The 144,179-nt window shown below is 45.8% G+C and overlaps 1 protein-coding gene across 4 annotated transcripts; it reads right to left on the reverse strand.

The window, feature by feature from the left end:
• Window positions 1-16,043: 16,043 nt before the first annotated feature.
• gsg1l2b (gsg1-like 2b) lies at window positions 16,044-105,069 on the reverse strand. 4 transcript variants are annotated; one of them, XM_078400919.1, is made up of 5 exons: window positions 104,538-105,069; window positions 103,149-103,196; window positions 58,907-59,059; window positions 50,819-50,930; window positions 16,092-17,187 (listed from the first exon to the last, which is right to left on the reverse strand). In XM_078400919.1, exons 1-5 carry the CDS (start codon window positions 104,836-104,838, stop codon window positions 16,884-16,886), a joined length of 918 nt encoding a protein of 305 aa, XP_078257045.1. In that variant the 5' UTR covers window positions 104,839-105,069; the 3' UTR covers window positions 16,092-16,883. The 4 variants fall into 4 exon arrangements, with proteins under 4 accessions (XP_078257046.1, XP_078257045.1, XP_078257048.1 ...); XM_078400922.1 differs by having other exon boundaries at window positions 16,909-17,182; XM_078400921.1 differs by lacking the exon at window positions 16,092-17,187 and adding an exon at window positions 18,477-18,683.
• Between the last annotated feature and the right edge of the window lie 39,110 nt (window positions 105,070-144,179).

Consider the following 144,179-nt stretch of genomic DNA (forward strand, 5'->3'; position numbering starts at 1 on the left):
GTCTGGGGAGCTGGGGATGTGTCGTGTCTAAGAAACAGAGCACACAGCATTCGCTCAGCTCCATAGATAGAAAATAGGTGCATGAGGAGGCCATTCGGCCCTTCGAGCGAGCACCGCCATTCATTGTGATCATGGCTGATCATCCACAATCAATAACCCGTGCCTGCCTTCTCCCCATATCCGTTGATTCCACTAGCCCCTAGAGCTCCATCTAACTCTCTCCTAAATCCATCCAGTGATTTGGCTTCCACTGCCCTCTGTGGCAGAGAATTCCACAAATTCACAACTCTCTGCGAGAAAAAGTTCCTCAGTTTTAAATGACCTCCACTTTATTCTAAGACTGTGGCCCCTGGTTCTGGACTCGCCCAACATTGGGAACATTTTTCCTGCATCTAGCTTGTCAGGTCCTTTTATAATTTATATGTTTTTATAAGATCACCTCTCATCCTTCTAAACTCCAGTGAATACAAGCTTGACTTTTCAATCTTTCCTCATATGACAGTCCCGCCATCCCAGGGATCAATCTCGTGAACCTATGCTGCACTGCCTCAATTACAAGGATGTCCTTCCTCAAATTAGGGGACCAAAACTGTACACAATACTCCAGATGTGGTCTTACCAGGGCCCTGTACAACTGCAGAAGAACCTCTTTACTCCTAAACTGAAATCCTGTCGTTATGAAGAGGCCCACATTCCATTAGCTTTCTTCACTGCCTGCTGTACCTGCACGCCAACTTTCAGTGACTGGTGTACAAGGACACCCAGGTCTCGCTGCACCTCCCCCTTAACTAACCTAACACCATTGAGATAATAATGGCTCGGCCGCGGGATGTTTCAGCGCCCGGTGCGGCTCGGCCGCGGGGACTTGGGCGTGGGGAAGAGAGCGGAAGTTTTGTTGCCTCCATCACAATGATGGGGTGTTTGGAGTCACTGTGATGGATGTTTGTGTTGGGGTCGTGTGTCTTGTGTTTCTTTTTTTTTGTGTGACTGCTGGTAACGTAATTTCGTTCGGTACCTCGGTACCGAATGACAAATAAAGGCTCTGTATTCTGTATTCTGTATCTGCCTCCTTGTTTTTGCCGCCAAAGTGCATAACCTCACATTTATCAATATTATACTGCATCTGCCACGCATCTGCCCACTCACACAACCTGTCCAAGTCACCCTGCAACCTCCTAATATCCTCTTCGCAGTTCACACTGCCACCCAGCTTTGTGCCATCCACAAACTTGCTAGTGTTACATCTAATTTCTTCATCCAAATCATTAATATATATGGTAAACACGGCCCCAACACCGAGCCTTGCGGCACTCCACTCACCACTACCTGCTATTCTGAAAAGGACCCGTTTACTCAAGTCAAGTTTATTTGTCACATGCACACACACGATGTGCAGTGAAATGAAAGTGGCAATACGTGCGGATTGTGCACAAAAAAGAATTACGGTTACAGCATAAAAAATAAAAGTTAATACAGAGAAGACAAAATTTAGTCCCTGGAGTTATAAAAGTTAACAATCCTGATGGCCTGTGGGAAGAAACTCCATCTCATCCTCTCTGTTTTCACAGCGTGACAGCGGAGGCATTTGTCTGATCGTAGCATCTGGAACAGTCCGTTACTGGGGTGGCAGGGGTCCCTCATGATCTTGCTTGCTCTGGATCTGCACCTCCTGATGTATAGGTCCTGCAGGGGGACGAGTGTAGTTCCCATGGTGCGTTCTGCTGAATGCACTACTCTCTGCAGGGCCTTCCTGTCCTGGGCAGAGCTGTTCCCAAACCAGACTGTAATGTTGCCGGACAGGATGCTCTCTACAGCCCCAGAGTAGAAGCAATGAAGGATCCTCAGAGACATTCTGAATTTCCTCAGCTGTCTAAGGTGGTAAAGGCGCTGCTTTGCCTTACCCACCAGTGCGGCAATGTGCGTTGCCCATGTTAGATCCTCTTTGATGTGGACTCCCAAGTATTTAAAACTGCTCACACTATCCACAGTAGACCCATTTATCTCCAGTGATGTGTACGTCCTTGGATGTTTAGCCCTTCTAAAGTCCACAATCAGCTCCTTTGTTTTAGTGACATTCAAGAGGAGGCTATTGTCCCGACACCAGAGTGCCAGATCATCCACCTCCTCCCGGTAGGCCTTCTCATCGTTGTCGGAGATCCGGCCCACCACCACAGTGTCATCAGCAAACTTGATGATGGAGTTTGAGCTGAACCTGGCCCCACAGTCATGTGTGTACAGGGAGTACAGTAGGGGGCTAAGGACGCAACCCTGGGGGACTCCTACTCTTTGCTTCCAGTCTGCCAACCAATTTTCTATCCATGTCAACACCCTATCCCCAATACCATGTGCTCTAATTTTACTCCCCAATCTCCCGTGTGGGGCCTTATCAAAGGCTTTCTGAAAGTCTAGATACACTACATCCACTGGCTCCCCTTCATCCATTTTGCTTGTCACATCCTCAAAACATTCCAGAAGATTAGTCAAGCACCCCTTTCATAAATCCATGCTGACTTGGACTTATCCTTTTACCGCTATCCAAATGCACCGTTATTACCTCTTTAATAATTGACTCCAGCATCTTCCCCACCGCCGAAGTCGGGCTAACTGGTCTGCAATTCTTCGTTTTCTCTCTCGCTCCTTTCATGAAAAATGGGATAACATTAACTATCCTCCAATCCACAGGAACTGATCCTGAATCTATTGAACATTGGATAATGATCACCAATGCGTCCACTATTTCTAGAGCCACCTCCCTGAGGACCCTGGGATGTAGATCATCAGGCCCAGAGGATTTATCATCCTTCAGTCCCATTAATCTATCCAATACTATTTCTCGACGAATGCAAATTTCTTTCAGCTCCTCTACCCCCCTAGATCCTCTGTCCTCTAGTACATCTGGGAGATTGTTTGTGTGTTCCTTAATGAAGACAGATCCGAAGTAGCTGTTCAACTCTTCTGCCATTTCCTTGTTACCCATAATAATTTCACCCGTGTCTGCCTTCAAGGGACCCACATTTGACTTTGCTACTCTTTTTCTCTTAACATATCTAAAGAAGCTTTCACTGTCCTTTATATTTTTGGGCAGCTTCCCCTCGTACTTCATCTTTTCAGCCCGTATTGCCTGTTTTGTTACTTTCTGTTGTCCTTTGAAAGTTTCCCAATCCTCTGGCTTCCCGCTTCTCTTTGCTGTGTTATATATCTTTTCTTTTAGTTTTATTCCATCCCTAACTTCTCTTGTCAGCCACAGTTACCTCCTACTCCCCTCAGAATGGTCCTGCGTCTTCCGGATTATGCCCGGAAATTCCTGCCATTGCTGTTCCACCATCAATCATGCGAGGATCCCTTTCCAGTCGACCTTGGCCAGCTCCTCTCTCATGCCTTCATAGTCCCCTTTGTTCAACTGCAACACTGACACTTCCGATTTAACCTTCTCCTTCTCAAATTGCAGATTAAAACTAATCATATTATGATCACTACCTCCAAGTGGTTCCTTTCATAAAGCAGTCTTACCCTTAAATTCTCCGGATTATTTTCCAGTGTCTGAACATTGTCTAGTAGAATGGTAGGGAGAGGGGGTTGCAGTCACCTGTGACTCGGTCTTACTTGTAGTCCTGCTCGTTGGCTACCTTTCAGGACACACTGGAGGTCTCCCTGGAGTTTCCAGGTACTGTACACACTGTTCCTGCGATCCCCGCAAGGTCGGGGATTCCCCTGAATTGGGGATTCACTTACCGTCTGAGCTCTGCCGTCAGTAGATCGCAATAGCGCTAATCCACTTAAATGGACCAGCAGCTTGTGAGTTATCGCACTGATTTGTGCAGTTTCTTTTACCTAAGTAAGTTCAGAACTGCTAAATTTAATTTTTGCTGTTGTGCTGCTTGCAAGAATTCGTCACAGAAAGATGCCATTATTTTGGTGTCAAGATGAGACCAATAAATGAGGGGATAGGAAAATTAAGTCTGGACCTGAACAGGCCTTGGGTTTTCCCAGTACTTGCTCAAGGACATTGTGAAGGTCAAGAAGGTTATTAAGACAAGTAACAAAATTAATGGAGGGAAATCAGTCAAATTTTAAATGAGGAGCTATTTTGAGTAGTAGAATTCAAACCTGTAGAAGATGAATTTGGTAAGTTAATGATGGGGCCTGAGCAATGGGAGGGTTAACAATTAAATTAAGCACCTTGGCAAGGAACTGGAGGTTGGAAAAGTGGCAATGGATTCCACGTATATTTTGCTGTGTCATAAAACCAAATAATGATATGCTGCTCTGGACGGTTAGATCGCATGTGATCCAAGGAGAGATAGCTCAATGGATAACAAATTGGATCCATGGAATGAAGCAGTGGGTGATGGTGGAAGGTTGCTTCTCGGACTGGAGGCCTGTGACGTGGTGTGCCTCAGGGTTCGGTGCTGGGCCCATTGCTGTTTGTCATCTACATCAATACTTTGGATGAGAACATACAGGGCAAGATTAGCAAGTTTGCTGATGATACAAAAGTGAGTGGTTTTGCAGACAGTGAAGATGGTTGTGAACGATTGCAGCAGGATCTGGATCGATTGGCCAGGTGGGCAGAGGAATGGTTGATGGAATTTGACACAGAGAAGAATGAGGTGTTGCATTTTGGTACGTCGAACAAGGGCAGGACCTACACTGTAAATGGTAGGCCTCTCGGTATTGTTGTAGAGCAGAGGGATCTAGGATTACAGGTACATGGTTCCTTGAAGGTTGAGTTGCAGGTTGATAAGGTTTTGGGCACTTTGGTCTTCATCAGTCAGAGTATTGAGTATAGAAGTTGGGAGTTCATGTTGCAGTTGTGCAAGATGTTGGTGAGACCGCATTGAGAATATTGTGTTCAGTTCTGGGCATCATGTTATAGGAAATATATTGTCAAGCTTGAAAAGATTTATGAGGATGTTGCCAGGATTAGAGGGTGTGAGCTATAGGGAGAGGTTGAGTAGGCTGGGTCTCTATTCCTTGGAGCGCAGGAGGATAAGAGGTGATCTTTTGGAGGTATATAAAATCATGAGAGGAATAGATCGGATAGGTACACAGTGTCTTTTGCCCAGAGTAGGGAAATCAAGGACCAGAGGACATAGGTTGAAGGTGGTGGAAAAGATTAAATAGGAATCTGAGGGGTAACTTTTTCACACAAAGGGTGATGGGTGTATGAAACAAGCTGCCAGAGGAGGTAGTTGAGGCTGGGACTATCCCATCAATTAAGAAACAGTTAGACAGGTACATGGATGGGACGGGTTTGGAGGGATATGGACCAAGCGCAGGCTGGTGGGACTAGTGTGGCTGGGACATTGTTGGCTGGTGTGGGCGAATTGGGTCGAAGGGCCTGTTTCCACACTGTATCACTCTTTGACTCGAAATACATTTTACATGACAAAATAGGCAACTATAGTTGAAGGATCCTGATTAGATCCTGATGCTTCTTTACCTTCTTTACGATCTTTGGATTTACCAGATTTAGCATCTCATAAAACACATTATAAAGAACACACATAGATTCAAATATCTTGCAAATGGTGTTTATGGTAATTTGCTTTTCAAAGAGTCTGATTATCTGATAAAATGTTCCATTTTAAGAGAAGTGCCCAGAAAGAGCTCCAGTATATTTTACTTATAACACGGATTTTGTGTAGGGATTCCCAGTAATACTTTAGTTCCCATTTAATATATGGAGTCTCAGTTCTGAGATTATCAGTAATCTCACATAGTACTCCACTCAGCTTATTTGAACACACAAACAGCATATAGGTTAACAGTCTCCAGCGACCCACCACATAACACAACAATATAAAACCATATAACTCCCCATGTCTGGGGTCTGGCAAGTGTTGTAGAGCTGAGGGATCTAACAGTGCAGTGACATAGTTCTTCAAATGTGGAGTCATGGATGTGGTGGTTGAGAAGCCTTCAGTCAGGTTACTGAGTATTGGCCTTCATTGGCCTTCATCAGTCAAGTTACCGAGTATTGGCCTTCATTGGCCTTTCATCAGTCAAGTTACTGAGTATTGGCCTTCCTTAGCCTTTCATCAGTCAGGGTACTGTGTATTGGCCTTCATCAGTCAGGTTACTGAGCATTGGCCTTCATCAGTCAGATTACTGAGTATTGGCCTTCATTGGCCTTTCATCAGTCAAGTTACTGAGTATTGGCCTTCATTAGCCTTTCATCAGTCAGGGTACTGTGTATTGGCCTTCATTGGCCTTCATCAGTCAGGTTACTGAGCATTGGCCTTCATCAGTCAGATTACTGAGTATTGGCCTTCATTGGCCCTAGTGGGTGTAGGATAGTGTTAATGTTCGGGGATCACTGGGCGGCACGGACTTGGAGGGCCGAAAAAGGCCTGTTTCCGGCTGTATATATATGATATGATATGATATCAGTCAAGTTACTGAGTATTGGCCTTCATTGGCCTTTCAACAGTCAGGGTACTGTATTGGCCTTCATTGGCCTTCATCAGTCATGTCACTGAGTATTGGCCTTCATTGGCCTTCATCAGTCAGGTTACTGAGTATTGGCCTTCATCAGTCAGGGTACTGAGTATTGGCCTTCATTGGCCTTCATCAGTCAGGGTACTGAGTATTGGCCTTCATTGGCCTTTCATCAGTCAGGGTACTGAGTATTGGCCTTCATCAGTCAGGGTACGGAGTATTGGCCTTCATTGGCCTTCATCAGTCAGGGTACTGAGTATTGGCCTTCATTGGCCTTTCATCAGTCAGGGTACTGTGTATTGGCCTTCATCAGTCAGGTTACTGAGTATTGGCCTTCATCAGTCATGTCACTGAGTATTGGCTTTCATTGGCCTTCATCAGTCAGGGTACTGAGTATTGGCCTTCATTGGCCTTCATCAGTCAGGGTACTGAGTATTGAAGTTGGGATGATGTGGTACAGTTGTACCAAGTTCATGTGATAGTGCAGAATAGCTCATCTATCTTCTCCTCTCAACTGCGTTCTCCTGCTTTCTCTCCATAACCTTTGATACCCTTACGAATCAAGAACCTGTTAATTTCCAATTTGGAAATACCCAAAGATGGTCTCCACAGATGTGTGTGGCAATGAATTCCACAGATTCACCACCCTCTGGATAAAGAATGTCCTTTCTAAACCTCCTATTCTGAAGCTGTGCCCCCTGGTCCTAGACTCTCCCATCGTGGAAACATCGTCTCCGCATCCACTCTATTTAGGGCTTACATTATTCGGTAAGTTTCAACAAGTTCCCCCCACATCTTTCTAAATTCCAGCATCTGCAGGCCAGAGTTGGAAAGAGCTGATCATACATTATCCCAATCTTCCCCAGGATCATTCTTGTAAACCACCATTGGACCCTCTCCAAAACTCTCCTCAGATACAGGATCCAAAACTACTCAAAATATTCCAAATACAATCTGACCAGTGCCTTACAAAGCCTCAGCATTACATTCCTGCTTTTATCTTCTAGTCCCCTTCAAATGAATGCCAACATGAATGCAGGCAGTGAACAAAGCCAATGAAATGTTGGCCTTCATAACAAGAAGAGTTGAGTATAGGAGCAAAGAGGTCCTTCTGCAGTTGTACAGAGCCCTAGTGAGACCGCACCTGGAGTACTGTGTGCAGTTTTGGTCTCCAAATTTGAGGAAATTTCTTGCTATTGAGGGCGTGCAGCGTAGGTTTACAAGGTTCATTCCCGAAATGGCGGGACTGTCGTATGTTGAAAGACTAGGCTTGTATACGCTGGAATTTAGAAGGATGAGAGTGGATCTTATCGGAACATATACGATTATTAAGGGGTTGGACACGTTAGAGGGAGGAAACATGTTCCCAATGTTGGGGGAGTCCAGAACCAGGGGCCACAGTTTAAGAATAAGGGGTAGGCCATTTAGAACAGAAATGAGGAAAAACTTTTTCAGTCAGAGAATTGTAAATCTGTGGAATTCTCTGCCTCAGAAGGCAGTGGAGGCCAATTCTCTGAATGCATTCAAGAGAGAGCTAGATAGAGCTCTTAAGGATAGCGGAGTCAGGGGGTATTGGGAGAAGGCAGGAACGGGGTACTGATTGAGAATGATCAGCCATGATCACATCCTTCTGCAGTTGTACAGTGCCCCGGTGAGACCACACCTGGTGTATTTGTGCAGTTTTGGTCTCCTAATTTGAGGAAGGACATTCTTGCGATTGAGGGGGTGCAGCGAAGGTTCACGAGGTTAATTCCTGGGATGGCGGGACTGTCATATGAGGAAAGATTGGAAAGACTGGGCTTGTATTCACTGGAATTTAGAAGGATGATAGGGGATCTCATAAAAACATATTAAATTATTAAGGGATTGAACAAGCTAGTTGCAGGAAACATGTTCCTAATGTTGGGGGAGTCCAGAACCAGGGGCCACAGTTTAAGAATAAGAGGTAGGCCATGTAGAACAGAGCTTAGGAAAAAAAACTTTTCACCCAGAGAGTTTTGAATTTGTGGAATTCTTTGCCTCAGAAGGCAGTGGAGGCCAATTCACTGGATGCATTCAAAAGAGAGTTAGAGATTTAGGGCCAGCGGAATCAAGGGATATGGGGAGACGGCAGGAACGAGGTACTGATTGTGGATGATCAACCATAATCCCATTGAATGGTGGTGCTAGATCCCTTAAGCATCTAGCTTGTTCAATCCCTTAATAATTTTATATGTTTTTATGAGATCCCCTCTCATCCTTCTAAATTCCAGTGAATACAAGCCCAGTCTTTCCAATCTTTCCTCATATGACAGTCCAGCCATCCCAGGAATTAACCTCGTGAACATACCATGCACTCCCTCAATCCATGACAAGAATGTCCTTCCTCAAATTAGGAGACCAAAACTGCACAAATACTCCAGGTGTGGTCTCGCCGTGGCCCTGTACAACTGCAGAAGGACCTCTTTACTCCTATACTCAAATGCTCTCGTTATGAAGGCCAACATGCCATTAGCTTACTTCATTGCCTGCTGTACCTGCATGCTTACTTTCAGTGACTGATGTACAAGGACGCCCAGGTCTCGTTGCACTTCCCCTTTTCCGAATCTGACACCATTCAGATAATAATCCGCCTTCTTGTTCTTGCCACCAAAGTGGATAACCTCACATTTATCCACAATATACTGCATCTACTATGCATCTGCCCACTCACCCAACCTGTCCAAGTCACCCTGCATCCTCATTGCATCCTCTTCACAATTCACAGCTTTGTGTCATCTGCAAATTTGCCAATGTTATATTTAATTCCTTCATCTAAATCATTAATATATATTGTAAATAGCTGCGGTCCCAGCACCGAGCCTTGCAGCACCCCACTAGTCACTGCCTGCCATTCTGAAAAGGACCCGTTAATTCCTACTCTTTGTTTCCCGTCTGACAACCAATTTTCTATCCATGTCAATACCCTACCCCCAATATCATGTGCTCTAATTTTGCCCACTAATCTCCTGTGTGGGACCTTTTCGAAGGCTTTCAGAAAGTCTTGATACTCCTCCTTCCCAGATCTCCCTCTATCTTCCTGTCTCCACCTATATCCTTCCTTTGTCCCGCCCCCCTGACATCAGTCTGAAGAAGGGTCTTGACCCGAAACGTCACCCATTCCTTCTCTCTCGAGATGCTGCCTGACCGGCTGAGTTACTCCAGCATTTTGTGAATAAATCGATTTGTACCAGCATCTGCAGTTATTTTCTTATACAGAATGTCTCGATACACTATTTCCACTGGCTCTGCCTTCTTCATTTTACTTGTTACATTCTCAAAAAATTTCAGAAGATTAGTCAAGCAGGATTTCCCCTTTGTAAATCCATAGTGACTTGGACCAATCCTTTTACATAGTTAATAATTGACTCCAGCATCTTCCCCACCACCGATGTCAGGCTAACTGGTCTACAATTCCCGGTTTTTTCTCTCCCTCCTTTCTTATAAAGTGGGATACCTAGCTACCCTCCAATCCACAGCAACTAATCCTGAATCTATATAGAACATTGGAAAATGATCAACAATTATGTATTTCTAGAGCCACTTCCTTAAGTACCTTGGGATGCAGACCATCAGGCCCTGGGGATTTATCTGCCTTCAGTCTCATCAGTCTACCAAACACCATTTCCTGACTAATGTGAATTTCCTTCAGTTCCTACGTCACTCTAGATCTTCTGTCCCCTAGTACTTCTGGGAGATTGTTTTTGTTTTCCTTAATGAAGACAGAACCAAAGTACCTGTTCAACTCATTTGCCATTTCCTTGTTCCCCATAATAAATTCACCTGTTTCTGTCTTTAAGGGACCCACATTTGCCTGGACTAATCTTTTCCTGTTCACATACCTAAAGAAGCTTTTACTATCCTTCTTTATACTCTTGGCTAGCTTACCTTCGTACTTCATCTTTTCTCCCCATATTGCCCTTTTAGTTACCTTCTGTTGTTCTTTTAAAGTACCCAATCCTCTGGCTTCCCACTCATCTTTGCTATGTTATACATCTTCTCTTTTAGTTCTATACTGTCCTTGACTTCCCTTATGCCTTGCTGATATGTCTGATTTTACCTTCTCCCTCTCAAATTGCAGATTAAATCTTATGGTCAATATTATGGTCAATACCTCCTAATGGTTCCTTTACCTTGAGTTCGCTTTTCAAATCCAAGTCCTTCTACAGAGTCCCTGCTACCACTACACTACCTGCCCCTCCACCTATCTTTATATCATCCGCAATCTTGGCCACAAAGCCATCAATTCCACGGTCTAAATCATCAAAATGCAATGTGAAAAGTAGCAGACCCAATGCCAACCTCTGCAAAACACTGCTCGTCACTGGCAGCCAACCAGAAAAGCCCTCTTTGTTCCCACTCTTTGCCTGTTGTCATTCAGCCAACATCTATCCATCTTGGCTCTAATACCATCGGCTCTCATGTTGTTTACTTGCCTCACGTGAGGCACCTTATCAAAGGCCTGAAACTACAAGACATTGGTGAGGCCACATTTGGAGTATTTGGAGTATTGATTTCAGTTTTGGTCACCCTTTCAATAGGAAAGATGTTGTTAAGTTTGAAAGAGTGCAGAGATGATTTACAAAACAGGGAGATGTTGGGCAGATGAGGATTTTATTCCTTAGAGGCAAAGGGGGATGAGGGTTGATCTTATGGAGGTGTATAAGATCATGATGGTATTATATAGGGTGAATCAAGAACCAGTGAACATAGGTTTAAGGTGAGAAGGGAAAGATTTAATCTGAAGTGGACAGGATCAAGGGAGACAGAGGAACCTTTGACAAGGTTCCACATAGGAGATTAGTGGGCAAAATTAGAGCACATGGTATTGGAGGTAGGGTACTGACATGGATAGAAAATTGGTTGACAGACAGACAGCAAAGAGTGGGGATAAATGGGTCCCTTTCAGAATGGCAGGCCGTAACTAGTGGGGTACCGCCAGGCTCGGTGCTGGGACAGCAGCTATTTACAATATACATTAATGACTTGGATGAAGAGATTAAAAGTACCATTAGCAAATTTGCAGATGATACAAAGCTGGGTGGTAGTGTGAAGTGTGAGGAAGATGCTATGAGGTTGCAGGGTGACTTGGACAGGTTGTGTGAGTGGGCGGATGCATGGCAGATGCAGTTTAATGTGGATAAGTGTGAGGTTATCCACTTTGGTGGTAAGAATAGGAAGGCAGAGTATTATCTGAATGGTGTCAAGTTAGGAACAGGGGACATACAACGAGATCTGAAAGGAAGCTTGCAGGTACAGCAGGCAGTGAAGAAAGCCAATGGAATGTTGGCCTTCATAACAAGAGGAGTTGAGTATAGGAGCAAAGAGGTCCTTCTGCAGTTGTACAAGGCCCTAGTGAGACCGCACCTGGAGTACTGTGTGCAGTTTTGGTCTCCAAATTTGAGGAAGGATATTCTTGCTATTGAGGGCGTGCAGCATAGGTTTACTAGGTTAATTCCCGGACTGTCATATGTTGAAAGACTGGAGCGACTAGGCTTGTATACACTGGATTTTAGAAGGATGAGAGAAGATCTTATCGAAACATATAATATTATTAAGGGGTTGGACACGTTAGAGGTTGGAAACATGTTCCCAATGTTGGGGGAGTCCAGAACAAGGGGCCACAGTTTAAGAATAAGGGGGAGGGCATTTAGAACTGAGATGAGGAAAAAAATTTCAGTCAGAGAGTTGTAAATCTGTTGAATTTTCTGCCTCAGAAGGCAGTGGAGGCCAATTCTCTGAATGCATTCAAGAGAGAGCTCGATAGAGCTCTTAAGGATAGTGGAGTCAGGGTGTATGGGGAGAAGGCAGGAATGGGGTACTGATTGAGAATGATCAGCCGTGATCACATTGAATGGCGGTGCTGGCTCGAAGGGCCGAATGGTCTCCTCCTGCACCTATTGTCTATTGTCTATTGAAATAAATTTGCATTAGGCGAGAAATAGTATTGGGGAGACTGATTGGATTAAAGGATGATAAATCCCCAGGGCCAGGGCATCCCAGGGTACTCAAGGAGGTGGCGCAATAAATCGTGGACGCATTGGTGATCATTTTCCAATGTTCAATAGATTCAGGATCGGTTCCTTTGGATTGGAGGGTTTTCAAGAAAGGAGTGAGTGAGAAAACAGGGAATTATAGACCAGTCAGCTTAACATCGGTGGTGGGGAAGATGCTGGAGTCAATTATTAAAGAGGTAATAATGGCGCATTTGGATAGCGGTAAAAGTCAGCAAGGATTTATGAAGGGGAAATCCTTCTTGACTAATCTTCTGGAATTGTTTGAGGATGTGACAAGTAAAATGAATGAAGGAGAGCCAGTGGATGTAGTGTATCTAGACTTTCAGAAAGCCTTTGATAAGGTACCACATGGTTGGTGAGCAAAATTAGAGCACATGGTTTTAAGGAGTAGGGTATTGACATGGATAGAGAATTGGTTGGCAGACAGGAAGCATAGAGTAGGAGTAAACGAGTCCGTTTCAGAATGGCAGGCAGTGGAGAGTTGAGTGCCGCAAAGCTCGGTGCTGGGGCCGCAACTACTTACAATATATATTAATGATTTGGATGATGGAATTAAAGTAACACTAGCAAGTTTGTGGATGACACAAAGCTGGGTGGCAGTGTGAACTGCGAAGAGGATGTTAGGAGGTTGCAGGGTGACCTGGACAGGTTAAGTGAGTGGGCAGATGCGTGGCAGATGCAGTATAATATAGATAAATGTGAGATTATCCACTTTGGCTGCAAAAACAAGGAGGCAGATTATTATCTCAATGGTGTCAGGTAAAGGGGAAGTGCAACGAAACTTTGGTGTCCTTGTACACCAGTCACTGAAAGTAAGCGTGCAGGTGCAGCAGGCAGTGAAGAAAGCTAATGGCATGTTGGCCTTCATAATGAGAGGATTTGAGTACAGGAGAAAATAAGTCCTTCTGCAGTTGTATAGGGCCCTGGTGAGACCATATCTGGAGTATTGTGTGCAGTTTTGGTCTCCTAATTTGAAGAAGGACATCCTTACTATTGAGGCAGTGCAGCGTAGGTTCACAAAGTTAAACCCTGGGATGGAGGGACTGTCATACGAGGAAAGATTGGAAAGACTAGGTTGTATTCACTGGAGTTGAGAAAGATAAAAGGGGATCTGATAGAGACATATCAAGTTATAAAAGACAAGCTAGATGCAGGAAAATTGTTCCCAATGGTAGGGGAGTCCAGAACCAGGGGACACTGTCTAAGAATAAAGGGGAGGCCATTTAAAACTGAGGTGAGAAGAAACATTTTAACCCAGAGAATTGTGAATTTGTGGAATGCTCTGCCATAGAAGGCAGTGGAGGCCAATTCACTGGATGAATTTAAAAGGGAGTTAGATAGAGCTCTTGGGGCTAGTGGAATCATGGGATATGGGGAGAAGGGCGGCACAGGTTACTGATTGTAGATGATCAGCTATGACCACAATGTATGGTGATGCTGGCTCGTAGGGCCAAATGGCCTCCTCCTGCATTTATTTTCTATGTTTCTGTGTTCCTATGTAATCAGAAACAGAGGGGAAACATTTTCACACAGTGGGAGGTGGGTATATGGAATTCAAGGAAGCACCTGTAGATGGAATAGACATATGACGTTTTGGGTCAGGACCATTCTCAGAGCTTTTTTTTCTTTGTAATTAAAAAAAATATGTAAATTTCCTGTGGGAGATAATGCAGTCCTCAGTGCAAATGTCAAGTGCAATCAAACTCCCATCAGAACCGTGCCCCACTTAAAATACAAAAACACGGCCATGGTGGCGCAGGGGCAGAGTTGCTGCCTGACAGCGAATGCAGCGCCGGAGACCCGGGTTCGATCCCGACTGCGGGTACTGTCTGTACGAGTTTGTACGTTCTCCCGTGACCTGCGTGGGTTTTCTCCGAGATCTTCGGCTTCCTCCCACACTCCAAAGGCATACAGGTTTATAGGTTAATTGGTTTGGGAAATGTAAAAATTGTTCCTAGTGGGAGTCGGATGGAGTTAATTTGCAGGGATCGATGGTAGGACCCGGTGGGCCGAAGGGCCTGTTTCCGCGCTGTATCTCTAAACTGATCAGAAATTTCCAACTGATCTATTGTGACTAAGATGTCTATAAACCCCGCATCTCAGCCTCTAACTAGGTCCTCGGTTGCGATTGACTATCTTGTTCCTTTTTCAGCATCGATCTCATTCTAACTTAGGCAAAGCTGTACCATTTCTGTTCATTCATGGCACTATCCACTAATAAGAAATCTAGGATTGCACACCTTAGAAGGTCGAAAGATAAATGCAGACTGGTGTAAGTGCAACTAGTCCAATTTTTGAAGGCATTTTCATAAGTGTTTGCAACACAATTCTGCAAAGGTCCATCTGATTCCTTTCATTAGACTTTAGAGATACAGCGATCAATCTTCGATGGAACCCTTCTGTCCACCGAGTCCACACCTACCAATAATCACCTCGTATACTAGCACTATTCCACACTTCCATTTTTCTTAAGCCAATTAACCCATAAACCTGTACGTCTTTGGAGTGTGGGAAGGCAAGTGGAACGAGGGAGGCGTGGAGGGCACCTCTCAGCCGAGTTGTTGACACTGTTGTTGTTGCGGTTCACATTGCAGCCCTTCGCCTTCAGGCCCGGTCACCCTGGGTCTCCCTCTGCTCTCACCAGCTGCCCGTCTTCCAGTAGGCTATGGCTTTGTCCGCCCCGCCACTCCCCCCTTCACTCTCTTCCTAATGCATCACAGTTGGTAACATGTTGCACCGTGGAACATGTCTGCGACGCCGGGCACGAAGGGGGGCGAGGCGGCAGTTCAGGGAGAAGTAGCAGAGTGGACACAGCAACAGCCAACAGCAAAAAGCAGCAGCTGTTGAGAGGGATGGAAGCCCCATGGTGCCCAACTGTGTCCTATTGATGGCGGCAGCAGGAAGAAAGTGTTGCTGACCAGGGCCTACAATGTGGAACCCCTACAACAGACGCATCAAGTGGACGGTGTGGCAGCTGGTGAAGAGAGAGGGCTCGCTGGTGAAGTGGGCTCGCTGGTGAAGACAGTGGGCTCGCTGGTGCAGAGAGAGGGCTCGCTGGTGAAGTGGGCTCGCTGGTGAAGTGGGCTCGCTGGTGAAGACAGTGGGCTCGCTGGTGCAGAGAGAGGGCTCGCTGGTGAAGTGGGCTCGCTGGTGCAGAGAGAGGGCTCGGCTCGCTGATGCAGAGAGAGGGCTCGCTGGTGAAGTGGGCTCGCTGGTGAAGTGGGCTCGCTGGTGAAGTGGGCTCGCTGGTGAAGTGGGCTCGCTGGTGAAGACAGTGGGCTCGCTGGTGCAGAGAGAGGGCTCGCTGGTGAAGTGGGCTCGCTGGTGCAGAGAGAGGGCTCGGCTCGCTGATGCAGAGAGAGGGCTCGCTGGTGAAGTGGGCTCGCTGGTGCAGAGAGAAGGCTCGGCTCGCTGGTGCAGAGAGAGGGCTCGCTGGTGAAGTGGGCTCGCTGGTGCAGAGAGAGGGCTCGGCTCGCTGGTGCAGAGAGAGGGCTCGCTGGTGAAGTGGGCTCGCTGGTGCAGAGAGAAGGCTCGGCTCGCTGGTGCAGAGGGCTCGCTGGTGGAGTGGGCTCGCTGGTGAAGTGGGCTCGCTGGTGCAGAGAGAGGGCTCGCTGGTGCAGAGAGAGGGCTCGCTGGTGAAGTGGGCTCGCTGGTGAAGTGGGCTCGCTGGTGCAGAGAGAGGGCTCGCTGGTGCAGAGAGAGGGCTCTCTGGTGAAGTGGGCTCGCTGGTGCAGAGAGAAGGCTCGGCTCGCTGGTGCAGACCAGTGCCATCAGTGCCCACTTTAAATCATTCCGCCTTGTGTAAAATCTGACTTTACATAAGGGTTCACAGAACGTAATCCCTTATCTAAAGTGTCTGTAAAAGCCTATTTATTTTTAATTTAGGGCACACACAGACTACAAACAAAGTTATTTACTTTCTTTACATTCTAGCTCACAGTTGTGGAAGACTGGTGTGGAAACTTTTAATGCCTTGTGTATTTACAAATCTAATTAATTTAAACACGTCCCATAAAGTGCTTGTTAGCTCTGTTTGGACCTTAGAGGTCCCAATTATTGGAGTGAATTGCAAAGCGTGATTTCATGTTTTTGAAGGGTTGTGGAATATTGAATCGATATTGATATAGAAGGCATGGGAACCACGTTTACGCGGTGCAGAAATAGCACGTCAGCAATGTATAATAATAATCTGTCAGATGTGACCAACTCCCTCCCAAACAGAGCTGTTTCACAAAGTACAATACTACCGTTGATCAGAGAAGCACATTGCAACAGGACATCATTCCATCGTGACACGGTCTGATATATAGCATCATAAACTTGTGGAAAAGGGAAACAATAGAGAGAAAACCTTCCAGAACGTGCAAGTAATATCTATCTTGGATTGGACATGATGTCCCAGAAATGTCAACAGTATTCTTCACCCTGTGCCTCCAAGATATCGTTCAGATCTGCAAAGACGGAGCCGCTGGACATCTTGCGGCCATTACTGGAGAGATCAAGGAACTCCTCTGTTGAGCTGGGTACCGAGCTAATATACCGATCCCAGACTCGTTCTGCTGGCACTTCATGCTCGATCAGCTTAGGGTTTGTCTTTAGACTTCTTTCCAAGTTCTTCCTTTTGTGCTTGATCTCGAGGATGGTCTTTGTATAAGTGTTTATTGTTGTCACTGATGCAGCCATACAGCATGTAAATGATCCCCAAGCTAGACTGAAGGAAAACGTAAAATTAACAAATTAAAACAGAAATTGCACGTGCAGCTTAAAATGTACAAGCTTTCCATGTCTGGAGCAGAGTGCAAGGATGATTTAAAAATATATATTATTTTTCATAGGATGTAGAGTTGTAGATATTTCAACATTTGCCTAACTGCCCCGTAAACTGATGGGTTGTAAGGCCAATTCAACGGACAACAGAAGGCCTGGAATCACATATAGGCTGGTGTGAGAAACATTAGTTTTCATTCCAGGATGTTAGCAAACCAAATTGTTTTTTTACAACATTCCAGTAGTTTTGTAGCCACCATTATTGAAACTATCTTTAATGCTTGCCTTTATTTAACTTTGAATTTCAAACTTTCTGCTGTTGCACCAGGAATCAAATGTGATTCTGGCTCAAAGGTCCACATCCCTGGAGATAAGACCAGCTCTACGCTGATCAGAATCCAATTAACTGCAGATGCTAGAAGTCTGAAACATAACAAAGTTTGTTAGAATCATTTTCGGCAGGTCAGGCGACAACTGTAGAAAGAGAAACAGTCAATGTTTCAAGTTTCAATACTCTTCATCCTCTTACAGTGAATACTCTTCACTGGTAAAGTTAGCTTTCAGTAGCAAATATAATGGGAGAGGATTGGATAGAACAAAGGAATATCTCTCATAGTGCGACAATGTAATAGTAAAAAATGCATTATTCATCTTTGTTTGTGTTAAGTTACATTGTTTACAGTGTACTGCTGTACTGCAGCAAGTAAGAATGTCAGTCTGAAGAAGGGTCTCGACCCGAAACGTCACCCATTCCTTCTCTCCTGAGATGCTGCCTGACCTGCTGAGTTACTCCAGCATTTTGTGAATAAATCGATTTGTACCAGCATCTGCAGTTATTTTCTTATAAAGAATGTCATTGTTCTATCTGGGAAATATGATGATAAATAGAGCCAGGATTTTGCCATAAGTGTCTTTTCATGCCTTGTTTGATGATTTCAGCAAGATAATGCCTTTTTCACGATCAAGTACCTAAATCAGCCATTTTTTGCCGTGTTACCTTAACATAAGAAAATTTCCACACCGGGGCGAAACCGTCAGTCGTTCATTCACGGGTAATGGATGAGGCCCCAGCCTTTTGCAGTCAGGCTGTAAGTGGGTGTTAATTGATGATTGGAGAGGGGTGAGTGGGGTTGGGCCAGTCTTTTCAAACTGGAGTCAGGCTGTGAGTAGGTGTGAAGTGTTGGTTAGGGAGGGGTTACGTTTCTGTTTATCGAACCTGCAGTATAACTCGTTCAGGCCATTGGTCAGCTGATTGTCCAAGGAGTTTTCCTCTTGTAGCTGGTGATTTCTTGCAAGCCCTTCCAAACTGAAGAGTCATTAGCTGAGAACTTACTCCTCAACTTCTCAGAGTACCTTTCCTTGGCAGCTCTGATTCCTCTTCTCAGCTTGTACTTGGCCTGCCTGTAGAAGTCTGCATCCCCGCTCCTGTAGGATCCACCCCTGCAAGCGTCAAAATGCCTAAAGTCAAGTCAACGCCTTGTAAAAAAACTGAACGGTTTGGTGAGAGTGTACAGGAGTGATATATTCTCTAAAGACAACTGTGTGTTGTTTTGCAATGCATGTGAGAAAGCAGTGAATCATGAGAAGAAATATTTTGTCTTCCAGCATGTACAGACAGCTAAACACAAGTTGGCTGCAGAGAAACTGAAGGCGGGAAATACGCAAGCTTAGAAACATAGAAACATAGAAAATAGGTGCAGGAGTAGGCCATTCGGCCCTTCGAGCCTGCACCGCCATTCAATATGATCATGGCTGATCATCCAACTCAGTATCCCGTACCTGCCTTCTCTCCATACCCACTGATCCCTTTAGCCACAAGGCCACATCTAACTCCCTCTTAAATATAGCCAATGAACTGGCCTCAACTACCTTCTGTGGCAGAGAATTCCACAGATTCACCACTCTCTGTGTGAAAAAAAACATTCTCATCTCGGTCCTAAAAGACTTCCCCCTTATCCTTTAACTGTGACCCCTTGTTCTGGACTTCCCCAACATCGGGAACAAACTTCCTGCATCTAGCCTGTCCAACCCCTTAAGAATTTTGTAAGTTTCTATAAGATCCCCCCTCAATCTTCTAAATTCCAGCGAGTACAAGCTTGTCTCCTCACTACATTTACTGCTGGCTCCAGTTGCAAATCTGATTTTTCGAGTGATGCTGGAATTCCACTGTGGAAATTTGAAAACAAATCTCTCAGGGAAATACACAGAGGAACATATACCTAGCGAGTCATCATTACGGAGAAATTATGTTGACAGCACCTTCAACATTGTTGTGCAGAAAATTAGAGATGAAGTTGCATGCAACAAAATATGGATCTCAATAGACAAGGCAACCAATGCCGTGGGGAGATATGTTGCCAATGTGGTCATCGGTATATCGGAGGCAGGTCAACCATCAAAAGAGTATTTGTTGACATCGGAAATATTGGAGAAGTCAAACAGCCCAACTATTGCTCAGTTGGTTACATCTTCACTTGCTGTACTTTGGCCAGAAGGTATAAAACACGAGAATGTTCTTCTGTTTGTGACTGATGCAGCTCCGTACATGAGAAAATCTGCTCCTGCTCTTATAGTTTTATTCCCCAAAATGTTGCATTTGACATGTGGACTCCATAAAATTGCCGAGCACATACCTAGCTTGTTCCCAAATGTTGATCGCCTAGTTTCCAATGTCAAGAAAATCTTCCTCAAAGCACGTGTGCAGATGTTCAAGGAAATGGCACCCGAGATTCCGCTACCTCCTCAACCCGTTTTGACTAGGTGGGGTATATGGCTCTCTGCTGTACTCTACTATGCTGCAAATTTTGAAAAGATAAAATAAATCGTAAACTGTTTTGAAGAAGAAGAAGAATCTGCTGCAGTCAGGATCGTCAGTGAAATCATGCAGAAAAAGTCACTCCATTTTCACTGGAATCTTCTGTTTATTGCTTCCAATTTTGCAAACTTTCCACAAGTTATCACTTCCCTTGAGAAACGAAACATTAGTGAATACCTTGCAGGTTTTCAACAAAATAATTGACGATATTCGTAAAGTTCCTGGCGATGTAGATAAAGACATACAAGGAAAATGTGAGAGAGTGATTTTAGGTAACAAAGATCTTGAAAAAATACAAAACATAGCTAAAGTTCTCAATGGTAGTTGTTATGCACAAGATATCGACATGAATATAGAGTTTATAGCTTGTTTCGGGCATGCATCAGTGACCTCAGCTGCGGTAGAAAGAAGTTTTTCACAACTGACGCATATTCTGTCTGACAGACGGCATAGTTTAACACCAGATAATTTGAAAAAAATGCTAGTAATTATGTGCAACCAGGCAACTTTGGTCATTTAATGTAGTATACCTTTATATTATCATTTTTAACCATATTTTGGTGGTGGAAAAACATGCCTTTTTTGCCAATAAATGCCTTTTTCGTGCCTTTTTAAAGATTTTATTATGCCTATTTGCCTGCCTCTTTCAGAGATTTTTAGCGCCTAAACATCCTGGCTCTAATAATAAAACACTTGACTTTTGACTAATAGGAAGGTTATGTTAATCGGTTTGACAATCTAGAAGGTGGAACAAATATTCAGTCGTGACAAATATAGCTCAGGTGAGTCTGCCAGGTGAGGCAGAAATATGACACAGCTGGGTGGCAATGTGAACTGCAAAGAGGATGCTAGGAGGTTGCAGGGTGACTTAGACTGGTTGAGTGAGTGGGCAGATGCATGGCAGATGCAGCATAATGCAAATAAATGTGAGGTTATCCAATTTGATGGCAAGAACAAGGAGGCAGATTATTATCTCAATGATGTAGGAAAGAAAACTGCAGATGAAGGTTTAAATTGAAGTTAGACACAAAATGCTGGAGTAACTCAACGGGTCAGGCAGCATCTCTGAAGAGAAGGAATGGGTGGCGTTTCGGGTTGAGACTCTTCTTCAGTCAGAAGAAGGTCTCCTAATTTGAGGAGTAGTGCAGTATTGATCTCCTAATTTGAGGGAGGACATTCTTGCTGTTGAGGCACTGCAGTATAGTTTTCATGAGGTTAATCCCCGGGATGGCGGGACTGTCATATAAGGAAAGACTGGGCTTGTATTCATTGGAATTTAGAAGGATGAGAGTGGATCTTATAGAAACCTATAAAATTATAAAAGGACTGGACAAGCTAGATGCAGGAAAAATGATCTCAATGTTGGGGGAGTCCAGAACCAGGGGCTACAGTCTAAGAATAATGGGGAGGCCATTCAAAACTGAGGTGAGAAAAATCTTTTTCACCCAGAGAGTTGTGAATTTGTGGAATTCTCTGCCACAGAAGGCAGTAGAGGCCAATTCACTGGATGAATTTAAAAGAGAGTTACATAGAGCTCTAGGTGCTAGCGGGATCAAGGGATATGAAGAGAAGGCACGCACGGGTTACTGATTGTGGATGAACAGCCATGATCACAATGAATAGCGGTGCTGGCCCGAAGGGCCAAATGCACCTATTTTCACCTGTTTCTATGTTTCTATTAATATTAACACCTCTATTACTCACCCACTTGTTATACTTCATTAGAATCACAGAGTCACAAGAGTCAAACAGTACAGAAATATGTCCTGCAACCCACCATGTCTTTGCCAACCATCAAGCACCTATCTACGCTCATCCTATTTACCAGCAGGTGGTCTGGAGCTGATGATGCAAAAGTGAGTGGTTTTGCAGATAGTGAAGATGGTTGTGAACGATTGCAGCAGGATCTGGATCAATTGGCCAGGTGGGCAGAGGAACGGTTGATGGAATTTAATACAGAGAAGTGTGAGGTGTTGCATTTTGGGTTGTCTTACAAGGGCAGGACCTACACACTGAATGGTAGGCCTCTGGGTAGTGTCGTAGAGCAGAGGAATCTAGGAGTACAGGTGCATGGTTCCTTGAAGGTTCCAAAAAGGCTTTTGGCACTTTGGCCTTCATTAGTCAGAGTATTGAGTATAGAAGTTGGGAGTTCATGTTGCAGTTGTATAAAACGTTGGTGAGACCACATTTAGAATATTGTGTTCAGTTCTGGACACCATGTTATAGGAAAGATATTGTCAAGCTTGAAAGGGTTCAGAAACGATTTACGTGGATGTTGCTAGGACTAGAGGGTGTGAACTTTTGGTAGAGGTTGAGTAGGCTGGGTCTCTATTCCTTGGAGCGCAGGAGGATGAGCGGTGCTCTTACAGAGGTGTACAAAATTATTAGAGGAATAGATTGGGTAGATGCACAGTCTCTTGTCCAGAGTAGGGGAATCGAGGACCAGAGTACATAGGTTCAACGTGATTGGGAAAAGATTTAATAAGAATCTGAGGGGAAACTTTTTCACACAAAGGGGTGGAGGGTGTATGGAACAAACTGGCAGAGGAGGTAGTTGAGGCTGGGACTATCCCATCGTTTAAGAAACAGTTAGACAGGTACATGGATAGGACAGGTTTGGAGAGATATGGACCAGGTGCAGGGAGGTGGGACTTGTGTAACAGACAATAGACAATAGGTGCAGGAGTAGGCCATTCGGCCCTTCGAGCCAGCACCACCATTCAATGTGATCATGGCTGATCATTCTCAATCAGTACCCCGTTCCTGCCTTCTCCCCATACCCCCTGCTCTATCCTTAAGAGCACTATCTAGCTCTCTCTTGAATGCATTCAGAGAATTGGCCTCCACTGCCTTCTGAGGCAGAGAATTCCACAGATTTACAACTCTCTGACTGGAAAAGTTTTTCCTCATCTCCGTTCTAAATGGCCGACCCCTTATTCTTAAACTGTGGCCCCTGATTCTGGACTCCCCAACATTGGGAACATGTTTCCTGCCTCTAACGTGTCCAACCCCTGAATAAGTTTGTTTCGATACGATCCCCTCTCCAGTGTGTACAAGTCTGGTCGCTCCAGTCTTTCAACATATGACAGTCCCGCCATTCCGGGAATTTACCTGGTGAACCTACGCTGCACGCCCTCAATAGCAAGAATATCCTTCCTCAAATTTGGAGACCAAAACTGCACACAGTACTTCAGGTGCGGTCTCACTAGGGCCCTGTAGCTGGGACATGTTGGGCCGAAGGGCCTGTTTTCACAATGTATCACTCTATGACTGAATCTATAAACTAAACTGCATTAAGGAACTGGAGCTGCAGTTCTAGTTGACCTCAGGATTATCAGGGGATGTGACAGTGCTGTACATAAGCGTACATTGAGGTGGTCATGGCAAAGGTACTGGCAGGTAGAGCACCAAGTTGGGTGAGCACCAAGAACGGGAGTAGGCAGGAAATGCAGGAATCCCTAGGGGGTATTTCCCCAGACAGCAGGCAGGCTCCTTTGGACACTGGTCCAGGATGTCTCCGAGCAGTTACAGAACATTCTCAAGGGGGAGGGGGCATATATGAAATAGGTAGGAAAAGTGATAAGGTCCTGCAAAGTGAATACAGGGTAGTTATATAAAAAATTAAAAAGCATGTCCCAGAGGGTTGTCATCTCTGGATTATTCCCAGTGCCACATATTAGTGAGCGGAGAAACAGGAAGATGAGGCATATGAATACATGGCTCAGGAGTTGGTGCAGAGGGCAGGGATTCAGATTTTTAGACCATTGGGATCTCTTCTGGGCCAGAGGTGACCTGTACAAAAGGGACAGCTTGCACGTGAATTGGATGGGTACCTGTATCCTTGCAGGGTGGTTTATAAATGCTCCTTGGGAGGGTTTTAACTAGAGAGCTGGGGGGGGGGGGCGGGGAGAGGTGAACCAGAGTAGTAGGTCTGAAACTGGAAGGAGTGATGGCAAGGTTATTATGACCAATAATTCTCAAAGGCAGGGCAGACAGGGAAAGTGAATGTTTATGGTGATGCTGATGGGCTGAAGTATGTTTATTTCAATGCAAGAATTATTGTATAGAAAACAGAATCTTACAACACTTTCCCCTCTTCAAACCACACAATTTCTCCTAATCCCTACCCTTACACTACCCCTCACACCCTCTCCCCTCTGAGCCCTCATCATCCCCACAGTACCTCCTCCAAGCCTTCCTTGTTTCTACCGATGAATTTGGAGCGGGACATGACTGGCAGCTCATTGTTCCGGGTTTCAATGTTTCAGATGTCAAGTCAAGTCAAGTCAATTTATTTGTATAGCACATTTAAAAACAACCCACGTTGACCAAAGTGCTGCACATCTGACTAGGAAAAAAAAAGAAACATACAGTGGCAGGCAGCCAAACACAACGGCGCGGCCATCTTGAACAAAATGTTAATTCAATCACCCACAGTCCAACAATAAAAGCACTAAACAGGCACCCAAATTACCCAACCCCAAAAACCCCCCAAAACACAGTCCAACAATAAAAGCATTAAATAGGCATTCAAATCACACACCCCAAAACCCCCAAAAACACAGTCCAACAATAAAAGCATCAAACAGGCACTCAAACCACCCAACCCCCAAAACACACAAAAAAAGAAACATCCATCAAAGAAACATCCATCACAGTGAGTCTCCTCCAGTCCTCTCCTCACTGTGATGGAAGGCCACAATGTCTTTCCCTTCTCCTGCTGTCCTCGCCCGCAGTCAGGTTGTTGTGGTTGCAGGCCGCACCGGACGGTCCACTGATCGAGAGGGAGGCAAAAGAAGCGGAGGGATTGCACTACTGATCTAGGAAGCACCCAGAGAGCACTCAGTCCACTGAGGCGGGATGTATTGATATTAGAAATAAAAAAAGCTCAAGCACTCTAATAGGATTATATTGTTGGCCTCTCAATAGAACGTGAAAGATCGAGTAACAAATATGTAGACAGAGTATCACGCGAGGCCAAAACAACAGGGGGATCCTCGTTCATTTTAACTTTCCCTTTATAGACCGGGACTTGCTCAGTGCTAAAGACTTAGATGGGGCACAATTTGTGAGATGTATCCTAGAGGATTTCTTGAAACAGTGTGTGGATAGACCAACTCAAGAAGGGAACATACGGAAATGAGTCTGGCCAGGTGACTGGTGTTTCAATGGAAACTCCATAGGTTTTAACATTACTTTAAATAGAGAGAAGGTCGGACCTTGCAGGAAGGTGCTAAATTGCGGATGTAGGTGAGGTACTAAACAAGTATTTTGCATCTGTTTTTATCAAGGAGAAGGACATGGAGGATAGTGATATCAGTGTGGAGAATACGAGTGTGCAATGTGCTGGCGACCGGTTTTTGGGAGCTCCAGCCATAGCAGCTTCGACCGCCCCGAAGCGCGAGGTGCGATCGACCCGCTCGCAGGCCCTTCATCGCCCTGCGTGGCTCGGCCACAGCACTTTCCATCGCCCGGTGGGGGCTCAGGACTTTCATCAGCCTGCTCGGCTCGGCCCTGGGACTTTCCATTGCCCAGTGGGGGCTCAGGACTTTCATCGGCCTGCTCGGCTCGACCCTGGGACTTTCCATCGCCCGGTGGGGGCTTCAAAAAGTTGGGAGCCTCGATCACCTCGTGGCACCACGGGAGAAGAATGAGGAGGAGATAAGACTTTTCTTTGCCTTCCATCACAGTGAGGGTATGCCTGGAGCAATCGCTGTGATGGCTGTTTGTGTAAAAATTGTATTTGTGTGTCCTGTGCTTTTTGTTGTCTACTGCCGGACCCTGACGTGAGAGGACGCTGGCGTTGTTTATTCGCCGCTTTTCCGTTAGGATAGTTTGTCTGTTTGTTTTTATGTTGATTGTTTTTGTAAAGCGCTTTGAGCACCCGATAAGGCGCTATATAAAATAAATGCTTATTATTATTATATTATTATAATTTGAGATGGTGGAGGTGGAGGTGTTGGAGCTCTTGTAGAGCATTAACTCTGCAGGCAGCAGAGAATAGTTTAACTTGACATCATGTCTCTTTCAAGACTTTGTTGGCCAAAGGGCTGTGTTATATGTTTTATGTTCTAGATGCCATAATTCTAAAATAAAACAAAAAATGTTGGAAGTACTCATATAACATATAACATATAACAACTACAGCATGGAAACAGGCCTGTCCGGCCCTACCAGTCCACGCCGACCATTCTCCCTGACCTAGTCTCATCTACCTGCACTCAGACCATAACCCTCCAATCCCCTCCTATCCATATACCTATCCAATTTACTCTTAAATAATAAAATCGAGCCAGCCTCCACCACTTCCACCGGAAGCCCATTCCATACAGCCACAACCCTCTGAGTAAAGAAGTTCCCCCTCATGTTACCCCTAAACCTTTGTCCCTCAATTCTGAAGCTATGTCCCCTTGTTGGAATCTTCCCCACTCTCAAAGGGAAAAGCCTACCCACGTCAACTCTGTCCGTCCCTCTCAAAATTTTAAAAACCTCTATCAAGTCCCCCCTCAACCTTCTACGCTCCAAAGAATAAAGACCCAACCTGTTCAACCTCTCTCTGTAGCCTAAGTGCTGAAACCCAGGCAACATTCTAGTAAATCTCCTCTGTACCCTCTCCATTTTGTCGACATCCTTCCTATAATTTGGCGACCAGAACTGCACACCATACTCCAGATTTGGCCTCACCAATGCCCTGTACAATTTCAACATTACATCCCAACTTCTATACTCGATGCTCTGATTTATAAAGGCAAGCATACCAAACGCCTTCTTCACCACCCTATCCACATGAGATTCCACCTTCAGGGAACAATGCACAGTTATTCCCAGATCCCTCTGTTCCACTGCATTCCTCAATTCCCTACCATTTACCCTGTACGTCCTATTTTGATTTGTCCTACCAAAATGCAGCACCTCACACTTATCAGCATTAAACTCCATCTGCCATCTTTCAGCCCACCCTTCCAAAAGGCCCAAGTCTCTCTGTAGACTTTGAAAATCTACCTCACTATCAACTACTCCACCTATCTTAGTATCATCTGCATATTTACTAATCCAATTTGCCACACCATCATCCAGATCATTAATGTAAATGACAAACAACAGTGGACCCAACACAGATCCTTGGGGCACTCCACTAGACACTGGCCTCCAACCTGACATACAATTGTCAACCGTTACCCTCTGGTATCTCCCATTCAGCCATTGTTGAATCCATCTTGCAACCTCACTATTAATACCCAACGATTTAACCTTCTTAATCAACCTTCCATGTGGAACCTTGTCAAATGCCTTACTGAAGTCCATATAGACAACATCCACAGCCTTGCCCTTATCAATTTCCCTGGTAACCTCTTCAAAAAATTCAAGAAGATTAGTCAAACTAATGTTCAAATTAGTCAAACTCAGTTGGCCAGTCTGCATCTTTGGGAAGACAAACAGAGGTAAGGGTTAGGGTCATTTGTGATCATTTGCCTCAGGCAGTGTGTCCCAGATTCAGGCAATTCTTCTTCCTCAGATCCCTTTTGTACCCTTCTCTTTCTTTGATTTTATCCATTTTTGACTCATTGGGACATAGTCAGCTGTAACGCTGAGCAGAATGTTAGAATGTAATCCAGTCCTCACTGGATTAAATTTTAACATTCTGCTCAGCCTTACAGCTATGTCCCAATGAGTCAAAAATGGATAAAATCAAAGAAAGAGAAGGGTACAAATGGGATCTGAGGAAGAAGAATTGCCTGAATCTGGGACACACTGCCTGAGGCAAATGATCACAAATAGTGCAATTGAAGAAATCAAATCATGTTGGGACATATTGAGTAGATGACAGGATGCCAGAAGCCTTGATGGTCAGCAAAACCTTGGGGTGCAAGTCCATTGTTCCCTGTAGTTTAGTTTAGCTAAGTTTAGTTTAGAAATACAATGTGGAAACAGGCCCTTCAGCCTGCCAAGTCTGTGCTGACCAGCAATCACCCATACACCAGTTCTATCCTACACACTAGGAATAATTTCCAGAAGCCAATTAACCTAGAAACCTGCACGTCTTTGGAATGTGGGAGGAAACGGGAGAAAACCCATGAAGCCATGGAGAGAACGTACAAAATCCATACACACAGCATCCATAGTCGGGATCAAAATAGGGTTTCTGGCACTGTAAGGAAAAATCCATGAAAGACCCATGATCTTTTGCACCTTTATAAGATCACCTATCATCCTCCAGTGCTCCAAGGAATAAAATCCGAGTCTGCTCAACCGCTCCCTATAGCTCAGGCTCTCGAGTCCTGGTAATAAATCTTCTATCCACCCTTTCCAGCTTAACATCTTACCATCAACAGTGACCAAAACTATAACCATATAACCATATAACAATTACAGCACGGAAACAGGCCAGTTTGGCCCTTCTAGTCCACGCCGAACACTTTCTCCGACCTAGTCCCATCTACCTGCTCTCAGACCATAACCCTCCAATCCCTTCCCATCCATATACCTATCTAATTTACTCTTAAATAATAAAATCGAGCCTGCCTCCACCACTTCCACTGGAACCTCATTCCATACAGCCACCACCCTCTGAGTAAAAAGGTTACCCCTCATGTTACCCCTAAACTTTTGTCCCATAATTCTGAAGTTATGTCCCCTTGTTTGAATCTTCCCCACTCTCAAAGGGAAAAGCTTACCCACGTCAACTCTGTCCGTCCCTCTTAAAATTTAAAAAATCTCTATCAAGTCCCCCCTTAACCTTCTGCGCTCCAAAGAATAAAGACCCAACCTGTTCAATCTCTCTCTGTGGCTTAAGTGCTGAAACCCAGGCAACATTCTAGTAAATCTCCTCTGTACTCTCTCTATTTTGTTGACATCCTTCCTATAATTTGGCGACCAGAACTGCACACCATATTCCAGATTCGGCCTCACCAATGCCTTGTACAATTTTAACATTACGTCCCAACTTCTATATTCGATGCTCTGATTTATAAAGGCAAGCATACCAAACGCCTTTTTCACCACCCTATCCACATGAGATTCCACCTTCAGGGAACACAACTGAAAAACTGAAGACAATAATCCATATGTGGCTCAGCAATGTATTGTACAACTGTAACATAATCTCCCAACTCAATACTCTGACTGATGAAGCCCAATGTGCCAAAAGCCTTCTTGACCACGCTATCTACCTGTGTCACCAGTTACAAGGAACTATGCATCTGTACTCCTAGATCACTCTGCTCTATAACACTCCCCAAAGCCCTGGTATTCATTGTGTAGGTTCTGACCTGGTTAGGCTTCCCAAAATACAACACCTAACACTCTTCTGCATTGAACATTCCTCAACCAACCTGCCAAACCCATCAAGATCTTGCTACAATTTTTGACAACCATCTTCACTATCTACAATACCACCCAATTTAGTATCTTCTGCAAATTTACTAATTGTGCCTAGTACATTCTCATACAAATCATTGATATAGAAGACAATTAGTCACACCATTAGTCACAGGCATCCAGTCCAAGAAACAACCTTCCACTATCATCTTCTGCTTCCTTCCATAAAGCCAATTTTCTATCCAGTTGGCTAGCCCTCCTCGGATCCTATGCGATCTAACCTTCCAGAGCAGCCAACCATGTGGAACCTTGTCGAATGACTTGCTGAAACCTATATATACTACATTTATAGCTCTGCCCTCATCAACCTTTTTCTTCTTGTCTTTCTTCTTGTATATCTTATCCCTCAGAATACTCCCTAGTAACTTTCCGACCACAGACGTTAGACGCACTGGCCTACAATTCCCAGGCTTTTCCTTTCAGCCGTTCTTAAAAAAGATGCACAACATTTACCTCTCCACTCTTCCGGCACCTCCCCTGTATTTAATGATGACTCATAAATCTCAACCCGGTTACATGCAATTTCTTCTCTAGCTTCCGACAAAGTCTTCAGATTTGTCTGATCAGGCCCAGGATATTTGGCTACCTTTATAAGTGTCGGGACATTCAGCACCTTATTGACTGTAATACTGACGGCCCTCAAGACACTTCCATTGACTGCCCCAGGTTAACTGGTCTTCATGTCTTTCTCAATGGTAAAAACAGGAGAAATGCTCATAGAGGATCTGGCCCATCTCCTGTGGCTCCGCCTGCTTTGATTCCTGAGGGGGCCATATTCTCCTCCTAGTTACCCTTTTTCCCCTTAATGTACATAAAATCTATTTGGATTTTCCTGAATATTATCTCCTGCCTGGTTTTTAACCACCTGATTTCCTTCTTTAGCGTGCTCCTCGTTTCCTGAAACTCTTCCAGGGATACACTTGATCCCAGCTGTCTATACTTGTTACATACCTCTTTCTTATTCTTGACCAGAGCCTTAATTTCTCTCATCATCCAAGCCTCCTTATGTGTGTCCTGAACATTTTTAACACTGACAGCACACTTTCAAAAACATCCCATATTCCAGGCGTTCATTATCCTGAAAATAACCTGGCTCAATCAACTTGAGCGACTTCCTCTCTAACATCTTCGAAGTTGGCCTTGCCACAATTTAGAATTTTATCTCATGGGCCCGCCCTGATCTGGCTGGTCATTGGTTCCAAAAGGCTCATCGACGATCACTTCAGCCACTTCCTCTCCCTAATTTCCTAAGACTAGATCAAACTACATTAATTTCAGGAAATTTTTATAAACACATTTGACAAATTCTCCCCCTACTTCACTATGACAGTCCCAGTCAATATTGGAAAGTTAAAATCTATAATTAGTCCTACATATTAGTCTGCAGCTGCCTGCAAAGTCCTGGCATATTTACTCTTCGAATTCCTGTTGCTTATTTGGAGGCCTGTAGTACACTCAGACCTACAGAGATTTGTAAAATTATTAGTGGTATAGATAGCAAAGTTAATCAGAGTCGTTTTTCAAAGATAGGGGAGTCTAGAACTAGAGGGGACAGTTTTAATGTGAGAATGGATAAATTTAAAAGGCAAGGCAAGTTTATTTATATAGCACATTTCAGCAACAAGGCAATTCAAAGTGCTTTACATAAAACATTAAAAGCAATGAAAAACAGTCATTAAAGAGAATAAAAAATAAAAACATGCTAAAATAGAATAAGACAGGTATAAAATACAAGAATAAAAGTTACAATGCAGTGTAAGGAATGAATAATTATTTGATTTAATAAAAGGCAGCGTCAAACAGAAAAGTCTTCAGCCTCGATTTAAAAGAACTGAGAGTTGCAGCTTCTGGGGTTCCGAGGGGTAAGGTTTTCCAGAGGGTGGTGGGTATATGGAATGAGCTGCCAGAGGAGGGGCTAGAGGCAGATACAATTACAATATTTGAAGGAATTTTGACAATAGACAATAGACAATAGGTGCAAGAGTAGGCCATTCGGCCCTTCGAGCCAGCACCGCCATTCAAAGTGATCATGGCTGATCATTCTCAATCAGTACCCCGTTCCTGCTTTCTCCCCATACCCCCTGGCTCCGCTATCCTTAAGAGCTCTATCTAGCTCTCTCTTGAATGTATTCAGAGAATTGGCCTCCACTGCCCTCTGAGGCAGAGAATTCCACAGATTCACAACTCTCTGACTAAAAAAGTTTTTCCTCATCTCTGTTCTAAATGGCCTACCCCTTATTCTTAAACTGTGGCCCCTGGTTCTGGACTCCCCCAACATTGGGAACATGTTTCCTGCCTCTAACGTGTCCAACCCCTTAATAATTTTATACGTTTCGATAAGATCCCCTCTCATCCTTCTAAATTCCAGTGTATACAAACCTAGTCGCTCCAGTCTTTCAACATATGACAGTCCCGCCATTCCGGGAATTAACCTAGTAAACCTACACTGCACGCCCTCAATAGCAAGAATATCCTTCCTCAAATTTGGAGACCAAAACTGCACACAGTACTCCAGGTGCGGTCTCACTAGGGCCCTGTACAGCTGCAGAAGGACCTCTTTGCTCCTATACTCAACTCCTCTTGTTATGAAGGCCAACATTCCATTGGCTTTCTTCACTGCCTGCTGTACCTACATGCTTCCTTTCAGTGACTGATGCACTAGGACACCCAGATCACGTTGTACGTCCCCTTTTCCTAACTTGACACCATTCAGATAATAATGGACAGATACTTGGACAGGAAAGGTGTAGATGGGTGGAGACCTGAGATTAGTGTAGATTGGGATCACTATTGGCATAGACAATGTAGACAGAAAAGGTTCGTTTCTTGCTTCTATGATTTCATTATTAAATGTGGTCATTGTTTTTTACAGTTTGCTCTAAGTGTGACAGTTGTTACTTTGTATCCCTCAGGCAGGTTCTTTCCAGCTTTCTCTCCAGAAACAAGTCAAGCCTCTCCAGCCTCCCTTCATAACTGGAACAGTCACTACAAGCTTAGGAATGGATATTAACCAAACGAGTAGGAAGGAACTGCAGATTCTGTTATATATCGAAGATCAATACAAAATGCTGCAGTAACTCTCTGGAGAAAAGGAATAGGTGACGATTTGGGTCAGAACCCTTCTTCAGACTGAAAGATAGAGGAGGGGTGGGGGGAAACGGAAGGCAAGAACAAATCAGTGCTGGCAACAGTTGACCTCAGATGGAGTCCATAACGGCTCATTGTTGGCTGGGGAAGATGCAGTAATGCCCTTCATAATGTTTGGGTCAAAGACCTATTATTTATTTCTTTGGCTCTGTACTCCACAATTTGAGATTTGTAATAGAAAAAAAATCACATGTGGTTAAAGTGCACATTGTCAGATTTTAATAAAGGCCGTTTTTATACATTTAGAAATTACAGCAGTGTTTAAACATAGTCCCCCCATTTCAGGGCACCATAATGTTTGAGACACAGCAATGTCATGTAAATGAAAGTGGTCATGTTGAGCATTTTGTTGCACATCCTTTGCATGTAATGACTGATTGAAGTCAGTGATTCATGGACATCAGCAGTTGCTGAGTGTCTTCTCTGGTGATGCCCTGCCAGGCTTATGCTTGTTTTGGGGGCTAGTCCCCTTCAGTTTTCTCTTCAGCATATAATAGGCATGCTCAATTGGGTTCAGATCGGGTGATTGACTTGGAAGATTGACAGCAGGAATTGACCATTTTTGAGCTTTGAAAAACTCCTTTGTTGCTTTAGATCATTGTCTTGCTGTAGAATGAACTGCCGGTCAATGAGTTTTGAGGCATTTGTTTGAACTTGAGCAGATAGGATATGTCTATACACTTCAGAATTCATTATGCTACTACCATAATTCATTATGCTACTACCATCAGCAGTTGTATCATCAATGAAGATACGTGAGCCAGTACCTTCAGCAGCCATACGTGCCCAGGCCATAACACATCCACCACCGTGTTTCACAGATGAGGTGGTATGCTTTGGATCTTGGGCAGTTCCTTCTCTCCTCCATACTTTGCTCTTGCCATCACTCTGATATAAGTTAATCTTCGTGTCATCTGCCCACAAGATCCTTTTCCAGAACTGTGGTTGCTCTTTTAAGTACTTCTTGGCAAACTGTAGCCCGGCCATCCTATTTTTTTGCGGCTAACCAGTGGTTTGCATCTTGCAGTGTAGCCTCTGTATTTCTGTTCATGAAGTCTTCTGCGAATAGTGGTCATTGACAAATCCACACCTGACTCCTGAAGAGTGTTTCTGATCTGACGGACAAGTGTTTGAGGATTTTTCTTTATTATAGAGAGAATTCTTCTGTCATCAGCTGTGGAAGTCTTCCTTGGCCTGCCAGTCCCTTTACAATTAACAGAGAAACATAGAAAATAGGTGCAGGAGGAGGTCATTCGGCCCTTCGACCCAGCACCGCCATTCATTGTGATCATGGCTGATCGTCCACAATCAATAACCCTTGCCCGCCTTCTCCCCGTATCCCTTGATTCCACTAGCCCCTAGAGCTCTATCTAACTCTCTCTTAAATCCATCCAGTGATTTGGCTTCCACTGCCCTCTGTGGCAGAGAATTCCACAAATTCACAACTCTGGGTGAAAAAGTTCCTTCTCACCTCAGTTTTAAATGGCCTCCCCATTATTCTAAGACTGGCCCCTGGTTCTGGACTCGCCCAACATTGGGAACATTTTTCTTGCATCTAGCTTGTCCAGTCCTTTTACAATTTTATATGTCTCTATAAGATCCCCTCTCATCCTTCTAAACTCCAGTGAATACAAGCCTATTCTTTTCAATCTTTCCTCATATGACAGTCCCGCCATCCCAGGGATCAATCTCATGAACCTACGCTGCACTGCCTCAATTACATGGATGTCCTTCCTCAAATTAGGAGACCAAAACTGTATACAATACTCCAGATGTGGTCTTACCAGGGCCCTATACAACTGCAGAAGAACTTCTTTACTCCTATACTGAAATCCTCTCGTTATGAAGGCCAACATGCTTTCTTCACTGCCTGCTGTACCTGCACGCCAACTTTCAGTGACTGGTGTACAAGGACACCCAGGTCTCACTGGACCTCCCCCTTACCTAACCTGACACCATTGAGATAATAATCTGCCTCCTTATTTCTGCCGCCAAAGTGGATAACCTCACATTTATCTACTTTCAGAAAGCCTTCTGCATACTGCATCTGCCACGCATCTGCCCACTCACTCAACCTGTCCAGGTCACCATGCAACCTCCTAACCTCCTCTTCACAGTTCACACTGCCACCCAGCTTTGTGTCATCCGCAAACTTGCTAGCGTTGCTTCTTATTCCCTCTTCCAAATCATTAATATATATGGTAAACAGTTGCGGCCCCAACACCGTGCCTTGCGGCACTCCATTCGCCACTGACTGCCATTCTGAAAAGGACCCGTTTACTCCTACTCTTTGCTTCCTGTCTGCCAACCAATTTTCTATTCATGTCAACACCCTACCCCCAATACCATGTGCTCTAATTTTACTCCCCAATCTCCCATGTGGGACCTTATCAAAGGCTTTCTGAAAGTCTAGATACACTACATCCACTGGCTCCCCTCATCCATTTTACTTGTCACATCCTCAAAAAATTCCAGAAGATTAGTCAAGCATGATTTCCCTTTCATAAATCCATGCTGACTTGGACTTATCCTTTTACTGCTATCCAAATGCACCGTTATTACCTCTTTAATAATTGACTCCAGCATCTTTCCCACCACCAAAGGCAGGCTAACTGGTCCGCAATTCTCCGTTTTGTCTCTCGCTCCTTTCTTGAAAAGTGGGATAACATTAGCTATCCTCCAATCCACAGGAACTGATCCTGAATCTATTGAACATTGGATAATGATCACCAATGCATCCACTATTTCTAGAGCCACCTCCCTGAGGACCCTGGGATGCAGACCATCAGGCCCAGGGGATTTATCATCCTTCAGTCCCATTAATCTATCCAATACTCAGTCTGAAGAAGGGTCTCGACCCGAAACGTTCAGTCTGAAGATGGGTCTCGACCCGAAACGTCACCCATTCCTTCTCTCCTCAGATGCTGCTTGACCTGCTAAGTTACTCCAGCGTTTTGTGAATAAATATCCAATACTATTTCTCGCCTAATGCAAATTTCTTTCAGTTCCTCTACCCCCCTAGATCCTCTGTCCTCTAGTACATCTGGGAGATTGTTTGTGTCTTCCTTAGTGAAGACAGATCCGAAGTACCTGTTCAACTCTTCTGCCATTTCCTTGTTACCCATAATAATTTCACCCGTGTCTGCCTTCAAGGGAACCACATTTAACTTTGCTACTCTTTTCTCTTAACATATCTAAAGAAGCTTTTACTGTCCTTCTTTATATTCTTGGCCAGTTTCCCCTCGTACTTCATCTTTTCAGACTGTATTGCCTGTTTTGCTACCTTCTGTTGTCCTTTGAAAGTTTCCCAATCCTCTGGCTTCCCGGTACTCTTTGCTGTGTTATACATCTTTTCTTTTAGTTTTATTCCATCCCTAACTTCCCTTGTCAGCCATGGTTGCCTCCTACTTCCCTTAGAATCTTTCTTCCTCTTTGGAATGAAATGATCCTGCGTCTTCTGTATTATGCCCAGAAATTCCTGTTTGCCGCCAAAGTGGATAACCTCACATTTATCTATATTATACTGCATCTGCCACGCATCTGCCCACTCACTCAACCTGTCAACCTCCTAACATCATCTTCGCAGTTCACACTGCCACCCACCTTTGTGTCATCCGCAAGCTTGCTAGTGTACTTCTAATTCCTTCATCCAAATCATTAATATATATGGTAAACAGTTGCGGCCCCAACACCCCAAATTAGTAAGCTCATCAGTGCTCTCATTCTTCTTAATGATGTTCCAAACAGTTGATTTTGGTAAGCCTAAGGTTTGGCTGATGTCTCTAACAGTTTTATTCTTGTTTCTCAGTCTCATAATGGCTTCTTTGACTTTCATTGGCACAACTTTGGTCCTTGTGTTGATAAACAGGAATAGAGGTTTCCAAAGGTGATGTAAAGACTGAAGGAAAGACTGGGTGTTGCATTAAGGAGGCATTTAAACACACCTGAGCAATTACAGACACCTGTGAAGCCATGAGTCCCAAACATTATTGTGCCCTAAAATGGGGGGACTATGTATAAACACAGATGTAAATTTCTACATGGTGAAATCAAAATGTATAAAAATACCCTTTAATAAAATCTGACAATGTGCACATTAACCACATGTGATTTTTTCTATTACAAATCTCAAATTGTGAAGTACAGAGGCAAATAAATAAAAGATGAATCTTTGTCCCAAACATTATGGAGGGCACTGTTTTTAGAAAGGCAAACAATAGACAATAGACAATAGACAATAGGTGCAGGAGTAGGCCATTCGGCCCTTTGAGCCAGCACCACCATTCAATGTGATCATGGCTGATCATTCTTAATCAGTACCCCGTTCCTGCCTTCTTCCCATACCCCCTGATTCCACTATCCTTAAGAGCTCTATCTAGCTCTCTCTTGAAAGCATTCAGAGAATTGGCCTCCACAGCCGTCTGAGGCAGAGAATTCCACAGATTTACAACTCTCTGACTGAATTTTTTTTCCTCATCTCCGTTCTAAATGGCCTACCCCTTATTCTTAAACTGTGGCCCCTGGTTCTGGATTCCCCCAACATTGGGACATGTTTCCTGCCTCTAATGTGTCTAACCCCTTAATAATCTTATATGTTTCAATAAGATCCCCTATTATCCTTCTAAATACCAGTGTATACAAGCCTAGTCGCTCCAGTCTTTCAACATACGACAGTCCCGCCATTCCGGGAATTAGCCTAATAAACCTATGCTGCACGCCCTCAATAGCAAGAATATCCTTCCTCAAATTTGGAGACCAACATTGCACACAGTACTCCAGGTGCGGTCTCACTAGGGCCCTGTACAACTGCAGAAGGACCTCTTTGCTCCTATACTCAACTCCCCTTGTTATGAAGGCCAACATTCCATTGGCTTTTTTCACTGCCTGCTGTACCTGCATGCTTCCTTTCAGTGACTGATGCATTAGGACACCCAGATCTCGTTTGGTGTCCCCTTTTCCTAACTTGACACCATTCAGATAATAATCTGCCTTCCTATTCTTACCACGTCCGTTTGTCTTTTGTGTTTTTTGTTGTTTTTGTCTGAATTGTAGTTTAAATATGGTGTAGTGTTTGTGGTTGTGTGTTATGTGGGGGGGGGGTGGGAACTATAACATTGTCTCTCCCGAACGGAGACCCGACCTTTGTTTTCTGTGTCGTGTCTCTGTTCCCGCTGCAGCCTATCACCGGCCATGCACCTGGAGCTGGCGGGCTCCGGCTGGGACCACCTGGGCTCTGGTTCGCAGAGCCCGCGGCCCGGACTCACCACCTACGGCGCTGGCTGCCTTCGGATGCTGCGGGAGCGGCTGCGACTTGTCTCCGGAGGCTCCGGCGCGGGCCGCGTGGACGTCGGAAGCCCACAGGCCCCTGGGTGGGGGACGACATCGGGAGCTCCGGCAGCGGCAGCGTCTTCGCCCGCCCGCCCCGAATCGGGGGGCTTGGGTCGGCCTGCTGCGGACCTTTCACCGTCCGGCGCGGCCTGAAATAGGCCGCGGGATTTTCTCCGCCTGGCGGGGGCTTCAATTTCGGGAGACCTGACCGCCCCGACGTGGCAACTTCAACAGCCTGACCGCAGGAGAAGACGGCAGGGGAAGAGAAAAATACATTCTGGCCTTCCATCACAGTGAGGAGGTGACTGGAGGAGACTCACTGTCATGGATGTTTCTTTTGTTTGGTGTTAGTTTATGATTGTATGTGTTTTTCCATTTTTATTGATTATTCTTATTGGTCTTATTGTTGAACTGCGGGTAATGTTTTCATTTCACTACACATTTATGTGTATGTGACAAATAAACGACTATTGACTATTGATTGATTGACCAAAGTGGATAACCTCACACTTTTCCACATTATATCATATCATATCATATCATATATATACAGCCGGAAACAGGCCTTTTCGGCCCACCAAGTCCGTGCCGCCCAGTGATCCCCGTACATTAACACTATCCTACACCCACTAGGGACAATTTTTACATTTACCCAGCCAATTAACCTACATACCTGTACGTCTTTGGAGTGTGGGAGGAAACCGAAGATCTCGGAGAAAACCCACGCAGGTCACGGGGAGAACGTACAAACTCCTTACAGTGCAGCACCCGTAGTCAGGATCGAACCTGAGTCTCCGGCGCTGCATTCGCTGTAAAGCAGCAACTCTACCGCTGCGCTACCGTGCTAAACTGCATCTGCCATGCATCCGCCCACTCACACAACCTTAAGGATGAACCCCGACTCATACTGCCTCCCTGGCCACGGAGCGCAGGCTTCCGAGGGCTCCTGCCTGACTGGCAAAGTGCACCAGTGAACCCTTCTTCACTCACTGCATGGTCCAGTGGGCACGGCTGTTGTTGCGGCTCAGGTTGTAGCCCCTGGTGACAGTGCTTTCTTGGGCTGCCACTCCAAGGGCGCACTCGGTTACTGTGAGGCTCCCTCCCCTCTCACCTGCTGATACTTTTTCCTGTCGGCCCATCGCTTTGTCCACTCCACCACCGCCGCTTCCTCCTTCTCCCATTGCCCTGTCCATTTGACCTCTCACCCCTCCCCATCCACCGCCACCTCCTTCTCCGAAGTCACCGACATACTCCACCTTGGCATCGGCAGTGGCAGCAGGTGAGAGAGCTGTAACAACAGCTGCCTCACCAGACGGTACAGAAGTTGGTAAAGACAGGCTCACTTGTGCAGACCGCTGGCATTGGCCCAAGCTTTAAGGTGAAATTGCACAGCGTTGGAGTGACTCATAGAAACATAGAAACATAGAAAATAGGTGCAGGAGTAGGCCATTCGGCCCTTCGAGCCTGCACCGCCATTCAATATGATCATGGCTGATCATTCAGCTCAGTAGCCTGTACCTGCCTTCTCTCCATACCCCCTGATCCCTTTAGCAAAAAGGGCCACATCTAACTCCCTCTTAAATATAGCCAATGAACTGGCCTCAACTACCTTCTGTGGCAGAGAATTCCACAGACTCACCACTCTCTGTGTGAAGAAATGTTTTCTCATCTCGGTCCTAAAAGACTTCCCCCTTATCCTTAAGCTGTGACCCCTGGTTCTGGACTCCCCCAACATCGGGAACAATCTTCCCGCATCTAGCCTCTCCAACCCCTTAAGAATTTTATATGTTTCTATAAGATCCCCCCTCAGTCTTCTAAATTCCAGCGAGTACAAGCCCAGTCTATCCAGTCTTTCCTCATATGTAAGTCCCGCCATCCCAGGGATCAATCTGGTGAACCTTCTCTGTACTCCCTCTAAGGCAAGAACGTCTTTCCTCAGGTTAGGAGACCAAAACTGCACACAATACTCCAGGTGCGGTCTCACCAAGGCCCTGTACAACTGCAGCAGAACCTCCCTGCTCCTAAACTCAAATCCTCTTGCTATGAATGCCAACATACCATTCGCTTTCTTCACTGCCTGCTGCACCTGCATGCTTGCTTTCAATGATTGGTGCACCATGACACCCAGGTCCCGTTGCATCTCCCCTTCTCCCAATCGGTCACCATTCAGGTAATACTCTGCTTTCCTGTTCTTGCCGCCAAAGTGGATAACCTCACATTTATCCACATTATATTGCATCTGCCATGCATTTGCCCACTCGCCTAATCTATCCAAGTCACTCTGCAGCCTCCTAGCATCCTCCTCGCAGCTAACACTGCCACCCAGCTTCGTGTCATCCGCAAACTTAGAGATGTTGCATTCAATTCCCTCGTCCAAATCATTAATATACACTGTAAATAACTGGGGTCCCAGCACTGAGCCTTGCGGTACCCCACTAGTCACTGCCTGTCATTCCGAAAAGGTCCCGTTTATTCCTACTCTTTGCTTCCTGTCCGCCAACCAATTTTCTATCCACCTCAACACTGAACCCTCAATACCGTGTGCTTTAAGTTTGTATACCAATCTCCTATGTGGGACCTTGTCGAAGGCCTTCTGAAAGTCCAGATATAACACATCGACTGGTTCTCCCTTATCCACTCTATTAGTTACATCCTCGAAAAATTCTATAAGATTCGTCAGACATGATTTGCCTTTGGTAAATCCATGCTGACTTTGTCCGATGATATCACCACTTTCCAAATGTAATGCTATCACATCTTTAATAACTGACTCTAGCATTTTCCCCACTACCGATGTTAGGCTAACTGGTCTATAATTCCCCGTTTTCTCTCTCCCTCCCTTTTTAAAAAGTGGGGTTACATTAGCTACCCTCCAGTCCTCAGGAACTACTCCAGAATCTAAAGAGTTTTGAAAAATTATCACTAATGCATCCACTATTTCTGAGGCTACTTCCTTAAGCACTCTGGGATGCAGCCTATCTGGCCCTGGGGATTTATCTGCCTTTAAATCCATTTAATTTACCTAACACCACTTCCCGACTAACCTGGATTTCCCTCAGTTCCTCCATCTCATTAGACCCCCGGTCCCCTGCTATTTCCGGCAGACGGTTTATGTCTTCCTTAGTGAAGACAGAACCAAAGTATTTGTTCAATTGGTCTGCCATCTCCTTGTTCCCTATGATCAATTCACCTGTTTCTGACTGCAAGGGACCTACATTTGTCTTAACTAATCTTTTCCTCTTGACATATCTATAAAAGCTTTTGCAGTCTGTTTTTATTTTCCTTGCCAGTTTTCCCTCATAATCTATTTTCCCTTTCCAAATTAAGCCCTTTGTCCTCCTCTGCTGGACTCTGAATTTCTCCCAGTCCTCTGGTATGCTACTTTTTCTGGCTAATCTGTATGCTTCATCTTTTGTTTTAATATTATCCTTGATTTCCCTTGTTAGCCACGGATGCACTACCTTTCCTGGTTTGTTCTTTTGCCAAACTGGGATGAACACTTGTTGTAGTTCATCCATGCGACCTTTAAATGCCTTCCATTGCATGTCCACCATCAACCCTTTCAGCATCAATCGCCAGTCTATCTTGGACAATTCACGCCTCATACCCTCAAAATTACCTTTCTTTAAGTTCAGAACACTTGTTTCTGTATCGACTTTGTCACTCTCCATCCTAATGAAGAACTCTACCATATTATGATCACTCTTGCCCAAGGGGCCTCGCACAACAAGACTGCTAACTAACCCTTCCTCATTACTCAATACCCAGTCTAGAATGGCCTGTTCTCTCGTTGGTTCCTCGACATGTTGGTTTAGAAAACCATCTCTCAAACATTCCAAGAAATCCTCTTCCTCAGCACCCCTGCCAGTTTGGTTCACCCAATCTATATGTAGATTGAAGTCACCCATTATAACTGCTGCGCCTTTAGTGCATGCATTTCTAATTTCCTGCTTGATGCCATCCCCAACCTCACTACTGCTGTTAGGTGGCCTGTGCACAACTCCCACTAGCGTTTTCTGCCCCTTAGTGTTTCGTAGCTCTACCCATATCGATTCCACTTCCTCCAAGCTAATGTCCTTCCTTTCCACTGCTTTAATCTGCTCTCTAACCAGTAACGCTACCCCACCTCCTTTTCCTTTCTGTCTATCCCGCCTGAATATAGAATATCCCTGGATGTTGAGCTCCCAGCCTTGGTCACCCTGGAGCCATGTCTCCGTAATCCCAACTATATCATAATCATTAATAACTATCTCCACATTTAATTCATCCACCTTATTACGTATACTCCTTGCATTGAGACACAAAGCCTTCAGGCTTGTTTTTACAACTCTCTTACCCCTTGTACGATTATGTTGAAAAGTGGCCCTTTTTGATTTTTGCCCTGGATTTGTCTGCCTGCCACTTTTACTTTTCACCTTGCTACCTGTTGCAGAAGGGTCCCGACGTCACCTCTCCATGTTCTCCAGCAATGATTTCTGACCACTGAGTTACTCGAGCACTTTGTGTTCCTTTGTGCATTAGCCATCATCTGTAGTTCTTTGTTTCAACTACATACACTGATAATACATTACTCGTTTATAATGGACAATCGACAATAACAGACTCCATGCTCCACGAATGGTTCATTATAATGAGGGTGTACTGTACTGTACCTATTCAACTACTTCCTCCGGCAGCTCATTCCATTTAGCCACGCCCTCAGTCAAAAAAATTATTCCTCAAATTTCAATTAAATCTTTCTCGTCTCATCTAGAACTTCTGGGCTTGAATTCTTGATTCCCCTACCCTGGGAAAAGACTGCATTCCTCTCATGATTTTTTACACCTGAATAAAAAGGTAAACAATAAAAGAAGAAATCCGACCAAATGCTCAGATAATGTCAATAATGACAATACTTTTTTGAAGAGATAGCTATAAGGATTGACAAGGGCAATGCATCCTATCGTCAGGTTCTGCATGTTGGGTTCATCCACAAGGTCAGAACACGCAGGAACCAGGATTCAGATGGGCAAATGCATAAAAAAAAATAGCTACCTGGTAGTAGGGGAGGGTTGTTTTTCAGACTGGAGGCCTCGATCAGTAGTATACTGCAGTGCTGGGTCCTTTCATGTTTATCATATATATTATTTGTTTGGATGAGAACATAGTGATGAGTAAATTTGCAGATTGCACTAAAATCTGTGGTAAGGTGGACGTTGCTTACAAGACAACAGGAGACTTTTCAAATGGGTAAGTGAGCAAAGTTGCAGCAGATGGAAATTAATTTAGACAAGTATGTAGTGATGCGTTTTTGGAGGTAAAACCCGGGTCAGACATATACTTTTAATGGCAGGGCCTTTGGGAGTGTTGTTGAACAGTGAGGCCTTGGGATACAGATATATACAGTGCATTCAGAAAGTATTCAGACCCCTTCACTTTTTCCACATTTTAAAGGAATAAATTATTCTTTTTTAATCATCAATCTACACACAATAAAGTAATTAAAAATAAATAACTGACATATCACATTTACATAAGTATTCAGACCCTTTACTCAGTACTTTGTTGAGGCACCTTTGGCAGTGATTACAGCCTCAAGTCTTCTTGGGTATGACGCGACAAGCTTGGCACACCTGTATTTGGGTAATTTCTCTCATTCTTCTCTGCAGATCCTCTCAAGGTCTGTCAGATTGGATGGGGAATGTCGAAGCACAGTTATTTTCAGGTCCCTCCAGAGATGTTCGATTGGGTTCAAGTCCGGGCTCCGGCTGGGCCACTCAAGGACATTCACAGACTTGTCACGAAGCCACCCCTGCGTTGTCTTGGCTGTGTGCTTAGGGTCGTTGTCCTGTTGGAAGGTGAACTTCCGCCCCAGTCTGAGGTCCATAACGCTCTGGAGCAGGTTTTCATCAAGGGTCTCTCTGTACTTTGCTCCGTTCATCTTTCCCTTGATCCTGACTAGTCTCCCAGTTCCTGCCGCTGAAAAACATCCCCACTGCATGATGCTGCCACCACCATGCTTCACCGTAGGTACGGTATAGGCCAGGTGATGAGCAGTGCCGCTTGGCATTCAGGCCAAAGAGTTCAATCTTGGTTTCATTAGACCAGAGAATCTTGTTTCTCATGGTCTGAGAATCCTTTAGGTGCCTTTTGGCAAACTCCAAGCGGACTGTCATGAGCCTTTTACTGAAGAGTGGCTTCTGTCTGGCCACTCTACCATAAAGGCCTGATTGGTGGAGTGCTGCAGATATAGTTGTCCTTCTGGAAGGTTCTCCCATCTTCACAGAGGAACTCTGGAGCTCTGTCAGAGTGACCATCGGGTTCTTGGTCACCTCCCTGACCAAGGACCTTCTCCCCCGATTGCTCAGTTTGGCCAGGCGGCCAGCTTTATGAAGAGTTCTGGTGGTTCCAAAGTTCTTCCATTTAAGAATGACGGAGGCCACTGTGCTCTTCGGGACCTGCAATGCTGCAGAAATTGCTTAATACCCTTCCCCAGATCTGTGTCTTGATATAATCCTGTCTCGGAGGTCTACGGACAATTCCTTTGTCTTCATGGCTTGATTTTTGCTCTGACATGCACTGTCAACTGTGGGACCTTGAACAGACAGGTGTGTGGCTTTCCAAATCATGTCCAATCTATTTAGTTTACCACTGGTGGACTCCAATCAAGTTGTAGAAACATCTCAAGGACAATCAATGGAAACGGGATGAACATAAGCTCAATTTTGCGTGTCGTATCAAAGGGTCTGAATACTTATGTAAATGTGATATTTCAGTTATTTCTTGTTAATTACTTTGCAAAAATTTCTAAACACTTGTTTTTCCTTCTTCATTCTGGGGTATTGTATGTAAATTGATGATAAAAAATGAATTTAATCCATTTTAAAATAAGACTATAACGTACCAATATGTGGAAAAAGTGAAGGGGTCTGAATACTTTCTGAATGCACTGTAGTTCCTTGAAAGTACAACACAGGTAAATAAGTTAGCGAAGAAGGTACACATCACGGTGAAGGGGCAGAATCTACAGGCAATCGACAGCTTTATCTATCTGGGTAGTACACTCTCGCGAGTAGTGAACATTGACGCTGAGGTCAACAACAGGATTGCCAAGGCCAGCGCTGCCTTTGGGCGACTCCATGGGAATGTTTGGGAGTGGAAATGAAAGGGCCTGTTTCAGCACTGTATCTCTAAACTAAACTAAACTAAACTCTGCCTCTTATAATTTTATTTGCCTCAATTTCCACTTCCTTTTGGAGGAAGAGCCACCTTTGCCCCAGGGAGAACAGAACCAGCTTATCCAATATCCCATTATAATTCAAATCCCCCGACCACCAAGCCTTACCACCAAGCTGAAGGTCTACCGTGCAGTGGTACTCACCACTCTTCTCTATGCCAGTGAGACCTGGACTGTCTACAGCAGACATGCCAAACAGCTCAACCACTTTCACTTGAGCTGCCTACGTAAACTCCTTCACATCCGGTGGCAGGACAAAATTCCCGACACAGAGGTCTTGGAACGGGCCGGAATCCCCAGCGTCCACACCCTCCTATGGAAAGCCCAAGCCAGATGGGCAGGCCATGTCGTCAGAATGCCCGAGAGTCGACTGCCAAAACAGCTTCTGTATGGAGAACTGTGTCAGGGCAAGCGCTCAGTAGGAGGACAGAAGAAACGGTTTAAGGACTGCCTCAAAGTGTCCCTCAAAGACTTGGACATCAACCTCAGCACTTGGGAGTCTCTTGCTCTGGACCGTCCAACCTGGCGTTGCAAGCTCACCACAGGAGCCCGTGCAGCAGAGAACAGACGCACTGCAGAGGCCCAGAGGAAACGCACCGCGCGCAAGGCCCGGGCTACCTCCACTTCCACTGCAGCACCCATCCACTTGTGTCCTACATGTGGGCATGCCTTCCGGGCCCGGATTGGCCTCACCAGTCACTTCCGGACCCACAGTCACCAATCCTCCAACTGAAAGTGATGGTCATCTTCGAACCCGAAGGACGAACAACAACAATGACATACTTGTCTTCATCGTGCGAGGCGTTGTGTATTAGAATTGGGACATCATGATATAATTGCACAAAGTATTGGATTGTGGATTGCAGTATTGTGTGTAGTTGGCACACTACTGAAAAGATGTAATTAAGTTAGAGAGGGTGCAGAAAGGATTCGCAAGAATGTTGCCTGGGTCGGGGGATTTGAATTATAATGGGATATTGGATAAGCTGGTTCTGTTCTCCCTGGGGCAAAGGAGGCTCTTCCTCCAAAAGGAAGTGGAAATTGAGGCAAATAAAATTATAAGAGGCAGAGTTTAGTTTAGTTTAGTTTAGAGATACAGTGCTGAAACAGGCCCTTTCAGCCCACTGGGTCCGCACCGACCAGTGATCCCACACATTAACACTATCCTACACACACTAGGGACAATTTTTACATTTACCAAGCCAATTAACCTACAAACCTTTGGAGTGTGGGAGGAAACCGATGATCTCGGAGAAAACACACAGGTCACGGGGAGAACATACTAACTCCGTACAGACCATTGTTTAAATGAATGAATGAATCAAAGGCAGTTAAGGGTGGTGCAGTTAAGGGTGGCACAATTAGGGGGGATAGCTGGAATCTATTTCCCATGATTGGGGTAACTAAAAAAATGGTATAGGTTTAATTTAGGAGGGACAGGTTTTCAAGATGATATGAGGAAAGCATTTATCAAAGTGTAGTCAGTATCTGGAATGAACTGCCAGAGGAAGTGTGGAGGCAAGAACAGTGACAAATAAGAGGTGTCTGAGGTAGGTACTTGAATGAACAAATGAGATATGGAATTCATGTAGGAAAAGCAGGATTAGGATAGGGACAAAATGTGTGGGAAGGAACTGCAGATGTTGTTTTATACTGAAAATAATCCCAAAATGCTTGAGCAACTCAGCGGGTCAGGCAGCATCTTTGTAGAAAAGGAACAGGTGATTCATCGGGTTGGATCAATTATTCAGAATGAAAGTAAGGGGGGGAGAGGTTGAGAGGGGTGGGGTTACTGAAGGTAGGAAAATGCTAGAACAAATCAGGCCCAGCAACAGATGCTCAAGGAAGGGTGGCTGGGGAAATGGTGGTAACCAAGGGATACACGGATGAGAAGAGGTAAAGAGGTTCTTCTCAGTTGTACAGGGCCCTGGTGAGACTAAATCAGGAGTATTGGGTGCAGTTTTGGTCTCCTAATTTGAGGAAAGACATCCTTGCTATTGAGGCAGTGCAGCGTAGGTTCACGAGGGACTGTCATATGAGGAAAGATTGGAAAGACTGGGCTTGTATTCACTGGAGTTTAGAAGGATGAGGGAGGATCTTATAGAAACATATAAAATTATAAAAGTACTGGACAAGCCAAATGCAGGAAAAATGTTCCCGATGTTGGGGGAGTCCAGAATAAAGGGGAGGCCATTTAAAACTGAGATGGGGAAAAACATTTTCCTCATCCTAAGAATAAACGGGAGGCCATTTAAAACTGAGATGAGGAAAAACATTTTCACCCAGAGAGTTGTGAATTTGTGGAATTCTCTACCACAGAAGGCAGTGGAGGCCAATTTACTGGATGAATTTAAAAGATAGTTAGATAGAGCTCTTGGGGCTAGTGAAATCAAGGGATATGGGGAGAAGGCAAGCACAGGTTACTGATTGTGGATGATCAGCCATGATCACAATGAATGGTGGTGCTAGCTCATAGGGCCAAATGGCCTCCTCCTGCACCTATTTTCAAAGTTTCTACTTTTCCATAAACTGTGGAATTAGAAGGACAACTGGGGTGGGGGAAGGCTGGGAGGGAGAGAGGGAATGCAGAGAAACCAATGTTCATACCACCGGGTTGTAAAATGTACGTACGAAATATGAGATGCTGTTCCTCTATTTGCTTGTGGCCTCAGTGGAGGAGGCCCAGGACAGAAAGGCCAGTATTGCAATGGGAAGGGGAGTTACATTATTTGGCAACCGGGAAATCATGTAGTCCAAGGCGAGCATGTGTTCAGTGAAACGATCGTAACACTGAGCATGTGTTCAGCTAAACGATTGCCTAATCTGTGCTTGGTCTTGCTGATATATAGGAGCCCACACCAAGAACAAAGGTATCAGTAGATGAGGTTAGAGGAGGTGCAAGTGAACCTTTGCCGCACCAGAAAGGACTGTTGGGGTCACTGGAGGGAGTTAAGGGGGGAGTTATAGTGACAGGTGTTGCATCTCCTGTGGTTGCAGGGAGAGTTCCTGGGGAGGGGATGGTTTGGGTGGAAAGGGATGAGTGAACCAGTGAGTTGTAGAAGGAATGGTCTCCACCCCTTTCCAATTTCCCTCTGTAACTCTCTGGTTCACTCATCCTTTCCCACTCAAACCACCCCTCTCCACAAAATGTTCCCGACAACCACGGGCGATCCAACAGTTTCCCATGGGTAAGTGTAGCATCTGAACCCATGGTGGCTGGATCTCGAAAGAAAAAGTTTCAAAGGATTTTATCCTCGGAGATTGGAGTGGGGATAGGATTGGTTTAGCTTGCCATTCCACTTACAAAGATTCCACTTGCATTTGTCTAGCAGATGCAGCAGCTGATATCAGTCTGTTCTGCCTAACATCTCCAGACCCAGGAATAAATATGACAGCATACTATTTGTGTCTGGGAGACAAGGGATTGCAGATGCCGGCACCTTGAGCAAAAACAAAGTGCTGGAGGAACTCAGCGGATCAGGTAACATTTTTGGAGCCATGGATAGAAGTGTTTCGGGTTGAGGTCTTTTGTCAGACTGATCAGTCTGAAGGGGACCTGATTTTCCACTTCTGCGGCCAGCACAGAAGGTTGTTTGGGTGATTGAGGATAGAGAGTTAATATTAATGGGTGACATTGGAGCCCAGGGCATAATTGAGGCTGCTGTGCTGAGGATGTGTAAGAATAGCACTTGCGATTGGGAGGCTGGAGACTGGTATTCAAAGGGCGAAGACCAGAAATTTAGCAATAATCTGAGCACAAATGACATTAAAAGTGCTCTTGGGCCATTAAGACTTTAATGTGAGGATGCCAACCAATGTCGCCTCAACAGAAGCCATCTCTCCACCTGAAATGTTATTGGGCAAGCAGAAGAAAACCTGAAAATGTGTTTTAACTGTCCAGACTGCATAAGCATAGAGTCATAGAGTCAGAGATTGATGCAGTGTGGAAACAGGCGCTTTAGCCTAATTTGCACACATCAGCCAACATGTCCCAGCTACACTAGTCCTACCCGCCCACATTTGTTCCACATCCCTCCAAACCTGTCATAGACATAGAAACATAGAAAATAGGAGCAGGAGGAGGCCATTTGGCCCTTCGAGCCAGCACTGCCATTCATTGTGATCATGGCTGATCATCCACAATCAGCAACCCGTGCCCAACTTCTCCCCATATCCCTTGATTCCACTCGCCCCCAGAGCTCTATTTATCTCTCTCTTAAATTCATCCAGTGATTTAGCCTCCACTGCCCTCTAGAAACATAGAAACATAGAAAATAGGTGCAGGAGGAGGCCATTCGGCCCTTCAAGCCAGCACTGCCATTCATTGTGATCATGGCTGATCGTCCCCAATCAATACCCCGTGCCTGCCTTCTCCCCATATCCCTTGATTCCACTAGCCCCTAGAGCTCTATCTAACTCTCTCAATTTCAACCAGGGCTCCTGCAAATTCCTCTCTTGTTTCCCACTATGTCCTTGGATCTATCTGATCAGGCCCAAGAGATTTGTCTACCTTCAGCATCTCTTCAACCACAACACACACTGCTCTGAAGACACTTCCATTGACTGCCCAAAGTTCCTCCGTCCTCCTGTTTTTCTCCTCGGTAAATACAAAAGAGAAATACTCATTGAGGACCTTGCCCATCTCCTGTGGCTCCACTCAAAGTTGACCGCTTTGATTCTTGAGGGGTCTCACTCTCTCTCAAATGACCCTTTTCCCCCTTATGTATTTGTAAAAATTCTTGGGATTGCCCTAATTCTGCTTCTAATTCTCAGTCTTGTGTGCCCAGGCATCCATTCTTGCAGATCCCCATAGGTAACCAGAATTCCTAGGCTTGCTTCTCATCAGCAGTCTTTCGTCTATCTGAGTAATGCAGCAAACTCTTGCATTGACAAACTACATAAGTTAAAACTTGTTTGGCAATCTCCCCTCTTTCATGCTCTAATTTAAAGGAAATATACTAATCAGTAAACAAAGTCTTGCAGAAATCAATGGAAGCCAGCTTCAGAAATATAACAGGGGCAATGTCAAGTTGAGAATAACAGACAGCACCAGTTTAATTATTGAGTGAATGCACAGCCAGTTTATTATCCAATTGTGTCTGCACATTCCCTGATGGAGCTGACAGCAGAGAGACTCAATGTAATCTCCACCATTCCCAGTTCGTTAACTACTATAACAATAACCTCCAGAAATTCTTGCAGTCTTAAAAATACTGAAATCACATGGATGTGTCCTAGATGTACGTGTTGTGGTGGGGTTGAGGAAAAAGAATGGTTTGGTTGGGGTGGGTCATTACCATAAAATATCAATAATCATTGAGCAGCATTTATTATTTTTGAACATTTCCCAAATGTGAAGGAAAAATATGCGTTATAATTTGTGAATCGATTAAAATTGGAATAAAACTGGATTAATTCACAGGCTATAAGTGAACGGTTAGAAAATGTAACATTACCACAAGGAGGAGGTAAAGGACAACTGAAGGACAACTGAAAGGAAATGAATGGTTGGTACGTTGGGATAGAAAGGGATGGGTAGAGGCTCTCGTCAGCACCAAAGTACAGATATGCTTTCAATGGTGAATATTCTACATAAAAAGACCAGCTAATATTCAGCTGTATTCTAACTGCACAACAGATCAATGTGAATTGCATTATTTGACATACTACGATTTGTACAATGCCACTTACCAGTATGACCACCCGTAATCCCAGGTTTGCGGCCTCCAATCTTCAGGGCCAAGGTTGACAGTCATCTGAAACACAGTCGTGTACATCATGTGGGCTACCATTCCCAGGAGACCTGCAACACCAAGTCACAAGCACATTGTGGAGTAAGCAAAGCTTAAAACTGTGAAGGAATGGGTGAATCTTTTTCCAAGTTCTAGCCTTAATATTCTAAAGTAGCATTTTTAGTTTATTACACATACATCCAGTTATTTTCCAAATGTAATATCTCCTGGTTAGTACTATCTTGATTTGGATCTTTTATAGTCTCACAACATGAGAAGGCAGTGTGAATTCAAATTGTGTGTGTGGTCTCCCATTATTAAAGCTGGCAGATTTTTGGATTCAGTCTACATTGGATTCAGTACTACATTAATGCAAAAAAAACCTGGATCTAATTCTCAATGTGACCTCCCAGCGCTGACACTGGCAAAAGCAAGGATTCAAGCCACTTGCAGTTGTCTCTGACTTAGTGCTGGAAGTATGTGAAACTGGATAGTTGTAATGTTGTCAATTATAAATTGAGGGCGTGCAGCGTAGGTTTACTAGGTTAATTCCCGGAATGGCGGGACTATCATATGTTGAAAGACTGGAGTGACTAGGCTTGTATACACTGGAATTTAGAAGGATGAGAGGAGATCTTATCGAAACGTATAAGATTATTAAGGGGTTGGACATGTTAGAGGCAGAAACATGTTCCCAATGTTGGGGGAGTCCAGAACAAGGGGCCACAGTTTAAGAATAAGGGGTAGGCCATTTAGAACTGAGATGAGGAAAAACTTTTTCAGTCAGAGAGTTGTGAATCTGTGGAATTCTCTGCCTCAGAAGGCAGTGGAGGCCAATTCTCTGAATGCATTCAAGAGAGAGCTGGATAGAGCTCTTAAGGATAGCGGAGTCAGGGGGTATGGGGAGAAGGCAGGAACGGGGTACTGATTGAGAATGATCAGCCATGATCACATTGAATGGCGCTGCTGGCTCGAAGGGCCGAATGGCCTCCTCCTGCACCTATTGTCTATTGTCTATTGAAGAGAGTTTACTTGCAGTTTCTCCGTGTCTCTGTCACTGATGAGGAGGGTACAAGCACTGTCAAGGGGATGGAGGAGGTGGTGAGTTTAATCTTAAATGGACTAGCACATATGAAAGGAAGGAATGTGTATAGTTAATATGGATTTGGTAAAGGTGTTAGAGAGTCTGAATGGGACAGTGGAAAATAAATTAAAGATGGGAGAGATTATTTATCAGTACAGTGCTGACAGGTTTGGAGTTATTGAGAAAAAGAAGGTCCAGGTTCTACAAGTGGTTAGATCTAGACATTAGAGAGAAATTGGGAGATTAGTTAAGAAAGTAGTGGAGAAAGGCTACAGTTGATGGGAGAGAGGGAATGAATGCTTTGCAAGAAGTTGGTTCGCAACACTAAGGAGGGCAGTACACATGAGGAAGAGGAGCAAGTCAGGTCAGCATTTCATAGGGATTCCTTTAAATTTGTTAAATGAATGTTAAGGCATGCAAAGAGTGAAAAGCTCAAAGCTTCAAAGGAAGAGTTAGAGGAATGTTTAAAAAGGGGCTAACAGAATCAAGGGATATGGGGAGAAAGCAGGAATGGGTTACTGATTTTGGATGAACAGCCATGATCATATTGAACGGTAATTGGAGAATATAGGGCTTGTCTGGCTTAATGGCCTGCTTCTGCACCTATGTTCTATGTTTCTATTATGGCTCTATTATAGAGATGCCAGTTAAAAGCTTGGGTGGGTGGTATAACAGGACTTTGGATGGCAGTGAACAGGTTCAGCAACTTAGAAAATGTGTTACTGATGGGTTAGAAAGGATAGAGAAGTCAGGGATTCCAGGCAAGTTGAAGTTGTGGTGTGTGCAGTTTAGAGTCATAGAGTCATAGTGATCCAGTGTGGAAACAGGCCCTTCAGCCCAACGTGCCCACACCGGCCAACATGTTATAGCTGCATTAGTCCCACCTGACTGCTTTTGGTGCAAACCTGTCCTATCCATGTACCTGTCCAACTGTTTCTTAAATGTTGGGATAGTCCCTGTCTCAACTACCTCCTTTGGCAGCTTGTTCCAACCACCCTCTGTGTGAAAAAGTTACCTCTTAGATTCCTATTAAATCACCTTAAACCTATGTCATCTGATCCTTGATTCACCTGCTCTGGGCAAGAGACTGCATTGCAGTTTGGGCTATTCCTAGGTTAATATGGCTGGTAAAAGTATGTGAGGTGCCAATATCTTGGGTAGAAAGGGTTGAGAGATTGATTAGTTCATACGTTAGAAAATGGTTAGAAGTCTTAGTAATGTGGCTTTATATGGGAAATATATTCTCCATTTACCGTTGTAAAGGCCTAACAGAGGAGTTTAAGTATGCTAAAGTGAGGTTAGAGTTGCAATTATCAGTGAGCAAGGATACCTTAGTTGGTAATCTGGAGCCAAGTGTAACTAGAGGGAGGAAGTGGAACTCAAGTCATAGAGTCATAGAGTCCTATTAAATCTTTTCCCCTCCACCTTGAACCTATGTCCTGTGGTCCTTGACTCCCCTACTCTGGGTAAAAGACTCTGTGTATCTGCCCGATCTATTCCTCTCATAATTTTGTATTCCTCTATAAGATCTCCCCTCATCCTCCCACGCTCCATGGAATAGAGACCCAGACTACTTAACCTCTCCCTATAGCTTACATCCACTGGACCTGGCAACATACTCGTAAATCTTTTCTGAACCCTTTCAAGCTTGACAATATCTTTCCTATAACATGGTGCCCAGAACTGAACACAATATTCTAAATGCGGTCTCACCAACATCTTATACAACTGTAACATGACCTCCCAACTTCTATACTCAATACTCTGACTGATGAAGGCCAAAGTGCCAAAAGCCTTTTTGACCACCTTATCTACCTGCGACTCGACCTACAAGGAACCATGCACTTGTACACCTACATCTGACGGTGTAGATTCACTGTGGATAGAGTTGAGGAATTATAAAAAGCCATTAATGGGAGTTATCTACAGGCCCCCAAACAAAAGCCCAGATACAGGGTGTAAGTTGCAGCAGGAGTTAAGACTGGCATGCAACAAAGGTAATGCTACTGTGGTTATGTGGGTTTTTGATATGCAGGTAGACTGGGAAAATCAGGTTGGTTCTGGACCCCAAGAAAGGGAGTTTGTAGAGTGCCTCCGACATGGATTCTTAGAGCAGCTTGTAATGGAGCCTACCAGAGAGAAGGCAATTCTGGACTTAGTGTTGACCAATTAACCAGATTTAATAAGGGAACTCAAGGTGAAGGAGGTAGGAGGTAGTGACCATAATATGATTAGTTTTAATCTGCAATTTGAGAGGGAGAAGATTAAATCAGAAGTGTCAGTGTTGCAGTTGAACAAAGGGGACTATGAAGGCATGAGAGAGGAGCTGGCCAAGGTCGAATGGAAAAGGATCCTAGCAGGAATGACGGTGGAACAGCAATGGCAGGAATTTCTGAACATAATCCAAAAGATGCAGGATCATTTCATTCCAAAGAGGAAGCAGATTCTAAGGGGAGTAAGATGCAACCATGGCTGACAAGCGAAGTTAGGGGTGGAATAAAACTAAAAGAAAAGATGTATAACATAGCAAACAGTAGCAGGAAGCCAGAGGATTGGGGAACATTCAAAGGACTACAGAAGGTGACAAAAATGCAACACGGGCTGAAAAGATGAAGTATGAGGGGAAGCTGGCCAAGAATATAAAGAGGGATAGTAAAAGCTTCTTTAGGTATGAGAAGAGAAAAAGATTAGTAAAGACAAATGTGGGTCCCTTGAAGGTAAAAATGGGTGAAATTATTATGGGTAACAAGGAAATAGCAGAAGAATTGAACAGGTATTTTGGATCTGTCTTCACTAAGGAAGACACAAACAATCTCCCAGATGTACTGGAGGACAGAGGATTTAGGGAGACAGAGGAACTGAAATAAATTTGCATTAGGCGAGAAATAGTATTGGGTAGACTGATGGGACTGAAGGCTGATAAATCCCCAGGGCCTGATGGTCTGCATCCCAGGATACTTAAAGAGGTGGCTCTAGAAATCATGGACACATTGGTGTAAGAAAATAACTGCAGATGCTGGTACAAATCGAAGGTATTTATTTCACAAAATGCTGGAGTAACTCAGCAGGTCAGGCAGCATCTCAGGAGAAAAGGTTCTCTCCTGAGATGCTGCCTGACCTGCTGAGTTACTCCAGCATTTTGTGAAATGGACACATTGGTGATCATTTTCCAATGTTCAATAGATTTAGGATCAGTTCCCGTGGATTGGAGGGTAGCTAATGTTATCCCACTTTTCAAGAAAGGAGCAAGAGAGGAAAAGGGGAATTATAGACCAGTTAGCCTGACATATCCTGAGGTGGGGAAGATGCTGGAGTCAATTATTAAAGAGGTAATAACGGCGCGTTTGGATAGCAGTAAAAGGATTGGTCCAAGTCAGCATGGATATATGAAGGGGAAATCATGCTTGACTAATCTTCTGGAATTTTTTGAGGATGTGACAAGTAAAATAGACAATAGACAGTAGACAATAGACAATAGGTGCAGGAGTAGGCCATTCAGCCCTTCGAGCCAGCACCGCCATTCAATGCGATCATGGCTGATCACTCTCAATCAGTACCCCGTTCCTGCCTTCTCCCCATACCCCCTCACTCCGCTATCCTTAAGAGCTCTATCCAGCTCTCTCTTGAAAGCATCCAACGAACTGGCCTCCACTGCCTTCTGAGGCAGAGAATTCCACACCTTCACCACTCCCTGACTGGAGAAGTTCTTCCTCATCTCCGTTCTAAATGGCCTACCCCTTATTCTTAAACTGTTCTGGACTCCCCCAACATTGGGAACATGTTTCCTGCCTCTAATGTGTCCAATCCCCTAATTATCTTATATGTTTCAATAAGATCCCCCCTCATCCTTCTAAATTCCAGTGTATACAAGCCCAATCGCTCCAGCCTTTCAACATACGACAGTCCCGCCATTCCGGGAATTAACCTAGTGAACCTACGCTGCACGCCCTCCATAGCAAGAATATCCTTCCTCAAATTTGGAGACCAAAACTGCGCACAGTACTCCAGGTGCGGTCTCACCAGGGCCCGGTACAACTGTAGAAGGACCTCTTTGCTCCTATACTCAACTCCTCTTGTTACGAAGGCCAACATTCCATTGGCTTTCTTCACTGCCTGCTGTACCTGCATGCTTCCTTTCATTGACTGATGCACTAGGACACCCAGATCTCGTTGAACTCCTCCTCCTCCTAACTTGACACTATTCAGATAATAATCTGCCTTTCTATTCTTACTTCCAAAGTAAATAACCTCACACTTATCTACATTAAACTGCATCTGCCATGTATCCGCCCACTCACACAACCTGTCTAAGTCACCCTGCAGCCTTATTGCATCTTCCTCACAATTCACACTACCCCCCAGCTTAGTATCATCTGCAAATTTGCTAATGGTACTTTTAATCCCTTCGTCTAAGTCATTAATGTATATCGTAAATAGCTGGGGTCCCAGCACCGAACCTTGCGGTACCCCACTGGTCACTGCCTGCCATTCCGAAAGGGACCCATTTATCCCCACACTTTGCTTTCTGTCTGTCAACCAATTTTCTATCCATGTCAGTACCCTACCCCCAATACCATGTGCCCTAATTTTGCCCACTAATCTCCTATGTGGTACCTTGTTGAAGGCTTTCTGAAAGTCGAGGTACACCACATCCACTGACTCTCCCCTGTCAGTTTTCCTAGTTACATCCTCAAAAAATTCCAGTAGATTTGTCAAGCATGATTTCCCCTTCGTAAATCCATGCTGACTCGGAATGATCCTGTTACTGCTATCCAAATGCAGTGGATGCAGTGTACTTGACTTTCAGAAAGCCTTTGGTAAGGTCCCTCACTGGAGATTAGTGAGCAAAAGTAGAGCACATGGTATTGGGGATAGGATATTGACATCGATAGAGAATTAATTGGCAGACAGGAAGGAAAGAGTAGGAATAAACGGGTCCTTTACAGAAAGGCAGGCAGTGGCGAATGGAGTGCCGCAACTGTTTACAATATATATTAATGATTTGGATGATAATAATAATAATAATAATAATATATTTATTTTATATAGCGCCTTAACACATGCTCAAAGTGCTTTACAAATACAATTAACATAGAAACAAACAGACAAACAGACAAACTATCCTGACGGAAAAGCGGCGAATAATCAACGCCAGCGTCCTCTCACGTCAGGGTCCGGCAGTAGACATTAAAGAACACAAGACACACAGATACAATTTTTTACACAAATCAGCCATCACAGTGATTGCTCTAGGCATACCCTCACTGTGATGGAAGGCAAAGTCTTATCTCCTCCTCGTTCTTCTCCCGTGGCGCCACGAGGCGATCGAGGCTCCCAACCCCTTGAAGCCCCCACCGGGCGATGGAAAGTCCCAGGGTCGAGCCGAGCAGGCCGATGAAAGTTCTGAGCCCCCACCGGGCGATGTAAAGTGCCGCGGCCAGGCCACGCAGGGTGATGAAGGGCCTGCGGGCGGGTTGATCGTGCCTCGTGCTTCGGGGCGGTCGAAGGTGCTACGGCTGGAGCTCCCAAAAGCCGGTCGCCAGCCAGGGACCTGCGAACTCCCGATGTTGCGGTCTGCAGGGCCCACGGCCGAAGCCTCCGAGATGGTAAGTCCAGGCCCTGCGACCGGAGTCTTTGAGGTCGATCCCAGCTGGAGGCCGCCGACTCCACGATGTTAGGCCGTTGCGCGAACGGAGATACGACACGGTAAAGGTCGCATCTCCGTTGAGGAGATTTAAAAAAGGTTTCCCCCAACCCTCCCACCACCCCCCTACATACACAGAATTAAAAATAAAACAAAACGTACATTTAACATCGACAATGACAAAAAAACACCAAAAAAAACGGAGAGACTGCCGGTGAGCCGCAGCTGCAGAACACAGCCACGCCCCTATGCCAATTAGAAGTAACACAAACAAGTTTGCAGATGACACGAAGCTAGGTGGCAGTGAGAACTGTGAAGAGGATGTTAGGAGGTTGCAGGGTGACCTGGACTGGTTGAGTGAGTGGACAGATGCATGGCAGATGCAGTATAATATAGATAAATGTGAGGTTATCCACTTTGGCGGCAAACTCAAGGATGCAGATTATTATCTCAATGGTGTCAGATTAGGTAAAGGAGAAGTGCAACGAGACCTGGGTGGCCTTGTACACCAGTCACTGAAAGTAAACATGCAGGTACAGCAGACAGTGAAGAAAACTAATGGCATGTTGGCCTTCATAATGAGAGGATAGGAGCAAAGAGGTCATTCTGTAGTTGTACAGGGCCCTGGTGGGACAACATCTAGAGTATTGTGTGTAGTTTTGGTCTCCTAATTTGAGGAAGGATGTCCTTGCTATTGAGGCAGTGCAGCCTAGGTTCACGTGGTTAATCCCTGGGATGGCGGTACTGTCATATGTGGAAAGATTGGAAAGACTGGGCTTGTATTCACGAGTTTAGATGGATGAGAGGGGATCTTATAGAGACGTATAAAATTATAAAAAGACTGGACAAGCTAGAAGCAGGAAGAATGTTCCCAATGTTGGGGGAGTCCAGAACCAGGGGCCACAGTCTAAGAATAAAGGGGAGGCCATTTAAAACTGAGGTTGTTTATTTATTCGTGTTCACACAGCTGTTTGCCAATAGCGAGCAAATTTTAGTGCCACGTGGTTGGCCTCTGCAAGATCCTTTACAGTGCGTGTGTCATGCAGCATGTCACAGCTCAGGAGATGTTCCATAGTCTGGAGGCCCCGTCCACACTCGCAGTCTGCCACATCTTCAGTCTATCCTCACTTCAGCATGTTCGATTTGCTCCTCCTCATGCCTATCTGCTGTCTGTTGAGACTGCGCCAGGTTATCCACAGTTGGTTGGAACCTAGTGGCAGTTTCTCAGAGGGATCGTTTGCCATGTGAATGTCTTACGGAGATTTTACTGAACCTTTGTTGACGAAGGAATGAACACAGAATAATCAAATAACAATTACCTGATAGAACTGTAAAGATAGCAGCAAAGGCATTCAGCTTTAATCCATCAATCACATTTGTGTAGTGGCAGATCTCTATACACATCAGGCTGAGACCAACGACCAGCAAGAGAATATAAAGGATTTCAGCCACAATGGACAACCAGAGGACACCTGGAGAAACAGATCAATGGAAACAATAAATCTACTTGTAATGCAAGGAACCATCAGATTAACAGATTGGCAAGTATGATGTTGTGGGAATCACAGAGACATGGCTACAAGAGGACCAGGGCTGGGAACTGAATATTCAGGGTTTCACAACATATAGAAAAGGCAGATAGGTGGGCAGAGGGGGTGGGGTCGCTCTGTTGATAAGGAATGATATTCACTCCCTTGCAAGGAGTGATATAGAATCAGGAGATGTATAATCAGTATGGATAGAAATGAGGAATTGTAAGGGTAAAAAGACCCTAATGGGGGTTATCTACAGGCCCCCAAACAGTAGCCTCGACATAGGGTGCAAGTTGAATCAAGAGCTAAAATTGGCATATCGCAAATGTAATGCTCCAGTGGTTATGGGAGATTTCAACATGCAGGTAGACTGGGAAAATCAGGTTGGTAATGGATCCCAGGAATGAGAGTTTGTGGAATGCCTCCGAGATGGATTCTTAGAACAGCTTGTACTGGAACCTATCAGGGAGAAGGCAATTCTGGACTTAGTGTTGTGTAATGAACCTGATCTGATAAGGGGACTCGAGGTAAAAGAGCCATTAGGAGGCAGTGATCACAATATGATAAGTTTTACTCTACAAATTGAGAGGGAGCAGGGAAAATCGGAAGTGTCAGTATTACAGTATAGCAAAGGGAATTACAGAGGCATGAGGCAGGAGCTGGCCAAAATTGACTGGAAGGAGGCCCTAGCAGGGAAGACTGTGGAACAGCAATGGCAGGTATTCCTGGGAATAATGCAGAAGTTGCAGGATCAATTCATCCCAAAGAGGAGGGAAGATTCTAAGGGGAATAAGAGGCAAGGACAGCATAAAAATAAAAGAGAAGACGTACAACATAGCAAAGAAGAGTGGGAAGCCAGAGAATTGGGAGTCTTTTAAAGAGCAACAGAAGATAACTAAAAAGGCAATAAGGGGAGAAATGATGATGTACGAGGGTAAGCTAGCCAATAATATAAAGGAGCTTTTTTAGGTATGTGAAGAGGAAAAAAATAGTTAAGGCAAATGAGGGTCCCTTGAAGACAGCAGCAGGGGAATTTATTATTTCATATTTTTTTCATATTTCAGATACAGCGCGGAAACAGGCCTTTTCGGCCCACCAAGTCCGCGCCGCCCAGCGATCCCCGCACATTAACACTATCCTACACACACTAGGGACAATTTTTACATTTACCCAGTCAATTAACCTACATACCTGTACGTCTTTGGGGAACAAGGAAATGGCAGACGAGTTGAACTGGTACTTTGGATCTGTCTTCACTAAGGAAGATACAAACAATCTCCCAGATGCTCTAGTGGCCAGAGATCCTAGGGTGACGGAGGAACTGAAGGAAATCCACATTAGGCAGGAAATGGTGTTGGGTAGACTGATGGGACTGAAGGCTGATAAATCCCCAGGGCCTGATGGTCGGCATCCCAGGGTACTTAAGGAGGTGGCTCTAGAAATTGTGGACGCATTGGTGATCATTTTCCAATGTTCTATAGATTCAGGATCAGTTCCTGTGGATTGGAGGGTAGCTAATGTTATCCCACTTTTTAAGAAAGGAGGGAGAGAGAAAACGGGAAATTATAGACCAGTTAGTCTTACATCAGTGGTGGGGAAGATGCTGGAGTCAATTATAAAAGACAAAATTGCGGAGCATTTGGACAGTAGTAACAGGATCGTTCCAAGTCAGCATGGATTTACGAAGGGGAAATCAGGCTTGACAAATCTTCTGGAATTTTTTGATGATGTAACTAGGAAAATTGACAGGGGAGAGCCGGTGGATGTGGTGTACCTTGACTTTCAGAAAGCCTTTGACAAGGTCCCACATAGGAGATTAGTGGGCAAAATTAGAGCACATGGTATTGGGGGTAGGGTACTGACATGGATAGAAAATTGGTTGACAGACAGAAAGCAAAGAGTGGGGATAAATTGGTCCCTTTCAGAATGGCAGGCAGTGACTAGTGGGGTACCACAAGGCTCGGTGCTGGGACCGCAACTATTTACAATATACATTAATGACTTGGATGAAGGGATTAAAAGTACCATTAGCAAATTTGCAGATGATACAAAGCTGGGTGGTAGTGTGAACTGTGAGGAAGATGCTATGAGGTTGCAGGGTGACTTGGACAGGTTGTGTGAGTGGGCGGATGCATGGCAGATGCAGTTTAATGTGGATAAGTGTGAGGTTATCCACATTGGTGGTAATAATAGGAAGGCAGATTATTATCTGAATGGTGCCAAGTTAGGAAAAGGGGATGTTAAATGAGATCTGGGTGTCCAAGTGCATCAGTCACTGAAAGGAAGCATGCAGGTACAGCAGGCAGTGAAGAAAGCCAATGGAACGTTGGCCTGCTTAACAAGAGGAGTTGAGTATAGGAGCAAAGAGGTCCTTCTGCAGTTGTACAGGGCCCTAGTGAGACCGCACCTAGAGTACTGTGTGCAGTTTTGGTCTCCATCTTGGAGGAAGGATATTCTTGCTATTGAGGGCGTGCAGCGTAGGTTTACTAGGTTAATTCCCGGAATGGCGGGACTGTCGTATGTTGAAAGACTGGAGCGACTAGGCTTGTATACACTGGAATTTAGAAGGATGAGAGGGGATCTTATCGAAACATATAAGATTATTAAGTGGTTGGACATGTTAGAGGCAGGAAACATGTTCCCAATGTTGGGGAACCAGGGGCCACAGTTTAAGAATAAGGGGTAGGCCATTTAGAACGGAGATGAGGAAAAATTGCGGAGTCAGAGAGTTGTGACTCTGTGGAATTCTCTGCCTCAGAAGGCAGTGGAGGCCAATTCTGAATGCATTCAAGAGAGAGCTAGATAGAGCTGTTAAGGACAGCGGAGTCAGGGGGTATGGGGAGAAGGCAGGAATGGGGTACTGATTGAGAATGATCAGCCATGATCACATTGAATGGCGGTGCTGGCTCGAAGGGCCGAATGGCCTACTCCTGCACCTATTGTCTATTGTCTAACAGCAACTGTTAACTAGGAGTGATTTGAACGACTGATCAAAAGAACAAACTTTCCTGATTTGTGATTTATGATTGCAAAGCATTCTTCCAATAGCAAAGTTATTAAATTCACGGGCGAAGTACTAGTGCAATTTGAAGAGAAGTGAATTGTTTCTGTCTCCATGAATGAGGCCTGATCTGCTGATTATATCTTGCATGTTCTGGGAGTATTGTGAGATTGTTGACCTTGGGTGAGATGCCCTTGCATTAACTATAACAGCGTAAGCTGTTGTCCTACATAATGATTATTCTGCTGAGGAACCGTCAAATCATACAGCAACATACAGTTCATTGCCTTTGAGAAGAGGCAGAAGAAACATCAGTGAGGACAAATAACTTAAAATAATAGAAAAGACTCAATATTCCTTTTCATTTGTTTTACACTGGAATTACATGTCACTCTAACATTGTTTTTAAAAACTCCCAGCAAAAATATTACCATCTTCAGTTGCACGGTGCCCTGTAACAACACAGGGCAAGAACAGTTTTCTTGTATAATCTTACACTTTAGTTTAGTTTATTTATTGTTATGTGTACCAAGGTACAGTGAAAAGCTTTTGTTACGTGCTAACCAGTCAGCAGAAAGACAAAACAAGATTATAATCAAACTATATACAGTGTACAGATACATGATAAGGAAAGAACATTTAGTGCAAGGTAAAGCCAGCAAAGTCCGATCAAGAATAGTCTGAGGTTCATCAAAGAGATAGATAGTAGTTCAGCAGACTGTAAAAATAAATGCAAAGGCGATAATATTGCAAGGATTAGCGAGATACTAGAGGGTTGGGAGGGGACAGAAGGGGACTAAAAAGGCAATAAGGGGAGAAAAGGTAAAATATGAAGGATAGTTACCAATAATATAAGGGAAGACACCAAAAGTTTCTTCAGATTTATAAAGAGTAATAGAGAGGCACGAGTGGACATTGGACTGCTGGAAAATGATGCTGCATTAGAGTCAGGAGAAAATTGCAAATGTTACTCCGTTGTTCACGAAGGTAATGAAGTAAAAGAGGGAAACTAAAGGCCAGTTAGCCTGACTTCAGTGGTTATTAGATACCATAGTCCATTATAAAGGATGAGGTTTCTGAGTACTTAGAAGCACATGATAAAATAGGTTGAAGTCAGCATAGTTTTGTGATGGGGAGATCTTGCCTGACGAATCTGTTGGAATTTCTTTTGGAAGTTAATAGCAGGACAGACAAAGGAGAGTCAGTGGATGTTGTTTACTGGGACTTTCAGAAAGCCTTTGATAAGCTGCTGCACCTGAGGCTGGTAAAGAAGATGAGAGCCTATGGTATCAAAATGCAAATACTAGCATGGATAGCAGATTGGCAGGATGGCAGAAGGCAAAGAGTGGCAGTAAAGGGAGTCTTTTCTGGTTGGCTGCCAGTGACGAGCAGAATTCCACAGGGGTCGGTGCTATGCCTGCGTTGTGTATCAATGATTTGGATGCGGGAATTGAAGGCTTTGTGGCCAAGTTTGTAGATGATATGAAAATAGGTGGAGCGGCAGGTAGTGTAGAGAAAGCAGGGACTCTGCAGAAGGACTAGGACAGGTTTGGAGAGTGGGCAGAGAAGTGGCAGATGGAATACAGTGCAGCCATGTTAACATATGATGAGTGCTTGACAGCACTGGGCCTGTACTCGCTGTAGTTTAGAAGGATGAGGGGGGAACTGGATAGAGTGAATGTGGAGAGTATATTTCCACTAGTGGGAGAGTCTAGAACCAGAGGGCATAGCCTGAATTAAAAGACTTACCTTTAGAAAGATCAGGAAGAATTTTGTTACTAAAAATTTTGTTTAAAAAAAATCTCCCTGGGTTCCACCTAATGTTAAAAAAGGGTCCGAAATAACTTGCAATGCAAATATGTTGGTTTTATCATAGCTTTAAAATCATTATTACGCCAAAATATTTTGTGTCAAAAATATTAACTAAGGTTGAAATACCTCTGAAATTACTTTTGATTTTTAGTTCAATCTTTTTGGCACACTTGTACATGCATCTAGGAGAGAGGGAATGGGTGACGTTTTGGGTCTCGACCCGAGACGTCACCCATTCCCTCTCTCCTGGATGCTGCCTGACCTGCTGAGTTACTCTAGCATTTTGTGATACTATGGCGAGTCCGGAAACTTGTTGGTTGTAGAAGAAGTTTATTGCAGCCGCAATATTCGAATACAGAGTTAAACAACAAGGTAAAGGACAACCATCAAAAACTTACTGTCTTCTTCGAAGACTTCGCCGAACTACTTATTTCGGGCGCCAAACGCGCACATGACATCGCTGGCCAATCAGCGATGTCGCTCCCTGGACCAATCCCCATGGTCGCGTTCACACGTGACCTCGCTGGCCAATCCGAGGGTTCGACGACCTGGACCATTCTCTATGGTCGCTACATGACCCCCCCCAGAACCCGAGGTGCGGAACCTAGCAGGGAGCCGGATTTCGCGACCATAACGAGTACGGAGAGGGACAGCCTGAACCACAGGAGCCGGGGGTTCCGGACTTGGCGGAACAGCCGGAACGGAAGGTCCTGGAGAAACTACCGGAACGGGGGGTCCTGGAGGAACTGCCGGAACGGGGGGTCCTGGAGGAACTGTCGGAACGGGGGGTCCTGGACTGAGCGGAACTAACGGAGGTCGGCCTCTCCTAGGGGTTTGACCGACCAGGACTGGTTGATCCGGATCCAAATGCGCAGGTTTAAGCCGGGACACCGAGACGAGCTCACTCTTGCCGCACATGTCTAAAGTGAAGGTAGCCGTTCCCTTACGTAAAACCCAGAACGGCCCTTGATAGACCCTCTGCAACGGGGCGCGATGGGAATCTTTTCGCTGAAAAACGAACTCACAGTCATTCAGGGAAGGCGGTTCATGTACCATGGGACACCCATGACGTGAAGTCGGAACTGGAGCCAGGGAGCCCACCCGTTCCCGGAGAGATGCTAACACTGATGGGACTGTAGGCAGCTGGTCTGAAGGGTCCGGAAACAGATCTCTGGGTACTCGAAGTGTCGAGCCATATACTAGCTCTGCGGACGACGCACCGAGATCTAGCTTAGGAGCAGTCCGGATGCCCAAAAGAACCCAAGGGAGCTGGTCCACCCAGTCCGGGCCTTCAAGCCTTGCACTGAGGGACGCCTTAAGTTGGCGGTGGAACCTTTCTACGAGTCCATTTGCCTGGGGGTGATATGCAGTAGTGGGTTGTAACTTGGACCCGTACAGTTCTGCAAGCGCGGCCCAGAGGGACGAAGTGAATTGTGGGCCTCTGTCAGTGGTAATAACTGCCGGGACCCCGAAACGAGCTACCCAATGAAGGGCCAAAGTCCTAGCACAAGACGCTGACGAAATATCAGACAATGGGAAAGCCTCTGGCCACCGGGTGAACCGATCCACCACCGTGAGGAGGTGGGTGTAGCCCCTGGAGGAAGGCAAAGGACCGACCAAATCCACGTGGATGTGGAAAAAACGAACAGCCGGGACCTCGAAATCCTGTACGGGGGGCTGGACATGGCGCTGGACTTTAGCGGTCTGACAGGGAACGCAGGCACGCGCCCAACCCGCTACCTGTTTCCGTAGGCCATGCCAGACAAACCGAGCTGCTACCAAAGCAGAGGTGGAGCGGATGGACGGGTGCGCCAGCCCATGAATGGCATCGAAAACCCGGCGCTGAAGGGAGGGCGGTACTACCGGCCTGGGACGGGGAAGAGAAACATCGCACCAGACTTTTGTGCCTTCTGACCCACAAGCTACCTGGGCCAACTTCAATCCCGAAGTGGTGGACTGGTATGCCGAAGCGGTATCCGCTAGAAGCTGTGCCTCCGCAAGCTCTTGGGGATCCACTTCGCAGTCCACCGCCGAAATAGGGGGAAAAGCAGGTCTAGACAGGGCGTCAGCAACGGCATTAAGCTTACCCGCGACATGACGGACATCGGTGTTGAATTCGGAGATAGCAGTCAGGTGCCGCTGCTGGCGGGCCGACCATGGGTCAGACAATTTGACAAAAGCAAATGTTAATGGTTTATGGTCCGTAAAGGCCACAAATGGGCGGCCCTCAAGGAAGTACCTGAAATGACGAACAGCTAAATAGAGGGCCAAAAGCTCTCGGTCAAATGCGCTATACTTCAGCTCAGCCGAATTTAGTTGCCGGCTGAAAAACGCCAAAGGCTGCCAACGGCCACCGACCTGCTGCTCCAGAACCCCGCCCACCGCCACGTTAGAGGCGTCAACCGTCAGGGCAGTGGGGGCGGAGGGGCTCGGGTGGACCAACATGGTGGCGTCTGCCAAGGCTGCCTTAGCTGCTGTAAAAGCCGACTCTGCGGTCGGGGACCATATCAACTCTACCGGATTCCCTGCAAGGCATTGGAAAAGCGGGCGCAGGACTCGCGCGGCTGCCGGGACGAACCTATGGTAGAAATTAACCATGCCTACGAACTCCTGTAGCCCTTTTACTGTGGTGGGCCTAGGAAATGCCCGGATAGCCTCCACTTTTTCGGGCAAGGGGGAGGCGCCGGCAGGGGTAATTCTGTGCCCTAGAAAATCAAGAGCAGGAAGGCCGAATTGACATTTGGAGGGTTGGATTATGAGCCCGTGGTCTTGGAGCCGCTGGAAAACGGTCCGCAAGTGGGCCTGGTGTTCCTGTACTGAGGTGCTGGCAACCAGGATGTCGTCTAAATAAATAAACAAAAAGGGTAAACCCCGGCCCACGCGGTCCATCAGTCGTTGGAAAGCCTGTGCCGCGTTCTTTAAACCGAAAGGCATACGCAACCATTCAAACAACCCGAACGGAGTAATCGTTGCAGTTTTCTGTATGTCCTCCAGTCGCACCGGGATCTGGTGGTATCCTCGCACCAAATCGATTTTGGAGAACACCACCGCTCCTTCCAGCCCAGATGAAAAGTCCTGTAGGTGCGGTATGGGGTAGCGATCAGCCGTGGTGACAGCATTGAGACTCCGATAATCGCCACATGGTCTCCACCCCCCAGATGCCTTGGAGACCAAATGTAACGGCGAGGCCCATGGGCTGTCAGACTGACGAACAATTCCCATTTCCTCCATCTTCCTGAACTCTGCCCGTGCCACCACCAGTTTGTCTGGCTGTAGCCTCCTGGCCCGAGCGAAAACAGGAGGGCCTTCGTTGCGGATGTGATGGACCACGCCGTGCTTGGCCGAAGACGTGTCGAAACGTTGAATGAGCAGCTCTGGAAACTCCGCCAGAATCTCAGCATACGAGTCGGGGGCCGCGACGACAGCCTGGACAGTAGGGCTGGGCGAGGAGGCGGTTGTCGGAGCGACGTGCTCATCTTCGGCGGAGGGTCGGAGGTCGTTACCGCGGACATCAGGGACCAGTGAAAAAGCCCAGAGAAAATCTGCTCCCAAGATCGCTTGTTTGACGTCGGCTATGATGAATGGCCATTCGTACGTGCCGCCTACCGACCTCGAAACCAGATCGGGTAAGACAGGTCCCACCCTCATCGCGGTTAATGGCAGCCCAATTCGCACTTTCGGTATACGGAAGATGTCCCACAAGGGACATCTTCCGTATACCGAAAGTGCGAATTGGGCTGTCATTAACCGCGATGAGGGTGGGACCTGTCTTACCCGATCTGGTTTCGAGGTCGGTCGGCGGCACTATACTGACGATGGCTCCCGTGTCCACCAAAAATTCTGTGTCCGTGAATCGATCATGGACATAGAGGCGCCGGTTCTGGCCAATCGTAACTGCCCCTATGTACGATCGGCCGAGGCATTTCCCGCGAAGGTACAAGGTGAGCGGCAGTTGCGGGATTCGCTACACCATCGTAGGTGATAATAGCACCAGCCGCGCTTGTGCGGATCTTTTTGGCGGGCTTTCGGAGAATTGGCGGGAGACGTGGCGCCATCTTGCCATCGCTGTGGCGTGGTCACTGATGTCGAGACCTTGTTGATCGAACCGCTTGCCTGGTCCTTTGCCTTGTTTTTAGCCGCTATGAGCGCGTCCGCTTTCGCTGCATATGCTTCGGGGTCCTTAAAAGAACAATCCGTGAGCAGCAGTCGGACATCCTCAGGAAGCTTCTCGCGGAATGCCTGTTCGAACATAGGGCAATCCGTATGCTCACCGGCTAGCATCATCATTTCGGACATGAGGACGGAAGGCAGTCGGTCTCCAAGATCCGGTAGGTGCAGAAGTCTTGCCGCACCACCATGCTTATTAAACCCGAAGATTCGCAGTAATACTTTCTTCAGGGCCTCGTACTTGCTTTCCGCAGGTGGATCAACGATGAACCGCATCACGCGCGTGGTCGTCTCCGATGATAGAGCGCTGACGAGGTAGTAATACCTCGTGGAGTCGTCCGATATCTTCTTTATATGAAATTGAGCTTCGGTGTGTATAAACCAAGATTGCGGTGCGTGCGTCCAAAACCACGGAAGGTGAACGCTTACCGCGCTTGACTCCGGTGTGCCCGGCGCGGCCATCGCCAACGAGGCGTCGGATCCCTGCATAGTCGGTGATCGTCCAGATCACGTCGGGGTCACCAATATGGCGAGTCCGGAAACTTGTTGGTTGTAGAAGAAGTTTATTGCAGCCGCAATATTCGAATACAGAGTTAAACAACAAGGTAAAGGACAACCATCAAAAACTTACTGTCTTCTTCGAAGACTTCGCCGAACTACTTATTTCGGGCGCCAAACGCGCACATGACATCGCTGGCCAATCAGCGATGTCGCTCCCTGGACCAATCCCCATGGTCGCGTTCACACGTGACCTCGCTGGCCAATCCGAGGGTTCGACGACCTGGACCATTCTCTATGGTCGCTACAATACCTTCGATTTGTACCAGCATCTGCAGTTTTTTTCCTACACATCTTGTACATGCATCGGAATTACATGTATAAAGGCATATAAACATGATTATATAAGTGTGAAAATATTTGTACTTTAGGAAATGTATTGAACATGCTGTCCTGCACAGCAAACCTTTCAATTGGGAAACTTTCTCAGCTATTTATCAACAGGTTTAAAAAGGACATAATCAGAATGATATTTTAATTATATCAAATAATTATGATGTGCTATTAAATAACCATTAAGAGAAATATCCAGCAGTGTTGTGGAAGATGATAGTCCTTCAATTGCCCATGGCTGTAATGCTACATAGTTTTGATGCATTTTGTTGAAGGAAAAAAAAAGCTGAGTGTGTGTACATATAAGTATGTTCATGTGTGTTCAATCAGACTAACATAAATCAGTTAAAACACTTTTTGGAAGTTAAAATACAGAATGTTATGGCGAGTCCGAAACTTGCTAGTTGTAGACGAAGTTTATTGCAGCCGCAATACACGAATACAGAATCAAAACAACAAGTTACAGGACAACCAATATAAACTTACTGTCTTCCTTGAAGACTTCGCCGAACTGGCTAAATCGGGCGCCAAACACGCACCTGACATCGCTGGCCAATCAGCGATGTCGTTTGCTGGACCAATCCTCATGGTCGCGTTCCCACGTGACCTCGCTGGCCAATCCGAGGGTTCGACGACCTGGACCATTCTCTATGGTCGCTACATGACCCCCCCCCAGAACCCGAGGTGCGGAACCTAGCAGGGAGCCGGATTTCGCGACCATAACGAGTACGGAGAGGGACAGCCTGAACCACAGGAGCCGGAGGTTCTGGACTTGGTGGAACAGCCGGAACGGGAGGTTCTGGAGGAACTACCGGAACAGGGGGTCCTGGAGGAACTGCCGAAACGGGGGGTCCTAGGGGAACTGCCGAAACTGGAGGTCCCGGAGGAACTGCCGGAATGGGGGTTTGTGGACTGGGCGGAACTAACGGAGGTCGGCCTCTTCTAGGGGTTTGACCGACCAGGACTGGTTGATCTGGGTCCAAATGGGCAGGTTTGAGCCGGGACACCGAGACGAGTTCACTCTTGCCGCCCATGTCTAAGGTGAAAGTAGCCGTTCCCTTACGTAAAACCCGAAACGGCCCTTGATAGACCCTCTGCAACGGGGCGCGATGGGCATCTTTACGCAAAAAAACAAACTCACAGTCCTTCAGGGAAGACGGTTCATGTACCATGGGACACCCATGACGTGAAGTCGGCACTGGAGCCAGGGAGCCCACCCGTTCCCGGAGAGCTGCTAACGCTGATGGGACTGTAGGGAGCAGGGCTGAAGTGTCCGGAAACAGATCTCCAGGTACTCGAAGGGTCGAGCCATATACCAGCTCTGCGGACGACGCACCGAGATCTGGCTTAGGAGCCGTCCGGATGCCCAACAGAACCCAAGGGAGTTGGTCTACCCAGTCTGGGCCTTCAAGCCTTGCACAGAGGGACGCCTTAAGTTGGCGGTGGAACCTTTCTACGAGTCCATTAGCCTGGGGGTGATATGCAGTTGTGGGTTGTAATTTGGACCCGTACAGTTCCGCCAGCGCGGCCCAGAGGGACGAAGTGAACTGTGGTCCTCTGTCAGTTGTAATAACTGCCGGGACCCCGAAACGAGCTACCCAGTGAAGGGCCAAAGTCCTAGCACAAGACGCTGACGAGATATCACACAATGGGAAAGCCTCTGGCCACCGGGTGAACCGATCCACCACCGTGAGGAGGTGGGTGTAGCCCCGGGAGGAAGGCAAAGGCCCGACCAAATCCACGTGGATGTGGAAAAAACGAAAAGCCGGGACTTCGAAATCCTGTACGGGGGGCTGGACGTGGCGCTGGACCTTAGCGGTCTGACAGGGCACGCAGGAACGTGCCCATCCCGCTACCTGTTTCCGCAGGCCATGCCAGACAAACCTCGCTGCCACCAAGGCAGAGGTGGAGCGGATGGACGGGTGTGCCAGCCCATGAATGGCATCGAAAACCCGGCGCTGAAGGGAGGGCGGTACTACCGGCCTGGGGCGAGGAAGAGAAACATCGCACCAGACTTTCGTGCCCTCCGACCCACAAGCTACCTGGGCCAACTTCAATCCCGAAGTGGTGGACTGGTACGTCGAAACGGTATCCGCCAGGAGCTGTGCCTCCGCGAGCTCCTGGGGATCCACCTCGCAGTCCACCGCCGAAATAGGGGGAAAAGCAGGTCTAGACAGGGCGTCAGCAACGGCATTCAGCTTACCCGCGATATGACGGACATCTGTGGTAAATTCTGAGATAGCAGTCAGGTGCCGCTGCTGGCGGGCCGACCATGGGTCAGACAATTTCAAAAAAGCAAATGTTAATGGCTTGTGGTCCGTAAATGCCACAAATGGGCGGCCCTCGAGGAAATACCTGAAATGACGGACAGCTAAATGGAGAGCTAGAAGCTCTCGGTCAAATGCGCTATATTTCAGCTCGGCCGAATTTAGTTGCCGGCTGAAAAACGCTAAAGGCTGCCAACGGCCACCAACCTGCTGCTCCAGAACCCCGCCCACCGCCACGTCAGAGGCGTCAACCGTCAGGGCCGTGGGGGCGGAGGGGCTCGGATGGACCAGCATGGTGGCGTCTGCCAAGGCTGCCTTAGCTGCCGTAAAAGCCGACTCTGCGGTCGGGGACCACAACAACTCTACCGGATTACCTGCAAGGCATTGGAAAAGTGGGCGCAGGACTCGCGCCGCTGCCGGAACGAATCTATGGTAGAAATTAACCATGCCTACGAACTCCTGCAGCCCTTTTACTGTGGTAGGCCTGGGGAAAGCCCGGATAGCCTCCACCTTCTCTGGCAAAGGGACAGCGCCGGCAGGGGTAATTCTGTGTCCTAGAAAATCGAGAGCAGGCAGGCCGAATTGACATTTGGAGGGTTGAATAATGAGCCCGTGGTCTTGGAGCCGCTGGAACACGGTCCGCAAATGGGCCTGGTGTTCTTGCACTGAGGGGCTGGCTATCAGGATGTCGTCTAAATAAATAAACACAAAGGGTAAACCCCTGCCCACGCGGTCCATCAGTCGCTGGAAAGCCTGTGCCGCGTTCTTTAAACCGAAAGGCATATGCAACCATTCAAACAACCCGAACGGAGTAATAGTTGCAGTTTTTTGTATGTCCTCCGGTCGCACCGGAATCTGATGGTATCCTCGCACCAAATCGATTTTGGAAAACACCACCGCTCCTTCCAGTCCAGATGAAAAGTCCTGTAGGTGCGGTATGGGGTAGCGATCAGCCGTGGTGACAGCATTGAGACGCCGATAATCGCCACATGGCCTCCACCCCCCAGATGCCTTGGAGACCATGTGTAACGGCGAGGCCCACGGGCTGTCAGACTGACGAACAATTCCCATTTCCTCCATCTTCCTGAACTCCGCCCGTGCCACCACCAGTTTGTCTGGCGGTAGTCTCCTGGCCCGAGCGAAAACGGGAGGGCCTTCAGTGCGGATGTGATGGACCACACCGTGCTTAGCTGAAGGTGCGTCAAAACGTTGGACGAGCAGCTCTGGGAACTCTGCCAGAATCGCAGCATACGAGTCGGGGGCCGCGACGACGGCCTGGACAGTAGGGCTGGGCGAGGAGGCGATTGCCGGAGCGACGTGCTCGTCTTCAGCAGCGGGTCGGAGGTCGTTACCGCGGACATCAGGAACCAGTGAAAAAGCCCAGAGAAAATCTGCGCCCAGGATCGCTTGTTTGACGTCGGCTATGATGAATGGCCATTCGTACGTGCGGAGGCCTAAAGCAAGGGACATCTTCCATGTGCCGAAAGTGCGAATTGGGCTGCCGTTAACCGCGATGAGGGTGGGACCTGTCTTACCCGATCTGGTTTCGAGGTCGGTCGGCGGCACTATGCTGACGATGGCTCCGGTGTCTACCAAAAATTCTGTGTCCGTGAATCGATCATGGACATAGAGGCGCCGGTTCTGGCCAATCGTAACTGCCCCTATGTACGATCAGCCGAGGCATTTCCCGCGAAGGTACAAGGCAAACGACAGTTGCGGGATTCGTTACCCCATCGTAGGTGATAATAGCACCAGCCGCGCTTGTGCGGATCTTTTTGGCGGGCTTTCGGGGAATTGGCGGGAGACGTGGCGCCATCTTTCCGTCGCTGTGGCGTGGTCACCGATGTCGAGACTTTGTTGATGGAATCACTTGCCTTGTTTTTTCCCGCTATGAGCGCGTCCGCTTTCGCTGCATATGCTTCGGGGTCCTTAAAAGAACAATCCGTAAGCAGCAGTCGGACATCCTCGGGAAGTTTCTCACGGAATGCCTGTTCAAACATCGGGCAATCCGTATGCTCACCGGCTAGCACCATCATTTCAGCCATGCGGACGGAAGGCAGTTGGTCTCCAAGCTCCGGTAGGTGCAGAAGTTTTGCCGCACCACCATGCTTATTTAACCCGAAGGTTCGCAGTAATGCCTTCTTCATGGTTTCGTATTTGTCTTCCGCAGGTGAATTTATGATAAACCGCATCATGCGCTTGGTTGTGTCCGGCGATAGAGCGCTGACGAGGTAGAAGTACTTCGTGGAATCGTCCGACACCTTCTTTATGTGGAATTGAGCCTCGGCGTGGATAAAATAACGGAAGATGAACGCCTGCCACGCTTGACTCCGGTGTGCCCTGCTCGGTCATCGTCAACGAGGCGTCGGGTTCCTGCTCAGTTGGTGATCGTCCAGATCACGTTCGGGGTCACCAATATGGCGAGTCCGAAACTTGCTAGTTGTAGACGAAGTTTATTGCAGCCGCAATACACGAATACAGAATCAAAACAACAAGTTACAGGACAACCAATATAAACTTACTGTCTTCCTTGAAGACTTCGCCGAACTGGCTAAATCGGGCGCCAAACGCGCACCTGACATCGCTGGCCAATCAGCGATGTCGTTTGCTGGACCAATCCTCATGGTCGCGTTCCCACGTGACCTCGCTGGCCAATCCGAGGGTTCGACGACCTGGACCATTCTCTATGGTCGCTACACTGTAATAGATCCATTCATTGAAATGAATTGTTGAGCAGGTTAGGTAAAAGTCATTTAATCGTATACAGAAATATATGAGACAATAGAGCTGCTTGCACAAACTGTACACTGATGATGAAGGTGCTTTTTTCCTGTTGTCTGGTGAATTATGGCAGAATATCTGAATGTCACCTTTATAATTTCAATGAAGAATGGCTGATGAGTGAGGCTTTCTATTGATAGTACTCATCTCAAAGCCAGTCTTTTTGCAACAATGTACAAGTGAAATACGAGATGCAGTTCTTCCAATTTCCATTGGGCCTCACTCTGACAGTGGAGGAGGCCCAGGACAGAAAGGTCAGTATGGAAATAAAGTGTTCAGCAATCAGACAAGTCAATGGCCATTGTGTTTTCTGCAACAACTAAGGAATCTAATTCCACTCATCTGCTTGATCCTTATAAATTATTCTTTTAAGCAATTACCCAATTTGCAATTTGAAAATATACCTAGATTCTGAATAAATTTGCAAGAGGCTGTATAAATTAATTTTCCTAACCTCTTCAATTATTTTGTGCTTCATAGGCAACAAGATGTCACTGGAAGTATCACACATGTCTCACAGCTCCATACCTGACCTGACCTCCAGTGCTGTCTGTTTGCACATTCTCCCTGTGACCACGTCCTCCCTTCAGACTGGACTGGAACCAGTGATGGAAATGGGTTTCAGCTGACCAGTTGAAATGGGTTATTTGGGAGCATTTTGGAAAAGCACGCTGTGATGCTTCAAGATCTAGTGCAGAGAGAGCAAAGTACGAGGGGCAGAAAAAAGTATTAGAGTCATCAGCTTTCGTAAATAATTTGGGCTTGTTGATGGACAGTTTGCTAGAGTTGTCTGAACTGTCACTTGAACTGCAGAACTGAAATTGTACACTTAGTAAAGCACATGAGGAAATTAAACAAACTATCAAGGTTCTTGAATGTCAAATAGAGAAGCCAGGAAAATTTTATACTCAAGTGGAGAAAGCAACAAGCCAGATAATATTTAATGGAATAAATTTGAGAGCTGGTAAAGCACCTACTATACATAGACAACAGTTTTTGAGGAGTTTGGTCAATAATATAAAATCCAGGCTGCATGAATCTACAACAGCTTCCAATGATAAATGTAAAAAGTTAATTAACAAGTCAAAATATTTAGATATTAACAATATTCCAGAAGATTCACTTTTTACCTTTGGGGATAACGATGTAGAAGAAATGGCAGAACAATTTGGCTTAAATGGTTGGCTTTGTGTCAGAGCCTTCAGAGAATTCAAGGAATCTAAAGGGAAGATAGTTTCTGCAGATTTTCAGCAGCTGGTAACGGCTGTAAATACAATTCCGGTATCAACAGCAGAATGTGAAAGGAGCTTCAGTGGCATGAATTTCTGCATGTCACCACAACATGCAAGACTTCAAATTGATCATCTCTCAACTCTTCTATTTATTAAGTTGGTGGGACCTCCTCTGTCAAAATTCAACCCCGAAGAATATATGAGGACATGGCTTCTTAGTGGGAGAAGGCGTGCTGAAGAAACGGCATGCAGAAAGAAAGAGGAGGTGACAGAAAAAAATTGAGATTATATACCATTATGGAACATTTTGTAATGTAAACAGAGGGAGAAAGAGATGCCAGAAAGCAGCTATGACATATAATACACAATAAACTATATTATAAATACACAATAAACAAGTTATGCATTCTTGTACTCTTACATGGGTATGACCGCACATAAAAAAATCCCCCCCCCTTCCTTCTCAACCTCACAGACCTTAGAGTACCCCTGGTTCCTAAAACCCATTTCCATCACTGTTGGGAATGATGTTACATGTGGCTCCACTGTCCACCTGGAATTTTACTTCCTTCCCTTTTAGTATCATGGTCGCAAAGATTTTCTTTGGGAATTGAGTCTCCTCAACCCTGTGCACACTTTCTGCTTTTACTGCTTCAGGTTGCAGTTCCATTGTGTGAATTTCATCATCCTCTTGACTGTCATCATACTCATCACTGGAACTCTCCACTTCCACCACTGCATGCACAGGTTTTTCCCTTTCTTTTCTTTCTTCTGCTGCCCCTGCTTTTCCATGCATTGTGAGACAAAATGATCTTTCTGATGGTGAAGAAGGCGTTTGGTATGCTTGCCTTTATAAATCAGAGCATCGAGTATAGAAGTTGGGATGTAATGTTAAAATTGTACAGGGCATTGGTGAGGCCGAATCTGGAGTATGGTGTGCAGTTCTGGTCGCCAAATTATAGGAAGGATGTCGACAAAATGGAGAGGGTACAGAGGAGATTTACTAGAATGTTGCCTGGGTTTCAGCACTTAGGCTACAGAGAGAGGTTGAACAGGTTGGGTCTTTATTCTTTGGAGCGTAGAAGGTTGAGGGGGGACTTGATAGAGGTTTTTAAAATTTTGAGAGGGACGGACAGAGTTGACGTGGGTAGGTTTTTCCCTTTGAGAGTGGGGAAGATTCCAACAAGGGGACATAGCTTCAGAATTGAGGGACAAAGGTTTAGGGGTAACATGAGGGGGAACTTCTTTACTCAGAGGGTGGTGGCTGTATGGAATGGGCTTCCGGTGGAAGTGCTGGAGGCTGGCTCGATTTTATTATTTAAGAGTAAATTGGATAGGTATATGGATAGGAGGGGATTAGAGGGTTATGGTCTGAGTGCAGGTAGATGAGACTAGGTCAGTGAGAATGGTCGGCGTGGACTGGTAGGGCCGGACAGGCCTGTTTCCATGCTGTAGTTGTTATATGGTTATATGGTTATATGATGGCATTTGAAACACTCCCTGCCACATGCCAGACATTTCTCCCTCTTTCTCTCATGTTTGTATCCACAGTATTTGCACTCTATGGTTGGCTGGTATCGTTTCCCCTCATGTCTCACTGCACAGACATCTTGTTGCTGGTCCCCTACCAGGACATCAACTCTGGCCTTGGCCAGCACCGAGGCCTGGCATGCCTTCACACACTTTTCTAAGTCAAGTGAGGTTTCTCGGAGAAGTCTTTCCCGCAGCATGTCATCCCTTTGCCACATATTATTCTATCACGTATCTGTGAATCCTTCACCTCTCTGAAACCGCAATGAGCTGCCAAGAGCTTCAGTTCTATTAAAAACGAATCAAAAGTCTCCCCTCTCTCTTGGCTTCTCATAAAGAATCTATAGCTGTCGATGGTCTTGTTCCTCATGGGGTGACAATGCTGTTCGAAAGCATCGAGAGCCTGCACTAGCGTAACTTCTTGTACGTTGCCCTCCGGCCTCCGTGTCTCGAGCGTTTGATAGAGCTCTCTCCCTTGCGGTCCAACTAGGTACATGAGCAGTTTCCTCATTGTCTTGTCATCTTGTCTTGTCTTGTCTTCCATGCTCAAATCAACATAGAGCTCAAACTCCTCCTTCCATTGTTTCCACTCCATTGGCAGGTCCCTTGCCTCAAAATTCATTTAGCTGATCCATGTTCCTGATAAATCCGCCCCTTTATCGATGGAAACAATGTAGGCCACACAGTAGTCTCTCGGTAGTAATTACTCACAAACATCGTCCGCTGTCGTCCTCTCAACTAATCCTGAAACAGGCCTCGATCTGACACCATGTTTTGTTAGTGTGTTTCCTTTCTGTAACCTGTTCCATTACAGCTACACAACTAATTAACAGAGGCTTTATACTCGAGTCTTGGGTTCAGCCATTTTAATTCAGGATCTCCTTGGCTACTGCCTCATGGGAAATATATTCCCGGTACTGCGCCACAGAGCGCGCTATTCCCATAACAGTCAACACCTAATTGAAGGTATCATGTTTGAATGCACGTAGCATAAGGAACAAGCAACATCACTGGAGAGAAGGAATAGGTGACGATTCGGGTCGAGACCCTTCTTCAGACTGATGTCAGGGGGGACGGGACAAAGAAAGGATATAGCTAGAGACAGGAAGACAGTGGAAGAACTGGGAAGAGGAAGGGGAAGAGAGGGACAGCGGAGCTATCTAAAGTTAGAGAAGTCAATGTTCATACCGCTGGGCTGTAAGCTGCCCAAGCGAAATATGAGGTGCTGTTCCTCCAATTTGCGGTGGGCCTCACTATGACACTGGAGGAGGCCCATGACAGAAAGGTCGGACTGGGAGTGGGAGGGGGAATTGAAGTGCTGAGCCACTGGGAGATCAGGTTGGTTAAGGCAAACGGAGCAAAGGTGTTGAGCGAAACGATCGCTAACACTATCACAGATCTCACCAATTCCGGCGCTCTGCCTCCAACCTTATCGTTCCCCAGCCCCGCACAAAATCCACAAACGGAACTGTCCTGGCAGACCCATTGTTTCTGCCTGTTCATGTCCCACTGAATTAATTTCCACCTACCTCGACTCCATCCTATCCCCCCTGGTCAAATCCCTCCCCACCTATGTCCAAGACACCTCACATGCTATCCGTCTCATCAATAACTCCCGGTTTCCAGGCCCCCACTCCCTCATCTTTACCATGGATGTCCAGTCACTACACTTCCATCCCCCACAAGGATGGTCTTGAAGCCCTCCATTTCTTCCTCGACCGTAGAACCAGCCAATCTCCATCTACTAACACTCTCCTCCGCCTAGCAGAGCTGGTTCTTACCCTCAACAACTCCTCCTTTGACTCCTCCCACTTCCTCCAAACTCGAGGCATAGCTATGGGCACTCGCATGGGCCCCAGCTATGCCTGCCTCTTTGTCGGGTACGTCGAACAATCCCTGTTCCGGACCTACACCGGCCCCATCCCCGAACTCTACCTACTCTACATTGACGACTGCATTGGTGCTACCTCTTGTACTCACTGACTTCATATATTTCACCACTAATTTCCATCCTGCTCTTAAATATACTTGGACTATCTCCGACATCTCCCTACCATTTCTGGATCTCACCATCTCCATCACAGGAGACAGACTAGCGGAGTCATGCATTTTGCTTATAAGAATAACGGCGTAGGTTATTTTCTAAATGGAGAGAGAATCCAGAAATTGGAGGTGTAAAGGAACTTGGGAGTGCTGGTGCAGGATTCCCCAAAAGTTAATTTGCAGGTCGAATGGGTGGTAAGGAAGGCAAATTCAATGCTGGCATTTATATCAAGAGGATTGGAATACAAAAACAGGGATGTAATGCTGAGGCTCTATAAGGCGCTGGTCAGGCCGCATTTGGAATATTGTGAGCAAATTTAGGCCCATATCTGAAGAAGGATGTGCTGGCTCTGGAGTGGGTCCAGAGGAGGTTTACAATAATGATTTCAGGAATGAGTGGGTTAGCCTATGATGAGCATTTGACAGCATCGGGCCTGTACTCACTGGTGTTTAGAATGTTGAGGGGGGACCTCATTGAAACTTACAGAATAATGCAAGGCATGAATAGTGGTTGTGGAAAGGATGTGGAAAGGAGAGGGTAGTTAATCTGTGGAACTCATTGCCACAGAGGGCTGTGGGGACCAATTCAGTGGATATTTTTAAGGCCGAGATTGAAAAATTCTTGATTAGAATGGGTGTCAAGGGTTATGGGGAGAAGGCAGGAAAATGGGATTAAGGTGCAGAGATCAGCCATGATTGAATGGTGGAGTCGACTCAATGGGCCAAATGGCAAAATTCTACTCCTATAACTTGTAAACTAAAGAGAGATTTCTTAGTTTAGCGATTTCAAGATTTCAAGATCAAGATCAATTTATTGTCACATGTACCAATTAAGGTACAGTGAATTTGAGTTACCATACAGCCATACTAAGTGAAAAGCAACAAGACACACAAACACATAAAAGTTAACGTAAACATCCACCACAGCGGATTCCACATTCCTCACTGTGATGGAAGATAATAAAGTTCAAGCATCTTCCTTTTTGTTCTCCCGCAGTCGGGTCAGTCAAACCATCCGCAGTCGGGGCGATCAAAGCCCCTGCAGCCAACGTTCCGAAGCCCTTACATCGGGATGATCGAAACTCTCTGCGGCATGGAGCTCCCGAGTTGGCCTCTTCTTACCAGGGACCGTGGACTTCACGATGTTAAAGTAGGTTCAACCTGTGGCTGGAGCTCTCCACAGTCAATCCCCGGCAAAGGGATCGCAAGTTCTGCGATGTTAAAGTCCGCGCCACGCCCGCGGCATGAAGCGCGGGCCGGTCTGCAGGCAAGGCCGCCGACGCCTCGATGTTAGGCCACATTGGGGACAGAGATATGATACGGAGAAAATATCGCCTCTCCGTCGAGGTAAGGGATTGAAAAAAAAGTTTCCCCCAATTCCCCCCCCCCCCAACATAAAACAAACCAAGTAACACTAAAACATACGTTTAAGACATATTTAAAATAACAAAAACAGAAGAAAGGACAGACGGGCGAGGTAGACATTGCTGGTGGTGTTCTAGTTTAGTTTAGTTTAGAAATACAGCACAGAAACAGGCCCTTGGGATCACCGAGTTCATGTTGACCATCGGTCACCTGTTCACACTAGTTTAATATTATCTCGCTTTCTCATCCAGTACCTGCACACTAGGAGCAATTTACAGAGGGCCAATTTACAGAGGGCCAATTTACAGAGGGCCAATTTACAGAGGGCCAATTTACAGAGGGCCAATTTACAGAGGGCCAATTTACAGAGGGCCAATTTACAGAGGGCCAATTTACAGAGGGCCAATTTACAGAGGGCCAATTTACAGAGGGCCAATTTACAGAGGGCCAATTTACAGAGGGCCAATTTACAGAGGGCCAATTTACAGAGGGCCAATTTACAGAGGGCCAATTTACAGAGGGCCAATTAACCTACATGTCTTTGGAGTGAGGAAACCTGAACACCTGGGGGAAACCAATGTGAGAACGTCCAAAACTCCACACAGACAGTGCCCTAGGTCAGGATTGAAACCGAATCTCTGGTGCTGGGAGTATTGTGCCGCACACTCATATCATATTATATCATATTAAGATTCTATTTATCCAAAGTCATTGCTGTGAGATTATTGCGGGAACTTGGTTTTTGACACTCAGTGAAAATCAAAAAATAGCAAATGCTGGAGATCTGAAACAACAGCAGAAAATGCTGATAACACTCAATGAGTCAGATCATGGCTATGGAAAAGAGAAGGCATTCATGTTTGAAGGCAAAGACTGTTTGTCAGAAGTGGAAGGAGAGAAAATGGGTTGGTTTTAAAGTTCAGAGAGGATGAGAACCTTCCAGCCTCAAGATGTCCAAATGTCCTTTCTCATCCTCTTTGCAAGTTAAAGCCATCCTTTTCTCTTTCCCAGTTCAGTCAAAGAGCCACTGATGTAAAACGTTCACCCCATTTCTCTCTCCAAAGATACTGCCTGCCCTGCTGTGTGCTTCCAGCATTTTCAGTGCTTATACTTGGTTTTGAACAGGTTTCCCAAAACCAGCTCTGTTGAGAAACTGAAATAAAGTTAAAAACTCCATGAACTACACAGTCAGTGTCAATTCACTGTCTATGTTAATTCAGCTCTTCAGCATAGACGACATCAATCCACTCCTTCAGATCAAGGTCCTGTCATAAAACGTATTTTCTTGAGGAACCTTGGACAAACATGGTCCTTGATCATGATACTTAAATAAAAAACATGTATAACATTGGGTGAAGAAGGTGTACACACACACACATGCACTCTACAATGTTGTCTCCAAATGTGGACAGCATTAGACATTCTGGCTTGTTTTATTCAGATTCCTACATTTTAATTTGTCAAACAATTGCAAGCATGATTTTGTTTGCTGACTGCACATAAATGAATTTTCATTTTTGTCATGTTTCTTGAGATTGTCCAGTTAGGTAGAACAAGCCTGGTCAGTACTTGGAAGGGGATCCAATGCAGCAGAAACATTGCCTGAAGAATCAATGATCCAATATACCAGGAGCTGAAAACTGTCATGTCCAGCTTCTCCCCTACAGCCATTCGGCTATTAAACACAACCTCAAATCTCTGAACAAGATAAACTATTATTGCACTATTGTACTTTGTTTTCTGTGTGTACGTATGTGAGTGACTATATATATATAAACACACACATACACCGATCAGCCAAAACATTATGACCACTGACAGGCGAAGTGAATAACATTGATTATCTTGTTACAATGGCACCTGTCAAGGGGTGGGATATATTAGGCAGCAAGTGCACAGTTAGTTGTTGAAGTTGATGTCATGAGCAGGAGAAATGGGCAGGAGTTAAGACCTGAGCAACTTTGACAAGGCCCAAATTGTTGTGGCCAGACGACTGGGTCAGAGCATCTCTGAAACGGCAAGGCTTGTGGGGTGCTCCCAGTCAGCAGTGGTGAGTACCTACCGACAGTGGTACGAGGAGGGACAAACCACAACCCGCGACATGGTGTTGGGTGCCCAAGGCTCATCGATGCGCGAAGGCAATGAAGGCTATCCTGTCTGGTCCGAACCCACTGTGGGAAGACGGTGGAGGTAGTGTGATGCTCTGGGCAATGTGCTGCTGGGAAACCCTGGGTCCGGCCATTCATGTGGACGTCAATTTGACACGTGTCACCTACATCGTTGCAGACCAGGTACACCCCTTCATGGCCATGGTATTCCCTGATGGCAGTGGCCTCTTTCAGCAGGATTAATGAACCCTGCCACACTACACACATTGTTCGGGAATGGTTTGAAGAACATTATGAAGTGTTCACGGTGTTGCCCTGGCCTTTAAATTCTCTAGATCTCATTCCGATTGAGCATCTGTGGGATGTGCTGGATCGACAAGTCCAACCATGGCGGCTCCACCTCGCAACTCACAGGACTTGGAGGATCTGCTGTTAATATTTTGGTGCCAGATACCACAGGACACCTTCAGGGGTCTTGTAGAGTCCATGCCTCAGCGGGTCGGCCCTGTTTTGGCAGCACACGGAGGATCAACAGCATATTAGACAGGTGGCCATAATGTTTTGGCTGATCTTGTATATATATATATATATATACACATTTATTGTGGCGGCTCCCAAAGGTTAGGCTACTGATCGAACCCCTTGGAACTGTGATGGACAGGTCCTTGGATGGCCCAGACTAAGCGGTTTCCTACAGGGGTTTTGGCTACGGGGTTTCCTACAGGGGTTTTAGTCTTCAGTCTCCCACTGAAGCGAACGGCAGTGGTTTTGAGTTAATTTTCACGTTGAAGCTTCCTACATTTTGGACCACCCAGCCACACGTCTGGTTCCATCAAGCGGAGGCTCGATTCCACCTCTGGGGCATTACTTTAGACGCCACCGGCTTCTACTACGTGGTGAGTGCCCTTGACCAAGAAACGGCCGGCCGCGTTATCTCTTACCTGCGCGATTGCCCGGCCGACAACAAATACTGCGGCTTAAAAGAGCTCCTGCTCCACATCTTCGGGCTTAGCCGCATGGAGCGAGCAGCGAGGATCTTGCGGATGGATGGCCTCAGCGACCGGCGGCCGTCAGCCCTGTTGAGTGAGATGCTCGCACTCCTGGAAGGGCACCAACCGTGCCTCCTATTCAAATATGCCTTCCTACAACCGCTGCCAGATGACATCCGTCTGCAGTTCGCAGGAGCCTCCTTCCCAGGCGCTCAGAGAGCGCGCTGACATGCTGTGGATGGCCAGACAGAGGGACATGATTGCGCTGAACAGTGGCTCCGCAGCGTCCAAATTCATCCAGCAGGTCGGTGGAGCCATATATCGGGTTGTGGCTGCGCCCCGGAGGCCTGTGCGATCGCCCCGTGCGTTCGCTCGCTGCAGCCCTGCTCCAGCAAGCTCCGGGCGCCCCCGGCAGAGGGCGCTGGTGCTTTTTCCATAGGCGATGGGGCACTGCAGCTCGTCAGTGCCGCCAGCCCTGCAGGTACCCGCGAAACGCTGGGGCCGCCACCAGTAATCACTGCGGCGACCAGCCAGATTCAACGCCTCTTCTCGTGGGATCGGCTTTGCGGGAGTCGCTTCCTGGTCGACACACCGGGGTGGAGTTGAGCGTCCTGCCCCCTTCAACAATGGACATCCGCTCCGGCAAGCAGGGGCCCATGCTCACCGCACTGAACGACAGCCCCATCACAACCTATGGGGTTCGCAAGGTCCTGCTTATCTTCAGGCCCTGCCACTTCACCTGGCCCTTCACGGTTGCCGATGTCTCCCAACCGTTGTTGGGCGCAGACTTCCTGTGGGCTCACTCCCTCCTGGTGGATGTCAAACAGCAGTGCCTGATCCACTCCGCGATGCTTGAACCGATCTCCTTGCGCCTAGTCGCACCTGCAGCGCTGCCTCGTGACGCCGTGACGTCAGTGGACAACATATATGCACAGGGACAGGCTGAATCCCCCGATATTCTGACTCCGCAGTTCTGCTCCACGAGCCCCAAGCACGGGGTGAGGCACAGCATCCAGACTTCTGGACCGCCGTTTCATGCCCGTGCGAGCCGACTTCCACCCGACAAACTCCGCATCGCCCGGGAGGAGTTCCACCCCATGGAAGCCTTGGGAATTGTCCATCGCCCCGACAGCCCGTGGGCTTCCCCGCTCCACCAGGTCCCTAAGGAGAGCGCAGGCTGGCGGCCTTGTGGGGATTATTGGCGGCTCAACGATGCGACGACCACCACGGACTGGTATCCCGTCCCCCACATACAGGACTTTAGCGTGCCCCTGGCAGGTCCAAATTCTTCTCTAAGGTGGACCTGGTGCGGGGATACCATCAGATCTCGGTCCACCCGGATGACGTGCCCAAGACGGCAATAATCACTCCATCCGGCCTGGTCGAATTTCTTCGAATGACCTTCAGCCTTAAAAACACCGCACTGGCTTTTTAGTGCCTCATGGACTGGGTGTGCCGTGGCCTCGGGTTCATGTTTGTGTACCTGGATGACAGCCTCGTGGCTATCCACTCTTGACAGGAGCACGTTGCACATCTCTGGCAGCTCTGTCAGCGGCCCAACGTCCACGGCCTGGCCGTCAACCTGGAAAAGTGCCGGTTTAGCCTCATGTCCATTGAATTCCTCGGACATCATGTGAGGCCTTCTACTGTGTCCCCACGGCCTTCTACTGTGCGTGGTCTGCAGGAGTTCGTGGGGATGGTTGCATTCTACAACTGGTTTGTGCCCGCTGCGGCCCGAATAATGCGGCCATTGTTTCAACTCCTGGCGGGTCGGCGGAAGGCCGTACAGTGGCACGACGAGGCCGTGGCCGCTTTCGACGGTGCGAAGGAGGCCCTCGCATGGGCGACGATGCCGGTCCACCCGCAGGAGGATGCCCCGACCGCACTAATGGTGGATGCCTCGGAGACGGTGGTCGGTGCGGTGCTAGAGCAGTTCACGGACGGGTGTTAGTGGCTCCTGGCCTTTTTCAGCAGGCATCTCAACAATGGCCAACTACAGCGCGTTCGACTGGGAACTCCTTGCCTTGTACCTGGCAGTACGACACTTCCGTTACTTCCTGGAGGGTCGACCCTTTACCGCCTACACCAACCACAAGCCCCTCACGTTTGCCTTCGCCAAGGTGTCTGACCCGTGGTCCACTCGGCAGTAGCGCTAGTTGACGTTCATGTCGGAGTTCACCACCTCCATCCGCTACATTGAGGGGAAGGAGAACCGGGTCGCCGATGCTTTGTCCCGCCCCGCTGTCAATGCCTGGAGTCAATTATTAAAGAGGTAATAATGGTGCATTTGGATAGCAGTAAAAGGATTGGTCCAAGTCAGAAGAGGAAATCCTGCTTGACTAATCTTCTGGAAATTTTTGAGGATGTGACAAGTGAAATGGATGAAGGAGAGCCAGTGGATGTAGTGTATCTAGACTTTCAGAAAGCCTTTGATAAGGTCCCACATGGGTGATTGGTGAGCAAAATTAGAGCACTTGGTATTGGGGGTAGAGTATTGACATGGATAGAGAATTGATTGGCAGACAGGAAGCAAAGAGTAGGAACAAACGGGTCCTTTTCAAAATGGCAGGCAGTGGTGAGAGGAGTGCCGCAAGGCTCGGTGCTGGGGTGGCAAATATTTACAATATATATTAATAATGATTTGGATGATGGAATTAGAAGTAAAACTAGCAAGTTTGCAGATGACATAAAGCTGGGTGGCAGTGTGATCTGCAAAGAGGATGTTAGGAGGTTGCAGGGTGAGTTGGACAGGTTGTGTGAGTGGGCAGATGCATGGCAGATGCAGTATAATGTAGATAAATGTGAGGTTATCCACTTTGGTGGAAAAACAAGGAGGCAGATTATTATCTCAATGGTGTCAGATTAGGTGTAACGACACCTTGGTGTCCTTGTACACCAGTCACTGAAAGTAAGTGTGCATGTACAGCAGTCAGTGAAGAAAGCTAATGGCATAACCTTCATAATGGCATATGGCATAATGGCATATCCTTCATAACGAGAGGATTTGAGTGCAGGAGTAAAGAGGTCCTTCTGCAGTTGTACAGTGCACTGGTGAGACCACATCTGGAGTATTGTGTGCAGTTTTGGTCTCCTAATTTGAGGAAGGACGTCCTTGCTATTGAGGCAGTGCAGCATAGGTTCACGAGGTTAATCCCTGGGATGGCGGGACTGCGATATGAGGAAAGATTGGAAAGACTGGGCTTGTATTCACTGGAGTTTAGAACGATGAGAGGGGATCTTTTTGAGACATATCAAATTATAAAAGGACTAGACAAGCTAGATGCAGGAAAAATGTTCCCAATGTTGAACCAGGGGCCACAGTAGAAGAATAAAGAGGAGGCCATTTAAAACTGATGTGAGAAGAAACTTTTTCTCCCAGAGAGTTGTGAATTTGTGGAATTCTCTGCCACAGTAGGCAGTGGAGGCCAATTCACTGGATGGATTTAAAGGAGAGTTAGATAGAGCTCTAGGGGCTAATGGAATCAAGGGATATGGGGAGAAGGCAGGCACAGGTTACTGAGTGTGGATGATCAGCCATGATCACAATGAATGGCGGTGCTGGCTCAAAGGACCAAATGGCCTCCTCCTGCACCTATTATCTATGTTTCACTGTTTCTATTAAACTGCATCTGCCAGTCATCCGCCCACTCACCCAACCTGCCCAAGTCACCCTGCATCCTCATAGCATCCTCCTCACATTTCACACTGCCACCCAGCTTGGTGTCATGTGCAAATTTGCTAACCTTCCAGAGCAACCTACCATGAGGAACCTTGTTGAATGCCTTACTGAAAACCATATATACAACATCTACAGCTCTGCCACGTCTTCAAAAAACTCAATCAGATTTGTGAGACACAATCTCCCATATACAAAACAATGCTGACTATCCCTAACCAGCCTTGCCCATCCAAATGCCTGTATAACCTCAGAATACTCTCTGGTAACTTTCCAACTACAGATGTTAAGCTCACTGGCCTATAGTTTCCAGTACTGTTCCTGCATCCCTTCTTGAATAGAGGTCCAACATTTGCCACCCTCCAGTCTTCCGGCACCTCTCCTGTAATTAAGGACGACTCGTAAATTTCAACCAGGGCTCCCGCAATGTCCTTGAATATATCTGATCAGGCCCTGGAGATTTGTCTACCTTCATACACAACAGTACCGTCAGTACTTCCTCAACCGTAACACTGACTGCTCTGAAGCCCATCATCTGTGGCTCCACACAGAGGTGACCGCTTTGATTCCTGATAAGTCCCACTCTCTCTCTAGTTACCCTTTTCCCCCTTATGTATTTATAAAATCTTTTGGGACTGTCCTTAATGTCACCCACCAGAGCTTTCCCCTGGTCCCTTTTTGCCCTTCTGATTTCCTTTTTCAGTGTACTCCTTAGTTCCCCAAACTCCTCCAGCGATGCACTTGATCCCAGCTGCATATACCTATGTCTCAGTTGCACTAGTCCCACCTGCCCGCGTTTGGTCCATATCCTTCCAAACCTGTCCTATCCTTGTCTAATGGCTTCTTAAATGTTGGGATAGTCCCTGCTTCAACTACCTCCTCTGTCAGCTTGTTCCATACACCCACCCTTTGTGTGAAAACGTTAACCCTCAGATTCCAATTAAATCTTTTCCCCTTCACCTTAAACCTATGCCCTCTGGTCCTCAATTCCCCTATTCTGGACAAGAGACTCTGTGCATCTACCCAATCTATTCCTGTCATGATTTTATACACCTCTATAAGATCACCCCTCATCCTCCTGCAGTCCCAGTAGAGTCCCAGCCTACTCAACCTCTATCAAAAGCTCACACCCTCTAGTCCTGGCAACATCCTCGTAAATCTTTTCTGTACCCTTTCCAGCTTGACATCTTTCCTATAATATGTTGCCCAGAACTGAACACGATACTCTAAATGCGGCCTCCCCAGCATCTTATACAACTGCAACATGACTTCCCAACTTCAATCCTCAATACTTTGGCTAATGAAGGCAATGGGCCAAAAGCACTTTTGACCACCGAATCTAACTGCGACTCCGCCTTCAGGGAACTCTGCACCTGCACTCCTAGATCCTTCTGCTCTACAACACTCCCCAGAGTCCTACCATTCACTGTGCAGATCCTGCCCATGTTAGACTTCCCAAAATGCAACACCTCCCATTTTTCTGCATTACATTCCATCAACCATTCCTCAGCCGACCTGGCCAATTGATCCAGATCCTGCTGAAATTTTTCACAACCTCTTCACTATCTGCAAAACCACCCACTTGTATATCATCTGCAAACTTGCTAATCTTGCCATAGTCATTGAATAACATAACACAGAAAGAGAGCTTTTATCCTAAAGCATCCACACTGATCAGGATGCCCCTTCTAAGCTCCTGCATGGCTCTACACCTTACCTATCCATGTACTTGTCCAAATGTCTTTTAAATGTTTTTATGTATCTGCAACTACTACCTCCTCTGGCAGCTCCTTCCATGTACCCACCACCCACTAAGTGAAAAAGTTGTCCCTCAGGTACCTATTGTATCTTGCCCCTCTCACCATTCCTCACCCCTTTCCGCCTTCTGCAGAGACTGCAACTCCTTGGTTCACTCATCCCTTCCCACCCAAACCAGCCCCCGCTCAGCCACTTTCCCAGCAACTGCAGGAGATGTAAAACAATCCAACACACTATTAAACAACAAACCTGTACATCTCTGGAATGTGGGAGGAAACCAGAGCACCCAGAGAAAACCCACGCAGTCACAGGGAGAAAGTACAAACTTGATAGATCAAGTTTCTTTTAGTTTAGTTTAGTTTAGAGATGCAATGTGAAAACAGGCCCATTGGTCCACCGTGTCCGTGCCGACCAACCATCGCGGTACAATACGATACCACTTTATCACCCCAACACTAGTCCTATCCTAGCATTGTATGAAATTTGAAATGATCAGATTTTGAATAAGGCTGATTATTGGGTACACCAGGATATCTTACTTCCAGGCAAGTGCAGGTAAATTATACATGAGAACTGGAAAAGAATAAGGTGGTCGTGATTAGGTGTTCCTCTGAAATAATTAACTAATTAGAGCTCAAATATATCTTTGCCTTTTGGTGAGGTTTGCTGCTTTATCCATATTATCCTGAAACACACATTGACAGAATCTTTGTTTCGATCTAATTGCTATAATAGGCAAGCATAATCCCCTTGCTTCTCCGTGCTGTTGACCATTTTAGTTCTCAGGTTGTTTCTTTTGCTAACTCCCAAAAGTCAAACTTGTGTATCACCCATCGATCTTTCCTCAGTTATTAATTAATTACTGACTGTTTAAATGTTCTGTAAAAAATTAAGTGCTGTAACTCATACTTTATTTAGTCATTCACAATTATGTACACTGCATTGGTTCAGCTTAATGGACACTCTATTCTGACCTCTGTCAGAGAGTCTAGGATGTGCTCAAAGCCTCTGAAAAAGTGCAACATCCTTACTGATTCCTGGGAATCTTTGGATTATCACCACTCACTGGAGCAGGAGCATTAATACATAAGCTCAGAACAATCGGTGAAAGAATTTCACCAACTCACAAACAATGATTCCACTCAACCTTAACATTTAAAGGATGTATTCCTGGCACCAAAGCAGTTTATTAAATATCAATCTTTGGGTTCATTAGCAAAGTCAAACATCCCTGTTATTACTATCACAAGGAACTGCTGGAGTAATTCAGCAGGTGAGGCAGGATCTGTGGACAAAATGCAAAGGGGTAATTTCTGTTCGGGACCGTTCTTTTGGATCGTGTTAATGCATTTGTCTGGACTTTATTGGACATAACAAGTTAATGAAGTGGCAGAAGTACAGCTTAAATAGAAGGGTTTTAAAAGAGTCTGATACCTTCATGATGTTAATGTGACAGAAAAACCTCTGAACGTAACAGCAAAGAATCAATCAGAATTATCAGATAATTCATGAATAAGTTTGAAAGGATTTAATCATCGTACAGCTGAGAATGAAAGGCTACTAAGATGCAACACAACTTGGCTGAGTAAATCCAGCCTTCACTGCCTCACCGCAGTTAAATAGGAATTGTATGGATCCAACCACAATGCGGGTGGAGATATTGCTAAGTATAACTATACACTGCAGAATGTTCAAGAGTCAAGAGTCGAGTGTTTTATTGTCATATGTTCCAGATAGAACAATGAAATTCTTACTTGCTGCAGCACAACAGAATATGTAAACATAGTGCACTGTAAACAATATGATAAACGAGAGAAAAGAAAAAGAAAAAGAAAAAGAAAAAGAAGAAAAAAAAAGAAAAGTTCAGTGTGTATATATACATACATGCTCTCAGTAAAAACACACACACACATATATATATATATATCTTCTATCTATCTATCTATCTTCTATCTATATACTACTAAAATTCAGATCTTGTAGCGTTGTATATATATTCCACTGATGTCGGCTGAATACGGCAATTCCGGCAAAACGGTGAACCGTAGCGCCACGATTTTTGAAAAGCCTTAATCAGCATGCGGTTCGCTGCTGGAAAATGATATTTTTATTTAATTCGGACGCATATTTTTTAAGTTACAGAGGTCTAAAGGTGCTGCCCCCCCTCATTTATCGAAGTTTTGACAGAAGGGGGGCGCTGCGGTGCGGCAGTGCTCAGTACGCATGCGCGGAATCTCCTCACTCTGTACTCAGCACGCATGCGCGGCATCTCCTCACTCGCACCAAAACAATGGACGCCGTTAGCGGCGCCAGCCCGCGATCACCGGCTCACCTCTCCTCTCTCCCCTTGCTTCTCTCCTCTCTCCCACACCCGGGAGAACATCTCCCCGCTATCCCCCCCCCCCCCCCCCCCCGGGCCTTTGAATGATGCGATCTCCCGAAGCCCCCCCCCCCCACCGGACTTTTCACTGATCCGATCACCCGCACCCCCCCCCCCCCCCCCCGGGCCTTTAACTGATGCTAAGAGTGTGTCTGGGGGAGAGAGAATGGGGGGGGGGGGGGGGCGGAGAATGGGGAATGGGACAACAGGGGTAGTGCGGAGGGGAATTGGTGGTGGGGGAAAGAGGGGTACTGGGAAAAGGGGAGGTCCATATCCCTCCCCTCTCCCCCATCCCTCCCTCCTCTCTCCCCACCCCTCCCTCCCTCCACAAATACCACCCCATCTCTCATCACCCTCCCCCCTCCCTCCCCCCTTCACTCCCTCACCCCCTCCCGGATACAATGGAAACCCTAAGAGGACGGGCCAAAGGGGAGAGTGTGGGGAGTGTAAGAGTGGGGATGGGGCACGAGAGAATGGGGGAGCGGGGAATGGGCCCAACGGGCCCACTTTGTCTAGTATATATATAAATATATATATATATATATATACACACACACACATGCACACATATGTACACACAAGAAACAAACAACAGTAGTGCAATAATAATAATAATAATAGTCTTGTAGTTCAGAGCTCATTTGAGGTTGTGGTGTTTAATATCCTGATGGCTGCAGGGAAGAAGCTGTTCCTGAACCTGGACGTTACAGTTTTCAGGCTCCTGTACCTACTTCCTGATAGCAGGGGTGAAATGAGTGTGTGGCCAGGATGGTGTGCGTCTCTGATGATGCTGGCTGCCTTTTTGAGGCAGCGGCTCCGATAAATCCCTTCAATGGTGGGGAGGTCAGAGCTGATGATGGACTGGGCTGTGTTCACAACTTGTTGCAGTCTTTTTCACTCCTGGGTGTTCAAGTTGCCAAACCAGGCCATGATGCAGCCAGTCAATATGCTCTCTGCTGTACACCTGAAGTTCAAGAGAATCCTCTCTGACATACTGAATCTTCGTAATCTTCTAAGGAAGTAGAGGCGTTGATGTTCTTTATTTATAATTGCATCAGTGTGCTGGGTCCAGGAAAGATCTTCGGAAATATGCACGCCCAGGAATTTGAAGTATTTGACTCTCTTTCCCATCCTGATATAAACAGGATTGGGGTCCTCATCTTTCCTCTTCCAAAGTCCACAATCAGTTCATTGGTTTTACTGATATTGAGAGCCAGGTTGTTGTGCGGGCAACATTTGGTCAATCGGTCGATCTCACTTCTACACTCTGACTCATCACCATCTGTAATTTGTCCAACAACGGTGGTATTGTTGGCGAACTTGAAGATGGAATTGGCACTATGTCTGACTACACAGTCATGAGTATAGAGTGAGTGGAGCAGGGGGCTGAGCACGCAGCCTTGAGGTGCTCCCGCACCGATTGTTAATGAGGAAGAAGTGTTTCTGCCAACTCGAACAGACTGTGGTCTGTGGATGAGGAGGTCGAGAATCCAAGTGCAGAGGCATGCGCAGAGACCCAGTGGTCTTAGTTACTGCAAGAGGTTGAAGAGAGGGTGGCATTCAATCATCCTCAACAGCAGGGCACAATGTGCTCTGTCAGCTAAAGCAGTTTACCCTTTGCAAGCAAGTTAACCTTCAAATATTGGGAAAGGAACTTATGGTAAATGATGGGTTGTGTGGAGGAGGAAGGAAGCAAAAAGAGAGTAGCATGAAGCAATTCATTGTTTGCATTAAGTTGTTGGTTATTATGACATGTAATATTCACAGAAATACATGATAGAATCAACTGCTATATTACTATTACCAACAGAAATTTAGGGGCTTGCCCCAGGGATGTGTTTAAAATTTACCAAAAGACGAGGTGTGTGTGTAAAATTCAGGCTCATCATACAAAACTAAACTAATCTTAAGCAAGCACCTGAGAATCTGTACAGCTACTCAATGATAGCAAGGAGAATTTTCCACAAGCATTTCTCTTCCTTATTCCTTGCCCTGAATCTGCTCAGATCATTTGAGATATAGGCAAGGGAAGGTAGAGATCTAGTAAGACTGATGACTTTTTTATTACAGCCTCGTGAACGCATATTAGATTGGTTGCTAGATCATTCCCCCATCATAAACATGACAATTTGCAATATCCATTCATACAAGGCAAAGTTGTGATAATAAATTCAACATTAATATTAACAGTGGTGCAATGAGCACACAAAGAGGTAGAAAAGAAGAGAGAGTAGAGCCAGAAAAATGGAGGTGGTAAATTCTGAAGCTTAGCACTTTGGGAACGAAGGCACGACCAATAACGATGTAGAATTTGGAGGAGTAAGAAAATACTGTGCCATAGTGAGGCCCACTGGAAATTGGAGGAACAGCACTTCATATTTCGCCTGGGCGGCTTGCAGCCCAGCAGTTTGAACATTGACTTCTCCAACTTTAGATAGTTCCTCTGTCCCTCTCTTCCCCTCCCCCTTCCCAGATCTCCCTCTATCTTCCTGTCTCCACCTTCCTTTGTCCCGCCCCCCTGACATCAGTCTGAAGAAGGGTCTCGACCCGAAACGTCACCCATTCCTTCTCTCCTGAGATGTTGCCTGACCTGCTGAGTTACTCCAACATTTTGTGAATAGAATTTGGAGGAGATTAGAAAGAAGTACACAGTGGCATAGATGGTAGAGATCCTGCAGAATAGCCTCAGACCTGGGTTCTATCTCAACCTCGGGTGCTGCTGGTATGGAGTTTTCAACATTCTCCATGTGACTGAGTGGGTTTCCTTCTGGTCATCTGCTGGCTCCAGTTTCCTCCAACATTCCAAAGTCATGTGGGTTTGTAAGTTAATTGACCTCTGGAAATTGCCCCGACTATGTAGGGAATGGAAATGAAAATGGATAATGTAGAACTAGTGTAAACGGGTGAATGATGGTCGCAGTAGTCTCGGTGGGTCGAAGGGCCTGTTTCCCTGCTGTATCTCTAAACTAAACTAAACAGAGGAGTACATTTCCATAAAATGGCCCAAAACCCAATTTTCCATAATACATAGTTACACCATCTGCACATGCACCAAGAAATGCAAGTTGGAAAAAAATCATTTTGAGTCGATTTATTTACTTTGTTTTCCATATAAATTTAATTAGAGCTAATGTTAGTCCATCTATAAAGTCAGGAAGGTGAATCTTTATTATCCGAATGGTTAATATGTGGGGGTCACCTGTATTAAAAATTACATCCAAAACACTGAGCAGGACAGGTTGTGATGGGCGGCACGGTAGCGCAGCGGTAGAGTTGCTGCTTTACAGCGAATGCAGCGCCGGAGACTCAGGTTCGATCCTGACTACGGGTGCTGCACTGTAAGGAGTTTGTACGTTCTCCCCGTGACCTGCGTGGGTTTTCTCCGAGATCTTCGGTTTCCTCCCACACTCCAAAGACGTACAGGTATGTAGGTTAATTGGCTGGGTAAATGTAAAAATTGTCCCTAGTGGGTGTAGGATAGTGTTAATGTGCGGGGATCGCTGGGCGGCACGGACTTGGAGGGCCGAAAAGGCCTGTTTCCGGCTGTATATATATGATGATGATATGATATGTGACAGGACAAGAAACAGAATCAGAGAGGTGGTAAGAATGGATGGTGAGGACAGTGATAGTCATCTGAGCCACAAGGTCAAGAATAAAGACCCGTCCACAAATTCTGGACAGCCGTATTTCTGGTAAGGCTTGGGAAAGTGCTATAGGTTTAATTGTCGATCGCCAAAGGTAAATGATGTTGGGAAAAGTCAACGGTAACAGTTCAGTAAAAACAGTTGTTTATTTATAAATTGGGAATTATAATGGAAGAAATACAATTTGTATACTTTGTGTGTAGATTGCAAGGTCTGCAAAGGACTACATACATTGTAAGTATTAGTGAAAAACAAAGGAGTACTGGTTTGAAAAAGGATTGTTTTTAGCATGAACAGAGGTGTTGCAAGAACAATGGATTGCTTCTGGATTAAAGAGTTTGATAAATGGACAAGTGGTACCCTAATCTCAGCAAAGAGATAACGACAGGTTACCTATCATGGTCTCTGCTACTGGTTCATAAATATGGGAAACATTTAATTCATGGTCAGATCAAACAAACAGCATAGCAGTGCACTACATACACTCAGTGAGAAAAAGAGATGACAGGAAGAGATATGGACAGACCAGAAGCTCGAAGAGGATAAAATAAATAATCAGGTCAGGTCGAAGGATGTATTAATTAGAGAGCTTGCCGAGACAACTGTATGGGAGCATCAAGGGATGGATATATAATTAGATGCCTGAACACCAGAGGCATTTTAAATAAAGTAGTTAGACTACATGGCTACTGGCAATTTATAATTCTAACCCTGTAGGAATCATTCAAATAGCCTCAAGGTTGCTGTCTAAAGCAACAGTGGTAGACCCATGTTAAATTCTTACTGCGTCATTTGCAATGAATATGTAAAATATTTTTTTAAAGTTCGTTGAAAACTATTTTGGCTCTTGTTCAACAAATTAACACTCTTGTTAAAATGATCCATGTTAAAATTGTAAATCTTTACAAATGCATTTTAGTTGTTAGTAATAGCAACAGAACAATCTGTGGAATTCTCTGCCTCTGAAGGCAGTGGAGGACAATTCTCTGAATGCATTCAAGAGAGAGATAGATAGAGCTCTTAATGATAGCGGAGTCAGGGGGTATGGGGAGAGGGCAGGAATGGAGTACTGATTGTGGATGATCAGCCATGATCACATTAAATGGCGGTGCTGGCTCGAAGGGCCGAATGGCCTCCTCCTGCACCTATTGTCTATTGTCTATTGTCTAATTCTTCTGGTGTGTGATACCTCCACGTGGAATATGTTAGCTTTTACCTCAAGTGCATGTTAGAATCATAGATATTTACATCAATAGACAATAGACAATAGGTGCAGGAGGAGGCCATTTGGCCCTTCGAGCCAGCACCGCCATTCAATGTGTTCATGGCTGATCATTCTCAATCAGTACTCCGTTCCTGCCTTCTCCCCATACTCCCTGACTCCACTATCCTTAAGAGCTCTATCCAGCTCTCTCTTGAATGCATTCAGAGAATTGGCCTCCACTGAGGCAGAGAATCACACGAGGACTTTGGCAATTCATGGCCTGGTCAGACAGAAATAATTTGGTAAATCCTACTTTCAGTAAATAGTCCTTCAGGTTATAGGTTTACACATGCCTTTCAGCTATTTTATTAAAATTGGTAATATCTTCCGCTTCCACCACATTGTCAGACTGAGTTCCAAACTCTCACTACTTTGCTACGTGATTTTTTTTCCTCAACTTAGTTGTGTAGTAGATTGTAACAGCTCACTTGTCTCCTAGAACCACGTGTGTTACATGAAGCCTGGATTTGGCAAAGAGGTGCCATGGCTCAGCATAATTGTTAGAAACATAGAAACATTAAAAATAGGTGCAGGAGGAGGCCATTTGGCCCTTCGAGCCAGCACCATCATTCATTGTGATCATGGCTGATCATCCACTATCAGTAACCTGTGCCGGCCTTCTCCCCATAACCCTTGATTCCACTAGCCCCTAGAACTCTATCTAACTCTCTTTTAAATTCATCCAGTAAATTGGCCTCCACTGCCTTCTGTGGCAGAGAATTCCACAAACTCACAAAAGTTTTTTCTCACCTCAGTTTTAAATGGCCTCCCCTTTATTCTGAGACTGTGGCGCCTGGATCTGGACTACCCAACATTGGGAACATTTTCCCTGCATCTAGCTTGTCCGATCATTTTATAATTGTATACGTTTCTATAAGATCCTGACCTCCATTTTTGAGGAGAATTGCAAGTTTTGGTAAATCTATTTACTAGAGTCATAGAGTCATTGAATGATACAGTGTGGAAATAGGGCTTCGGCCCAACTTGCCCACACCGGCCAACATTTCCCAGCTACACTAGTCCCACCTGCCTGCGTTTGGTCCAAATCCCTCCAAACTTGTTCTATCCATGTACGTGTCCAAATGTTTCTTAAACATTTGCCTCAACTACCTCCTCTGGCAGCTTGTTTCATACCCCACCACCCTTTGTGTGAAAAGGTTACCCCTCAGATTCCTATTAAATCGTTTCCCCTTCACTTTAAACCTATGTCCTCTGGTCCTCCATTCCCCCACTCTGGGCAAGAGACTGTGCATCTACCCGATCTAGTTCTCTAATGATTTTATACACCTCTATAAGATCACCCTCTTCCTCCTGCTCTCCAAGGAATAGAGACCCAGACTGATCAACCTCTCCCCATAGCTCACACCCTCTAGTCCTGGCAACATCCTCGTAAATCTTCTCTGAACCATTTCAAGCGTGACAATATCTTTCCTATAACATGGTGCCCAGAACTGAACATAATACTCTAAATGCGGTCTCACCAACGTCTTATACAACTCCAACATGTACTCTTAACTTCTATACTTAATACCCTGACTGATGAAGGCCAAAATGTTAAACGTCTTTTTGACCACCTTATCTACTTGCAACTCGACCTTTAGATCCTTTGGTGCTACCTCTTGCACCCATGCAGAACTCACTGACTTCATACACTTCACCTCCAATTTCCATCCTGCCCTTAAATATACCTGGACTATCTCTGACATCTCCCTCCCGTTTCTGGACCTCACCATCTCCATCACAGGAGACAGACTAGTGATGGACATTTACTACAAGCCCACCGACTCGCACAGCTATCTGGACTACACTTCTTCCCACCCGGTCCCTTGCAAAAAGTCTATCCCCTACTCCCAATTCCTCCGTCTACGCCGCATCTGCGCCCGGGATGAGGTGTTTCAGACTAGGGCTTCCGAGATGTCCTCGTTCTTCAGAAAACGGGGCGTCCCCTCCTCCATTATAGATGAGGCTCTCACTAGGGTCTCTTCTACATCCCGCAGCTCCGCTCTTGCTCCCCCTCCCCCCACTCGCAACAAGGACAGGATCCCCCTCGTTCTCACCTTCCACCCCACCAGCCAGCGGATCCAACATATTTGTTAGAAACATAGAAACATTAAAAATAGGTGCAGGAGGAGGCCATTTCCGTCACCTACAACGGGACCCCACCACTGGCCATATCTTCCCATCCCCTCCCCTCTCTGCGTTCCGCAGAGACCGTTCCCTCCGTAACTCCCTGGTCCACTCGTCCCTTCCTACCCAAGCCACCCTAACCCCGGGCACTTTCCCTTGCAACCGCACGAGATGCAACACCTGTCCCTTTACCTCCCCCCTCAACTCCATCAAAGGACCCAAACAGTCTTTCCAGGTGAGACAGAGGTTCACCTGCACCTCCTCCAACCTCATCTATTGCATCCGCTGCTCTAGATGTCAACTTATTTATATCGGCGAAACCAAGCGCAGGCTCGGCGATCGCTTCGCTGAACGCCTGCGCTCGGTCCGCATTAACGCAACTGATCTCCCGGTGGCCCAGCACTTTAACTCCCCCTCCCATTCCCAGTCTGACCTCTCTGTCATGGGCCTCCTCCAGTGCCATAGTGAGGCCCGCCGGAAATTGGAGGAGCAGCACCTCATATTTCGCCTGGGCAGTTTGCAGCCCGGTGGTATGAACGTCGACTTCTCCAACTTCAGATAGCTCCTCTGTCCCTCCCTTCCCCTCCTCCTTCCCAGATCTCCCTCTATCTTCCTGTCTCCACCTATATCCTTCCTTTGTCCCACCCCCGACATCAGTCTGAAGAAGGGTCTCGACCCGAAACGTCACCCATTCCTTCTCTCCCGAGATGCTGCCTGACCTGCTGAGTTACTCCAGCATTTTGTGAATAAATCGATTTGTACCAGCATCTGCAGTTATTTTCTTATACTTTAGATCCCACTGGTCTACAACACGCCCCTGAGGCCTACCATTCACTGTGTCGGTCCTCCCTTGTTAGACATCCCAAAATGCAACATCTCATATTTCCATCAACCATTCCTTAGCCCACCTGGTCAATCGATCAAGATCCTGCTACAATTTTTCACAACCATCTTCACTATCTGCAAAAACCACCCACTTTTGTATCATCAGCAAACTTGCTCTGTATGTTTTCATCCAAATCATTAATTTAGATGACAAACATTAACGGGCCCAGCACCAAACCCTGAGGTACACCACTAGTCCTCAGTCTGAAAAGCAACCTTCCACCATCACCCCCCACTTCCTTCCATGAAGCCAATTTACTATCCATTCAGTTATCTTTCCTTGGATCCCATGCGATCTAATGCAATTTACGGTTCCACATTTAGATAGAAGAACGGCTTGGTTTTTCATCACTCTATTTCCCCGGTCACCATCCTCATAAACTGAACTGGCCACTTCAGACTAAACATGTACTAACATCTTTTTGGTTAGTGTTTTGTTCATGGCGCTTTGAAATTGCTTTGATTGACGTAGAATACGTAACCTTGGTCCTCAGGAAAGTGATGGAGCTTGAGATCTCTTTCAGACAATATAATTTGCTGAAGAATGAAGGATTTGTAGTTACTTCCCGGTTTGTCTCAAAGTGCTTCACAACCTGTGAAGTGCTCAAGTATGGAAAAAGAAGCAACCATTTATCACACTCTAAAGTCTCGCAAATACTTATGAAATGAATGTCCAGATGGTTTATTTTAATGGTTGACTAAGTGATATATTTTTTTAACAATTCGTCCAGAAAACCTTCCATTACTCTTCCCTACTATGCGGTTCCCCAAGTAGACAATGGTGGCAAGGAGCCGCAGTGGTAGGGTTGCTGCCTTACAGCGAATGCAGCGCCAGAGACCCGGATTCGATCCCGACTACGGGTGCTGTCTGTACGGAGTTTGTATGTTCTCCCCGTGACCTGCGTGGGTTTTCTCCTAGATCTTCGGTTTCCACCCACTCCAAAGACGTACATGTATGTTGGTTAATTGGCTTGATAAATGTAAAAATGATCCCTAACGGGTGTAGGATAGTGTTAATGTGCAGGTATCGCTGGTCGGCGCGGACCTGGTGGGCCGAAAGGGCCTGTTTCCGCGCTGTCTCTAAACTAAACTAAAGTAAACTAAACAATTAGGGTCTTAGTTCAAGCTGACATCTAAAGAAATTATATTGTCTGAATTTCTCCAGATGCTCTGGTTTTCTCCCACTTCCAAAGACGTGCAGATTTGTAGGTTAATTGGCTTCTGCAAATTGTCCCTAATGTGTAGAATAGAACATGTGTGCAGATGATTATTTATCAGTACCGGTTCGATGGGCCGAAGGGACTGTTTCCACGCTGTGTCTTTAAACTACCATAATAAAATGCGCAAGGAAAGAACAAATACATCTTTCATCTATATACAACTATTTACTCAACATGAAACACTGCTAATTCTTGTTATTGGTTATTGCACTGGGCTTGTATTCACTGGAGTTTAGAAGGATGAGAGGGGATCTTATAGAGACATATAAAATTATAAAAGGACTGGACAAGCTACACGCAGGAAAAATGTTCCCAATGTTGGGGCAGTCCAGAACCAGGGACCACAGTCTTAGAATAAACGGGAGGCCATTTAAAACTGAGGTGAGAAGGATTTTTTTCACCCAGAGAGTTGTGAATTTGTGGAATTCTCTGCCACAGAGGGCAAATCACTGGATGAATTTAAGAGAGAGTTAGATAGAGCTCTGGGGGCTAGTGGAATCAAGGGATATTGGGAGAAGTTGGGCACGGTTTACTGATTGTGGATGATCAGCCATGATCACAATGAATGGACACAATGTCCTGGCTCGAAGGGCCGAATGGCCTACTCCTGCACCTATTTTCTATGTTTCTATGTTAATATTTGTCTGACAATGGTGTCAGTCTGAATACCTTCTAGAAATAAAGGATGTTCAATCCTTAAGTTTGTTCAATACTTTTCTAATTCCAACACCACTGAAAACTGCAACCTGCTTCACCTGAAGGACCATGACAGCAGACAAAAAGGCATTTTATCTGAAGAACAACAAATATACTTCTAATCATTTCCTTCCCATTGGAGAGCAAGTCAATGATTATGGTGAGTCATATAATTTCTCTGGCAAAAAGATGTACAACACCAAGGGCCAAGTGAGCACTGACAATTTTCTGTACAACTGAAAGATGCATTAATTGATTCCATCTGGACAAAGTGCGAGAGGACAAAGAGGACATCTCAAAATACGCACCCTTGGCGCAGGGCTTTATCTTCATTCAGATAGTGCAGATTTGAAACATTATGTTTCAAGGAAAAACTTGGTTAAAATGTTTAGGAGAGGAATAAATATCATTTGTTTCCAGAGGTAATCAGAAGGGCACAACTGGAAAATAATGGGTAACGATATATCAAGGATAACACTCTGAGTAAAGTGTAACACATAGATTTTTTAGTTTAGTTTAGTTTAATGAGTGTTTAATGAATTTATTCCTTGTGTTTTTTTTAAATAAGAGTCTGAGCGTCATAGAGCGTGAAAACTGGTCCTTCAGCCCAACTTACCCATGCCAACCAACATGTCCCATCTACTCTATTGTCATCTGCCTGTGTTTGACCCATATCCTTCTAAACCTGTCCTATCCATTTACCTGCCTAAATGTTTCTTAAACCTGCCTCAACTACGTCCTACAGCAGCTCATTTCATACACCTACCATGCTTTGCGTAAAAAAGTTTGCCCCTCAGGTTCCCATTAAATCTTTCCCTCCTCACATTAAACCTATGTCCTCTGGTTCTCCTTTCCCCCGCTCTGGGTAAAATAATCTGCATTTACTCTATCTATTCCTCTTGTGATCTTGTACACCCGCATAAGATCACCCGTCATCCTCCTGTGCTCCAAGGAATAAAGTTCTACCCAGTTCAACGTCACCCTATATCTCAGACCCTCGAGTCCAGGGAACATCCTCATAAATCTTTTCTGCACCTTCCAACTTAATAACATTTTTCCTATAAAAGGGTGAGCAAAACTCACCACAAAGGGATCATGAGCTCCACGATGGTAAGTCCGCAGGCACCCACGGTGGAGATCTCAAAATTGGTCCCCAGCTAAGGCCGCCAACTCCTTGATGATAGGCCGCAGCGTGGAAGGAGATATGATATGGAAAAAATTTGCATCTCCGTCGAGGTAAGAGAATAGAAAAAGTTTCCCCCAACCCCACATAAAACATTAAAAACATACGTCTCCGGCGTTGCATTTCGCTGTAAGGCAGCAACTCTACCGCTGCGCCCTAAGTTTCCCATGGTTCTTGGGGTGCACTTCCAGTCGGTACTATTCCAAACTGGAAATTATGACTTCAAGATCTTTATGTTTTTAGAATCAAACTTGGGATAGAGTCATAGAGTGATACAGTGTGGAAATAGGTCCTTCATAGAGTCATAGAGTGATACAGTGAGGAAAAAGGCCTTTCATAGTGATATAGTGTGGAAACAGACCCTCATAGAGCCATAGAGTGATACAGTGTGGAAACAAGCCCTTCGGCCCAACTTGCCCACACCGGCCAACAATAGTCAATTTATTTGTCACATACACATAAATGTTCCAGCTACACTAGTCCCACCTGCCTGCGCTTGGTTCATAACCCTCCAAACCTGTCTTATCCATGTACCTGTCCAAATATTTCTTAAACGTTGCATTAGTACCAGCCTCAACTACCTCCTCTGGCAGCTCGTGGCCAGCCTTTGTGTGAAAAAGTTACCTCTCAGATTCCTATTAAATCGTTTCCCCTTCACCTTAAACCGGTGTCCTCTGGTCTTCAATTCCTCCACACTGGGCAGGAGACTCTGTGGATTTACCCAATCTATTCCACTCATGATTTTATACACCTCTAAAAGACCACCCCTCAGGAACAAACAAACAAACGAGAGTTTTAGTATATGGCGCTGGAGGGTAACGTTTGGCGTACTATTGAATCATTTGTAAAGGCTACTATAATTAGAGGCATAATTAGAGGATTTCCAACATACATATTCTGTTGTGCTGTAGCAAGTAAGGATTTCATTGTTCTATCTGGGACATATGACAATAAAATACTCTTGAATTGACTTCTGAGAAAGCAGCGCATGTTCGCTCAAAACTAACCTCGTTCAGCAGGTGGCGTCAGATGAATGAAACTTCTACACCTTTCCCCTGCGAAGCAACATAAAACAAATAGTGTCCTTTGAACATGAAGTAGAATAATCGTTTAAAAATGTAAAACAACTTCATACAGTTTATGGTATTTATCAATAACGGAAAGGTCAGATTCGGAGATTTTTGCACCTTGTTCAACAAGGAAATTCCTGGAGTCGACGTTTTACTCCAAATGCTTGCAAATAATCAATGTAGTTCATGCTCCACGTGAAAGGTGTCAACGGGGCAAATGTCGATCATAAACCGGAAAATCTAAATTCCTTATCCAATAGTTGTGCAGGCACACAGTGGGATAAAACACTAATCCTGTTAGATATAGTTTTTGTTTCGCTGCGTCTCCCTTTCATTAAACTCCTATCAATAGGTTACATATCAACAACTTATACGCGAAGTAGTTAATGTGTTGTTTTCCGTTTAAAACGTGGGCACTGAGTGTGAAGGAAACATGTTTTGAAGTAAACCCGTCTCGCCCACCATGAAGTCTCCAATGTTGGTCCTTTCTGTCCCTACCCGTGTACCGCGACCTCCACAAGTGTCTCCTCTGTCGTTAGGGACAGTCTTTGCTCCGGCCGCATTCCGGATCCTTCCAACATAGTAAAACAAAACAAAATCCCAGTTTCCAATCCTCTCCCTCCATTCGCTGTCCAGAACACCTGTTGATGTGGGCAGGTCAGTGTCCAATAACAAGCATGTTGGAAGGAAGAAAAGTAACATACCGAGGGGGAGTAAGTAAAATGCATATAAACTCCGAAGCGCCTTGTCTGTGCGCGCAGCAGCCAGGGCTCAAGGTCGTGTGCAGTATCTCCGGCCTGTCACACCACCATAGGATTATTGTCAGACACACTGTCACACCACCATAGGAAGGACCAGGAAGGAAAATAGCCAGCAAATAATCTAGATAACTTTCATACGTGGAACAGTCCTTAGTTTTTGTTTAGTATGTGTGTGTGTGTGTGTATGTGTATGTGTGTGTGTCTGTGTCTTGTACATAGAACAATACAACACAGAAACGGGCCCTTCGGGTACAGATGGAGAGGTACATGGATCTTAGAAAGAAACAATGATTCTTGGATAAAAAATCAAAGTAAAGTGTAAACGTATACTGAAGTATTAAAACAGAATTATAGCCGGGTATACAGAGAATGGCACTAAAAAGTAATACAGATTCACGGCGAAATAATTGAATACAAGATTGTGGACACACACATGAACACACACACATGCGTTTGTATGTGTGCGTGTGTATATGTGTGTGTGTGTATGTAACATTTATACGCACGTGTGTGGCCGTATACCACGTTAAACGGATAGATCAGCAGTAGCAAGTGATTGAATTACCTTGTCCGCTGATATTTTCTTCGCAAGAGAACCAAATGCCGGCGTGGAAATAACAGATCACATACTTGTCATCTCCGGTTTCCCAGCTGTATTGGACGACGCTGCTGTCGTTACTGCCCCGACTGTTGTACTCGATACAGTTATTCTGCTTCTCCTTTAAGGTGGTTTTACAGAAAGGTTTCACCACTTTTCTGGTCCCTTCACACCAGTAGCTGGTGCTGAAGGCGGTGACACAGAAGACCAGGGCAACAAAGTTGAGAGTAAGAGCCAAGGACGCTCGGTGTCTCCTGTCGATTCCCATTTTATCGCAGACAGATTTCAGACACAGCAATCCGTTCTGCTTTAGTTAAATGCCCAGTGCTGGTTTATCACCTCGTCGGAGCCCATCGTTTATCATTCCCAACATTCCTTTGCGTTAAAGCTCTCGGTTGCTTGGAGGTCGATCCGGTACATGTTCTGACTGAGACTGGAGTTGCTGTTGTCTCAGATAGGAGGCAGCATTCCCTCGCTCGGTAAACGACAACGCTCTCTCTCTCTCTCTCTCTCTCTCTCCCTCTCGTCAGCCAACCCCACCCATCGCTGTTCATTCGATCCACTGAAGTAAACACGCGACAGTCACTTCAGCCAGTGGGTAAGACTCAAAATGTACAGTTCAAGAATTAAGGACTGAAAGCCTGAAAGACTGAATTAAGGACTGGAAATCAAAACTGTTTACAAAGTTTAAAAAGGTAATTCTGGGAAGTTTGATCTAGTTGAAGGACTTACAATTATTCAGGAAATGAGTGTATCCGTGGACTCGCTGAAGAAAAGGTTAGTTTAAGTTTGGACACTGGGCAGTGCTGTTCACCAAGGGGGAACATTAGCCTCCTATCATTCCACTGGCTTCACCACGGTAGCAAGGTTTGCACTCCCCACACCCGTTCCAGTTTGCTTACCGGCCAAACCGCTCCACAGAGGACGCCATTTCCTCTGCACTCCACCTGAGCCTGGCACATCTGGAGGAGAAAAACACAGATGTGCGAATGCTGTTCTTGGACTTCATTTCAGCATTCAACACGATCATCCGTCAGCACTTGGTAAGCAAATTGGGTCCATTGGGCCTTAGCACCCCCTTGTGTAACTGGCTACTGGACTTCCTCACTGACAGACCCCAGTCTGTGCGAGTTGGAAACAACATCTCCAACATCATCTCTCTGAGCACTGGTTCCCCTCAGGGCTGTGTCCTGAGTCCACTGCTGTTTACCCTGATGACCCACGACTGTTGTGCCAGGTTCAGTACAAACCACATCATGAAGTACGTGGATGACACAACAGTGGTGGGCCTTATCCGTGACGACTAAGAACTGGCTTACAGGGAGGAGGTGAAACAACTGGTGGACTGGTGCAACACGAGTAATCTGGTCCTGAATGTCGCAAAAACAAAGGAGATCATCGTCGACTTCAGGAGAAACCGGCGCAGGCACACACCACTCCACATCAGTGACACCGCTGTGGAGTTAGTCAGTAGCACTAAGTTCCTGGGGGTGCAGATCACAGACAGTCTGACCTGGTCCCGAAACACTGCATCTCCAGTCAAGAGAGCCCAGCAGCGTTTGCACTTTCTGCGCCGGTTGAGAAGAGCATACCTCCCCATCCCATCCTTACCACTTTCTACAGAGGCACCATAGAGAGCATACTGACCAACTGCATCTCTATCTGGTTTGGGGACTGCAAAGCCCCAGACTGGAAGTCTGTGCAGAGAGTGGTGAGGACGGCGGAGAAAATCATCGGGATTCACTTCCTTCCATCTAGGACATTGCACACAAAGCCAATGGAATGTTGGCCTTCATAACAAGAGGAGTTGAGTATAGGAGCAAAGAGGTCCTTCTGCAGTTGTACAGGGCCCTAGTGAGACCGCACCTGGAGTACTGTGTGCAGTTTTGGTCTCCAAATTTGAGGAAGGATATTCTTGCTATTGAGGGCGTGCAGTGTAGGTTTACTAGGTTAATTCCCGGAATGGCGAGACTATCATATGTTGAAAGACTGGAGCGACTAGGCTTGTATACACTGGAATTTAGAAGGATGAGAGGAGATCTTATCGAAACGTATAAGATTATTAAGGGGTTGGACACGTTAGAGGCAGGAAACATGTTCCCAATGTTGGGGGAGTCCAGAGCAAGGGGCCACAGTTTAAGAATAAGGGGTAGGCCATTTAGAACTGAGATTAGGAAAAAAAATTCAGTCAGAGAGTTGTGAATCTGTGGAATTTTCTGCCTCTGAAGGCAGTGGAGGCCAATTCTCTGAATGCATTCAAGAGAGAGCTAGATAGAGCTCTTAAGGATAGCGGAGTCAGGGGGAATGGGGAGAAGGCAGGAACGGGGTACTGATTGAGAATGATCAGCCATGATCACATTGAATGGCTCGAAGGGCCGAATGGCCTCCTCCTGCACCTATTGTCTATTGTCTATTGTCTATTGTCTATTGTCTAATGCTGCATGACCAAGGCCAAAAATATAATTAAAGACCCCACCCATCTCCATCATGGACTGTTCACCCTGCTGCCCTCTGGTAAAAGGTACTGCAGCAGAGGGCAGCAGGACAGAGCAAAACAGCCAGGTTCTGCAATAGCTTCTTCCCCAGAGCCATCAGACTCTTGAATTCCCAATAATGCGCCACCATTATTTTTATGTGCGAGTCACTTATTTATTTATTTATTTATTTATCTATTTATTTATTTATCTATTTATTTATTTATTTATTTATTTATCTATTTATTTATCTGTTTGTTTGTTTGTTTATTTATTTATTTATTTATTTATTTATTTATTTATTTATTTATTTATTTATTTATTTATTTATTTATTTATTTATTTATGTGTTTATTTATTTATTTATTTGTTTATTTATTTATCTATTTATTTATTTATTTGTTTGTTTATTTATTTATTTATTTATTTAATCTATTTCTATTATTCGGTGTTACATTGTGAGCCAGATGCAATGGAATTTTATTCAAATATGCACTCATCTGGTGTATAGTTTTGAATGACAATAAAGTTATATTCATTCATTCATTCATTTATGAAGGGGAAATCCTGCTTGACTAATCTTCTGGAATTTTGTGAGGATGTGACAAGTAAAATGGATGAAGGGGAGCCAGTGGATGTAGTGTATCTAGACTTTCAGAAAGCCTTTGATAAGGTCCCTCACGGGAGATTGGTGAGCAAAATTAGAGCACATGGTAATGGGGGGTAGAGTGTTGACATGGATAGAGGATTGGTTGGCAGACAGGAAGCAAAGCGTAGGAGTAAACGGGTCCTTTTCAGAATGGCAGGCAGTGGCGAGTGGAGTGCCGCAAGGATCGGTGTTGGGGCCGTGTTTGGATGAAGAAATTAGATGTAACACTAGCAAGTTTGTGGATGGCACAAAGCTGGGTGGCAGTGTGAACTGCGAAGAGGATATTAGGAGGTTGCAGGGTGACTTGGACAGGTTGAGTGAGTGGGCAGATGCATGGCAGATGCAGTATAATATAGATAAATGTGAGACTATCCACTTTGGCGGCAGAAACAAGGAGGCAGATTATTATCTCAATGGTGTCAGGTTAGGTAAGGGGGAAGTGCAGCGAGACCTGGGTGTCCGTGTACACCAGTCACTGAAAGTTGGTGTGCAGGTACAGGAGGCAGTGAAGAAAGCTAATGGCATGTTGGCCTTCATAACGAGAGGATTTCAGTATAGGAGTAAAGAGGTTCTTCTGCAGTTGTATAGGGCCCTGTAAGACCACATCTGGAGTATTGTGTACATCTGGAGTTTTGGTTTCCTAATTTGAGGAAGGACATCCTTGTAATTGAGACAGTGTAGCGTAGGTTCACGAGATTGATCCCTGGGATGGCGGGACTGTCATATGAGGAAAGATTGAATAGACTAGGCTTGTATTCACTGGAGTTTAGAAGGATAAGAGGAGATCTTATAGAGACATATAAAATTATTAAAGGACTGGACAAGCTAGATGCAGGAAAAATGTTCCCAATGTTGTGCGAGTCCAGAACCAGGGGCCACAGTCTTAGAATAATGGGGGGGGGGGGCATTTAAAACTGAGGTGAGAAGGAACTTTTTCACCCAGAGAGTTGTGAATTTGTGGAATTCTCTGCCACAGAGGGCCACAGGAGACCAAATCACTGGATGGATTTAAGAGAGTTAGATAGAGAATTAGATAGAATAAATACCTTCGATTTGCACCAGCATCTGCAGTTATTTTCTTATAGATAGAGCTCTAGGTGCTAGTGGAATCAAGGGATATGGGGAGAAGGCAGGCACGGGTTATTGATTGTGGATGATCGGCCGTGATCACAATTAATGGCAGTGCTGGCTCGAAGGGCCGAATGGCCTCCTCCTGTACCTATTTTCTATGTCTCTATGTTTCTACGTTTCTATATTAATCAGATTTTGCCCATCCAGATGCCTATATAACCTATCCTTCAGAATACTCTCTGGTAACTTTTCAACTACAGATGTTAAGCTCGCAGGCCCATAGTTCCCAGCATTTTCCCTGCATCTTTATTGAAAAGAGGCACAACATTTGCCTCCATCCAATATTCCGGCACCGCTGCAGTATTTAAGGACAATTGGTAAATTTCAACCAGGACTCCCGCAATTTCCTCTCTAGTCCTCGGATATACAGGGCATTCAGAAAGTCGTCGAATATACAGTGCATTCAGAAAGTCCTCAGATACACAGTGCATTCAGAAAGCCCTCGGATATCCAGTGCATTCAGAAAGTATTCAGACCCCTTCACCTTTTCCACATTTTGCTACGTTACAGGCTTATTTTAAAATGATTAAAGTAAGTAATTAGAAAGAAATAACTGAAATATCACATTTACATAAGTATTCAGACCCTTTGCTATGACTCTCAAAATTGAGAGGTTCATCCTGTTTCCATCAATTATCCTTGAGATGTTTCTACAACTTGATTGGAGTCCACCAGTGGTAAATTAAATTGATTGGACATGATTTGGAAAGGCACATATCTGTCTATATAAGGTCCCACAGTTGACAGTGCACGTCAGAGCAAAAACCAAGCCATGAATACGAAGGAATTGTCCGTAGACCTCCAGGACAGGATTTTGTCGAGACACAGATCTGGGGAAGGTTATAAAACAATTTCTGCAGCATTGCAGGTCCCAAAGAGCACAGTGGCCTCCGTCATTCTTAAATGGAAAAACTTTGGAACCACCAGGACTCTTCATTGAGCTGGCCGCCCGGCCAAACTGAGCAATCAGGGGAGAAGGGCCTTGGTCAGGGAGGTGACCAAGAACCCAATGGTCACTCTGACAGAGCTCCTGAGTTCCTCTGTGAAGACGAGAGAACCTTCCAGAAGGACAACTATATCTGCAGCACTCCACCGATCAGGCCGTTATGGTAGAGTGGCCAGACAGAAGCCACTCTTCAGTAAAAGGCACATGACAGCCCACTTGGAGTTTGCCAGAAGGCATCTAAAGGACTCTCAGACCATGAGAAACAAGATTCTCTGGTCTGATGAAACCAAGATTGAACTCTTTGGTCTGAATGCCAAGCCATTCACCTCATCACCTGGCCTATACCATACCTATGGTGAAGCATGGTGGTGGCAGCATCATGCTGTGGGGATGTTTTTCAGCGGCAGGAACTGGGAAACTCGTCAGGATCGAGGGAAAGATGAACGGAGCAAAGTATAGAGAGATCCTTGTTGAAAACCTGCTCCAGAGCATTCTGGACCTCAGACTGGGGCGGGGGTTCACATTCCAACAGGACAACAACCCTAAGCACACAGCCAAGACAGCGCAGGAGTGGCTTTGTGATATGTCTGTGAATGTCCTTGAGTGGCCCAGCCAGAGCCCGGACTTGAACCCGATCGAACATCTCTGGAGGGACCTGAAAATAGCTGTGCATCGACGCTCCCCATCCAACCTGACAGAGCTTGAGAGCATCTGCAGAGAAGAATATCTGCGGAGAAGAATGGGAGAAATTACCCAAATACAGGTGTGCCAAGCTTATAGCGTCATACCCAAGAAGACTGGAGGCTGTAATCGCTGCCAAAGGTGCCTCAACAAAGTATTCAGTAAAAGGTCTGAATACTTATGTAAATGTGATATTTCAGTTATTTCTTTTTAATTACTTTGCAAAGATTTCTAAACACCTGTTTTCGCTTTTTTTATAATGAGGTATTGTGTGTAGATTGATGATTAAAAAAATGAATTTAATAAATTTTAAAATAAGGCTGCAATGTAACAAAATGTGGAAAAAGTGAAGGGGCCTGAATACTTTTTGAATGCACTGTATAACTATAACATTATCCTAGACATGTCCTATTAGCCAAGTATTTTACAGGCACTTGCCTGAGCTACACCCACAAACACAGAGTTGAATATCACAACTCCTGCAGAATAGCTTTGACAATAGACAATAGACAATAGATGCAGGAGGAGGCCATTCGGCCCTTCGAGCCAGCACCGCCATTCAAAGTGATCATGGCTGATCATTCTCAATCAGTACCCTGTTCCTGCTTTCTCCCCATACCCCCTGACTCCACTATCCTTAAGAGCTCTATCCAGCTCTCTCTTGAATGTATTCAGAGAATTGGCCTCCACTGCCCTCTGAGGCAGAGAATTCCACAGATTCACAACTCTCTGACTAAAAAAGGTTTTCCTCATCTCTGTTCTAAATGGCCGACCCCTTATTCTTAAACTTATTTGTTTAAATAAATTTCTGGTCTGTTCCCTTCGCGAAGAGTCAGCTTACAACATGGGCACAGGTTTTTGAATAGGAGCTCAAGTTTTTGAAGAGCAGCACAGGCCCATAACCAAGAGGTGAGTCCTCAGCTTCTCAACTGCAGCAATTCATCTGTTTATTTAACCCTGGCCTCGAAGCTCTGGAAAGGTGATTCAATGTCTCTATCACAATAGTGTAGAGAGGAATTATACGAACTGATACTATTGCCAAGCTTGTGACTTGAAATAATTTTGAACGTTAGAATAGAACTAGGTTAGTTCATCCAAGGAGATGATCCTCAAGCCCATGCCTTCCACATTCCACTTAGTAATAGAGCATGATTTTAGTTTAGAGATATAGCGCAGAAACAGGCCCTTTGATTCTGTCCAGTTGATTCTGTGGCAACCAGCGATCCCCACACTTACAGTATCCCACACACCATAGGAGTAAAGTTACATTTATGCCAAGCCAATCAATTTATAAACCTGTACGTCTTTGGAGTGTGGGAGGAAACCAGAGATCACAGAGTAAACCAATGCAGGTCATGGGGAAAATGTACAAACTCCATACAGACAGCACCCATAGTCAGGATCAAACCAGGGTCTCTGGTGCTGTAAGGCAGCAACTGTACTGCTACAACATCATGCCACCATATAATTATAATGTTGGAAGTAAACATTTTGCAGTATCTCATTGCACATCTGAAACAAATGCAAAATTGACTTTTAGGACATTTTGAATGAGATTTCAGTATAAAGGTGGGCAAATACATAAATGTATTCAAACAATTACTCCTCCTTGACATAGAAAAGTAGTTAAAAATATCAAAAGTAACATATCTATTTCAAATGGTTTATGATGAAGAGCAGGAGGTCACCATCTATCATTTGAACTCTTACAATTTGACGAGCGATTAGAAATTTCATGAAGAACTACTCTGCTTCTGTAATACACAATTGACATCACAAATGAGATATTCTATTCATAAGCCAGCAGGACTGGCCTGAAGCCAGTGTTTACTGAGTAAGTCATTCCTGCACAGAATAATGAGATGTTGGAGGATTATATGGTGTATATAATCCTCCAAAATTTTCACCACCTCCAACGGGATCCCACTACTGGCCACATCTTCTCATCTCTACCCCTGTATGCTTTCTGCAGAGACCGTTCCCTCCCTTCCTACCCAAACCACTCCCTCCCCAGGTACTTTCCCCTGCAACCGCAGGACATGCAACACCTGTCCCTTTACCTCCTCCCTCGGCTCCATCCAAGGACCCAAACTATCTTTCCAGGTGAGGCAGAGGTTCACTTGCACCTCCTTCAACCTCAGCTACTGTATCCGCTGTTCCAGGTGTCAACTTCTCTACATCAGCGAGACCAAGCGCAGGCTCGATGATCGTTTCGCTGAACACCCCCGCTCAGTCAGCCTTAACCAACCTGATCTACCGGTTGCTCAGCACTTTAACTCGCCCTCCCATTCCCAATCTGACCATTCTGTCTTGGGCCTCCTCCATTGTCAGAGTGAGGCCCAGTACAAATTGGAGGAACAACACCTCATATTTCGCCTGGGTAGCTTACAACCCAGCAGTATGATTATTGACTGCTCTAACTTCAGATAGCCCTTGCTTTCCCTCTCTATCCCCTCCCACTTCCCAGTTCTCCCACAGTCTTCCTGTCTCCGACTACATTCTATCTTTATCCCGCACACTCCCCTTGACATCAGTCTGAAGAAAGGTCTCGACCCGAAACATCACCCATTCCACTTTCAAGGATAACCCCCCCCCCCCCCCCGATCCATGCCATTTACTGTGAAAGTCCTGCCCTGGTTTGGGAACAACTCCATCCGAATGCAAGAAATTGCAGAGAATTGTGGACGCAGCCCAGACCATCACATAAACCAACCTCCCTTCTATTGACTCCTTTATTCCTCACGCTTCCTCGGCAAAGTCAGCAGCATAATGAAGGACAAGTCAAACCCTGGCCACTCCCACTTCTCCCCCCTCTCATCAGGCAAAAGGTATAGATGTGTGAAAACACTCACCGGCAGATTTGGGGACAGTTTCTTCCTGGCTGTTATCAGGTAACTGAATCATCCCACCACAACCAGAGAGCAGTGCTGAACTACTATGTACCTCTTTGGTGAAGCTCGGACTACCCTTGATCGGACTTTGCTGGTTTTACCTTGCACTACACGTTATTCCATTACCATGTATCTTTACACTGTAAATGACTCCTTTGTAATCATGTATTGTCTTTCTGCTGACTGGTTAGCACGCAACAAAAGCTTTTCATTGTGCCTCGGTACACGTGACCATAAACTATACTGGTTACAAATACAACACCTTATATTTATCTGCATTAAACACCATTAACCATTCATCTGCCCACTTGATAAAGATCCTACTGCAATCTTTGATAACCATCTTCACTATCTACAATACCACCCACTTTAGTGTAGGAAAATAACTGCAGATGCTGGTACAAATCGAAGGTATCATAAAATGCTGGAGTAATTCAGCGGGTCAGGCAGCATCTCTGGAGAGAAGGAATGGGTGACGTTTCGGGTCGAGACTTCTTCAGACTGCTGAAGGGTCTCAACCCGAAACATCACCCATTCCTTCTCTCCAGAGATGCTGCCTGACCCGCTGAGTTACTCCAGCATTTTGTGTTATCCACTTTAGTGTCATCTGCAAATTTGCTAATCATGCCTTGTACGCTCTCATTCAAATCATTGATAGACACCACAAACAGCAATGGTTTCAGCACTGAACCCTAAGGCAAACCACTAGTCACATGCCCCCAGTCCAAAAAACAACCTTTCACCAACTGCTATCTTTCATGAAGTTGATTTGCCAACCAGTCAGCTAGATCTCTCTGGATCCCAGGCAATCTAACCTTCCAGAACAACCTCCCATGCAAAACCATGTCAATGGCATAACATTTGGCACCCTTGTCTTCTGGCACCTTATGCAGTAATGACTCGTGTACATCAACCAATGCATCCATGAGATCATTCCCCCCCTCCCCCCAAAAGCATCCAAAAGGGTGTGCCTGTTAGTGAAGGGGAATGGCCACAGGGGTTTCCTGCACTCCCTGTCTATTTCACTTCCTCATGGTCACCCACCTTCTCTCTTCCTGGGCGTTTGGCATGACCACCTCACTATATGTCTTATTCCAGATGCTCATTCTCCCAGATAGTCCCGAGCTCATCGAGCTGCAACACCAGTTCCCCACTTCAGCCTGCAGAGCGCTGTACCTGGACATAGGTGTGGTCATCACAGACACCAGCAGGCTCACTCACTGCCCACAACCTGCAAGAGGAGCGTTTTATCTGCATCACCACTGCATTGAACAAAGAAAGAAAGAAAAAATCACAAAACTCACACACAAGAGCAGACTAACCATCTGCCTCCATATTGGCCTCCTTGCCAAAGACTCCCCCTACACACAGCACTCCCCCTACACACAGCACCCCCCCCTACACACTGCACCCCCCCCCCCCCTACACACAGCACCCCCCCCCCTACACACAGCACCCCCCCTACACACAGCACTCTACACACACCCCCCCTACACACAGCACCCCCTACACACAGCACGCCCCCCCTACACACAGCACCCCCCCTACACACAGCACCCCCCTACACACAGCACGCCCCCTACACACAGCACTCCCCTACACACAGCACCCACCCTACACACAGCACTCTACACACACCCCCCCTACACACAGCACCCCCCCTATACACAGCAACCCCCTACACACAGCACTCCCCCTACACACAGCACCCCCCCTACACACAGCACGCCCCCTACACACAGCACCCACCCTACACACAGCACTCCCCTACACACAGCACTCCCCTACACACAGCACCCCCCCCTACACACAGCACCCCCCCTACACACAGCACCCACCCTACACACAGCACCCACCCTACACACAGCACTCCCCCTATACACAGCACCCCCCCTACACACAGCACTCCCCCTACACACACACCCCCTACACACAGCACCCCCCCTACACACAGCACCCCCCTACACACAGCACCCCCCCTACACACCCCCCCCCTACACACAGCACCCCCTACACACAGCACGCCCCCTACACACAGCACCCCCCCTACACACAGCACCCCCCCTACACACAGCACTCCCCCTACACACAGCACCCCCCCTACACACAGCACGCCCCCTACACACAGCACCCACCCTACACACAGCACGCCCTCTACACACAGCACCCCCCTACACACTCCCCTACACACTCCCCCTACACACAGCACCCTACACACAGCACTCCCCCTACACACAGCACTCCCCCCTACACACAGCACTCCCCCCTACACACAGCACCCCCCCTACACACAGCACTCCCCCCTACACACAGCACTCCCCCTACACACAGCACCCCCCCTACACACAGCACCCTACACACAGCACCCACCCTACACACAGCACCTACACACAGCACGCCCCCTACACACAGCACCCTACACACAGCACGCCCCCTACACACAGCACCCCCCCTACACACAGCACCCACCCTACACACAGCACTCCCCTACACACAGCACTCCCCCTACACACAGCACCCACCCTACACACAGCACTCCCCCCTACACACAGCACCCCCCCTACACACAGCACTCCCCCTACACACAGCACTCCCCCTACACACAGCACCCCCCCCTACACACAGCACCCCCCCCCCTACACACAGCACCCCCCCTACACACAGCACCCCCCCTACACACAGCACTCCCCCTACACACAGCACCCCCCCCTACACACAGCACCCCCCCTACACACAGCACTCCCCCTACACACAGCACCCCCCCCCTACACACAGCACCCACCCTACACACAGCACTCTCCCTACACACAGCACCCCCCCTACACACAGCACCCCCCCCCTACACACAGCACCCCCCCCTACACACAGCACTCCCCCTACACACAGCACCCCCCCCTACACACAGCACCCCCGTACACACAGCACTCCCCCTACACACAGCACTCCCCCTACACACAGCACTCTACACACTCCCCTACACACAGCACACCCCCCTACACACAGCACTCCCCCTACAATGCAGAAATTGACTTTCAGTACCAATCCACCTTTTAAACTGACCTGGCTCTGCCCAAACCACTCAAGTTAGCTGCCTTCAGCGTTTCACACAATGGTCCCAGTCTGCTGGCAATTCAGAAATAATGAGGCAGGGTTTCTGCAAATTCACAAATTATCGTCTAATCCACTTACGCCAAGCTTTTCGCATTTTGCCCATTTTGAAACTTTGCCCGTGGAGTGAATGTTGGGCTATTCATGGCTGCTGATTCTGAAGGGAAAAGCCAGTGTTCGGGCGCTCTGGGATAGGTGTGCAGGATTTACATGATACCACTGCAACCTGGCACTTCATCACTCTGCTCCATCGCTGGATTCCACATAAAATCCATGAGTGGACCATGAGGATTCCTCACTGTTAGAAACATCGAAACATAGCAACATAGAAAATAGGTGCAGGAGGAGGCCATTCGGCCCTTCAAGCCAGCACCGCCATTCATTGTGATCATGGCTGATCATCCACAATCAATAACCCGTGCCTGCCTTCTCCCCATATCCCTTGATTCCACTAGCCCCCAGAGCTCTATCTAACTCTCTCTTAAATCCATTCAGTGCTTTGGCCTCCACTGCCCTCTGTGGCAGAGAATTCCACAAATTTACAACTCTCTGGGTGAAAAAGTTCCTTCTCACCTCGGTTTTAAATGGCCTCCCCTTTATTCTAAGACTGCACATTGGGGAACACTGCCACTCTGATCCCGTGCCAGCCCGATGTGCTACAGGACTGGCATTCCTATTGCTATTAGTATGGATTCTTTTCCAGGAAATTAGGAAAAGGTAAATACTGTTCGGGTTTATAAACTTCAGTTTAAACGTATCTTGTAGTGTTTTAATGAATTGTTTTTCTAAAATATTCAAACTACTTTGAGCAATAGCCTTTTCATTACAGGAAGCTGAATAACTTTTAGATAACCATAAATAATATTTAAAAGCCATTAAAATAGTTTTGCGGGAAGACGTTTCCCTATTCCATCATTTGCTTCCTGCTAAAGGTTGAGAGGCTGTTCCGGGAGTGGGACCTGAGCCTGGCACCAACTGAGGCCTCGACACCACTGAGGCCTTACTGAGATCTTGCCAGCTCTCTCCTAGTAGCGCTGAGTCAACATGCTACCTGTGGCATCTGAACCAGGTCTACAGGAAAGGGTCAGTGGCAGTAAAATCAAACTGCTGGTGTAATCTGGATACATTCAGCCAATTTACATCTGTTTTTGGTTAACTATATTCCTTTTGTAACAAATAATTCCAAAAACTTGGAGCCTTTCTTTCTTCACCATGGAAAGTTCTGTCCATCTGCTATTGAACGTTCTGTCCATCAACTAAATATTCACTGCAGGTTGGACATTTAAAATGTTTATAAACAGATGGTTGTTCACTGATCTATGACCATGTATTTTCAAACCTGTGGCTGAGGACATGGTTTACTGACTCTCTGTGGTCTTTCTGACCAGGTATTCTGCAGCAAGCAGCAGTTTGGCAGGGCTAGCCCTGTGTCTGGGTGCAGTCCAGTGAAGAGAAGGGAACTGTACGGGAGACTGTGCCTGCATTGCCCTCTCTGCCTCTCTGCGGAGTATCGGCCCAGAGATTGCTACATCATGAAGGAGGCTAGTACTTAATTATGAAGCCACGAGCAGCAGCAGAGCGTTAAACCACTGCCTCTGTCTGCCAGGGTCTTTTATCTTTTATGTACAGTCTCCTTTCAAGCCATGGCAGGTGGCAGCAGTGACATCCTTCAGTGAATTTGAATGCTGCTTCTCCAGTCCAGCTGGAATGTGGACATTGTAGCGACCATAGGGATTGGTCCTGAGAGTCGAACCCTCGGATTGGCCAGCAAGGTCACATGGTGGTGCGACCATAGGGATTGGTCCTGAGAGTCGAACCCGCTGATTGGCCAGCAGGGTCACGTGGTGGTTTTGGCGCCCAAAACCAGTCAGTGGGAAGAGAACTCCGAAGCGAACAGTTTGATTTAATGGTTGTCTGTAAATTCGTTTGTTATACGTTGTAATCGAATATTGCTGCTGCAATAAACTTCTTTAACAAAGAACAAGCCTCCAGACTCGCCATAACATCCTTCTAAAGAGACCCTGGGGTGAAACAGCACAATGAAGCTTTGTTTTCCAGCAATCGGCTACAACCTCACATCCGGAATCTTGGAATCATCCTTGATCAAACCCTCTCCTTCGACAAACACATCAAACACATCACAAAGACAGCCTTCTTCCACCTCAAAAACATTGCCCGTCTCCGTCCATCCCTCTCCTCCACAGCTGCAGAAACCCTCATCCACGCCTTCATCACCTCCCGTCTGGACTACTGCAACAGCCTCCTCTATGGCGCACCCTCAAAAATCATCAATAAACTTCAATACATTCAAAACTCCGCTGCCCGTCTACTCACACACACCTCGATCCGTGACCATATCACCCCCGTCCTTTATAAACTCCACTGGCTCCCCATCCCCCAGAGAATCCAGTACAAAATCCTCCTCATAACCTACAAAGCCCTCCATAGCCTGGCCCCATCCTACCTGACCGACCTCCTCCACAGGCACACTCCCACCTGCACCCTCCGCTCTGCCGCTGCCAATCTCCTATCCCCCCACATCCGGACTAAACTCAGATCCTGGGGGGACAGGGCTTTCTTCATCGCTGCTCCCACCCTATGGAACTCACTACCCCAAACCGTTAGAGACTCCCCCACACTCACCACATTCAAAACATCGCTGAAGTCTCACCTGTTCAGTACTGCCTTCAACCACTGAAGGTCACCTCACCTTCTGTCTCCTTTCTCTGTTCATTTATTTATTTACTTATTTATCTATTTATTAATTTCCCTATGTTCTCAAAATCTCTGTAAAGCGTCTTTGAGTATATGAAAAGCGCTATATAAATAAAATGTATTATTATTATTATGTATTATCTGCTCCTTATCTCTGTGAATAAATCAAAACTTTACTTGATACCAAAAGTGGGTGCATCAGGGGACTCCGGGGGAAATACTATGCAAGTACTCTTCCAACCAAGGGGATTCTTCTCGCAATAAAAAGAAGGTAACCAGATGGGGAAAGAAAAAGGGTGGAATTAGAGCCAGACTTAAACGAGAGAAATGTAAACACCAGCCGCTCCCCTCAGTCATCCTGGCTAATGTACGCTCCCTCCGCAACCAAACAGAGCAACTACAAGCCAACATTAACCACATGTATGAAATACAGGACTGCCTCCATTCCTGCATTCACAGAGATGTGGTTAAATAAGAATGATGACGATAACTCTCTGCACATAAATAGCTTCGGGACCCTCCCCGGGACTTGACCAGAATAATGCGCTCACAGGCAAACAACATGGCGGCGGCGTGTGTCTCTATGTAAACACACGTTGGTGCTCAATGGTCGTCGTTAGGGAGAGACTGTGCACCGCCGACATTGAACCCCTGGCTGTTTCCCTACGCCCTTTCTATCTCCCCAGGGAATTCCCACAGCTTTTTTTCATTCTGGTTTACATTCACCTCAGAGCAAATGCAGCCACAACCATAGAGCACTTCATTAGAACATTAGACAGGCTTGAACTCATATCCCCTGACTCTCCCAAATTCATCCTGTGAATCATTGCTCAGCTGACAAATCATTTAAAAGTCTTTATCAGTATGTCACATGCACCACCTGCCTGGGAAAGACACTGGATAAATGCTATGCTTCAGTCCCAGATGCACAGATCCATCACTCTCCCCCCCCTTGGCTCTGCTGACCACCACACTATTCTGCTTGCACCAGCCTACTCATCGGTCGTAAGGAGGACAGAGAAGGTAATTAAAACCATCAAACAGTGGACCAATGACAGCATTGACAGGCTACTGGGATGCTTTGAAGACACTGACTGGGATAACCTCATAGCCTCATCCAGCGACATCAATGAGCAAGTGGATACAGTCTCATCATACATCTCCTTCTGTGTGAACAATATCATTCCCACCAGGAAGCTTACAATCGTCCACAACAATAAACCCTGGGTGACTAAAGAACTCAAGGAAATCCTCAGTAAGAAAAAGAGAGTCTTCTTCACTGGGTATGAGACTGAGAAAAAGGAGGTTAACAGAGAGGTCAAGCGTGACATAAAAACTGCTAAACTGAAATACAAAGACACAGTGGAGCAAACATTCACGCTGAGGGAACCTTCGCTCAGCTTGGCAGGGTCTCAAGAACATGGCAGCTGTGAACATGGCTTTTACCACCGGCAAGCTTATTCAGGTTGCAGGCAGCAGCCCAGCATCACTCCCTGATGACCTCAATTCCTTCTACACCAGATTCGAGACAGACAACAGCACCCAGCTAGATGCAACCATCTCCACACTCCAACCTGGAGACTCTGCCCTCACCATTAACACAGAGGATGTGGTAAGAGCCTTCGAAAAGAGCAAAGCAAACTCAGCACCTGGGCCAGACAACATCAGTGGCCGTACCCTGAGATGCTGAGCAGCTAGGGGGTGTGTTCCAGCTCCTGTTCCAGAGCTCCATGGCCAGCGGCATAGTCCCCCAGCTGTGGAAACACTCCACAGTTATTCCCATACCAAAAAAGGGCACTATCAAGGTCCTGAATGACCTCAGGCCTGCGGCTCTCACCTATATTGTGATGAAGGCTATGGAGAAGGTCAACAAAAAACTAAATCATTAAGGCAGCAGACTCACAGATGGACCCACTCCAGTTTGCATAATGTGCAGGTAGAGGGGTTGACGACGCAAAAGCATTCATTATAAACACCATACATAACCATCTGGAACTCCCCAACACTACAGCCAGACTCCTGTTTGCAGACTTCTCCTCTGTGTTCAACACACTGCAGACACACATTCTTGCAGAGAAACTCACCACCCGTTTCCACCTGGATGACCGACTAATCCTGTGGATAATGGACTTTCTCACCAACAGGTCACAGAGAGTGCTGGTCAATAACACCTTCTCCAACCTGCTACACACATCAACTGGCTCCCCACAGGGCTGTGTCCTCTCACCCCTGCTCTTCATTCTGTACACTGATGACTGCATGTCCACCCGGCCAAACTGTCATTTGGTCAAGTATGCTGTTGACACAGTCCTCCTATCTCTGCTCTCAGGCCCCTCACAGCACCACAGCTCAACTCTTCATGGGTTCGTGGAGTGGTGTGACAACTCCTGTCTTGAACTAAATGCAAACAAGACTGCTTCCAACACAGAGGGTAGCCTCAGGAAATGGCAGCAGCGGCAGTATCTCCTGAAGAAGCTCAACTGCTTTGGGGTCAGCAAGGACATCCTCATAACGTTTTACTACTCCTTCATTGAGAGCGTCATCACCTTCTCTTTCACCTGCTGGTTCCACTCCATCAGCCTTTAGAACAGAAACCGCCTGTAAAGTCTGTTCCAAAATTATTGGTCTCCCTGTCAGAGCCCTCTCCACCCTATACGACCAGCAGATGCTAAGGTCCGCTGGCAGGATTTTACAGGACCCCTCACACGTCCTGATCTCTGCGTTTGAGTGGCTCCCCTCAGGACGCCGGCTTTGCTGCTTCACAGAGGAGAAGGGCAACCTTTGTCCCCAAGGCTGTTCAGCTCCTCAACTCCCAACCACCCTTGTCCCACTGCTCACCCTGCTAATCCCCCCCCCCCAATAGTTTTTGGACTACTCTACGTGTCTTTGTAAATTGTCCCAGGGGCACAAATAAAGTGTTTTTGAACTTGAACTTGAACCTTTAGCCTTTGTCACTTATTCCATTTGAAACTTCCATTAAAACTGAGTGTGGCAAAGACCACCACAACGGCCTTTCACCTGAACAACAAGGAAGCTCAATGCCAGCTAACCGTCTCCCTCAATGGGTCACCCCTACCTACAACCCATTTCCTACATACCTCGCGGTGAAACTAGATCAGCAGCTGACCTACAAGCAACACCTTGAAGCTCTCCGTGCTAAAGTCTCGGCACGGAACAACCTCCTGCGTTGCTTGGCTGGATCGTCATGGGGCGCCAGGACATCTACTCTTCAAATCAGTGCTCTTGCACTCATGTACAGCGCCGCAGAGTACGCCGCCCCAGCATGGTGCCGCAGCGCTCATACCAGCAAGCTAGACGCCACCCTCAATGACACCATGTGGATCATCACTGGCTGCCTACGCCCTACTCCCACGGATCTCCTGCCAGTGCTCGCAGGTATCGCACCCGCCAAGCTACGCAGAGAGTTCTTCACTCATAGGCTGGTGTGCAAGGCCCCATCGGACGCCAAACATCCTTTGCACCACCTCGCAGCAACTGGGACCTCAATGCCCGTCATCTCATCACCCTTTCTCCCGTCATGCAGCGACCCTCTGTGGTTCCGGTTTCAACATACTAGGAGCATGGAGAACTAGCTGGGAACAGACATCGCCACCTCCTCAATTCACCGTCGCACCGAACACCACAGCCCCACCCGGCAAAGAGTGGGTCGCCCTGAACCGATTCCGCACAGGGGTTGGCCGGTTCAACGCCAACATGCATCGTTGGGGGTTGCATCCATCAGCAGCCTGCGTGTGTGGAGCAGACCAGCAAACAGCGCAGCACGGCATTTTCAACTGCACTGTCCTCCGTCCCCCTGGTGGAGGTTGTAGACCTCACGGCCCTCGACAACAGCACAGTGCACTGGCTACAGCGCCTGGAGGGCATTACATAATTTCTGCTGCCTCAAACGCAAGAAGAAGACTTATTCCATCCATCTGCAAATCCAATCCCCCTCATGTGTATTCACTTTTACTTGCCAGGCTTTGTCTCAGTCTCACCTCTTTTTCCCAGCTTTCCCCCCGCTTCAATTATTCTGAAGAAGGGTCCATTCCCTCCACGGATGCTGCCTGACCTGCTGTATTAGAGTCATACAGCATGGAAACAGGCCTTTCGGCCCATCTTGCCCATGCCGACCAAGATGCCCCATCTACACTAGTTCCACCCGATGAACTGAATGCTTTCTATGCTCGCTTTGAGCAGAAGGCTAACAGGGCGATGACACCTGGCCCTTCAGATACAAGTGTGCCACTCGCCAGGGTGACTGTAGCAGAGGTTAGATTGGCCTTCCTGAGGGTAAACCCACGGAAAGCAATAGGCCCATACGGAGTTCCTGGCCATGTCCTTAGTAGCTGCGCGGACCAGCTAGCAGGAGTATTCGCGGACCTCTTTAATCTCTCCCTACTCTGATCTGAGGTACCCACCTGCTTCAAGAAGACCACCATCATCTCTTGCCTAAATGACTACCTTCTAATGGCGTTGACATCCACCATCATGAAATGTTTTGAGAGGCTAGTTATGGAATGTATTAAATCCAGTCTACCCAGCAGCCTTGACCCACTACAGTTCACCTTCCACCACAACAGGTCCACGGACGATGCCATCCCTAGAACACCTAGGACGATGCCATCCCTAGAACACACTCATCCCTAGAACACCTGGATAAGAGGCACCTATGTTGGACTCACAATAATAGACGACAGCTGTGCCTTTAATACCATTATACCATCCAAGCTTATCCCAAACCCGCTAGACTTGGTGTCAGCACTCAACTCTGCAACTGGATCCTTAACTTCTTGACCAACAGACCCCAATCAGTGAGGATAGGGGACAAATCATCCTCTACAATAATCCTCAACATGGGTGCTCCGCAAGGATGCGTTCACAGCCTCCTTCTTTACTCCTTGTACACCCACGACTGTGTAGCCATGTTCAAATCTAATTCAATTTTCAAATTCGCAGGCGACACCACCATAGAGGGCCAGATATTAAATAATGTCGGGATGGAGTACAGGAACGAGATTGTGAAACCTTGTGTCCTGATTTTGAGACAACAACCCTTCTCTCAATGTCAGCAAGCCAAAAGAGATTGTGATCGACTTCAGGAGTGACAATGCATACTTCAGTTTGCATTGATGGTGCCGAAGTAGAGAAGGTTGAAAACTTCAAATTCCTTGGAGTCAATATCACCAACAACTTCTCCTGGACCACCCATATTGAAGCAACGACCAAGAGAGCACACCAACTCCTCTACTTCCTTGGATGGCTTAGGAAGTTCAGTATGTCCCCTACATCTCTCACCAACTTCTACAAATGCACCATTAAAAGCATTTTATCAGGATGCATCACAGCTTGGTTTTGCAACAGCTCCATTCATGACCGCAGGAAATTACAGCGAATTGTGAATGCAGCCCACACCATTGCACAAACCAACCTCCCTTCTACTGACTCCATTGATACCTCACGCTGCCTGGGTAAGGCCAGCAGGATCATCAAGGATGAGTCGCACCTGGCCACTCCCTCTTCTCCCCTCTCCCATCAGGCAAAAGGAATAGAAATGTGAAAACTCACATCTCCAGATTCAGGGACAAGGAGGTTGGTTTGCACGATAGTCTGGGCTATGTCCTCAATTCTCTGCAATTTCTTGCCATCTTATATGGAGCTGTCCTCGAACCATGCTGTGATGCATCCCGATCAAAAGCTTTCTACGGCGCATTTGTAGAAGGTGGTGAGGGTTGTTGGGTACATACCATTCTTTCTAAGCCTTCTAAGGAAGCAGAGGCATTCAAATGCCTTTTCAATGTTGTTATAGTAACTGCCTCAACTGTGTCCTATGGCACCCTCATTCCATATACCCACCACCTTCTGTGTGAAAAAGTTACCCCTCAGGTTCCTATTAAATCTTTCCCCACTCACCTTAAACTTATATCCCCTGTTTCTTGATTCACCTATTCTGGATAAAAGACTGTGCCTATTGCTCCAGCAATTGGTGTTTCGCCTTGTTAGTATTGTTCATAACCTGTGATAGTACAGGTTAGATAATGCAGTGTGGATGTTGTGGAATTGTCTTCAGAATGAAGGTGGGATCTCATCTCCACCAGGATTTTGCACGTTTGCTTGGCTCTGTAACAAGACAATATATGCAGGGAAGTACCAGCAACTCTTTTTTTCGCTAAGTGGTTCTTTGAACACAACGATCACCTTTGAATTCACCTTTGCTTGTTACTGTGATTTGTCTAACTGATTACAATTCCATTGATTTATTTGAAAAAGAGCAGTAAACCACCATTTCACTTTGTACCAAATACATCCAAAACAAATTACCTGATGGTTTATTCACAAAATGCTGGAGTAACTCAGCAGGTCAGGCAGCATCTCGGGAGAGAAGGAATGGGTGACGTTTCGGGTCGAGACCCTTCTTCAGACTGATGGTTAGTTTAGTTTGTGGAGTTTTACTGTGCCTTCTAAATGCCTGATCTGTTTTCCAATACTAGACTGCTCTCAGTATGATTCAACCTATGTAGAGTTTGTAGATCAGATCAGAGATGCATTCAGGGCAGCCGCAGTATAAATCCAGATATTCAGCTTCTATCACCTCATTGATCTGAGAAGCCACAAGATTAAATTCCGTGACAGCCTAACAACTAAATTCAGCATAAATTCCCCCACAGCTGCAACCCGATGGGAGGCAGACTGTGATGACAATAACTCACACACATGCTTTCCATATCTATGTGATAACAATTGTTCACAGTGTATAAATCAGTTGGTCTGATCCCATTTCAAACCAGTCATAGAGTCCTACAGCACAGAAAGAGGCCCTTCGGCCCATCGTGTCCGCGCCGCCCGTTACCAAACACAGTCTAATTTAAAAACCAACCTGATTAAAATTCGGGGTTTCTCCTGTGACAGATGTAACAGTTAGCAGTCACCACTATAAGATTATCAATGTGCCTTCTTGTGAAAATAAATCTCCAAAAATAATAATTGTGATGTTCATTTTCATAGTGAATTAATTCTAGATCTTCTCCCACAAACTATATCATAAATTAAACATGTCATGGGTGCTGTGTAAATCTACAGTTGTGCTATCAAATCATAGACATTCCCCACCTTGGATAGAGAAGATGTGGAGAGGATGTTTCCACTAGTGGGACAGTCTAGGACTAGAGGTCATGGCCACAGAAGGAGGAGGAGAATTTCTTTAGTCAGAATCTGTGGAATTCTTTGCCACAGAAGGCTATGGAGGCAAAGTCAATGGATATTTTGAAGGCAGAGATAAATAGATTCTTGATTAGTACGGGTGTCAGGGTTTATGGGGAGAAGGAAGGAGAATGGCTTAGGAGGGATAGATCAGCCATGATTGAATGGCGGAGTAGACTTGATGGGCTGAATGGCCTAATTCTGCACCTATCCCTTATGACCTTAGCAGTTCCTGCTGAGCGACTTAAATATCATCATACTGTTGGTGCAAAGTTATCGCCACTGACACTGCTGCTTTGCATTATATTATGACCCATTAATGGAGGCATTAACATAACTTTATACACTAACAAAGGATGATAATAATTTACTGTAAGAATGCAAATCCCAGAAATCTCTTGTCAAGTGTCTGGTGCCACAGACAAAATTGTTTTCTTGGATGGATAATCAATGTCTTCTTACATTTTGTTATACTTTGTTGTTACTTTGCAGATGCTGTGAATGTTATTCAATATTGTTCATTTCATGGAATAATACAAATGGAGTGCCTTCTGCCCACAACTAGTTAATATCCCACTTTTCTCACGCACAGAGAATATTTTCCTTCTCATTTATCAGATTCTGATTTACAGAGTTGCTGCCTTACAGCGAATGCAGCCGAAGACCCGGATTCGATCCTGACTGCAGGTGCTGTCTGTACGGAGTTTGTACGTTCTCCCCATGACCTGTGTGGGTTTTCTCGAGATCTTCTGTTTAATCCCATACTCCAAAGACGTTCAGCTATGTAGGTTAATTAGCTTGGTAAAGTCACGGGAGATTGGTGAGCAAAATTAGAGCACATGGTATTGAGGGTAGGGTGTTGACATGGATAGAAAATTGGTTGGCAGACAGGAAGCAAAGAGTAGGAGTAAACAGGTCCTTTTCAGAATGCCAGGCAGTGGCGAGTGGAGTGCCGCAAGGCTCGGTGTTGGGGCCTCAACTGTTTACCATATATAAATGATTTGGAAGTGGGAATTAGAAGCAACACTAGCAAGTTTGCAGATGACACAAAGCTGGGTGGCAGTGTGAACTGTGAAGAGGATGTTAGGAGGTTGCAGGGTGACTTGGACAGGTTGAGTGAGTGGGCAGATGCTTGGCCAATGCAGTATAATATAGATAAATGTGAGGTTATCCACTGTGGCGGCAAAAACAAGGAGGCAGATTATTATCTCAATGTTGTCAGGTTGGGTAAGCGAGAACTGAGTGTCCTTGTACACCAGTCACTGAAAGTTGGCGTGCAGGTACAGCAGGCAGTGAAGAAAGCTAATGGAATGTTGGCCTTCATAACGAGAGGATTTCAGTATAGGAGTAAAGAAGTTCTTCTGCAGTTGTATAGGGCCCTGGTAAGACCACATCTGGAATATTGTGTACAGTTTTGGTCTCCTAATTTAAGGAAGGACATCCTTGTAATTGAGGCAGTGCAGCGTAGGTTCACGAGATTGATCCCTGGGATGGCAGGACTGTCATATGAGGAAAGATTGAAAAGATTAGGCTTGTATTCACTGGAGTTCAGAAGGATGAGAGGGGATCTTATAGAAACATGATGCAGGAAAAATGTTCCCAATGTTGGGCGAGTCCAGAACCAGGGGCCACAGTCTTAGAATAAAACTGAGGTGAGAAGGAACTTTTTCACCCAGAGAGTTGTGAATTTATGGAATTCTCTGCCACAAAGGGCAATGGAGGCCAAATCACTGGATGGATTTAAGAGAGAGTTAGATAGAGCTCTAGTGGCTAGTGGAATCAACGGATATGGGGAGAAGGCCGGCACAGGTTACTGATTGTAGATGATCAGCTATGACCATTGTGGACGATCGGCCATAATCACCATGAATGGCGGTGCTGGCTTGAAGGGCCAAATGGCCTTCTCCTGCACCTATTTTCTACATTTCTTTGTTTCTATAGTGGGCCAAAATGCCTTTTCTGGTGCTGTATTCTTTATTGCATGTTCCATGTTCTTAAAGCATACATCCCTCTCAGGGATTTCAAATAAATGTTCGTAGATATTATCCCACAACAATGATTTTGTATTTTTACTGAAGTTTCCTATTTATAACAGTAACATAACAGTATAACAGAACTTTATTGTCATTCGGTATAAATACCGAACGAAATTTCAGCAGTCACAAGACACAGCAAAAAAGAAAAGAACACAGGACACACGACCCCAACACCAACATCCATCACAGTGACTCCAAACACCCCCTCACTGTGATGGAAGGCAACAAAACTTCCACTCTCTTCCCCCCCGCGCCCACGGACAGGCAGCTCGACCCTTACTGAGGCAACCGACACGCACAGCCCCCGCAAGGGGATGGAAGGCCCCGCGGCCGAGCCACACCGGGCACTGAAACGTCCCGCGGCCGAGCCGCGCCGGCGATGTTAAGTCCAGCGGCCGAGCCGCACCGGGCACTGAAATGTCCCGCAGCCGAGCCGCGCCGGCGATGTTAAGTGCCGCAGCCGAGCCACACCGGGCACTGAAACGTGCCGCAGCCGAGCCGCGCCGGCGATGTTAAGTCCAGCGGCCGAGCCGCACCGGGCACTGAAACGTCCCGCAGCCGAGCCGCGCCGGCGATGTTAAGTCCAGCGGCCGAGCCGCACCGGGCGATGGAAGGCCCCGCGGCCGAGCCGCACCGAGCACTGAACCGTCCCGCGGCCATACCGGGCGATGGAAGGCCCCGCGGCCGAGCCGCGCCGGGCACTGTTAGGTCCCGCGGCCGAGCCGCGCCGGCGATGTTAAGTCCAGCGGCCGAGCTGGAAGGCCCCGCGGGCGATGGAAGGCCCCGCGGCCGAGCTTCGCCCCGGGGAAGAGACCCAATAAAAGAAAGGTTTCCCCCACCCCACCCCACCCCACACTCCCCCACACCCCCCACACATACACAGCCAAAAACAGAAACAAAAACCATCCCAACACCGACACACACAAAAAAAAAACAAACAGACTGCCAGAGAGCCGCAGCCGTTAGGCGCAGCCACACGTGACCGGAGCCATTCTGCTATCATTCTGGGAGATGATCCAAGCTGGAAAGGGTTCAGAGAAGATTTACGGGGATGTTGCCAGGACTAGAGAGTCTGAGCTATTGGGAAAGGTTGAGGAGGCTGGGACTCTATTCCTTGGAGCACAGGAGGATGAGGGGTAATCTTATAGACATGTATAAAATCTTGAGATCGGGTAAAATCGGGTAGATGCAGAATCTTTGCCCAGAGTAGATGAGTCGAAGACCAGAGGACATAGGTTTAAGGTGAAGGGGAAAAGATTTTATAAGAATCTGAGGGGTAACTTTTTCACACAAAGGGTGGTGTGTGTATGGAACAAACAGAGGAGGTTGTTGAGGCTGGGACTATCCCATCATTTAAGAAACAGTTAGTCAGGTACATGGATAGGACAAGTTTGGAGGGATATGTGCCAAACGCGGGCAGGTGGGACTAGTGTAGCTGGGACATGTTGGCCAGTGTGGGCAATTAGGGCCAAAGGGCCTGTTTCCACACTGCATCACTCTATGACTTTATGAAGGGCCTGTTTCCACACTGTATCATTCTATGACTCTATGAAGGGCCTGTTTCCACACTGCATCACTCTATGACTCTATGATGGGCCTGTTTCCACACTGTATCACTATGACTATATGAGTGTGGCTTTAGTATTTAACAAGGTGGCACAGTGGCGCAGCGGTAGAGTTACTGTCTTCAAATCTTTAGCTTTTATCTTCAAATCTTTAGCTTTTGAAGTCTCATTCTTAAATTGCATTTGAACTCCAGAGTTCCAGCTATGGTATAGCAGATCTCTCTCATGTCTTCATGTCTATCTCACTAGCAGATGCTTGTCACCATCTGGACCTTCTTGTTCCTCTGTTACTTTTTGCAAAAATGTTGACTACCTCACCCCTTTTCTGCTTCACCAGAATGATACCAGTGCAATGGGAACAGATTACACCCACTGTCTTTTTTTCCCCCTGAGTGGAGATGATCAAAAAAGGTGTACTTATGTTTAAGATAATGAGAGGAATTGATAAGACAAAAATTGATTTACTGAGATATGAACATCCCTAACATGAGAGTTGGACAGCTGAGTATTGCTTATCTTCTTACAAAGACCATTTTAAATCTGGAGCACTTCACCTGTTGAAGATAAGGGACAACTATTTCAAAATTGAGTTCAATAGATCAAGTAGACAGATAAGTAGATAAACTTTTAGGGGTAATGAAAAAAAGTTGGAAATCTGAAATAAAGCAGAAATGTTGCAAACACTCCATGGTTTTGGCAGCTTCTATGAAAAGAGATACATTTAACATGCCAAGTTTAAGAACCATCATCAGAACTAATCAAAGGTTATGGAATCAAGGTAGATAGAAGGAATTCATGTACTGAACAACCAGTGAATTCTCCCCTCCCCCACCCGAGTCGTTGTACTAGCTTCAAAGCCGTCTTGTTGAGTCTCATTGGCTGCAACTTGTTTTCGCCTTGGCCACAGCTCACAGTGGCCTGTTTCCTTTATCATCGTTATTTTTTTGCATATCTTCCATTCATTTGTTCTATATCTCTCTATATCACCGTCCATATCTCTCGTTTCCCTTTCCTCTGACTCTCAGTCTGAAGAAGGATCTCAACCCGAAACATCAACTATTCCTTTTCTCCAGAGATGCTGTCTGGAGTTACTCCAGCTTTACTAAATGTTTAGTTTCAGGAACTAAGCGGGCAGCTTATGATTCTCTCAGGAAGACAACATGACGATAGGAGCTAAAAGAAGCATCCCTCCAATAATTTATGCCATTTCTTGTCCAGGAACAGTTGAAATTGCAAAACACAGTCACCCTTGATAAGGGGTTGGTATCAGTATTTGGGGGTGCTTAGATTTTATCAAGGTTATGGCATAAAAAAGCTAACATATATATGCTTTTGGAGGCAAGAATTTATTCTAATTAACCATAGATTCATACATTATTTTACCTGTTGTGCTGTAGTCAATTCCTAGAATAAAAAATCTATCTGATTAGTCGCTCTCTCGACCATGTTCCTCCCTCAATCCCGGCAGATCTCCCTTTTCCTGATAATACTTGAAGCCTGTGTGAAGTTAGTTCTGGTTTATTTTTCAGTACCATTCTTCAGAATATAACAATAAAAAAATTCAGTCAATGCATTGCACAGCGCTAAAGGTTAGATCAACAAGCTTGAGCAGAGCACCATGTGCATGACAGTTTGAGAAACATCTGTTCCGTATGCACCACCACCCTGCCATTCTCCAAGACTGGGATCTTGGAAAATTTCAGAGATTAAGTTACTCAAGTGGCAAGATCTGGAGTCTTCGACCCAAAACGTTATCTCAGTTGCTGCCTGACTTACAGTACATAGTGCTTCCAGCAGTATCTAGTTTCTTGAACGCACTGGGAGATAACAACATTTCCAAATGGTGGCTTTAAATCACAAGATGTCTTCCTAGCACTCATTGTCAAGGTGTTAAAAATATAATAAACTCTCATAACGCTTCAGCTTGGGTGTTGGTTTTTGGTACTCCTTCTTTGGACACAAGAAGTCTGCTGCTGCCGAGAGCAAGCTGTGATCTTTCAGGCCTATGAGAGTCCAAGTAAATATAATTATACCTGCAGGCAATAACACACAAAGGGTGCGATATGGACTGAGCTTGACTGAATTCTCATGAGAGATTTCAGAGCGAGTTATGGAAGAACCTCCGTCGTCATTCTTTCCTCATGATCTTTATGCCTGATCTACTTTGCCAAGGTAATCCCATCAGGCCTTTATGGTTAACTTTGCAGCCAGACACTCATTGCAAGTATACACTTGTGTACCTTGTGTGTTGTGACTGTCAGCACACCAATTTCCCTCCAGGGATGAATAAAGTTGTATCGTATCGTATCGTATATCCTCTATGAACAACTGTCTAGTATTCCGAGCTGGCATTCTGCTTTCCTGGATTAGGTGAACTGTGGCCGTGTTTAATATGTCCTTTGACCATTGTCCCTGATATAATTTAGACTTTACTTTTAGACTCTAGAGTCATACAGTGATACAGTGTGGAAACACGCCCTTCAGCCCAACTTGGACACACTGGCCAACATGTCCCAGCTACACTATTCGCACCTGCCATATCCCTTTGGTCCATATCCCTCCAAACCAGGCCTATCCATGTACATGTCAAACAGTTTCTTAAACATTAGACAGAGTCCCAGCCTCTCCCTATAGCTCAGACCCTCAGGTCGTGACAACATCCTCATAAATCTTCTCTGAACCCTTTCCAGCTTGACAACATCTTTCCGATAACATGGTGCCCAGAACTGAACACAATATTTTAAATGTGGTCTCACCGGCATCCTGTACAACTGCAACATGACCTCCCAACATTTATACTCAATACTCCGACTCATGAAGGCCAAAGAACCAAAAGCCTTTTTGACCACCTTATCTACCGGCGACTCCACCTACAAGGAAATATGCACCTGCACTCCTAGACCCTTCTGCTTTTTTAAAAAATCACTTTAATCTTTATTGTTTTTATGCATACACAAATAAAACACACATATAACAACGAAACTTGCAACAGTGCAACAGTGCAGTTTACAATTAATGATGCAGTATACAGAACTATTTTCTTATTCAAACATTTTCCAATAACTTACATTATTGTCAATAAAATTATACAGTGTTTATGTCTTTATTTCTATACCTAATCCATTTTTCCCATTTTCTGTTAAACTCGTCTTCTTTTACTCTTAGAGAATATGTCATTTTCTCCATCACAAATATTTCCTGTACTCTGACTAACCATCGTGTAAGTCTGGGTGTGTCCGCTACTTTGATGGAACACTTTTGAGCACAACAATGGGCTTCAGGACTCAAGTCGCAGTGGTATGGCACAGAAATGGCCCATTCAACTTTCAACGTCCTGCCAACCATTTAGTCCATCAATAATTATTTGTCTACATTGGGACTGCATCCTTGTATTCCTTGCTTCTTTATGTGTCTTGCTACATGCCTCATAAATATAGTGAATGTTTCTGACTCCACCATCTCCTCTGGAAACATATTCCAGTTATCAACCACTTCTGTGTTTAAAAAAAAAGTTTTCCCCTCAAGTCCCTTTTAAGACACCTATCCCTCCCCTTAAATGTGTGTCGTCTTGATATCCCTACCATAGGGAAAAAAGATTGGGACCATCTACCCTATAATTTTAAATACAACTGTCAGAACTTCCCTCGGCCTCCTTTGCTCTAGGGAAAACACACACAGCCTACCCAACCTCTCTCTTTCCATGACCAAAGTCCTCCAATCCAGGCAACATACTGGATTCTGCACTCTCTCCAACACAATCCATTCAAGAGGCATAACTACACAGAATGCTCCAAGAGTGATTAAGCCAGTGCTTTGTAAAGTCCCAACATAATGTCCCAACTTTTATATTCTGTGCCCTGGTCTTTGAATGCAAGAATGCCATTTTGCTTCTTCACCCAATAGTTCTGGGATGCCACTTTTAGGGAACTATGGACTTGAAACCAAAATGCTGCAATGGCTCAACGGAATTGATTGTCCACATGGAAGCCTTAAAAATGAGTATAATTCAGATCCACTTGGGACAAATGTTCATCTGCCAATACTCTCTGTCTGATCTATGTCCTGTAGCTAAGACCCACCTTCCTTGCTATCCACAACACCACCAACTTTTGTGTCATCTTCAAACTTACTAATCATACCTTCTGTATAAACAACCTAAAGCGAAAGTGGTGACAAATGGCCAATCTTCTCAATCATTTAATTTGGAAAGATCTAGTAGACAGGGATGCCCCTTGTCACCAGCTCTATTTGTACTGGCTATTGAATCTCTGGCAGAACTAATAAGATCAGATTTAGACATTGAAGGATTTAAAGTTAATCAGGAAAATCACAAAATTACTTTATTTGCAGATGATGTTTTAATTTGTCTTACTAGACCATTGGAATCCTTAAGAAAATTATATTTCAGACTGGAAAAATACGGGAAAGTATCAGGATACAAAATTAATAAAGATAAAACCTCTTTTTGAAGGCAATTATGATCAATGTAAAAGAGAAAGTCAGTTTAAATGGCAAAAAGAAGGCATGAAGTACCTAGAGGTTAAAGTAGATAATAAGTTAAATAATCTGTATAAAATAAATTATAAACCACTAATTAAAAAAATAGATGAGGGCCTGAAGAAATGGATGAATCTTCCAATTACATTGCTAGGCAGAGTGAACTGTATTAAGATGAATATTTTTTCCGAGGATACAGTATTTATTCCAAACACTGCCTATACTTTTACCAAATAATTTTTTTCAAGAATTGAATAAAATTGTGAGAAATTTTCTTTGGAAAGATAAAATGCCAAGAGTGTCTATGAAAATATTAACATGGAAATTTGAATTAGGTGGACTGCAATTACCAAATTTTAAAAATTACTATCTGGCAGCACAAATGAGTTTTATTTCATCCTTTTATCAAGAGGGTGGAAAAACATCATGGGTTAAAATTGAAATTGATAAAATAAAAGAACTATGCCCAGAAGAATTTATCTATAAATGGGAAACGAAGCTATTAGTTAAGGATAAAGAGTCACCTTTGCTAAAACAGTTAATTAATATATTGTTGAAAACAGTTAAAGCTAATGATAAAAGATTTTTTTTAACAGCTAAAACTCCATTAGTAAAAAATAGATTACTGCCGTTTGCTTGGAATAATCAAATATTACAAGTCTGGGAACAGAAGGGTATTAAACATATAGGAGATTGCTATGAAGGAAATAATTTTTTGACATTTTCTCAATTGAGAAATGAATATCAAATTCCAGGGAATAGTCTTTTTTTCTATTATCAATTACAATCTTTTTTAAGGGAAAAGTTAGGTAATTCAATGTTTCTATTTCAAATTACTCTTGCAGTAGGTTGCTGGTAAATTGCTTTAATAACTTGAATTGAATCTTCGGTAAAGCCAAATCTTTCTAGTGTTTGATATAAGAATTCCCAATTAACCCTATCGAAAGCCTTTTAGGCTTATCAGGACAGCGTGCGAACTTTCCTTTTGAAACTTGTGTATTATATGTAGGCTTCTTCTAATACTGTCCTGTGTTTGTCAGCCTATTATAAAACCAGTCTGGTCTTCATCAAACAACAGGCTGACAACACCGTACACAAAAATTGAAGAGTGATCCAAAAGAAATAGAACATATCTTCCAAGAATATTATAAAGAATTATATACACAAACCTATACAGTAGATGGGGAATCAATGAGGACTTTTTTAAGTACAATAGATCTGCCCTGTATTGGAGAGACACAAAATAAAACAATCACAGCAGAAATATCACTGGAGGAGATAGAGAAGAGAATTGGTAGGATGAAAACAAACAAGGCCCCAGGCAGCGACAGTTTCCCTATAGAATGGTATAAAATACTTTGGAATGAGCTGAACCCACTTCTTCTGAGAACCTTTAACTGGATCATCAAAGAAGGCAAGACCCCCCCGTCATGGGAAGAGGCAATTATAACATTAATCCCCAAAGAGAACAAAGACAAGGAAAATTGTACCAACTACAGACCGATATCAATTCTAAATGCAGATTATAAAATATATTCTTCAATTATCTCCAAACGATTTGAAAAGTTCATGCCAGACCCTTCTGCTTTACAACACGTTTCTCTGTATTCAATTCCATCAACATATTCCTCTGACCACCTGGCCAACCCATCAAGATCCTGCTGCAATTTTTCACAACCATCTTCACTATATGCAAAATCACTCACTTTTGTATCATCAGCAAACTTGCTAATCTTGCCCTGTATGTTCTCATCCAAATCATTGATATAGATGATGACAAACAGTAACGGGCACAGCACCGAACCCTGAGGCAAACCTCTAGTCACAGGCCTCCAGTCCGAGAAGCAACCTTCCACCATCACCCTCTGCTTCCTTCCATGGAGCCAATTTTCTATCCATTCAGCTATCTCTCCTTCGATCCCATGCGATCTAACCTTCCAGAGCGGAACCTTGTTGAATGCCTGACTGACATCCATATATACAACATCTACAGCTCTGCCCTCATCGACCATTTTGGTCACGTCTTCAAAAAACTCAATCAGATTCATGAGACACGACTGCCCATGTACAAAACCATGCTGACTATCCCTAATCACCCTTGGCCAACCAAATGCCTGTATAACCTATCCCTCAGAATACTCTCCAGTAACTTTCCAACTATGTTGGCGTTCATAACGAGAGGATTTGAGTTCAGGAGCAAAGAGCCCTTCTGCAGTTGTATAGGACCATGGTGAGACCACATCTGGAGTATAGTGTGCAGTTTTGGTCTCCTAATTTGTGGAAGGACGTCTTTGCTATTGAAGCAGCGCAGCGTAGGTTCACGAGGTTAATGGAGGGACTTTCATATGAGGAAAGATTGGAATGACTAGACTTGTATTCACTGGAGTTTAGGATGAGAGGGGATCTTATAGAGAAGTATAAAATTATAAAAGGACGAGACAAGCTAGATGCAGGAAAAATGTTCCCAATATTGGGGGAGTCCAGAACCAGGGGCCACAGTCTAAGAATAAAGGGGAGGCCATTTAAAACTTAGGTGAGAATAAACTTTTTCACCCAGAGAGTTGTGAATTTGTGGAATTCTCTGCCACAGAAGGCAGTGGAGGCCATTCATTGGATGAATTTAAAAGAGAGTTAGAAAGTTAGCAAGAGCTCTAGGGGCTAGTTGAATCAAGAGATATGGGGAGAAGGCTGCTGTGATATTGCAAGGACTACTTTGTTGTATCACAAGGACTACTTTGTTTGCCCGTGTAGCAATATGTATATATGAGAATGACGTGGTTCCAGGTGGCCGTGGAATAAACAGCCTGGATTTAAGCTCCAGCTTTCAAACCTTTTAAACACGTGTACTTGTGGTCATCCCAGAGTCATAACAACAGTATAATAGATACCGGACCACGAAGTACAACATGGTGGCAGGCACAGGTTACTGATTGTGGATGATCAGCCATGATCACAACGAATGGCGGTGCTGACTGGAAGGGCCAAATGGCCTCCTCCTGCACCTATTTTCTATGTTCTATATTTCTACAGATGTTAAGCTCACCGGCCTATAGTTCCCAGCATTTTCCCTGCAGCCCTTCATGAAAAGAGGCACAACATTTGCCACCCTCCAGTCTTCCGGCACCTCTCCTGTATTTAAAGATAACTCGCAAATTTCAACTAGGGCTCCGACAATTTCCTCTCTAGTTTCCCACAATGTCCTCAGATATATCTGATCAGGCCCTGGAGATTCGTTATGATTCCTACACGATAGTACCTTCAGCAGCTCTTCGACTGTAACACTGGCTGCTTTCAAGACGCTTCCATTGACTGCCCCAAGTTCCTCCGTCCTCCTGTCTTTCTCCTCGGTAAATACAGAGGAGAACTACTCACTGAGGACCTTGCCCGTCTCCTGAGGCTCCACACAGAGGTGACCACTTTGATTCCTGAGGGATCTCCTGGGATTGTTCTTAATGCTATTCGCGAGAGCTATTTCCTGGCCCCTTCTGATTTCCTTTTTTAGTTTACTCCTCAGTTCCCAAAACTCCTCCAGGGATGCACTTGATCTCACCTGTCCCATGCGTTCTTCTTATTCTTGACCAATGCCTCAATTTCCCTCGTGAGCCAAGCTTCCTTACGTTTGCCTACTTTGCCCTTCACTCTAGCAGGGACATGCATATCCTGAGCTTTTGTCATCACACTTTTAAAAACTTCCCACTTGGCTGATGTTCCTTTCCATTCAAATAAATCTGCTCCAGTCAACTTGAGCGAGACCTTCTCTCATACGCTCAAAGTTGGCCTTACCCCAGTTGAGCATTTTAACACGTGGACCCTCTCTGTCCCTATCCATAACTGTCTTAAACCTGATGAAACTGTGGTCACTGGCCCAAAAGGCTCCTCCATAAACACTTCATTCACTTGCCCTTCCCAATTTCACAAGACTATATCAAGTGTTGCCCGCTCACACGTAGCGCCCTCAACATACTGCTGGAGAAAACTCTCCTGAATACCTTTAAGAATCTGCACCAGATCTAAACCTTTCACACTATGATTTTCCCAGTCAATATTGGGAAAGGTAAAATCCCCTACTATAACAACCTTATTTGGCATGCAGCCGTCTACAATCTCCTGGCATATTTGTTCTTCTAATTCCCGTTGACTATTTGGGGGTCTGTGGGTGATCACCCATTTCTTGTTCCTCAGCTCCCATATAACCTCACTAGACGAACCATCCATAATGTACCCTTTGACCACTGCTGTGACATCCTCATTAACCATTTAAGAGGCTTTGGATCATGTGCAGGCAGATGAAATTAGTTTATCTTGGCATCAAGTCCGCATAAACAGTGACTGCCCCTGCGCTATAATTTTCTAAGTTCTATGTTCTACTGACAGCTCATTCCAGGTACCCTCTGAGTGAAGAATTGGCCCATAGGTCCCTATTACATCTCCCCCCCCTCTCACCTTAAGCCTACACCCCCCAATTGTAGGATCTCCTTCTCTGCAACTATTTACTTTATCCATTCCCCTCTTGACACCTCAATAAAATCATCGCTCAGCAAAAGATCAAAAGTGCCAGCCTATTCAAACCTCATCCTTTAACTCCAGCCTACAAGTCCAGATAATATCCTGGTGATTCTGTTCTTTACCCTTTTTAATAATATGACATCCTTCCTCGCTCTGAAGTTTCAGATAGAGTCAAAGAGTGGTACAGTGTGGAAACAGGCCCTTCGGCCCAAATTCGCAGATTCCTTTTAAATCTTTTCCCCTTCACCACAAACCTAAATTGAGGTCCTCTGGTCCTCAATTTACCTACTCTGGGCAAGAGACTGTGCATCTACCCGATCTATTCCTCTCATGATTTTATACACCTCTATAAGATCACCCCTCATCCTCCTGCGCTCCAAGGAATAGAGACCCAGCTTACTCAACATCTCCCTATAGCTCACACCCACCAGTCCTGGTAACCTACTCGTAAAACCTCTCCGTACCCGTTCCAGCTTGACAACTTCTTTCCTATAACATGGTGCCCAGTACTGAACACAATACTGGCCTCACCAACATTTTATACAACTGCAACATGACCTCCCAACTTCTATAATCAATACTCTGACTGATGGAGGTTCATCAAACATGCTTAGTTTAGTGATGTACTTAGAGAAAACTGAATCCACAAATTCAGATCCCTGTTATTTGGGCACAACTGGTTCTAGTTTGGCAGCCACTGTGCATATGAGTGTTCTTTCAGGTTGCTTTGATATTTAGAGGTGAGTGGTCAGCTAACACCATCAAACCTTTCGCAGAGGAAGTTGGTCAAGATGAAACTTGATTTGACACTACACCGGAAAAATTGGGCTAATTTAAATAAAAACAGAAAATGCAGAAAATACTCAGAAATCAGGCCGCAGCTGTGGAAAGGAGGCCACGTTTGCAGCCTGACCTGCAAAGTATTTGTAGCAGGACCTTAAATAAAAAGTAGATTGCCAGCATGTGGGTATTTTTGATTGTCACATATTAAGCACACATATTCTCTTGACATCACATCTCTAGTTGTATGAGCAGGATGATAACGTTTCAGCCCACCTGCCTGTGCTATTTAAAGAAATCATCTCGCACGTCAAGCATTCTTAACACTAGCCTTCGGTGGAGGTTTGCTGTGCCTAAATGTTCCAGCAAAAATGATGCTAAATCCTTCTAAGTTTTGTGACAATATATATAACACGATACGATACGATAAACTTTATTCATCCCCGGAGGGAAATTGGTCTGCCGACAGTCACAACACACAAGGTACACAAAAACTTGAAATTCAAAGTGAAAACAAAATTAAAAAGACAAGCGACTGTTGGCTGGCTGCCGTGTGCACAGCGCCTTCACCGAGACAAATGAACAAACACACAAACAAACACTTATCCCCTGGGCAGAGGATTCTCAAATTAGAGTGCCCCCCACATCCCCCCGCCCCCCCACACCGGGTCCCCCTTTGTTTTCCCACTGTCCCTCACGGTGGTCCCCCCACACCATTGTCTTCCCCTCCCCCCCACACGCTCATCGACTGCTGATGTCGGGTTGACCTTGAGGCACCACTGCCACCAAGGCTCCCATTGGTGCCGAGGCTCCTGCTGCCGTCGAGGCTCCCGCTGCTGCCGCTGAGGCTTTCATCACCGCTGCCATTCCTTCGGCCATTCCTCGCTGCCTGGCTTCATCGCAGTCCCCTGTGAGGTCTGTGGGGCGAGTTGGGCATACTGGGGCATGTTCCAGTCGGCGAGGCGATTGTTCGCGGTTGTTCGGCGGGTGGATCGGGCCCACACGACGCCCCGGGACCTTACTGGCTATCACATAATTAAGTCTTTTATGTACGTCATGTCACAATGTCATGCAGCATAGAAATAGGCCCTTTGACCCAACTTGCCCATGCTGAGTGAGGTACCCCAACTATCCTATTCCCACCTGCCTGCATTTGGTCTATATTCCTCTAAACATTTCCTATCCATGTACCTTTCCAAATATCTTTTAAATGTTGTTGCGGTAACTGCTTCAACTGCCTCATCTGGCAGCTCGTTCCACATACCCACATGCTATGTGTGAAAATATTGCCCCTCAGGTTCCTATACATTTTCCCCCTTCACATTAAATGTATGTCAATTGGTTCTCGATTCCCCTACTCCTGTTTAGTTATAGTTTTGTTTCGAGACAGAACATGGAAACTGGCCCTTCAACCCACCGTCCACTCTAAGAGTCTGAAGAAGAGTCCAGAAAGCTTCCTGATTTTCCTGGAAGCTTATTTTTCATGCGGGTGCTAATGACACCAGAAGAAGATAGAACAGTACAGCACAGCAATGTGTGCTTTATCCCACCATAACCACGCTGTCCATGATGCCAAACGAAACTAACTCTATCTGCCTGGGCATGGATCATATTCCACTATTCCCTGCCAGTTCATGTGTCTGTCTAAATGCCACTTAAATGTTGCTGCTGTACCTTCTTCTACCACTTCCCCCAAAACCTACCTCTATGTAAAAAAGAAGAGCCTTGCACATCTTCTTTAAACTTTCCCCCTCTCATCTTAAATCCATGTTCTCTACTATTTATAAGAAAATAACTGCAGTTGCTGGTACAAATCGATTTATTCACAAAATGCTGGAATAACACAAAATGCTGGAGATGCCCATTCCTTCACTAGTATTTATATAGTCATAATAGTATGTACTGTATATTAGTATTATATGGTAATAATAGCAATAGAAAACTCCCTGGTGGCAGAAAGCTCCCACGTTAAGCTACGGATCCCAATAAGAACGGACCCAGCGGCCGCCACGACATTCCGGCAGCTGCAAAGAACAAAGATGAGCCACAGCCACAAGCAGTGGCCCAGTTCACCGATGCGATCCACATGCAGTGGCCTCGTTCACCGATGCGATCCACATGCAGTGGCCTCGTTCACCGATGCGATCCACAAGCAGTGGCCCAGTTCACCGATGCGATCCACATGCAGTGGGCCAGTTCACCGATGCGATCCACATGCAGTGGCCTCGTTCACCGATGCGATCCACAAGCAGTGGCCCAGTTCACCGATGCGATCCACATGCAGTGGCCCAGTTCATCGATGCGATCCACATGCAGTGGCCCAGTTCACCGATGCGATCCACATGCAGTAGCCCAGTTCACCGATGCGATCCACATGCAGTGGCCTCGTTCACCGATGCGATCCACATGCAGTGGTCTCGTTCACCGAGGCGATCCACATGCAGTGGCCTCGTTCACCGATGCGATCCACAAGCAGTGGCCTCGTTCACCGATGCGATCCACAAGCAGTGGCCCAGTTCACCGATGCGATCCACATGCAGTGGCCTCGTTCACCGATGCGATCCACAAGCAGTGGCCCAGTTCACCGATGCGATCCACATGCAGTGGCCTCGTTCACCGATGCGATCCACAAGCAGTGGCCCAGTTCACCGATGCGATCCACAAGCAGTGGCCCAGTTCACCGATGCGATCCACATGCAGTGGCCCAGTTCACCGATGCGATCCACAAGCAGTGGCCCAGTTCACCGATGCGATCCACAAGCAGTGGCCCAGTTCACCGATGCGATCCACAAGCAGTGGCCCAGTTCACCGATGCGATCCACCTGCAGAGGCCCAGTTCACCGATGCGATCCACATGCAGTGGCCCAGTTCACCGATGCGATCCACATGTAGAGGCCCAGTTCACCGATGCGATCCACATGCAGTGGCCCAGTTCACCGATGTGATGAAGGACCCGGCAGCCCATTGTCTGTAGGAGAAGCTTGGGAGCCACCAAGCTCAGCCCCAGAGAGTCCAGGAGGAGGGAACCACTGACGACGATGGCTGCAAGGAGTGGGTGGGTGGGACAGGGACATGGCTACTGCCTCCAGTGCCTTCAAGGTCAGCTGCAGGAGGTGCCCCCTGGAACCCAGAGGTGGTCAGGCGAGCAGTGGGACTTTAGGTGGCAGGCCATGCTGGTGAAAGGAGATCGAGGAGGGGTTTGCCTGGGGCTTAGGCTTACCTGAACCGGGGCACTACAGGACATCCAGCATGCGGACTGGGCTTTGGACTCTGGACTTCCTCTTCTTCTTTTGTACATGGTGCCAATATATGGCGATGGGTGGAAGAATTTCACTGTGTCATTTGTACATGACAATAAACGAACCATTGAATCATTGAACCACAGATATTTGATAATTCCAAATTGGGTAAAAAACTTTGACTATCTATCCCATCTGTGTCTCTTTAAATTTTATATTCTTGTGTCACATTGCCCCTTCGCCTCCTCAGATTATATTAGGGAAAACAATGCACCTTTGTTCAAACTTTCCTTTTAGCTGATACCCTTGAATCTAGGGAACATGCTAATGAATCTCTTCTTCTTCCTCTCCAAAGCCTCCACATCCTTTCTACAGTGTGGCCACCGGAACTGAACCCAATACTCCAAATATGCCTCAACAACATTTTATACCAAGTGAGTTGCCAACTTTTCTACTCAGTGGCCAACTAAAGACAAGCCTGCCACCCTATTCACTTCTGTTGCCACTTTCAGAGAGCTATGAACGTTCACTCCAAGATACTTATGTACTAAGGCTCCTGCTATTTATTGATAAAGTTGGATAATATGTTCTATGTTTTAGAGTGTTTCGTGCAGTTCTGGCCGGCTCATGACTGGAAAGATGTGGCGGCTTTGGAGAGGGTGCAGGCAAGGTATTACCAGAATGCTGCCTGGATTAGGGAGAGGTTGGATAGACTTGGATTGTTTTCTCTGGAACATCGGAAGTTGAGGGGAGCCGATAGAGATATATAAAATTGTGAGAGGCATGGATAGGGTAGACAGTCAGGACTTTATCCCCAACATTAGAGGGCCTAGCTGTAAAGTGAGAGGGGGAACATTGAATGGAGATGTGCCAGACAAGTTTTTACACAGAGTACAGGGGGCCTGGAATGCCTCCTGGGGCCTGGTGGTGGAGGCAGATACTATAGCAGTGTTTAAGACACTTTTAGATGGGCACATGGAAGTGCAGGAATGGAGAGATATAGATCATGTACATGCAGATGAGATCAGTTCAACATGGCATCATGTTCGGCACAAATATTGTGGGCTGAAGTGCCCATTCCTGTGCTGTAGTATGTTCTAATAATAAATGTGCATTGATGCTGTTCAGCATGAGGAATAAAACAATTTGAGATTTCCCCCGATTTGCTGAAAGATGGATTTTCTCATTAAT

Source organism: Rhinoraja longicauda, chromosome 6, assembly GCF_053455715.1.
Source record: "Rhinoraja longicauda isolate Sanriku21f chromosome 6, sRhiLon1.1, whole genome shotgun sequence".
NCBI classification, from domain to species: Eukaryota; Metazoa; Chordata; class Chondrichthyes; order Rajiformes; family Arhynchobatidae; genus Rhinoraja; species Rhinoraja longicauda.

Excerpts from the sequence above, each read along its gene's own strand:
- gsg1l2b (XM_078400919.1), bottom strand. The coding sequence starts at position 104,838 with ATGGGAATCGACAGGAGACACCGAGCGTCCTTGGCTCTTACTCTCAAC. Across the intron at positions 50,931-58,906 it reads TATCTTTACAGTTCTATCAG|GTCTCCTGGGAATGGTAGCC; the intron begins GTAATTGTTATT and ends TTGGTGTTGCAG. Across the intron at positions 17,188-50,818 it reads GATTACGGGTGGTCATACTG|TCTAGCTTGGGGATCATTTA; the intron begins GTAAGTGGCATT and ends GTTTTCCTTCAG.